General features: G+C 39.6%; 4 protein-coding genes across 14 annotated transcripts; 1 reads left to right on the top strand and 3 right to left on the bottom strand.

Moving 5' to 3' along the window:
* Positions 1 to 7,857: 7,857 nt before the first annotated feature.
* Positions 7,858 to 39,527, bottom strand: acaca (acetyl-CoA carboxylase alpha). Of its 7 annotated transcripts, none has more exons than XM_086057331.1 (55): positions 39,348 to 39,527; positions 37,377 to 37,638; positions 35,708 to 35,840; positions 35,433 to 35,571; positions 34,997 to 35,106; positions 34,832 to 34,913; positions 34,641 to 34,739; positions 34,188 to 34,294; positions 33,980 to 34,090; positions 33,682 to 33,891; positions 33,386 to 33,556; positions 32,176 to 32,337; positions 31,918 to 32,081; positions 31,691 to 31,841; positions 31,511 to 31,614; positions 31,017 to 31,244; positions 30,790 to 30,940; positions 29,987 to 30,121; positions 29,544 to 29,690; positions 29,267 to 29,455; positions 29,010 to 29,110; positions 28,747 to 28,835; positions 28,479 to 28,603; positions 28,172 to 28,285; positions 27,507 to 27,620; positions 27,342 to 27,431; positions 27,113 to 27,231; positions 25,373 to 25,396; positions 24,988 to 25,059; positions 24,120 to 24,263; positions 23,938 to 24,040; positions 23,737 to 23,844; positions 23,573 to 23,629; positions 23,232 to 23,276; positions 22,180 to 22,221; positions 21,367 to 21,582; positions 21,071 to 21,226; positions 20,753 to 20,977; positions 18,189 to 18,344; positions 17,888 to 18,034; positions 17,411 to 17,680; positions 17,224 to 17,321; positions 16,939 to 17,059; positions 16,739 to 16,849; positions 14,506 to 14,649; positions 14,262 to 14,382; positions 13,401 to 13,497; positions 13,191 to 13,287; positions 12,959 to 13,094; positions 12,480 to 12,657; positions 12,292 to 12,404; positions 11,520 to 11,674; positions 11,156 to 11,326; positions 9,895 to 10,031; positions 7,858 to 9,248 (listed from the first exon to the last, which is right to left on the bottom strand). In XM_086057331.1, exons 2-55 carry the CDS (start codon positions 37,607 to 37,609, stop codon positions 9,122 to 9,124), a joined length of 7,149 nt encoding a protein of 2,382 aa, XP_085913457.1. In that variant the 5' UTR covers positions 37,610 to 37,638; positions 39,348 to 39,527; the 3' UTR covers positions 7,858 to 9,121. The 7 variants fall into 7 exon arrangements, with proteins under 7 accessions (XP_085913457.1, XP_085913458.1, XP_085913459.1 ...); XM_086057332.1 differs by having other exon boundaries at positions 20,774 to 20,977; XM_086057333.1 differs by lacking the exon at positions 23,232 to 23,276.
* Positions 39,528 to 41,450: 1,923 nt separating this feature from the next.
* On the bottom strand, positions 41,451 to 47,038 carry LOC147133165 (T-box transcription factor TBX2b-like). Of its 3 annotated transcripts, none has more exons than XM_086013360.1 (8): positions 46,450 to 47,038; positions 45,516 to 45,783; positions 45,277 to 45,423; positions 45,006 to 45,082; positions 44,785 to 44,930; positions 44,038 to 44,151; positions 43,685 to 43,782; positions 41,451 to 42,679 (listed from the first exon to the last, which is right to left on the bottom strand). In XM_086013360.1, exons 1-8 carry the CDS (start codon positions 46,773 to 46,775, stop codon positions 42,359 to 42,361), a joined length of 1,497 nt encoding a protein of 498 aa, XP_085869486.1. In that variant the 5' UTR covers positions 46,776 to 47,038; the 3' UTR covers positions 41,451 to 42,358. The 3 variants fall into 3 exon arrangements, with proteins under 3 accessions (XP_085869486.1, XP_085869485.1, XP_085869484.1); XM_086013359.1 differs by having other exon boundaries at positions 43,685 to 44,151; positions 46,450 to 46,748; positions 46,832 to 47,038; XM_086013358.1 differs by having other exon boundaries at positions 43,685 to 44,151.
* Positions 47,039 to 57,642: 10,604 nt separating this feature from the next.
* LOC147133164 (protein phosphatase 1D-like) lies at positions 57,643 to 63,613 on the bottom strand. Its single transcript, XM_086013313.1, has 7 exons — positions 62,936 to 63,613; positions 60,846 to 61,074; positions 59,735 to 59,859; positions 59,461 to 59,642; positions 59,101 to 59,328; positions 58,701 to 58,788; positions 57,643 to 57,786 (listed from the first exon to the last, which is right to left on the bottom strand). Exons 1-6 carry the CDS (start codon positions 63,450 to 63,452, stop codon positions 58,705 to 58,707), a joined length of 1,365 nt encoding a protein of 454 aa, XP_085869439.1. The 5' UTR covers positions 63,453 to 63,613; the 3' UTR covers positions 57,643 to 57,786; positions 58,701 to 58,704.
* Positions 63,614 to 67,443: 3,830 nt separating this feature from the next.
* On the top strand, positions 67,444 to 139,807 carry LOC147133163 (roundabout homolog 1-like). Of its 3 annotated transcripts, XM_086012625.1 has the most exons (31): positions 67,444 to 67,622; positions 68,329 to 68,440; positions 72,828 to 72,952; positions 93,642 to 93,968; positions 121,019 to 121,176; positions 123,183 to 123,303; positions 124,381 to 124,519; positions 124,623 to 124,750; positions 125,360 to 125,484; positions 125,573 to 125,738; positions 127,336 to 127,541; positions 127,622 to 127,703; positions 128,364 to 128,532; positions 128,628 to 128,794; positions 129,133 to 129,254; positions 130,299 to 130,533; positions 130,835 to 130,956; positions 131,119 to 131,290; positions 132,066 to 132,263; positions 132,917 to 132,943; positions 133,602 to 133,641; positions 133,795 to 133,949; positions 134,053 to 134,406; positions 134,479 to 134,598; positions 134,680 to 134,815; positions 135,218 to 135,370; positions 135,575 to 135,930; positions 136,389 to 136,529; positions 136,647 to 136,868; positions 136,993 to 137,099; positions 137,401 to 139,807. In XM_086012625.1, exons 3-31 carry the CDS (start codon positions 72,865 to 72,867, stop codon positions 137,413 to 137,415), a joined length of 4,551 nt encoding a protein of 1,516 aa, XP_085868751.1. In that variant the 5' UTR covers positions 67,444 to 67,622; positions 68,329 to 68,440; positions 72,828 to 72,864; the 3' UTR covers positions 137,416 to 139,807. The 3 variants fall into 3 exon arrangements, with proteins under 3 accessions (XP_085868751.1, XP_085868752.1, XP_085868753.1); XM_086012626.1 differs by lacking the exon at positions 68,329 to 68,440; XM_086012627.1 differs by lacking the exons at positions 67,444 to 67,622; positions 68,329 to 68,440; positions 72,828 to 72,952 and adding an exon at positions 77,113 to 77,299.
* Positions 139,808 to 144,179: the final 4,372 nt, after the last annotated feature.

The following is a 144,179-nucleotide window of genomic DNA, read 5'->3' as shown; positions in this document are numbered from 1 at the left end:
TGCTCGTCATTAGCCTAAGCGCATACAACACATATTTTACACACGACATGAATGTTTAGTTTCCAATGTGTGTCCAATAAAAATTAGAAAGCATATATTTTTTTTATGCAGTAGGCATACTCTATTTGTGTAGTGTTGTGACTTAGCACTCTTTTTTCGTAGACACCGCACATGTGCTCGGGAATAAAAACTGGTGCATCTTGATTTGTGTGCAGGTGCAAACTCCCTGTTTGGTGAATTTGATCACGGTGCAGGCAGACAGAATCTGTGCTTTGGACACATGTGATGGATGTCATCGTGTTTCATTCATAACTATAACAACAGCATGCATAACACCGGATCAGCCATGACGGGGTGGGGCGTGTCCGACATCTGCCCCACTTCACAGTGGTGATCTATGATCGCCCATGCCAAGTTAACATCGTCCGCAAGTGGAGATCTTGCAGTTCTTTATATAAATACTTTGTGTGCATCGATCTCCTGCATGGACTCCAGCCATGTAGACCGTAGTGTTTTGTTGGTCAAAAGTATTTCATTAAAAAAAAAAAAAAAAAAAAATTATTGTCTACTACAATTAGTATTGTTATGTACTATCATCATAATGCTGGTTTGCCATTAAATTAGGAGGATGAACGATTTGGTGAGCGAATTTTTAGAACAGGTTTTTTAAATGAACTGATTCTAATAATTCAGTACACTTAAAGGAAAACTTTGTGCCCATCGCTAGTAGACCATGTGCCTCGCCTGCGATGAGTTTAAAGGGAATGGGGGATCACATTTTCAGACCAATTTATGTACAAATCCAGGGATTTCCAAAGGGTTTACATACTTTTTTTTTTAGCTGCACACTGAAAGGAAACCATAAAAGTGCTTAGAGCCCAAATTACAATTGTTGACACTTTAGGACTGCATTGCACATTTCTTTTTATAATTTGGCAGGTAGGTCTACTCTTTTAAAAAAAATATTCAAATAGCGATCTTATGCGAATTTAGATTTGGCCTTTCTGTCATTGCTGCTTCCTTTTAGTCACTTGAACAATCTGGTTCAATTTGCTAATTTGACCCTTTCTTTACTTTTGGCTTCAGGCTTGGTAGTCCACTTTCTGCATGAAAATCACTCACACATACAATTTTATAATCAATGCCCACAGTAATAGGATTCCTCTGGCCACGGGCAATTAATACAGTGCCCCCCACCCCCCAACCCCCCACCCCCTTCTTGTGCTGATCTCAAAGCTACGAGACATTGGCTTCTCCTCATTTACATATTTATTGCATTGGACTCAAATCTGGCGAGTGATTGATGTGGAGCCTGCCTCCTGAATTTTTAGCGGCCCATTATTATGACAGAGAGGGAGGGAGCTGCAGCACGTCAGTGTACTTTTGATTAAAGTTGAAGAAGACAGAATCCTAAGTGTTCCCCACCTACTTTCTCTCTTTCTGTGTGCCGCTTCCATCTGCAAGGCCAAGGGCTGACAAGATGTAAGAGCGTGTTATAGCTATTGACAAGTCATTTGCTCACAAAAGTCAGGGCAGATACGCTTGTTACGACTTTAATCACCATATCACTTGCGCTACATTTTTTGAGATTATAAAGACAATGGATTTAAATTTCTGGCTACACTGGCATCACCACAATGAAGTATTATTGACTTAGACATAGACACTCCATGCTTGTAATGGAGAACGACAGCATCTGACAATGTTTGCCGTTTTGTAACAGCAAAACGGCAATATCAGTAGAAACCTGTGAAAATGGATATTGCTTTGGGCAAAAGATGATATAATAATAAATAAATTATATACATTCCTGAACAAAGTCACTTGCTTTGGTGTTTTAATCAACCTTTTCGCAGCAGTCGTTTTAACTTCTGTCACAGTAAACCATAAAATAAATATTGTTACCGGGATTATGTAAACAAAAAAAACAACACATTTTCTGCAAATTAATTTTTTTTCATTCGTTTTGGTGAGGATCTGGAAAAGAGTGCTGGTTCAAGGATTCAAAATGGTACAGAATCAAAATGGCAAGGCCAAAACCAGGAAGTAGATAACAATTAAAATGCAGTGCTCCACAAATGTATTCTCAAATTGGGCCTTGGTTGACGTTATTATGAACTTCTAATAGTCTTGTACATCTCTGCACAAAGTTATTTTACTGTAAATATGTAATTGACACTGTTTATTTATAATATGTATATCATTATTCATTTTAATTGAGTTTTTAGTACCTTCATGGAATTTCTTCCTGCTTGAGGAAATGAATGACAAAATAAAGAAGCTTGAAACGTGCCAATTATAGCACTGCAAGAAAATGAAGAGTAACTTTAGACTTTTGCAATGTCCAATATACATGTAGGGTTTTACATAGTTATACAGAAGAGTTGACGGACAAAGAAACGCAGGCATTAGTGCGTAAGGTTGATGATTCTCTCGTTTGCAATTGAGCACGAAACGTTCTAGTGGGAAAGAGTCTGGTCGGCAAAAACGAATGTGTTGTTTCTGGTGTGTGTGTGCGTGTGTGAGTGTGTGGCCTGGTGGAGGCTGGAGGGTAGTAGATCAGCAGACATGGTTCTGCCAAGTCTACACTTCGGCTGTCTGTATCGCTGTGAGGCGAGAGAGAAGTCCCATTCTGATAAGAGCCACACTTGCACAATATTTAAATATATTTAAGCACAATCACATTCACGTTACAAAAAAACAACACTTCCAGGAGCACTTTCGGTGAGTTATTTATTTTCAAGGTTCAAACATCATGTGTCTATTTTAAAAGTCGCATATTTGTGCCTGCTGCAACATTTCCCCTACGGCCGGTTGTCTTTGTCCTTCAGGCCCAAAGGACATTGGTCATACATGGAACCATTGTACAGACGGCGTGAGGAAGAGTAAACCAACATTTCCATAGGGAGATGGCTTTACACGCTCCACTGATATGCCCTAATGTATGCATTTTAATAGATCCGACCTTTCAAAGAGGGCTGCTGCAGGTCTGGACTGTTTGCATTCAGCTATATGTAGAACTGATTGTCAGCAACTCTGTACCTTGGATGCATCGACATCATTTCTACTCTTACTGTACTCCTTTCCTTTCATAAACATTTAAACTGTGCTGTTCCATGAATGTTTTTGTGAAATATTGCATTATTATTATTATTATTATTATTATTTATATATGCAGTACCGGTACTATGAAAGTGAAGTTATTTTTTATGTTAATGATTTTATGTTAAACATCATTCATGATCTCCTTATGGCACATCTACACAGAAATAGGTTTCATACTCATAATTAATACAGCTAGCAATGAAAACAAAAATGTACATGTATAGATATGCTATAAACAAGTGTGAGTTATCAGGTTATGTAGCTATAAGTGAAAATGAAAGTTGTTTTTGTGTTTTCATAAGGATTTAGTCGGATGCTGTATTTAAAAAAAAAGAATAATGCAAAATCAGTAGAAATCTGACCAAACAATGACATGAGCTGCTTTAAACACTTTTTATGATTTGATGTATTTGTTTTTTACTTTTGGAATGATTTTCTGCAGAATTCAGCAAAAGTGGCTAAATCACCGTAAGATTAAGACCTCAAGGTGGCGCAAGTAAGATTATGCCACATCTAAAGCCATTTGAGTATATTGCGTAGAATACCGTGGATACGTGTAGTTTTTGAGTATATTGCGTAGAATACCGTGGATACTTGCATACTTGTAGTTTGTCACCTGCCAACTGACCTAATTGCAGATTTTCTTTTCAATACTTTCACATGTACTGAAGAAAAAAATATATAATTAATGAGCCCAACTCAGTTTACACTGAAAACACTTATTAGCGGTATATCCATCTTATTTAAGATTATTTTTTTTTAGGTAAAACAAACAAAAAAGGCCCCTCCCCAATTACACATGGATTTTGAGTATTCGCGGGCCAGCCCATTCCTTATCCCCCGCGATCAGCATGGGTCCACTCTACATTGAAAAGTAAATATCAGAACTACTTTACTACCAAACAAAAGCACTCATGCTAATATCCAAATCTTTAATGATTTTTGCTGAGGCACTGCATCAGTTTACAATGATTTCCTCTTACCCTTGCCCACTTTTCCACCTGCCACGCAGACGGTCTCCCTGCCCTTATAATTTCTGCACCAGACAATGACCCACAGTAATAATAGTGATCTATGGCCCAAGATGCACCACCTTGCTTGCTGACCTTTCCTACAATTCTTCACTAGCGTGCCTGTTTTTTCCACACTAACCTAAGTCAGGGCCTCTACGCTTCATCCCTCTTCGTATCTAGCCAGCATCCCTCCCGCCCCCACCACCACTCCCCCATCACCAGCACCTTTTCTCTCCTCCTCCACACATCTCGTCAACGGCTCGATGTGCGCGGCTCGCCACACTTCACTGGCTCCATGAATGTTAATGTCAGACGTGTGAGGGGACTGGGGATGGGGGGGTTGCAGTGTATAGGAAACACATTCTTTTCTTGTGTATGGCACATCCACAACATTTTTCAATATATAATTATGATTTTTTTTTTTTTTTAAGTGTATCTGTTTATTTTACTTTGTGGGCTTTGTGTTTTTAAGTAAAAACTCTGAATCATCTTCAAGGAGATGAAATTAAAAATCCTTTGCTGGTGTGTCTGGGCCTCGTCACTGTCTTTCCTTAGTCAGAAGCCCTCAGCCAATGTTTACCAAGCCCTGGCAGAATGACAATGTGTGCATTATGTGGGTGATGATCACCGGGTGTTGAAATCTTTGACCCCTGTGACACATTTTAAACATGGATTGCGGATTAAGCCCGTGGTGCAGCTGGCTGACAGGCCGCCCCCAAAGAGATTCACATCCTCGCTCCCTCTCTGTAAAAACACTGGGACACTAATACCCTTTTTACTCTCCAGTGTAAAGTAAGCTGCTTTTGAAATGTGCTAGGACATTGTTGATGTCTATGCATCTTGTTTGAAATTAAGGATTGTGCAATAATCGAAATTATTCATGGCTCTGTTCGTTTATTCTTTCAATACATTTACTGACAGTGTTGCACAGTAAATCCATTTGTTTCATATGTATATTTGCAGAGGTGTATACTGTTTGCTAGAAAATTCAACTGCACAGTCTGTGAAGAGATATGATTAAAAAAAATAAATCACAGCGCAGACCACCATCAAGTTCCAGATTTTAACTAAATTGGGAAACCCAACCTAACCCAACTTGCATAGATAATTCATTATAGAGCATTTTAGAGTTAGTCAGGAATTTGCATAGGTTGCATGGCAACCTAAGACATGGCAAAGCACTACTTTTGTGTAAATTAAGTTCCTCAACCCACTTCAACATAGTTGACACCAATATGCCATTTTCAGTAAACAATGGAGGATTGGTTCCCCACCAAAAATACGCAAATATGTGAATACTGAACAACAAATGCGTGGGTTCACTGTATACTGAAAAGCTGAGACGGGAGAAGGCATTTTGACCCATAGTCAATCTGCTTCACCAGTTATGCAACTTATAAAACACATCTAAAGCATCTTAGTGTGGCTGAGCCGCTGTACACTTTGCAATGTGGTCCAAACACAAAAAGGCAGGCAGGCAAGCATAGATGAGCTTTTCTTTCGAAACCCTTAGCCTGGAGAGAGACGGAGAACAGCTGGGCCCTCACACTCCCTGTGTGTCAGTCGACTCTTTATCATGGGCAAAAGACTTTTTGTTTTCAGGCAGTAATCAGGCAGCCCAGGGGCTCTGCAAAGACCCCGTTCGCGTTTCATCTCAACTGTTGCATACAGCCGGCTAATTGGAATCCTGCATCTGGGTCAGATGCATTGTCTCTCAAGTGCTGTCAAGCCACTGAGACACATGAATGTGGAATTATGGTTCTCCCCAGATGCATGATTCAGTCTCCCCTCTGAGCTATCTTAATTCCTCCATTTCAATCTCATTCAAGCATTTCCCCCCCACAAGTTTTTTTTCCCCTCTTAGTTTCCTACCAACAGTTCCTGCTGGAAAAACAGCAAATCACAATAATGAAATACATACACTATACTTATGTATACTTGATGTAGCAACTAGCAAGGGTGCTAGAATCTTTATCAGAGCAACTGTCTTATTCTTATACAGTTTTCTGCAACCATTTTTTACTACATGTTTCTATAAGAGTAACAATAACTTCTGCAGGAACTTAGACTGACAACAAACATAAACACATGGACAACCACAAATGCAAGACAAGTAAAGACAGGTGAACTAAATAGACCCGGGCTAATCAAATAGATGAAAAACAGCTGAGTAGAGTAAAAGGGCGAAGAGCTAGCTAGATACACACAAACTAATCGGACTAATGCTGAGCACAATTCCCGCCTATGATCGGAGTTCTGCAAAGATTATCCTGACGTGTACGGTCAACACAGCAGATGGTCAAGCCGCAGATCCGTAATTGTGGAGTTTGGGTGTCTGTGGGATATTTTACAAGTGGATAAAATTGGTGGAACCCCGCTGCAGTTTAATATAAACCCACAGTGATCTCTTGAATAACATGAAACATATCATTTAAATAAATAAAAAATACATGAAGACAAACAGGCGTGGACAAAAAATTATGACAACATACCTGTTGACAGATGTGTGAAGTCTCATTAGCATTTAGAGGAATCTTTTGATTGCAGTGACTGGCCAAAAGGTTGTATAAGAAAAGATGAGGATCCATTTGCATGGTTATTTTCCACCCAAATTCGTACTGAATTGTAATTTATATGCTTCATGTCCATTTTTCCCCTGCAGTTTTAAACATCCATTCATTTTCTCAAGCGCTCGGGTCACGAGTGAGCTAGAGCTTATCCTAGCTGACTTTGGGCGAAAAATTGGATACACCTTGAACGGGGCAATCAAGGCACATGTAGACAAACTATACCATTCACATTAGGACAATTTAGAATCTTAAACCTAACGTGAATGATTTTGGAAAATTGGAGGAAGCTGGAGTGTCTGAGGAAAACTCAGGAGGAGAAACTGCAAATTCCACAAAGGTGGGCTTGAGCCTGGATTTGTATCCAGAGGTGTGAAGCAGAGACGTTAACCGCTAGTTTTAAACAAAATTACATTTCTGGCTGAATAAAACCATCTAGTTTAATCTCTTTTTGCAATTTTTTTTGAACATTAAATAATCATGGCCCCTTTTATGTTACCTCTCTTAAAAAAGAAAAGATTTGGTACTGTGCAAGTTCCCCCAAACAATGCTGTTTCCTCTACTCCAGTGTCTGAGAAAGAAAATGGATCTGCATTTTGTCACTGATCAAAAGAATTATCCCGCTGCGCACACCACCACAAATGAGCAAAACCCTGTGGGAGACAAGGGGGAATACACAACACACATTTCCAATTATAGCACCAAATGACTTTTTTCTTTTTGGACTGCTCGTAATTGTTGTGGGTATTGGGCACATGCAACTCAATTTGTCTTACATATTTGTTGGTGGGACGATAAAGTTGACAGAGCCGAGGGGATGTTACAAAACGAACTAAGACAAAATTAAATAAATAAAAAATGATGAGATAGCTCCCTCAGTATTTGTTTGATCCGTTTCATCCTTCTTAAGACTGTTGAAGTTTAAAAGGCAAGGGGGTGAATAAAAAGCCAGTTTAATCGTCTGGGTTAAGGAATGCGAAGAGTATCATTTTCGAATAATCAGAAAATGTGTCCCCAGCGAAATGGTCGCTGTTTCGACTGCTCCAATTTAACTATGCTTTCAGTGATGCAAGTATCCCGGAGATCATGTGTAGTGTGAATCACAAGTTTACATATGTACAAACCTGATGTATTCAAAATAAGTAGACATTTGTTAAAGGCACGACAAACAATTTAATGGGGATAAGCTTTATTTAGATTGCTAAAATGTCATTATTTCTCCATCGGTTTACGGATGAAACCAGTGTGTTAAAAACTGGCTGGCAAGTCGGTACAAGTCAAGAAAAAAAAAAGGCACAGCACTGAGCACAAAGCCATTTTCACATTGTAAAATGAACATAATGAGGCAGTGATGTCATGAACTGAGTTCAACATTACAGTGCTGTTTACCCATTGTCACAAAATATACTGTATGTACCCTATGTCATACAGTCACAAAATACCTTTTTTTTAACCAAAATCAAGTAGGGAAATATGCAATGCAATTGCTAATAAACTGTTATTAAAAATAAGCAACATTTAGTACAAAATAGTATAAATAAACACTGTTAACATGGATTACAGTTAGACATTTTCTTTCATTACATGAATCATTGAACAAAGGTGATCTCATCATGTATTCACAATATTTTCTATTAGAAAAACAAAAGAAAAAGCGCATTGCTCTTTTCACTGATTGTTTTGGAGTGTAAGATGATACAAAATGTGAGAAATGAAAAAGCTAATATTATCCCTGTATGCAGTACCATTACCATTTCTCATTAAATTTAAGTATGTCCACTGTGTGTATGTGCGTGTGTGTAACAGTGATGACAGGGATACCACATTTACACTGAGAGCAGGTTTGGTTCTGTATGCAATGTGAACAGCGAAGCAGTATAAAGTGCATGTGGAGCAGCATGAAGTCGTAACAGAAGGGACAGCTGTAGTTTTGTGTTCACTGCAGGAGAACTGGGAAGCAGTCAGCGTCTAAGAAGGGTTCCTTTTGCTCCCTGCTGTGCTCTTCTGTCAAAATGGGTTATAACATTCATGCTATTTTTCTGCTCAGTAACTAAGTGCACCCTTGTTGGTAGTTTAAAAAACCCTTTCTCGCCAAGGCTGCTGGCATTGTCCTCAAAATATTTAACTATGACTATGTTGTCCGAAAGCAGTATGCATTGGAATACGACAACATTCCAGTTCATTAGTTCAAATTCCACACCAGATCAAATTGGCTATCAAATAGTATTAGTCATTTTCTGCCAGTTGAACTTGAATGCAAAATATGCACTTTCATCCAAATTGGTTTGCTAAAACAACTTCTAATATATTACATAGCTGAGAATCATTACCAACGATTCATTGGTTCCCTGGCGTCTGCCAAGGGGCACTCACGTTAGCTCCTCCGAACCTTACTTGCCAGCCCAGAATGCGAGCTGGACAGCTATGGATTCAGTGCTATGAGGAGGCCGAGGTCTCCATAGTGGCCAAGATGCGCACCACCTCAGCTCTCTGTGTGGGTGAGATGTGCTGGGTCATGTGCACGATGGAATCCATTGCCACCTCTGGGTTAGCTTGAACAAAGCTGGAAGCATAAGAAAATCATTTTTAAAAAGTCAAGTGTATGTGACATTTCTTCATCAACTGGATCATGCAATGCTTGTGCTAACAAAATGGCTATGAACAGAGAGGACAGGAGCTAGTTAGTTTTGCCAACTTAGTGATTTGGTTGAGTTGAATTTCTGCCGAGAAGCAGACAACATGAGTAGAACTTGTTTGACATTGTTGAAGGCAATGAGAGTCTTGCGTTGACACTGCCCTAGTGTGTGCCATATGTGGCAAAAGACGTGATTAATCGAATTTTTTGACCAGAGGTAGATGCATCCAAGTTGCAATATTTTGCCATGATTGAACATTTCAAATGTTAATTTATTTAGGATCATTTACATGCGCTTTAATGAAAACAAACTTCTCCCACATCATCTGAAAAGGAAAAAAAAAAATCAAATTTCTATGATTTCTGTGGATCTTTATGCAAATTATTTCTAATAAAAAAATGAAAAAAAAAACTTCCTTAAAAATACTTGTTTGGTATCTTTAAGGAAAAAAAGAACATCCCAAAAGGGGAGCATTAGATAAACTTGATTTGAATAATGTCATTGATATTTGCATTTTCTATAAGCCTTATTGTCTAACCCTAAAAAAAAAACGGTCTTGCTGCTGTGAATCACCTGCGAATCTGCTTGAGGATGTGATCACGGCGAATGTACTTGATGTTCTCATCAATGACGGACCTCGCTCCCTCATCTTCGGCCAGTTGCCTCTCAAGCCATCCCACCACCTCTTCATTGTTGTCCCACAGATAGGCCTGCATGACGTCATTGTCACGTTTAACCATTGTGGTAAGGTAATCATGACTGAATATAAAGCTAACAAAATTGTACTGGTTGAGTGTGCACAAATCAATAACAACACAAACAAAAGAAGTGGACCAGCGCAAAGTGGACGCATGATGTCTTGTTGATTTGAGCCTGATAGGAATATTAGTATTCATGAGTACCGGCATCTCTGATCCCAAACAAAGCCAGGCTGGAGGGGCTTAAAGATTTGAGGGTGGAGGGGTTTAATAGGCCCTTGCCTTTATATGAATAGCCCCGCTTGAGGTCCGCAAGAACATTTAATGCCCTTATTAATCATTTTTAATCTGTTTGCTTTTAATTAAGAGACAGCGTGTTGCTCTCCTATCAGCACGTGCCAGGGCTGTGATTAATTGTGGCTTAAGACAGTGAGTTCTGATGGGGTTAGCGTTCTCCCAGACAAGAAGGCCACTTCGCAGGAAACATGGCTCCTGACAGCTCCTGCCTGCTGGTCCTCTGAGGTGCAGATTGGGCCTGAAGGAACTGTGGTTATGTATCTTTATTCCATGCTATATTTTATCACTATTTCATAGACAAAGCATTTCTGTGGGCATATTTAATCAAGGGAAATGGCATCAAGTAACTGGAAATGCCTGATTGTAGACAACCACAATCTATATTATTGACACTGACATTGAAACTGTCTTTAAACGAAAATGAAATCTATGCGAAAAACAATTAAAAAAAAAAAAAAAAAAAAAAAATCAATTGATCTGCAGTAATTGAATAACTATAAATCTGATATGACTTCTAAGTTCTACTGGATAGGTGAAATTAATAACACGGCCAGAGTAAACAGTTGCTATATTACATTCCAAACTAAGACATAAAGAGGCTGATTGGTGGACATAACAATTCCCATTTAAATTCTATTGTCTTGTGTTCTTTGATAATAACAGAAAAACATTTAATTTGCTAGCTGGATAATTTGAATTCTAAACTTTACCAAGTAGTGACACTTACTACAAAAAAAAGTGTAATGTGTGTTTGTGCTTTAAAATCTGATCTCCCGTTATGTTCGAAATCTAAAACAAGCGTAACCCTTTCACAGCAAAAATGTGCACGGATGTGTTACCTTGACAGCACCTTCTGCCTCAACAAACCAGCGGCGCAGCATTGCCTGGATTTGTCCATCTGTCAGCTCGCTGTTTGCTGCTTGGATCTTTCTCTTTACCGTCTCTTCCAGGAGGAGGCGCCGCAGGCGCCAGTAGAAGAACTGCCGGGATGTTTGCCACTCCAAGATATCCTGACGGAGGAAAAGGACAAACATCTTGTTAATTAAATAATGTTGACATTAAATGTCACGAACCATGTCGTCAAAATTAACGTGATATTTGATGTAACATAAAAAGAAGGACAGCCCAACTAACATTAAAACCTTTTTTTTTTTTTTTTTGCAAAGTGGGTAGACAAGGCTTTGTTTGAAGCAAAGCACCCACCGTGATGACGCCCTTCTCCTGCATGCGGCCCGGAGTGTCGTGGAGGTCTGCAAACTGAACAGCCACCTGGTGGTAGATCGGCAACAGAAACTCTTCCCGCTCTTTTAGTTTTGTCTCCAGCTCCTTACGGTCAGGGAGGCTCAACTCTGGGGTTCCTTTTGAGGAGAACAAGGAGTCTGTATAAGTGCACATGACTAGCATAATGTTAGAACAGGAAATAGGCTCTCGCTGACCAGCTCAGTTAAGGTAACACATTTTGTTTAATGAATTTTTAAATCAATTCAAATCTGTTAAGTGATACTGTAAAAGTCAATGTCTTAATAATTTAAGATGCAAAATGCAGCAGTGACTTAAGACAGACTAACAGCATTTCATTTAGCTTTCCTCTCAGACCTTTTCTAGCTTCTGACTGATTTCTGTCAATTCCAATCTGTTCCTCTTAAACCCTCCTCAATAACACTGCACCAGTTTTCCCAAAGCGGCAAACGCACGCAACATTGGATCACAGTTCCTGCGAGCTGTGAGTTAAATCGATAGGCTGCACCAGAGAGGCAGGAGAGCTGACAATTGATCCTAGCCAGCTGTGATTGACACGTCTCTCAGGGGGACGCGGCAAAGATGATACTATCCACAGATAAAGAAAGGGTGAAGGTACACAGCCCCCCTCCATCGTCTGCTCCTTACTGACAGGGAATGGGAGCGAGAAAGACTACAAATGAGGTAGGCTGCGACCACTAAAGAACGTTAATTGGAACTGAAGATGATGACTGACCCAGTCTTTCAGCCAAGCTCGTATAGATGGGATCTACTCGTCTCATGGTCTTCACAAGGTCCTTCTTCCTAAACTTGATCTCCACTGTCCCCTCTGGCTCCAGCACTCCACCTCTGAGCACATGAATGGTTTCAATGGACTAAAAGTTAACGGGAACAAGAATATTTCCTCATTTCGAATCAACTTACCGGCTGTCCTTGTCGGCGTACATCTCCATGTGACGAGGGTTGATGGTGGGATCGATGACCACCCAGGAACCTCCTCGCAGCTCGGCCTGGGGAGGGATGTAAACCAGGACAGGCTGCTTGTACTCCCGCAGCCCATCCACAATATAGGCACCAAACTTCAACACCTGGTCATACATATCTTACAAAAAAAAAAAAAAAAGAATTGAAAGAAAGACAAAAAAATCAAATGAATTGTGGAGTAAAATGTTAGTTGGAACGCAACAAGATTTTCATGGAATGCTTTTTAAGCGCTGTGATCATAAGTAAAGAAAAATCAAACACACTTAGGACATCATGTTATTGAATACAGCTAGTTGCCATTACAGTACACAATATCTGAAGTGTTGCACGTTTTAAATTGCAAGAAGAAAAATCATTCTGGACGATAACATTATGGCCACTTGTCTCTCAGCATCCGCAAAATAATTATTATCAGACACCTTTCATTCCTCCAGAAAAGCCCCTCCAGTTGGCAAATACAAAGAGAGGCAAACCCTCTCGGTTCAGGTCTTTGATAGCTTGGGCTGTTTTGAAAGCCGAATCAGGGAACCACACCTGTCCCGCCTGCTGGATGATCTGAACAGACACATCACAACATCACAGTCACTCCATCTAAAGACAATGAAACACTTAGCTCATACTTGAGTATGTGCAGCGAGTGACCTGCCTCACCTTGGCCTCCGAGTCCAAATTAGCTGGATCAGCTGGGATTGACAGCTCCACTGACCTCGTTTCCACAGCAACCACTCCAGTAGGTATCCCACCCAGGCTGTGGAAATACAGTAATAAGCACTGACATCTAGCACAGTGGCAGTGAGGAAATTTAACTACAACACAAGAAATCCTTTCCCCTATTTTGCTTTGTATTTATTTGGGACTTACCGAGCTCTGCCGACCACCACACTCTGAGCCCATGGCTGCATTATCTCCATGAAGGAGCCATGGTCAAAGAAGCCGCTCTGCCAAGAGCCTTTTGGACCTTCATATACATAGATTGAAGTGATGTTTTTTTTCATTTGTAGCAACTTTTCAGAAAATGCTCTTTGTTACTTTTCAAAAGATTATTTTCAATACAGTGGGAGGCTGTGTGTTTTTTTCGCTCTCTCAGTAATCCTGGCAGGAAACGTGATGGATGAATGGATACAAAAGGCTTGCGAAGCTGTTTTTCTGCTTGCTAACCCTGAGAAACATGCCATACACTACGAGGTTACTGTTCAATTAAGACTTGCTGCTCATCCCTACCACCAACGTGTGTGTGTGCCGCTTTCCGCACAATCCTCCACCATCTTTGTGGTCTCAAGCTATAATTACACTGTTATAGGACCTGCCCAGTCGTAGCTTGCAGTAGAGAAACACAGCCACATCCATTTCGGTGCTATCTTGATGTTGTCTCTTGGAGCATGATAGCAGACTTAACTGTTTCTCTCTTAGTGGCTACCCAGAGGCTCTCTTGAAATGTGTAATTGCAACTTCTAACTCGTGGCGCATTTGCTGGACATGATAAATCTTTATATTTACTTTAGGTAACACAAAATAAATCGTTACCATGTCCTATGTCCAATGCACTTAGCCAACCTAAAAAATAATGTATTGCAAACTTGGACTAAAAGCTATAAACCTTAAAATGTATCCATGAGAAGCTTGATGCATGACCCATTCATTTGATATAATGCTCAACAAATATTGGCTGAAAAACACAGTTCAAAAAAATAAAAAATAAAAATAAAAATAAGGGGCACTCACTCTGACTCGCACGACCAGCTAACATCCAACGAGGGTCATAGGGTGCTTTTGTTGGCACAAATTCAACAGGTCTATCTATGGGGTCCTTGGCACTTACAATGGGCACCAGACAAAATTTGCACTGAAAAAAAAAAAATAAATAAAAAAATAAAGTATTATTGATATATATATATATATTTTTTTTTTTTAAAGCTCTGATTTCGATCCCATGATAGAAATCAACTTAAGCTACAGTAGATCCTACCTTGGGCATGTAAGAGAGCCACTGCAGGAGAGTGAAGACTCCCTCAAAGTCATCACAAACAGTGTTGTGGGTCACACCATTGTTGTGCATGATTTGGATTCCGCCGAGCTGGTTATTTGATGTATAAACCTCTCTGCCCAGCACCTGGCATTGGACAGACAGACACAGACAGCACAAACATGAGTGTGATTGTGCACAAGGTACTTCTGCCTTTTTAAAACTACAATGCAAGGCTTTCAGTAGAACAAACAAACAAAGAAATCTAAGTTATACTGGGGGGTTTTATTATTATGAGGCTGCAGAGCTTTAGATAAATGCGCTTGCACACATGAACACAGCAATGTGTTGTTCTCAGTCATTACTATTATCAAGTATATACAAATGCTATTTTTGTACAACAGGAGTGTTACATTGCCTGCTTGAGCTCTGTGTGCATAGTATACTTTAGGCGCAACCCGCACGGCAACACACTTCACAAACATGTCGAAGATGCCTCAGAAAGAATGCACAAAAGAAGCAATAATTTGCCATGGGCAGTGCAATCAACAGAATCAACCAAACTACTTTTATCCGGCAAAGTGACCCTGAATCAACCTAAAGCCATAAAGTCTTAACCTCAGCATGCCCTATTTTCATAAGCAGGCAGGAACAGGTGGCAGGGCCCTGACATGGCTGAGTAAAAATCAGAGGACCTCACTCCCTAGCCTCAGCATTCACCTTTTCAGCCATCATTTACTTTCTTTATTACCATTAATGGTTATGTATCTGGCTACAAATCTAGGGCGCTCTCCTAAAGCTGTCAGGAAAGCCTGCGGCTCCAAGAAACATTGCAGTCACCTTGACACACACAAAGCCTCTGAGCCTCTGGCCATCGCGGCTTCATTAAGATTCCGCTGTGCGGAGACAGCGAGGCGATAGAGGAGCAGGAAAGGAGGGAGATCGCCAGGAGAGAGAAAAGAGAGGCCAAGTCGATGGAACAGCTCATTGGGGTATTTGTGCTAGTAGTTACTATCCAAAGCCCCTGAAAATATGGAAGCTTTCTAGAGGCTAATTACATGATGATCTTGGGGTGGCAGCCTCCTGCTCTCTATTAAGTTTCAGTTAATAGCCAGGAAGTCACATGAAGAATGGGGGGAGAGAGAGAAGCGAGAAGAATCTTGCTCCCAATCTTAGCAAAAATACAATCACATCTACTTAAACCCAGAGTGTTTCGCTATTAGGCTGTGATGTGGATACTTCAATCACAACCTGTCTCTTCGTAAACAGTGGAGTCGTCTAAAAACAACAGAGGCTTCGGCAAATAGGTGCGCCATCAACCTGCCATTTGCATGATTTCTCAGGCTGCCGCCTGTCAATTAATTTGAAATGGAGACATCTTATTATGCTGACAAAGAGAGTGAATGGGAGGGAAAATAGGAAAAATAGGAGATGTAGTAAAGCGTGCAGGCTCAAACATGAGCACTCACACCAATCAACAGCAACCAGAAAACCCGTCTCAGCAAAACATTCATTTTAATGGAAAACAAATAATGCGGTTGTCCCGCATTGCAGCCTCCAGCAAAGCAAATACAACTTCATGGTTCGCCTTCAATTATTTAACAATGAAGGTAGGGGGTCTGGGATTGCAAGGGTATCCTTGTGGAACATAAATTAGAAGCACCAAAAATCTTACATACCACTACTACTGTAGTACTGTATTCAGTAAAATTCTTAGCAGCATAGGTAACAGCACAATTCAGCAAAGATAACATTCATATTTTCAAACAAATAAATGTTTAATGCCTCCCACCGCTGTGCTCTCATATTAATGGAATAAAACATGTATTATGAATTTGTCAATAGAATTCATATGCATTGCTTTTGGATCAACCGAATGGCAATGGCATACAGTCGACCACCACTATTGGCGGGGAATAAGGACCAGGCCGGCCAACGAATAGCAAAAATCAGCATACAACTGACACTCATTGAAATGCATTGGGAATGAAGAAATAGATGTCATATATTTAAAAAAAAAAAAAAAAAAAAAAAAAATTCTTCAGAAAACGCTGATAAACATTCAAACCGAGGGGGAATGGTGGTTAAATAAAAATCCCGAAAAAATAAAAAATTAAAAAATTAAAAATAAATAAAAATCAGCGAATTTGCGAATCTGCAGGTGCTGCCCCGCAAGTATGCGGGGGTTGATTCTATATCGGTACTTATTATTTTTGGCACTATGCAGTTGTTGTACCTTGTTGAGTGCTCCAGCCCCAGTAAGGATTATGTGCGAGTTGTCCACCTGAATGGTTCTCTGACCAAGTCTCACAAGATAGGCTCCGATTCCAATGGCTCGGCACGTTACCTGTTAAGCGAGACAATCAACGTTAAGGCTTCTTGACACCAAGTTGACAGCTAAAACCTATTTGTATTTTGCACACACATGGCTCTTACCAGGTTCATGGTGATGATCTCCTCATAAGCCACAGAGGATTCTCCAGCAATCATGCCCGACCCTTTCAGATTTTCCACACCCAGCCCCTCTTCCTTTCCAATGATGTCAGTGATCTTGTACCTATGTGACAGCAAATAATGCAGTGCACATCTTTTCAAGGGTGACCAGCCAATAGTCTTGCCTTCATTTTAAATCACTATGCATACTTGATTGATCTAAGAACAGCAACTATAAGAGTTTTCAAACAATATGAGGTATCTATACATGAAATCTAGAAGATGTACCTGGATTCTCCCTCATCCTCCACATGTTCGCAATGGACAGAGTTCAAGGCTGAGACCTTTTTATAATCCTGAGGTGTGAGGTAGAGATACTTGAAACCCTGCAGGGGCAATAGGGAGACAGCTTTATTATTGTTTGACAGTGATAGCCCAAAAAATTGAAGCAGGACGCTAATGCTATGTAACTGACCTTGTATGGGTCAGCTGGATCTTGCCAGGCCACGTGGAACATGTGTCGGATTTCCTCAGCCAGGCCAATGCGGGCGCCGCTGTTGGCCGCAATATAGATACGAGGGATGCCGCCCTCCCGGGCCATCTCGGAGGCACGCAGAAACAGCAGATCCTCCTGAGGTCCGAATGAGCCGATCTTGTGTGTGATGTCATTACTGATGACAATAATCTCACGTCCGGCTGGATATTCAGGTGTACGGAGGGTCATCCGCCATGCCACCATACCAATCTTTGGCAGATGAAAAAATAAAAGATACATACGGAATTAAATACTGCTTTATGAAAGATTTTTTTTGTCAGATTTAAAAATTATATCTGGAAAAATAAATTGTCAAGATTTTAACTACAAGGATAATTTAGCCCATTTTGGATCGTGACAAATTGACACAAGTTAAAGGATTACTTTAATTAGTCAATATATTAACACACAACAAACCTCATTGCCACCAGGCAGTCGGTTCATCTGCACCAGTTGATCTTGGGCGTCCAACACCAGCTCGGTGAAGGTCAGCAACTCAGAGGGAAGAGGGCATTTGGGTACGAAAGCATATGCTTGGCTTGAGTGCCACAATTTTTTCAGAGCCTGGATAAAGAAGTATAATAGTCAATCAGGTATATTGATTGCATCAAAAGCAGCAATTAACATTTACTTAAATAGAATGACGTACTAATGTAATATTTGGTGTCCCTACTGTTGAAACACATCAGGTTAAGAAAAAGCCAGTTTTGGAATGTACCTGTCTAAACATTTCGGGAAAATCATAAACATAGGTAGTTCCCAGTGACTGTGCTTGAAAGCGCTTTGACTGCAGCAGGTCCTTAGTGACGTAGGGGGTGTTGATGAGCATGCCGTGCAAAGGACCCTGTTTGTCTCCATATGCCTGGAACATGATCTGCACAAATAAGGAGGGAATGTAATTAAAAATACACCAGCCTTTCTAACTATTGTGGCATTAGGTGACTGATTTGATGAGAATGAGGACAATGAGCATTTCTTATGCCCAAAGCAGCCAGTTCATTTCAGATTCACCATTCAACTGTTATAAAAAAATAAAATCTTCTAAGTTTTAATGAAAAGATGGTAGTGCATTCGTGCATGTAGCTAGCACATCTATCTCACATTCTGAAGTTGTGGGTGCGAACCTTGGCTGGGGTCTTTATGTATGGGTCTGATGTGATGATAAAATGGTGCAATGGTGGCTGAAGGCATGAAGTATAACTTACCTGATCAGCAACAGTCATCTCAAAAAATTGGAACCTCATGAAAATGTTTCATATTTTGGTCATTCATTTCAGAAAGAGAAACCCATAAATTATTTAGATTACACAAAAAGTGAAAATATGTCAAGCGTTTATTTCCCACAAATTGATGATAATGGCTTACTGATAACCAAAAATGCAGTGTCTCAGAAAATGAGAATAATGGGATATTGAAAAATATGTCAGGTTTTGAAAAGAATGTTCACTTCGTTGGGCTTCCTTTTGCATTAATCACTTCATCAAATGCGGTGTGGAAAGGAGATGATCAGCGCCTGGTCAGGTGTAATGGAAGCACAGCTTGCTGTGATAGCAGCCTTCAGGTCATCTGCATTGTTGAGTCTAGTTGCTCATCTTTTGACAATATATCACAGGTTCGGTATGGGGTTCATGTCAGGCGACATTGCTGGCCAATCATGTACAGTCACACCATGGTCATTGATCCTGCCTTTGGTACCTTGGGCATTGTGTGCGGGGTCAAAGTCCTGCTGGAAAACGTAATCAGCTCTAACATTTCGTGGGAGATGGCTGTGTTGACTGTGGACCGACACTGGAAGATGACAGGGCAGCCCAAATCATCACTTATTATAAATTTAGCACTGGACTTCAAGCAACATGAATTCTGGGCTGTTCCACGCTTTGTCCAGACACTGGGACTTTGGTCTTCAAATTATATGCAAAATTTGCTTTCATCTGAAAACAGGATTTTGTCGCCACAGCCCAGGTAAGATGCTTCTGATGATGCAACATTTGTAGTCCATGTCTCGGATCTGTCTGTGCATAGAGGCTCTTGATGCACCAATTCCAGTCTCAATCCACTAATTATGAAGCTCACCAAATTCTTGGATGGATTTTGCTTCAGAATCCTTACAAGGCTGCAGCTACCCCTTTTGCTGGTGTTTTCCCATCCAATCAACGTGGAGAGTGTCAACGACAGTCTTCTGGACTACTGTCAAGTCAGCACTTTAGCCCTTGATTATATAGCCTAACCCAAACAGACCATTTAAAGGATTAGGACGCCTTTGCAGGTGACAGGAGTTAATGAGCTAATAATTAGGGGGTGACACCATGACTTTCTAATCTTGAATTTTTTCACAATATTCTGATTTTCTGAGACACTGTAAATTGGATATACATTATCTGAAAACCATGATCGTCAACATCAAGAAATAAAGGCTATAAATATTTCTGAAGTGAGTGACAAAAATTTTTTTTTCTCAAAACTTTTTCAAAAAATGCAATTTTTTTATGTCCCTGTACGTTACTGTGAACAAGGCAAAGGGATAGTAGGTACCATGCAGGATTTTGTCTCCATAGGCACCATGCAGGACCTCATCTCCGAATCCAAATACAGTGTGTTTCATAAATCTGTGCCACTTTACTTTACCTATACATAGATAAAGATATGAAAACCCAACTTACATTTTCCGAAGGCCATTGATCTCAAGTTGTGGCAAATATTTGAACACAAAAATTCAAGAAACGGTTTCATCAAAATTTTCACAACCGTTAAATATGCAAGCCTTTGGTTGCACCGCATATCGAAAAAAAGATTACATTCCTTTCGATAGGCGAACAAACAAATTGGGATCACTGGTTGTCAAGGCCTCAGTTATCCAAGTGTTCAGATCATCCATTCCTATCAAACCAAGACAAAAAAACCTCCTTTTCTTTCCCAGTGAACGGCACTATCAGTAAATAGCAATAAAATCAGTGCCAACCACTTTTTACGCAAAAAGTTAAAAAAAAAAACATTGATTGTGACGTAACAATGGCCTGACAAGCACTGCAGCAGAAAACTTGAAGATTTTACCTTTCAAGGGAAATCGGTTTTATCTTGCTACGTTTGGCAGTTCCTAAGATATGAGTTTTTGTACAGTGACAGACTTATGAAACACACTGTATTTTAAAGACAGAAATGTTCGGCGAAACCTCAAACAACGAGGCCATTAAATTACAACTTGGAGGATGTGGAATCCATGATGGAACAGAAGCACTATTCCTGTGACAAGTGGATGACATGGAAAATGTATGAGTGCCCCACCTGGCGGTCTTTGGGCCCCACCTGTCCCGTTCGGGAGTCAGTGACCTCCTTGTAGAGGCTGATGTCCAGGTAGTAGCCCGATTCATTTGTGAGAAACAAGCGAATGGGGATTTGCTTTCCTGTCGGAGTCAGGCGAATGTTAATTTTCAGTTCAGCTTGCAGGACACGCAGTTTCCAAAGCCGGCTGCCGTAACGCATCACCATGGAACGCACTGACTCCTCGATCTGTTCACGGAAGTATATTAGTTGAAAGTTAATGCTAATCACAAAGACAAGCTGAAGCTGTGATTCATTTTAGGATGGTTTGACATATTATACCTTTGAAGGGTCCATGATGACTGTGGGGACAAAATTGAGGAATATGTGGTTACAGTCAGTACGCACTGTTGTGTTGTTGAAAGCAACCTCGAGCTCATCCATGGCCTCAAGAAGCAAACGCTCAGCCTCATTGTGAAGGTACTCAAAAGAGGCCTCCTGGTGAGGGCACAGGAGAAGAAGGAAAAAAATAAAAAATAAATAAATAAATCAAGCATCATTGAGGTGTAGGTATGATTAATTTGGAATCATCTGTGGCAGCTGATTAAGCAAATGGGAGTAGATATTCCGGTTCTTACTTTTGTGACTAAATCAGAATGTCGGATAATGGCTCGCACAAAAAATCGGTAGTCAGTGACTTCTGCTCCCACTTCGACTCGAGCTGCGCCCAGATAGAGGTGCATCTTGTGGTTGGCACAGGGAATGGCTGTCAGGGCAAAATTTCGCATGCGGTTGAGCTCCAGCTGGAAAGCTAAAGCGGGCTCCAAGTGGCGGTAGATCCTATCTTCCACAAACTGTTGAGAAAATAGCATAATGTCATAATAAAAAACAATACATACAACACACACACACACACTCTTGAAGAATATTACACATTTTTCTTCACAAGGCGAGTACAAAGCAACATTGCTATTAACCAAGATTATATCAATGGCAGTTTCAAGAACACCAGCTCCCAATAAAAGTAGAAAGATGCCCAAGAGCTACACACAGTATTAAGTAAATGAAATCGTGGGCAATCTCATTCTCAGAGAGCTGCTAATGGGTGTCATTTCTCTTAAATGTGAGACATAATTAAAGAGTTCATTACTTTAATGAGTTTTGCTGGTGTCATTGTAGTCAAACTATCAGGGGTTAGAGAGAGAAGGGGCCATCAAATGTCTACAATGGAAGACATCCAGTACAGCCTCGGGTAAAAAAGAAAGTTGTTTCAACAATCAATCCAAAAAATAGTCACCGTAATGTAACGAGCTGGTGCTAAACTGGGGAAATAGGTTGTTTGATCCCCAGTTTCAAAGTGTCCTTAAGCACCCCTTGTAGCAACTTTAGCTTTACCATTACGATTGTGTTAAAGCAGAAAACTTTCATAGTTTTATGATAAAGACACCTACCTTATCTCTGGCGCGGAATGTGAAAAATTTGGGGAATTCTCTCTGTGCAGGAAATAGAAGAACAAGCAAAACAATAAAACACACATCTCGGAAATAAAAACAATATTTAAGTATGCACAACCTATAAATGTAATCACAACAAGCTAAAATAAGTTATTTGTAGCTGATGTCTTGTACTGAATTTATTCTGTTGGTAAATAAATCAATATAAGAATAGTCGGTGGAGAAAGGTATACATTCCCTTTGTGAATGAATAAAACATGTCACTCTTTCAGAGACTCTTGATCCTCTAAATGGCCCCTTGCCCATGTTGAATGATATCAGATGAAGTGTTCCACAACAATGCTGGCCCGATTGGAGACGCTTTTCTCACCTCACGTGCTACATGATAACTGCAGGCTAGCAATTGTACACAAACTGCAAGCTTCACGGACACAATTTGACACTGATTACACATTCTGTCCAGAATATCGTAAATGGAGGGAAAACATTTTTTGAGGGCGAGTGCTACAAAAATCCCTCCATTTAATGAGGACCTCATAATGGCACTGACACCACTGAGTATGATTAATTCTCAGATGCAGAAGGGCCATGAAAAGAAAAAAATAAATAAATCAAAGCCTATTGTCAAAACAGTATCATGGTCAATGCCCTCATTATTGCTTTCATTGCAAAACTATTGGTGGTTTGTACGCATTATGCAACTGTCCCGGCACTTGCTGCAGATAAATGGTAGTATTCACTGGACACCTCATTGGGATTAGCTATAAATTGAATACAAGAGTTGTATTTGCCTTTTCAAAGAAAAAGTTAAGATGACACTGCACTGTGGTTGTAGCTATCATTGTTATTGTCAGTTGCAGTAGTGTAGAAATGCACTGAATCATAGAGAGGCTGTACCATCAATCAAACAATTACTATACATTGAAATTGTTCAGGTTTACTCAATGTTGTGGCTACAGAGTGTACGGTTTTTCTTTGGAACCCTATTTTTTGCAGTATTTTTCATTTCATTAGACTTGCTGCCCTCCTTCCCCGTTGCCTCTACTTACGTGAAACCTTTGGTCCACCTCACAGTTGATTTGCTTCCTGAAATCCTGTCATCATAAATGTTGCAAAAGCAAGGCATGCAAAAAGGAGATATAGGAGAGACAAGGCTGAATTTATAATGCAAATTATTTCAAATTAATACAAGAACAATTTACAAAATACACTATGCACAATTGTCAGTAGGCAATATTACCGGCAGTTATGTACAAATGTGAAGACATTTTTAGTCAAATGATGACCATTAATAGCAGCCATAACAATTAAAAGAGTGACATGCAAGGCAGATGGTGAAGCACAGATACAGAAATAGCAAAAGTACCGAAGTACAGAACAAGACTCTTACCTTCTGTGCCACAAGGAAAGTCAAGCGACGGATTCCGTGTTCAAACAACAGAGATTTCTGGGATTGATTGGAAAAAACAAATCAAATAAGAACGCCTGAGTTAGTCCAGGACTAAACTTGCTAAAATCAACAACAGGCTTCTTGAGGAACATTCTACTTCCAACCTTTGATTGGGTGAACTCCCGAAACATGGCTGCCAGGCTATCATCATCCATGTCACTGTCGGTCTTTATAGCCACATTCAGTATATGGATGGGCTCCTCTTGGGTGCTCTGATTAGCAAAAAAAATAAAGTACATCAGCATTTTAAGTTGAACCACATTTAATAATTACAGTAGCCTATAAGTACAATAAGCTTTTGCCACCTTGTTGTCCTCTTCACCGTACAGGACGGGATTACCTCCCTCGGGGAAGGTCGGGCTTGGGGGAGGAGAGTCGGTGAAGCAACTCAACACATCTGTTATATTCCTTAAAAACAAGCAACCGCACTTTCGTCATACAATAGTCACTTTTACGTTCAAAATTATTTCAAAGAGTGCACACTAACTTGGTGAACTCCTGGAATGAACGATAGGAGACCATGGCGCCCATTCGTTGACAGGGGGGCGTAAAGGATGTGTCCAGCAAAACATCGCTCACGCTAGCCATGTGCACCATACCATAGTGGTTCAAGTTCGACGAGAATGACATTCTGTGGTGAACAGCGATTGGAATGAGAATCCACTCCAATAAGAGTGATGTGTAGACATTTCCCATCCACCTTTTGAGAGTTCCAAGTGTAAGCCTTTGGAACCTCCAGATTTTTGATGCTGTGGAAAGTATTGTTTCCCCATTCCCTTGGTATAAAGTTTGTTAAATTGAACGAAGTTCCAACAATAAAAAGCAGCTGGTTAGAACCTTTCACCCTTACATTTGAGCAGAATTAACCAGTTGTACAGTGTGTTAGGTTAAATTGGACCAATAAAATTGGCCATGTCCCCACAAAGTAATCACTGACTATTAGTGAAATGCAAAGAGCGCTGATAACCCAGAGAGTGATGACAAAAACGAGACATTTGGAACTAGGAGATCACAACCCCAGAAGTCTAAAGGGAAATTGAAAAGTAATCAGGATCAGTTGATCTTTGACCTCAGCTACATTAGCCAAATGGGTCAGACAAAAGTGAGTAGGATTGTTGCACAGGTCTTGAGGGCTAATCTTGTAGAGTTGGAGTTTGGCTGCATCATGGCCGAAGCAGCCACGCTTACAACCAACTGAGACCAAATTTCATTTTGTCATGTCACTCGGCTCATCTTAAAAAAATTCTCACACACCAAGAAAAATTCAAAAACACCAGTAGGGCCCTGTAAGTAAGCACTGTTTAATGTTAAACCAAAGGTAACTACCCACTGAGAGTACTTCAGAAGTTTCAAACCTGTCCTGAGATTCTAAATTTGAGACGGTTTTGGCTTTCATAATATCCAGGACCGAAGGAGCAGACATTTTCCTAGCAGGACAATCAAATGATTTATTTCAGTAGATTATACGTTATTCATAATCTCAATAACACACACCTGTTACGAATACAGCACTCTTTCACAAGGACTCACACACACACACATAAAAAAGCATTTTAAAAAAGGCTATGAACTTAGAGCCATGCTCCACTTAGTAGTTCTCCAGCTATACCATCAGTATCATGTTTATTTGAAATTCAAAGAGCACCAAACTGCTTAATTTACAGATTCATTACTAACTTGAATGTACGCTTTGGCCATGCATCGAAACTAGTCTATGCAAAAAAAAGAATGTTACAATACCTGTTTAGAGTGGGGATGTTCCCTCTGCAATCAAACAACATTGATTACTATGGGGTTAGTGACAGGCATCAGCACAGGAAGACAGTCAAGTTGTAGCAGTGCGTTCATCTCAACAACATCTTACTTTGCACATGTCAATATCTAAATGTACCCAGGTGTCAAAAGGTTGAGCACACATTTTACTTCTTGACTGCTCCTTGTACAACATGCATCATGCTCTTTTATCAAGAGAGGCACGGGAACATCATGCTGCTTCTTTTTTTTTTTTTTAAACAAGCAAAATATGGTTATTTCAGAATCATGACACAAACATGTAGGACATACAATGCAGTCTAGACACTCCCGAGCGGCAACAGTAGGCATGCCCGCACAATCCATCTTAATCAAACAACATTCGCCAGGAGTTAAATCCCAAATGAGTGTTTTCAATTTCATGCTCACTTTTGACAGAGACTGTCAGAGATAACACTAAACAATATTTTTATCCAGATTAAAAACTTGTAGTTCTATGTATTGCTGGTATTACAAGTGTTGCTAATATTTGGAATCAGAGATCAAGCTATATCCCAATTATGATCTCACGAATAATGCGGTGCAGAGCTACACAACCACTGTATAACATACAACCCAAACGATAATGATATGAAATGATAATTCACAAAACTGAAACTGGGAAAAACACCGTTTGGAACTCATTAAATAAGTGCAGGTGTGCCTAATGTTGTGGCTGGTATGTACATATTGACAGCATTCTTCTGTCAACTCCCGGAGTTCGTCATGCCCCCGCAACATCAAGCAAACAAGCATGAACTCGTTCACACTAACAACCAGAACACAATCACACACTGGGATCACAAATGCAACAGAAACCCAACGAGTCTGAGCTACAAGCATGTTCAAATGCTGAAAAGTCGTGCACAAGAAACCCTCAAATTTGTCCATTTATCTATGGCAACAGTGCCCCCTAGGAAGAAGAGCTAACCAAAGGTACTGCACGCAGCAGATCTTTGATTGCCCACACATACACGCACACACATTTTTAACCAATCAGTCAGATCTTGCAATATACCTACTTTGCAAACATGGAACATTTTTTTCTACACAATGGGACACAGCTGGGATAAATAACCCAAACACCACAGAAGATTAAAATAATATAAAATGGCCACCCATCTATCTTTTATACTGATTATCTTCATCAGGGTTGTGAATGAGCTGGAGTCTTTCCCAGCTTACTTTGAGCACAAGTCAGGGTACATACCGGACTGGTTACCAGCCAAATACAGATAGCAGAAAAACACTGAAAAATGCAATGTTTCAGAAAAATGTGAAAAAAAGACCTAATAAAGCTTTCTTAAAAAAAAATAAATAAATTAAAAAAAAATCTAGCCAATTAATTCTTGTTGAGAAATAGGAGTATGTTGACATTGCCTTTTTGATGATAATTTTTTCAATTTCTAGATAGTAATAATGAAATCCATCATGGGTTTATTGACTACGTGACCAAAAAAAATATCCTTCACGAAAGCGATGCATGAACTAAGTTGAACCACCAAATACAATTCTGAGAGTGAATGCAAATCTTTCTCAACTTTGTACTCAAGAACAACGTTTTGACAAAAAACATTAATGCAAAACAAACTAAGCATCGCTACTAATCCACACTGGTTTCAGCCCGCTGAGATGATGCGGATGCGAGCAAGAGCCAAATAATCGTTAGCCTTTGGGCACGGGAGATACCTGTTTGGGTGTGAGGTGGGGAGCATGAACTGGAACTCTACTATACACGTGTTGTCCTTCAACTGGCGATGCTGCACGCTGTTGAGCTCATAAGCGATGTAAGCTCGGCGCACATACACCTGCGGTGATTAGGAGATGAAGGCACGTAATTATAAGTAGATTGGTGCGCACTCCGCATTAAAAATAAATTAGGGCAAAGTAGCTTGAGAACGGAGAGAAATGATCTCACCTCAAGGGCGGCCATTCGCACAACCTGATTACTGTGGTAGAAGAAGTTGGGCAAAACGTCAAAGATTGATGTCTCGGAAAGGATAAGTTTCTAGAAAACAAATGGACAGTGATAAACGCTACTCCACTACAAATTCAATCACTTGTGCTGGTTATTCTTGCCTACCTGTAGATTCTCAATGCAGAATTGGTGGCCATACATATCGATGGCAGAGAGGAAGATGGACTCCACCTGGTTGTGGCGGAGCTCATAAGAGGGGAGGTGAGATGCTATCAACACCTGCAGAGAATGAAATTACGACGGATTTCATAGCTCATTAAATTTTATTATCTTCAGACATTGTCTTTTCTATGTTCATACAGTGCGCAACATAAATGAGGACACCCCAACTGATTTGTTAGAAAACATTAACTTGACTTTCAGTATCTATGTCCTTTATGGCATACGATACTATAAAATACAAATGAGATTTGGCTTCCTTGTTTTGTGCGCAAACGAATCCGCAATTTTTTTTCCCCTCACAAATAAATTCAATGTTGCAAAAATGAGTAGACACCAATGGAAGTCTAGCAAAGCTACATTTTTGTTGTTTTTTTTCCCCTGTTCGACCATAGACGAGTCTAATCATCATCAAAATTAAAGTTATTGTGTTCTCTTAATATGTTCTTTTACAGTGAACGTTCTTTCAGTTTTCAAGAAACGTTTCTCCCCAACGCAACAACGTAGTTTCTCTGTACTTGGATGAAACACCTCTGCAAAGCTCTCTTGAATATCCCTTCACACTACAGGGATTTCTACATTGTCATTTAGTTTTGTACTGAACAACCAACCTGCCGTGCGCGAAGTGCCACCTTTGCGTTTGTTGTCTTGCTGAGCTGGGTGAATTCAGTCAACATGGCCATCAATTCTTCTGTCAGTGTAGGATCACGACCACACAATTGGTCCTGAAGAGAGCATACACAGTACTACTTCTTTCATCCATATACAAGGAAAGAAAAAAAAAAAAACAACAACAACAACAACAAAACTGTCTGCGTCCAGTGCAATTGTAAATTCCATTTTACTAAATATATCACACCTTGTTGCTTTAAACAAACATTCCAATACTTAAATACTCAAAATATGATGGACACTTACAATCAGCATCGTAACCAGCAGGTTCTTCTTGGTGACTTGGGCATGGGAGAAGATGTAGTTGAGCACATTTGCCATGTCACCTTTGTTTTCCTCACGCAGGGCAAACACACACTTGTCATAATGTCCTATCAAACAAGCAAACACATTTGAGAATCTACAGCCATGCTGAAGTTGTTCATTGTGAAAGAGCTCCACCAAATGGAGAAACGTAGTATTACATCTGACTATATACCTATTGCTTGCATGGTGCGTTGCTACAATATCTCACCGTTCTGAAACTGGATCTCTACTTTCAGGTATTGTCGGAGCAAGTCAATAACCACTGCCTTCATGTAACCTCGGATACCACTGCGATATCTGTAAGAAAAAAATTACAACATATATGGGTATGAAGCTATTATTTTCGTAAAGTGTAAATACCAGTCTCTGACTAATATAATAGTGAAACTTTTTAGATACAAGATGTCCGCTTGTATGATGCAATAAACAAGTTGCAGATGAGTGCTGTTAAGTACAGACTGCGGCACTCACTTTTGCACCAGCTGTACAATGCTTTGCGTGTTCATGAAAAAGACTTCTCTTTCAGACTTCTTGTTAAGAGTTGCAGCATGGCTGTCCAGGATGTTTGCAATCTGAAAAGTAGGGAAATATACAATATAAGCCTACCAGCAAATAAAAAAAAAATTAAATCAAATATATCTGATTTATCACAACAATCCTTTCAAGAGGGAATGCTGTGGTTTAGCCTATGTGTATTTGTGTGTGTGTGTGTGTGTAGAGTGGACCACCTGCTGACTGGGGAACTGGCAGAGCACTGAGGTGATGTTGCTGGCATACTGAGCCATCTCCTTCTTGATGGCTTTCTCCACAGCAGGGGGGATGCGACCCGAAACGCTGGTCATAATGTCTTGAAGCTCCAGCAGCGGCAACGAGGGGTCCCGCATGGTTTTCATCAGCCTTTCGACCCACTCTTTCAACTGGGAATACAAAAGTTAGTGAGATCGAGGAACAGCCTACAGTTAGTAGAGCTCTTTGTTTTTAACCAGGTGTTGTATGAGAACTCACTTTGGCGCTAAAGAAAGGCTCAGGTAGACAGTAGCCATTCATGACATGAACAAGGTGATCTAGTGTGTTGTGGAAAACTCTGTGTAGTTTCTCTCCTCGCAGAGCAACAGCCTGGGTAGAGGGCAAGGTGCCTGTATGCAGATCTGCCTGAAAAACAAATACAGTATAAAAATCATTTGAAAACATGCAGGCAATTTGTTTCCCTTGTTCAGAATGTTATTTTGTTGTTGGGTTTTATTTCCTCCACATTTTACACTGGTGGGGTAGCAATAGCCTGATTGGCTATCAATGGTGCCTGTCTAGCAAAAAATAAAATGATATTCCGTTAAGCAATAATGCTATGGTCAGAGTACTGTTAACAGTCAATAGATGAAGACTGGTCAGCTCAAGATGTAAAACAGAAGTATTACAAATTGCTACTTGGCATAATTCTGACATCTTACCTGTTGCACTCGGGTGGGGTCGTCAAGTTGAAGTTTGGCGATGATACAGCCGGGCTCCAGTGATGCTCCAGCCCTCTTCACATAGTGAATACAACCAGACTCAGTAGTTGTGATGGCCAAGACCATCTTCATCACCTGCAATTGGAGTCAGGAAAAATCGATTCAACCATCACATAACAATGCCAAACAATCTGTAAAGACCTAGATAGACCAATCTGACACTTGCTAACTGTGAAAGACCCCCCGTGGCGTTGGGGTGGCTGTCGGCACGTCACGCTGGAAAAATACACCGCAACGACACACAGCGACGCTGACCATTAAAGTACCTTCTGCGCACGCGCAAGATGTAATACTCTCCCATACCATCGGTGACGGTGGTCTTCATTTCTCATGGTTAGAAAAATCCAACCGGGAAGCTATTGGCCGGGGGTGGAGTATAAAAACGTAAACAATGCATTCAGCTATATTCTTTGCTCACGATGAACTCCCACGCGAAGTAAACCCTCACGTTCTTGACACGGTATTGTGAAATACCCACATTGTCAACCCTCGCTCTTGTACTTGTAAGATTAAGGTAGCAGAGGCTTGCTCGCTGTTTATTCGCATTTGTCACTTCCCGTTCGTGCTCCGAGCCCTGATTCGCTAGCTAACAGCCAATCCGAGTGACCAAATGTCACGACTCCGATTCAATATGCTCAAACGCCCACAGATGCTTCCTGATGGGTCACGACGCTGGTCACTACACAAATCGGACGCCACGACGCACCCCGACGTCGGATTGGTGTGTGGCAAAAATGACATACCTCTATTTCAGCATAACACTGGCCAGAAAAAAGATGACCGCCGTCTTCGACTGTGTAGTGGATGATTTTTCCTGCTGAGGGAGATCGCAGCAGCGAGGGGTCGTTCTCCTTTTCGAAAACACATGTCTTGTTCCCTATGGTGATGCGATACCTTTCGAGAATGTAACCAGTTGAGATCATTTTGATCATGAGATCAGCTAAAGAGCAAACGGATAGTTTTATCTTACCTGTCGACCTCTTCCTTCATGTAGGTAGTGTAGCTGCTGCCGTCATAGGACAGCAACAAACCTCCGTCGCTTAGTCGATGGACATCCACCTCGACTGTGGAGTTGTTCATGATGAGCACATATGAGTTGGGAGACTGGCGAGTCACAGTCAGGATGTACTTGATGCCTTCATAGATCAGTTCTACATCCACTGTGTTGAGAAGAGTGTGTGCTGGCAGCACCTGCCCCCTGGAGCACAATGTAGAGAAGCTATGAGCAGTTTCTCTCTAGTACACAACTATAGGATTTAAAAGGATTAAAGTGGCAAAACTACTGAGCCATGGAACTGGTTAATTCTATATATTTCCACCATTCTCTCAGGGGGAACATTCACTCAATACAGGAGCTGAACAAATCAACCATTAAACAACTTCCTGGAATGGATTATGGTTCCTCAAGTCCTGAGGGTCCACCGTTTGATGTAAAAAGAACAAATATGATGGCCGCACGCTTACCTCTCCAGAGAATGCAGGAAAATGGACACACTGTTCCTGAGATTAACATCTGCCACATGAAGAGCTCCACTCACAAGTCCCAGCATTGTGTCTGGACGCTCAGCCTGAATGCAAGAAATATTTTTTGAATTATCATGGGGAGAAGCATCCAGTGATCAAAGCAGCAGCATATGTGCACACCTGCATCTTCTCTGAGATGAGCCTATCCAGCCAGCCCGTGTCGATGGTGTTGTGCTGAAAGCTTCGTGTTTCCAGCAGCTTGATGAGGTATTCCACAGTGGTCCTAAAGTCTCCTCTGATAGACAACTCTTTCAAAGCTACCACCATGTTACTAGAAAATCACACACAAAAAGATTACAGCACAGCAAATCGTTGATAGATGATTTTGTGAATACAGTAACACTTACGAGATGGCTTCTTCACGATTCTCTCCCCAAGAGAAACAGTGTCCAAATTGTGAGTCAGCAAACTCGTGCAGTCCGCCAGCAGCTGCAACACTGAAGTAGCCCCACACGTTCTTATTGCTGCGAAAGTTCAACTCTTGCACTGTTCCAGAGCTTGGCTTAAAACCCTACAAAGAGACACCATTTGATGAAAACAGGAAGCCAAAACTATGAGGAGAAAACATGTCGAAAACAACTTGTTTAAATGAGCAATAAGCACACCTCATCTGGATTTTCACTGGTGATACGCGCTGCAATGACGTGTCCTCGTGGGGAGGCGGCTGTCGACAGACCCTCAAAGTCGATGGGAGAGTCTCCCCAGGGCTGTGTCCCATAAAGCATCCTGATGTCTTTGATTCGGTGAAGGGGGATGCCCATTGCGATCTAAAGATATAGAAGTAGCCCAATGAAGAAAGCTAACTTGAATTGCTTTTTTATTTATTAACATACATTTTAAATTGGCTTGGCATGCAAAAAAATGGGAATGCAAATTGTATTAACTATGTTATGGCAGGTTAATCAGTATATGTACTGAACACTTGGTTCAATAGCTATTTTATTTGGTTATACCTATACAATCTAATGAGATCCAATACAAGATTATATTAAAAAAACAAAATCAGATTTTACAAAGGTAATAATGCTCAATTTTATTTGACATTCACAGGTATTCATTTAACAATACATCCATTATTGTGGTTGTAGTTCCAGTGGCATTGATCTGCACTGCATCATACAATCAGGCATTTCTAATAGTTTGAATCATGAAGTCAACAAAGTGCAGTCCAATGCCACTAGAAAGTCAACCTGAAATATCAAATCTCAATTTATATGTTTGTGTGTGTGCGTGTAAATCAAAGCATATACAGGTACTGAATCTCCTTAGATTGTCCATACTTTAAGTGTTTGGTGAATTTATATTCGGGTTTTTGAAGTGACTGATGGCACCTTTTATCTCCATCATGCAAACAAAAGTGGAAACAGGATTATTCTGGAAATATGACGTTCATCTGTCAGAAATGACCCAACCGAATGACACCATTTGGTACTAAAAAGATAGTGAGCGCTCAGTTTGCCCGCAGAAAGAACATGTCACTCTCAACAGTGACATCCAATCAGCTCGAAAGTGGCAGCTTTCCTTGCAACACTGCCTTTCAGCTTGACTGCCACTGACCTAAATACAAGCACAATCCTGAACACAGCGGGTGCACTGCCATGTGACCAATTGCGGCTTCAACCACTACATCAGCAACAATGATTTCTCTCTTGGGCAGTTAGTTGCCATGGAGATAGAGGCCCCTTTAACGTGGACAATTGGATGCAATCAAGCATAAATACTGTCTGCTATCCCATAGTCAGAGACGGCAGACAAATTGGGCGTGGTTTACATCTTGTCTTTTTTTCTACCAGCGCAGACATATTTGGAACTCACTTGCAGCTGGGCAGCGGGTAAGTTGACGTCAGCCACCATCTCAGTGCAGGGGTGTTCAACCTGCAGACGAGGGTTGAGCTCCAGGAAGTAGAAGCTGCCGTCTTGGCTATAGAGGTATTCCACTGTGCCCGCACTCACATAGCCCACCATCTTTGCCAGCTTCACAGCACACTGGATACAAAACACATTTTTAGGTTACATGATATTTCTAAAACCGTATATTTTGTTTAATTAACAGGCAGGACAAGTTAACAAATCACACTATCCATTAATGGTTTTATAAAAAAGGTATATACCCTTTCCATATCCTCAAACACATCAGATGCGGCAATGGAAGCAGGCGCCTCCTCTATAATTTTCTGATGTCGCCGCTGGACTGAACAATCTCTGCCGAACAAGGAAATGGCATTGCCGTATTGGTCTGCCAAGATCTGAACCTCCAAGTGGCGGGCATGTTTGGCCAGCTCCATGACAAACACAGGGGATCCTGGAACTTCTGCCTGGACCTACAGCATAATGTCAAACATATTGATTATATTTCAATAATTAAATCATGATTTTAAACTTAAAACATTGTGATTAATTTTCACATACTTGTCTGAATAGGTTTGGGAAATCATCAGAGCAATTGACTTTACGGATGCCTTTACCGCCCCCTCCTTCTGAGGCCTTCACCATAACAGGGTAGCCAATCTTCTCAGAAGCCTGTCAGTAGACATAAAAAATGTTGTCGCATACACACAGATTTTCACAGTACTGTGCAGCACGTGGCTCTGAATGCTGACTTTGACAATGCACTTACTTTCATGCCATCGTCTACATCCTGGATGCAGCCAAGCTCATACACGTCTTGGGGAACATTGATGATTCGTTTCTTTTGATTGACTTCGGACCATTCGACTGTCAGGCCTGGGAGAGAGAAACAGAGCATACTAAGGATAAATAACAACTTTTGTTGAGTTAGGTCTGACAGCGGTTTTTAGGTCATTTTAGGGTGCGGGATCCAAAACTGATCTCAGTTTTTCTCTTATCACACTTCTTATCAAGTTTTTCAGATAAAGGATTTCCCTTTTTTTTTATATGAAATAAATGAGTGTGCATGTAAATAAGACACAAAGGTGGAATAGTTACATTTTTTTTCTAAATTAAAAAACTGCATAAAACAAAATAGATTTGTAATGTAGACATAGTATGACATTCTGGCAGAAACCAGAGGCTGTTTTTGTAAAATAATGGGACATAAATCAAAGCATACCTGTTCCACTCCATGGCAAGGTGGGGATGCCAGCTGTCTGAGCCACAATAGATGAAGCAATCTTATCTCCTAGTGCCCACATTGCCTGACTAGGAGGACCTGAGGAGGAAGTAGGTAGTAAAAAACAAATACTGGTAGATTATTTCAAGCTGCCAAGTAAAACATACGTTATGCCAGAAATCATATCTTACCCATAAAAGCAATGCCATGCTTATGGAGCAGCTCTGGCAGTTTGGGATTCTCTGAGGCATGACCCCATCCAGCCCACACAGCCTGTAAGACAACATCAGTAAATTAAACACTTTATTATCCTTTACAATGCAAAAGAAAAGAATGCATTAAATGCATGGGTGTACCTGCACAGGTATTCGTTTAGCTATGTCCAAAATGAGCTCCACGTTGGCATAGTTGTTGTTATTAGTCCCTCCTGGCACAGGCACATAATGATCTGCCATTTTTATGTACTCTGAGGGGAAAAAACATACCAGAAAAATATTACATTTTATCATGTTTTACACATGTTATTTGCTGAAGTTCAACTGAGCTTTACTTCTGTGAATAGTCAATCATTCATTCGTAATTACCCATTTTTAAAAATGCCTGACAGTGTTGTAATTTTTCAACTGATACAGACCCAACCAACAAAATCTTTGGTATTGTGCAGGAAAGGAGAAGTACTATTTTTTTATTGAGTTTGGAACATCTGGTGTTTTGCTGTGCAGGCTGACAACATATTACTTTCCGCTTCAATTATTCAATTATATTTTCTGAGATAGTCTTGCCAATCCTCACCAGCATTGGCCTTTAGGTCCTCCGGGGTCACCATCACCACAAATCGGATTGCTCGTTCATTCCGAAACATCTCGTAAGCCCAGCGGCGAATAGAGCGCATGCACTTGACTGCAGCAATGCCGTTATTAGCGATAAGCACCTGGAAAAGCAAAATATTACTGTTATAGTTCAGTATTACTGATGTAGCCCGATCATGACACATAATGACAGAGACTTGCTTGTTAAGATAGCATTATTTTTCTTTCGCAGTTGGCACATGAGACCAAGACAGTTACCTTCTCAATGACCTTGTTGCCACCAAATCGTGTGACAAACTCAGCAGGAGATGCCACAGTGAAGTCCCTCTGCAGATCAATACGTCGGCGATCGCGATTTTGCTTCATCAAGTGCAGCCCGGACATGCTCGGCCTTTTCATAGAAGTACAAACATTATTTATGTCTGAAGTCTGTTTCTATAATGTAGCTAGCTATCTATACACACAACAAAGAGAAAACTGCGAAGTGCCCATTTTCAACAATTTCTCTTAAGCAGCTTTGCAATGCTGGCCTCAGTTATCAAGAATGTCAATAGCCACATGGCCGGGGACACAGGAGTTGCACAGCCGGCTTTTGAAGCCACTTGAGTGAAAGCTGGTGGTTGCTTCACAACAATAAATATTGTACACATCCCTCAACACCATATAATTACCACACATACTCGAAATAGTTACTTCAATACTTTGAACCTGAGCCATACTTCAGCGACACATTCGACACTTGTGGAAAGCACTTTTTTTCAAAAATACAAATATATACAACGTGGAATAAAAATCTGTGAAAAAGAGGATTGTCTTAACAAAGGGGGGCTTCATCTTATGAATGATACACTGATCAGCAACACCATAAGTACAACACTAGCAAGCTTTTTGATTCAAGCTCCACCCACCTGGGGGTTTGTAAAGGGGGAGGGACGCTACACTGAACTGGAGGGTGTGCCAGTGCCTGAGCCCGTTTGGCTGGCTGGCTTTTGTGGCCTGATATTTTTTTGCATGACTGAAACACCCTCAAAGTTCCTAGGATAGTGAAAACACACTCCTGTTAGACAGTTTGATAATGCAAGTCCATATGTGGAGCAAAGTATTGCAAAATTAAAGTGTGGGAGAGGGCAAATTTACATTTTTCAAGGATGCTGAAGCCTCTGAAAATTTACTCCTGAAAACAAAACTGGTTTTTCTAGCCAGATGTAAAATCTTATTCTAAAAATCACAACGCTAAATGGGATTCAATCATGGTGCACCCATATCCCCCAAAAAACGACCCCAAGCTACAAGGCTGTGTTACTTATCACACTGAATAGTGCCATTTACAAGGCAGATGATGGGGCATTCATAAATATGTTTGGCTCAATTAAAATTCCAGAAGTTTACACCTACTTTCCACCCAAAAGCCACAGACCAGGGGGAACATAGAGAGACTCTTTTCAGCAGCGAGTAGCGAGTGAAACCACATTTTTCACATATGTGGTAAAACAGGCAAACCATAGGCGTGAAACTCCAGCTGAGGCCTCTAAGTCTGACACAAGTGTTACATTGGAAGCTAGGGGCTCACTCATACTAGTACTACTAGAGTGCAGAATGAAGCAATCTTAGCAACAAAGCATTGTACACAAAACATAACATAAAAACGCAATACAGCACTTAACATATACAAGACAGTCTAGATTTACTTGTTTAGCAATGGTATACCAAATAACGGCTATTGCTATATATGTATAAATTATTACAACCAAAATATACAACAAAAAAAACAACTTGGAAATTGTGACCAGCAATAGCAGGAACTGCCCTGTCTAAAATTTACATGATCCTAATTAATTACATTTCCCAGCTAAAATTTTAATCTGCCTTTTTTTTGTCTGATTATTTTGCCATACACTCTTTATGTTTATCAGGTTTTGTTTCTAACCTTAGATTGTTGTGCATTGAGCCATCACTGTGCTCAAAGCTCATGTCAGTGGTGCTATCAGAGCTCCCGGATGACGGTGACAAAGAGCGTCCCTCCTTCTCCTCCAGCTGCACATCCGGCTTCACTTGGACTTCATCTTCTGAATTCTCCTCGGACACCGATCCCACAATGAAGTGGGAGTGCATTGCCGCCATAGCTGGGTGCTTCTTGGCAGCATCTTTCTGCTGTGCCATGGCTGTGTGACACGTACAGGCTGCAACCACTGGACAAGGAAGAGAAGAGCATAGCACAGGCATCGCAAGTTATCAGTTGTGTATCAGTTATCAGTGACAGAGTCGGGTCAGCTGGCGTGAGATACTGTTTGACGGGTTGCATAAGTGGCTTGCTTAAAAAGATAGTAATGATAATACAATAGCTATTGCAACATCATTACCCAGACGGACAGTCTGAACACATATCCAAGCTTTTGGAGAATTCACTTGAATCCAAGTAGCACAGGGGTGTCCAACCTGCAGACCTGGGGCCCTATTTTTATAGACTGCTTTGAAGATGCCCCTGTTTATGCTGTGCACACGGGTGCATCGTCATTTTATTGCTGGAGCAAGTCTAATCTACTGTTTGGGATCGCATTCTGGTGGACGGGGATGTCGTGCCACCGACGCACCTGACAATTTGGTGACAGAAAGTAGACTGCACTCGGCATGAAAACGAGCAGACGAATCAAACCGGTCACCTGCAGGTTCTACTTCACAGCCTTTAGCCAACACCAGCCTATGCGGAATGTCGCGTCCCCAACTCATTTCCTTAACATTAACGTAAAAGATCAACCCAGCAACTGAATCAAAATATATGTTTGTGCAATTTCTGCCCTGTTAACTTTAAATAATGTCCTATTTTTGTAAAATAAAGGGATGGAAATTTCGAAATATTTTTTCTTCTTTTTTTAAACGGATTCATCTATTAATCGCAAAAATAATTGACAGATTATAGATGATCAAAATAATTGTTTTTGAGCAGCTCTAAACAATCGCAAAAACAATTGACAGATTATAGATTATCAAAATAATTGTTTTTGAGCAGCTCTAAAATTTAAAAATGTGCAGCTAATCAATGTGATTAGTATCGTAACCGCATCGGACGATTTCACTCATGCATGTTCAGCAACAAAATGGGCTGCTTAAAACCCTGATTGGAACACACCTAACATACTACATAATACATACATATTTTGACATACATATACATTCATACATACTGTATACTGTTGTGTGTATAGACAGAGGTAAAGAAGATTAAAGGTGTTGAATGTCAAAGTGTCTCTTGCATCCTTTGATTTATCTGTATGCAAGGGTTGAAAAAATTCAAAATCTTAAATCGCACATATGCCATCAAATCGAATCATAATCCCACTGAATCGAACCGAATCGTTACATGTTCCCATCCTTGAATCCTCCACAGCTAACAAAGAAACCATTCTTTGAATTATAAACCCTTATAAGGTAAAGCTCAATCACATCATCGATCACAATCAGTATCAGTAGGTTGTGTCCTCCCCAGCATCTTTAAGTGGACCACCAGTGGTCTCCAATTTAGGTGATATGACACACCTTACCTACCTGCAACAAATTGCTTGAATGACCTGAAAAACAAGCAGAGTACTACGACCCAACAATTCAAAACGAGGGAAACATCTAGAGAGAAGTTAGACGGTAAAAAGTACAAATAATACTGAATAATCAAAGAGAAAGAGGGAGTCTTTCAGGCAAGCTGTTACCCAGCTTTTGTCCATACTGTCAACTGTCTGGTAGTAGCTAATGAATGCTAATGATAGCGTTTTAGCACACACACGCAGTCACAAAAGTAAATTCGGCAGAAACACGAGCAGACTAAAGCTATCAATATTGTCCGATGTGTCGTCCTCGCAATCTTCTGCATGCATTAGGTGATGCATCATCTTCTACGTCAACTCACCGGTGGAGATAAACCGACACGCAATTCTGAACAGTTGAATTGGAGACTTCAATGAATTACTGGCGTTCAGCAGACATAGCCGTTTCCATCGTGAAATCACATCATGATGAGGTCACAGTTGCCGGTTGAGAGGCTTTCAACACCACAGTGTGGGGTGATGTGACGATTCTCAAGCAGGTTACTTTTGTACATTCCCCTCTGACCCCAACTTCCGACATAGAAACACGCGAGATAGAAATGACTCCGCCTCCAAAACGGCTGCTAGTATTCCTCTTCATGTGTGTATAGAATTTAAATCCATATAAATATTTATATAGATTTTTCTGTCATTTTAATTGGAATTATTGTGTATACTACTGACACCGAAAATTATCGTAAGAGAAGATCTAATAAATAAGGTGTCTATTTGATCTAGCTCTAGACGGTCTCATTCCAAGAACCAATGAAATATCAGGGGGGTTTCTGTGGGCGGGTTTAGGAAGATTTCTGAGGCTGTCCAGGAAGTGGTAGCCTCTCCTCCGAGCGTGCACAGCATGTGTCATAACAAAGCCATGGAAACGCTACAAAAGTTGTACTATATAGTAAAACCATCATTTGTCTTTATTCGTGTTTGTTTTCACTAATTTAATCCAGCCCTGTCTATCAGAAGACTGTATTTAATAATGGTCAGTTGGTCTGTTCCGTTTGATCAAATATTTATTACATTTTTTTCACCGATTTCTGCTGTCAAATATTCGTATTGAGAGCCCGGATAGGATTTAAACATTTAGTAACATGAACTACACTTTGTACATTCTTAAAATATTACTATTGTTTGAGTTCTAAATTGGTATTGTTCATAGGAAAACATGAATTAATTTAGCAGACAATTTGACAACCTGCCTGACCTGTGACCTTGGGATCCTTCTGCGTTTTTTGTTGTTGTTTTTTGCACTCCCAAAATATGTATTCAAGTTATGTACACATCGTCAGTACAATTCTATTCCACTAGATGGCTTTAAAATCCCGTGGCATGAAAGCAAGTTGAGTAAACGGCATGGTTTATCTGTGACAGTTTTGTCTTCATTTTTGTCATCTTAAGTGGGCCTGCATGTCGCATTACCACTAACTACAAATTAAAAAAAGAAACAGAAGTCATATTATTTTGCTTCCCATATAAGAGTGAGAGTAAATGAGAGAAACAAATGCCAATCAGCTGTGAAATTGAAAATTACATCCCACTGATTGCTGTTGTCCTTGGTCCTGTTAACATCCAACCTATCATCACAAAATGTTTAACAGTGTTAAGGTAAACATTTCCTCACATTGCATTTGCTTATATTGTCTTTTCTGTCAACGTAGAATTTAGTTTAATTCTAGGAACATCTGAATGAATGAATATTCACATCTCTCGTATAGCTGAATATGGAAATTTAATATTTTATATACGCAGATGACAAATGAAAGACATTAGTTCATTCAATGCCTCTTTCAGTTTTATATAGTGCACAGTTGGAAAAGTAAGGTAATCAATTTCAGTCCTAATAGTCTTTCGTGTGGACCCTGTGGTCCTTGAACGGTGGGTGCATGTTAATTGTAGTCATTCTCCTCTGCCCTTACACCTTACAACCCACTTCCCCAGAAATATAAAAGTTTTTGTGCTGACGGTCAAACTTGGCTATTGACTTGCTTGCCACGTTTCCGAGCCAGTGGACATGTTCTTTCAGTATGTAGCCCAGTTCAGTCAAGGAGAAAATTCACACAACAGCACATGCACGGGATTTTTCTTCTTCTTCTTCTTCTTTCAGTTCAATTTTCCTCTTGGGGGACTACCTGACCTCTTGGCACCAGCAACTGCAATTTTTTGTCATGCTATTCATATTCTGTCCTAACGTGAAAAATAGGCACAACAAAGTGTATGCATTTTCAAAACAGATACATCAATCAATCCATCCATTATCTATACCGCTTCTCCTCACAAGGGTCGCGGGGCGTGCTGGAGCCTATCCCAGCTGTCTTCGGGCAGTAGGCGGGGGACACCCTGAATTAGTTGCCAGCCAATTGCAGGGCACACAAAGACAAACATCCACACTCACAATCAAAACAGATACATTATTACTTAAATCCACGTTCACATTTTTAATCCCATATTTTAAAATAGGCTGTGTATGCCAAATTAACAAAATGACATATGTAAATGTGTTTTTGTTACAAAATGTGTCTGGAGACAGCAATACTTTAGCAGTTAGCACTAGTACTTTAATATGTAGTGTCTTTATTTTATTAGTGAAAATACACACACACACAAAAGTATACTGAGATTGCCTATGAGTGCATAGTGCTGCTCTGCTACATCAAAAATAATGTAAACGTGTACAGGTAACCGGTGATAACATTGTGCTCACAATTTTGGCAGTTTTGATAATGATGGCTGGCAGTAAACGTTTGAAACTTTTCTTAAGATGTGTATTTTACAATATGTGAAATTTAAAAAATGACAAAAGCAAACATTTACATAGGTTGGGGTCATTGAAATAAAGAATAAATTGTGATATTGTTGTTGTATATGTATGAATAGTCCCCACAAACGCATCTGTGATTGCTAGAAAATCAAATTAGCTGAAAAATAAACTGTTGAGTGCTTCAACCCCACTTGAACCCACTAAACCTGAGCATTTTTCATGAGATACCATTCAAAGTTAATCAGATTCTTCCTCTGATCCCGGTTTCCAGATTTGACCTCATAGACGTGATACTTTCACAAATATTCACGCAGACACACTCAAAGATCGTGTAAAGATACCCCAGAATGATGGAAGCGTCAGCTGCAAGCAATGTGACTACTGACTAACTTTTAAGATTTGTACATTTTGGTTGACAATTGATTGTCATTGAAATGTGCAACACACATATCAACAGGTTTTCATGACTTGCATATTCAGAGATTTTTATAGTTATAGAGGAACTGAATTATCAAACGCAACATGTTCAATGCTTTGGAGTCCATCAGAGTAATCTTTAACATTTTTAAATTAAACAGTCTGATCACTTCTGGACTTGTTATTGGTGTGATTATCAGACCCTGGACTTCTCCCTTGGCTGTACAGTTTGTACTGCTCAAATTCATGAGTTGAGTTAGAACTTGCTGTCAGCAGCTTTTGGTTTGATATGGCAGTAGCTGGGATCTGATAGGGACTCATCCGCAACCATGGTAAAGAGCTGTGAAAAGAGCGGTTTCTTAGAATCGCTGATGTTGTAGAACCAGTCGAGACAGCTGGATTCATTGCAGCAGGTGATGTCAAGTAGCTCCACGGGTATGAAAGCAATCCCCCAAAAGGTGGTAATGAGAGTGCCTGTTTATAGAAACAAAAGTTAAGAATTAACATTTCAAAATCTCAATTCACAAAAATATAGTCCAATAAAAGTAACTTCTTAACTTTTAACATCTCATTTTATTTGATTAGAGTGAAGCCTGACTATAAAGTGCTTAAGGACTTTAGGAAGGAAGAGGAAGTGACGTTTTCCCTATGTTACGAAAGTGAGGCCCTGACTAAATGCATCTACTTAAAATGAGAGGTTTCCGAGGTCCTTAAAGCTCCAAAAATGTCCTGGAAGGTGCTAAAAGGAGACGCATTGATGAGGCTTCCATGCCGCATTGATTCAGTCTTTCTTTTCAAATATCGCCCACCCTGGGGGGATTGCGTGAGTGGTAGTCTGTCGAAGTTGGTAGTCCGAAACAGAAGCCCGTATAAAATCATAGGCAGACTGGCCTACAGGCGATTACTATTTTCTCCGGCTGGACAGAGAGGCGGATAGACAGGCGGCGGAAGGTTAACCCGGCTGGAGGCGGTAGGGGATGAACAAACCGCAAATTTTTAGACAGAAGTGACAAAATGGCCGCTCTCTGAAATGGCTCGCATTTTACTGCTTAACTCATATTCCACAAACGCAATATTAATAAGAATGCCATGTTATACTAGTGAGGGCGCATAGAACATATTATTGCAAATAATTTTTGGGGGTTGACTTCCCCTTTAAAACGTGTCCCCCTAGTGACCCTCTTGAGGTTGGTAAGGGGGCAGGGGGAAACACACTGCATTGTTTAGAGAAGAATTTGTATAATTTTGGTTAGCCTCCAAACGCATGTCTGTACAACGGCAAAGCAACTCTTCTATAATCAACACGTTAGATGAATACTTCACTTCACTGATGCCAAAATCTGAACAATGTTCATTATTTCATTAGAGTTTAAAGGTGTAAAGTAATGGCCGGTGAGACTCATTGGAGAGTTAACAGGCTTTCTTTCAAAATTCAACACGTGCTTGAATGGTACATGGACGGGCCCAACATAAACTTACCTGTGGCATCAACAAATGCTGTGACAGGTGAAACATAAACGGAGATGGCAAGGTGATGTTTTGAGAAGATAAACCACTGTGTTCTGGGTCATTTAATCCTGAGAAAGAGGAAAACAGATGTCCCATAGATGTAGAGTGAAAAGCCCCTGCCTTCATTGACAACTGGCCTTGGTGAAACAACAAAGGTGGTCCAAGCTCAAGACACTGTTGGCTGTTTGAAAGAGCCACAGTCTGAAGATCTCCACTATTGGGTGATGGTGAGCTCAGTGTTTCCGATAACACAGGGTTTGTGCCGTCTTTTATTTCACTCCTGTAGCTTTGTGAGGAATCACTCTCCATGGAAAACGTCTTACTCAACATTGCTGGCTCCTTCTTGTCACTCTTCACAATCAGCAGAGCTGAAGATTCTTCTCCATCATCCTCACATTGTCGATCAATATCGGAATCACTTCCAGTGTTGTTCTCATCTGTAAGGAGTGATTGGGAGTAAAACAGTTGCAGCTGAGTTGATTTAATAACAGCTTTGTCACAGTATGGGGACTCAGTGAAAGTGCATGACCAAATATTTTTGGAAAAAAAAAAAAAAAGACAATGTGATTAAATTCAAGGCGCCAGATTTATAGCTGACTCTTACTATTTTGGGTCCTTCAAATTGAATCATACTTGTTGTTGGGATCTACGTTTGAACAAGTTCTCTTCTTGTCTTGTGTTCTTTATATTTGTGACTCCCATAACTAAATCATTCATGTTACTGCAAACACGCTTGTTGACTCCCTGCCAGACTCACATTGCACACAATGCCTTCCGCTATCCCCCCTCATGTGAAAGTGACACATATACAATAAAGGAAAGAATATCACTATACAAAAAAAAACCACACCACACCTATCCATGAGGGAAAAGATTAAGAAATCATTTTAACTACACAGTAAAAAAAAATCAACAACTGAAGGATGTGACTTTAGTGACTAATTTATGTCTGGCGTGCATTTCATAAATTAATGAAGGCTAAGCCATCTTGTTTTCATAATACATTAGTATGTCATGCAAAAACGCACACAACAACAATCTGATAAGAAACAAAATGGTTATTGTGTCACCTTGACAGTTTGGCATGGATGTCACAGCCCATGATTCCTGAGGAGAGTGAAACGGGTCACTGGTTCTGGGCTGTTCCCATGAGTCATCCGAATCAGCACAGTATGCTTTGTTCTCATCCGGTGGAGAGATGTTTAAAGGATTATTCCTGCAGATCATGAAATGAGATTAATTAGGCCTCCATATAGACAACCAAGGGTTCTGCACTTGCAAGCAGGCCTACCTCTTTTCTCGTCTTCCGTTTCCCGTGTCCCTGAAACCTTTGGCAAATGGGTTGTTGTCGATTTTTAGCTGTGTAATCTTGCAAAACACATGAAAAGTTGCTCGTTATTCATTTCAAATAGACTCAACCAGAGCATGCAGAAGAGTTTGCATGACACCCTCAATGTATGACCTGCATGGTCCAGTTATCCTCAGAACAATGCATTTTGCATATCTTGCACTAATGCAAAGTTGTATTCAGTGTGTTTATGTCTAACGCGCGGGTGAGGTACCTTCTCATTTTGATATGCAGTGACAGCAACGAATTCAGTCTCCGGGAAAACGTAGGTCAAGAATGTGCTGTAAGGAAGTTTCATGATGTCGTTGGCTCTCACAATATGAAATCTGGGCTGGTATTTATGCATTGAATTCAAAATTGTCTAAGAAAATACAGACAATCAAATTAGAAAAAAGCTTAACTCGTGAGACAAAGATATTTTAAAAATGATTGCAGAAATATGTGACTACTTACAAATCCATGCTTATCTGATATATTGTTGGTGAGTTTCAGTTTATGGAATGCAACGGGTTTGCTCATCCACTGTTCCCCCTTGGACGGACTGTCAGGATGAATGTACATGCGCTTCGGCATCTCTGGGTCTGCTTTTCCGGCTACTATCCAGTGGGAATTGTGAAACTTGTAACGAAAGTCATCAACAGTGATAATGTCCATTAGTAGGATGTATTTGGATGCTTTATCAAGTCCATCAACCTTTACTTTGAAAGGTGGGAACATCCTCCTGTAAGAGATGAAGAGTAGAAACCGGAAAAATGTACTTTTGTTTTTCATAAGAAACAATTTCCCTTATGTATAAAAGAACTACCTAAATTGTGCTGGGCGGGACTCAAGGGGGCCCTTAACCTCAATAAATACAGTATTATTAAATCGCATGTAAAAATACTTTTTAATCCCCTAGCTTTCAACCTAGCGTAAGATCATGTCGGTTTTATCATCCTGTCTGTCCTTGTGCAATTTATTTTTCAGATTGTCACTTGTCTGTTTCTGGTGCTCTCATTTTATGTAATCCCTTTTATTCCTGTTCTGGAACACTTTTTGGACGGTTGTTTTTTAATGTGATTTCTAAATAAAAGTGGTCCATTGATTGACTGATTGATTGATTGATCAGATAAAACATTATGAGCACAGGTGTTCCTCTCCCCCAAAAACTAACTACAAAAAAACTAAATCTCAATTTTAATTGACAACACAGTTTACTCTTGTGGTTGTAGGCGTGTAATACTGCAGCACATAGGCTCAAATGAGGAAACCAAAACAATACAAACAGTAAAATGCAATGAAATTGGTCAAACCTTTCCTTGGATATTTACGCAATAAATAAATCCCAATTCCCAACAATAAATTTCACGGATAAATCTCTTGTTGACAAATTTGCACCACCACTCACCGTCCTGATTTAGTAATAACCATCTCCGTTCCCATTTTGTGAAACTCGTTCCACAAATCCTGTGATTCCAGAGTGACTTTGGGGTCGTCGCACAGCCCATCCCCTGGCTGCAGGCTCTTCAACGAGCGTAACTGGGCCGCTTGATGCTGCCGGCTCAGGGCTGCGTGCAACCCCGCCTCGGAGCCCACCTGCTCGGGCTCAACTTCGGAGCGGGACGCCACAGCCGGAACACACATCGTGGGAGGAAAGGAGACTTGTGCGGCGGAAAGAAAGGCTGGCAAGGGCAATGCACCCGGTCGCTGCGCTTGGAAAGGATAGTAAGCCATGGCGAGCTTGCGTTAGGAGTTCCTCCATCAAAGTGGGCAATAATGGTTCAACCCACCTGCCCAGGACTCACGCTTCCTCATATCCCCCAAAAGTGGAGTTTTCCTTTTTTTGGAGGGGGGGGGGGGGACTGTATCCAAGTGTTCATAAATTCCAGAGGTTGTTAATACGCTCCAGAGAAGGTCCAGTGAGGACAGGACAGTTGACCAAACACTGAAATAGCTCCAGAAACTGACGTTCTGCGCTTCAGCTGTCAGTGTATAGATGGGCGGAGTTTAACTGCCCCGACTGGAGGCACTTCAAGACTTTTGAGACTTGCTTGAGAAATGTTTTATTCATGATGATTGTCACTAACATGTTTCCCACCCCCTCCTAAATGCTTATCCACACACACTGGAAGTTATGGAAAGCCATTTTGAGCTTTTTAGGACACATACTTGTGCTGTTAGTGTATTATCTTCACGAGTAGAATGAATAAAACTACTGTAGATGTTTCGAAATTATGCACCAGTTGACATTCGCACGTTATTCGCACTACTAGAGATACACTAAATGTGAACTAGTTTAGTTTTATAACGCCATAATAGCACTAATAGCATGCAAGTAGTTTTATAACGCCATTATAGCACTCATAGCATGCAAGTAGTTAAATCTGCTACACTATATATTATTTGTGAGTATACTCACAATGGAGTATACTCACAAATAATATATAGCGTAGCAATATGAAATAATATGTAGTTTTTATAGGGGCATATTTAATCATTTTGGGGGCCAAGGTAAATCCAATCATTGGCCCTCTACGTCCAGGTAGGCCTACTGCAGAGAGTTCAAATATGAATGCTATTATCAACAAAAAAGTTTGGATTTGAGAAAATGATAGTATTTCATGAGCTAGATAAAGTCTTTAAAATTATTTTAAAGATTATCTGACAAATCAATGACCTCAATGATTTTACTTTAATTGATAAGAACATTACTCAACATTTCATATAAGTTACCATTTTGACCACTTTAATCTTCACAACTGAGTATCATCTTTAGCATGTGCAGAATCACCATGTTGAATCTTTTGAATACACATTATAATAACAAACGAATATAAATCACTATACATAGAACAATACAACAGAAAGACATGCAAAATAGGACTGCCGTGCATTGATGGATGGCAACAAGTGTTGCTCCATTATTACCTGTTTAAGAAACTGGATGATCATTTTCCTATATTATTATTATAATAATTATCATCATCATCATCATCATCATTATCATTATTATTATTTTTTCTTATTCACTATAAGAATTAAAATAATATGCACCTTTCAGGTCATAGCAATCTGTGAGACTATACCAACACAATTTCTGGATGTGGATTCTCTTTGCTGACAACGTGTCTCCAAAGTGTCTGCGAACTGAAGCAGCAATATCCCTTCGAGACTCATGATGGATTTTAATGCAGTACTGCCTGAGGGATCGAATGTCACAGCCATTCAGCGTCTGTTATTCAGAGGAATTCTGGTAATGAATTTGAATAAATGTTTTAAGATATTGTGGATTGTGTGTCGACATAGCAATGATTTAAGTGAAACTTATCATGATTAAGTAAAGGCTGATACATTTGGTTTTGGATGTCATTAAAACATACCAAACACTTACAGTAACATGTGCACTATAGTGTAAGTGCATGTGTTCTGTTACATCAATGTAGTGCTTCCATAGAGTGGTGTGTGGAAATATCCACTAAACCAAAAGTCCAGACTTCAATGCACTTTGCCGTCTCCAGGCATGTGGGATTGTATCATCATTATAACTTTATGACGACCTTAAACTGAAGACGACCAAAAGATATGGAGAGAGAATGAAGGTGAAACCTCAGTGGGATCTGAGCGATGTAACAGATGACTCCTATCCCATGAAGGATTCTAAAACTGGAATAGATCTCCTCTAATACACAGCTTCAGCCTCAGTGTTTCTTCCAAGAAAAAAGAAGCATGAACGCAGTTAATAAGATGAGTTACCACTTGTCATTTGGAGCAACACAGCATACACTTACATGCACAATCCAAAGAGATCCACTACAAAAAAACAACCCCTGCCTTGAAGAATGCAGCAAATTAATGCTAATGTTTGGAATGCCACTGTCAGAGCAGTCTGAGCAGTACAATAATGAAATTATTGAAAATTGAAATATATGCAGTACAATTCCAGTATCTTAATCCAGATTTACACAGTTTTCTTATACCGGTCTCATGGAAACTGTTTTGTTGTTTTTCTGTAATCATATTTAGTGTCGTTGTTGTATTTGTCTATATGTCAAAATTAATGCTATGAAAATGATACATACTGTAACAAAAGTAGTTAGTGGTGGCCTCTACTTCCACGCACCACAACACAGCTCTGAGCATTGTGTGTTTTAGTTTCCTTTTGTTTACTAGTTTATGCAAAAAAAAAAAAAAAAACTACTAAAAAATTCATTTCCACAAAATGTTGTGGTTGGGTGGGGCACGGGCGTCAGCAAAACGAAATATTTATGCTATGCTTTTACTTTGTTTCCGACACCAACAACAACAACAGCAAAGTATGTTGTTAACGCCAAATAAGTCGTACAGTTTGTAAAATCCTACTGAGTCCACCTGCAATCCATTCTCATTCCTATGTACCCACTCTGAGAAATCACCATGATTCCACAAGAAGTGCCACACTTGGAGAGGAGTCCCAGAAGTGGACCCTTCACTGTGCTCGGTTAAAAATGCATGTTTAAAGTCTATTTTTGTCGGGGCTGTGTCAAGAAATTCACACACACTGACGGGACAGAATTTGTTCTACATGAAACACCCCAGTAGTCTCTCTATCATTCATCACATCGTCACGTTAATGTGATAACTGCTGAAACCAAGCCAAGAATCAAGCGATCGGATGGTTTTTCAAGGTATGTTTAGGCTGAGGTAAATGTTTAAATCCGGCCTACGTGTACTTTGTGCTATGAAACCATCGCGTTAGAAAGTTCTATTTGAAGTATTACTTCAAGTGGAACTATTGTATGTATACGTATGAATAATCGCAAAGGATTACACAAACACAAACAACAAAATCCAAGAGGAGTGACACTAGCATGCCAGATATGTATGCGATATGTAGTGCCTGTGCTGATTTGAAAGCTTTTGTTTTAGAAACACTTACAGTTGCTTACATTAATTGCTCTTTACTTAAACCATTTTGAAAGGTTTCAGCCGGGTTGACAGGTAGAATCACGTGAGGACAGTAAGCGGATCGAAAAAACGTTTTTTCTCTTCCGTAGGTGCATCATTTCGATCCTGAAACAATTACTATCGCATCCTAATTAGGTATAGAAACAGCACATTTTAAAGTTCAGATTTCAAGATTTTTTTAAAATGAATGCATGAGCTATTTATATGAACGTTGAGTTTGTAAATAAAAAATACTACAAATTAAAACATTTGAGAACATTGCTGTTCTGCTACATTAGGTTAGGGAATTAATTCCCCTTGCGTTTCTAAGCCTACCATCCCTGTGGTATTACTAGGATCAAGACGTGTGGGGAATTCCCTCAGTCTGCCAGCAGAAGGCTTTTAGGGCCCTCACTTATCTCGACTGAGCCCAGCTCACCCTGAAGATTTTTGGAAGTGTCATCGGCAATGCCACAATATGCTGTCATGTTTGATCAATATTTCATTTAAACTGATGGCTTTATACATTGATTCTCCTGTCACAATGTAAACAGCATAAGTGATATGTTTTTCATATCATTTACCTGAATGTAACTTGCACAAACTTTAAAAACAATTCCTCCAATAGAAGGAGTTCAGAACTCTTTGGTTCCAGTGTTTTTTTCCAACTGAGCAGACTTTCCTGGACCTCGTAATGTCTTTCTGCAATGTCCCTACATTTCTAGTATGGTAGAACTTGAACTCAAATAAAATCCTGGAGATGCTTAGGTTGTAGTCTTACAGTCACCAAACATATCCAGAATTTCCATGGCTTCAATGGACAGGTGAAGGAGTATGATGGTTCCATTGAGTCCATAGTGACTCCAACGGCGAAATGAAATTCATCTACAGTTACATCCACATCTGCACTAAAATGTAATGGGTTCTTCCTTGGCACCTTCCCCCTCCACATGGTTTTTGTGGAAATTGGTTGTGTGGTTTGTGTGATCCTGTTAAGTAAATCACTCACAAACCAACAGTGATGGCAAAAGTACTTAAGTACAAGAACAGATACTTGTATTAAAAGAAAAGAAACGGTAAAAGTAGAAGCACTGATTCAACTCCTGTTTTCGGTAAAAGTAAAACTGTTTAGATCATGATGTACTTTTAAGCACAAAAGTTAAAATGAACATTTAGTGTCAATTATACACATACTCATTTTTATACCCTGGCACAATAAAAAAAAAACTACACATAAAAGAGTTTCCTTCTTTCATCATTGTATTGAATAAGGTCGTAGATGCTCTCTGGTTCACATTCCTCTACATGTCACTGCTGTCCTAGTTTTTTCTGCCTTATAACACCGCCATCAATCAACCAAGATCCCAGCCGCTGTCGATGTTACCTCGATATATGTGTTATTTTTATTACCATGTGTCATCATCTGCAAAAGTCGAAAAAAAGTGACAAGCTTGTTTTGACAAAGTAAGGTGTAGAACAGGTAGTTTTCAAATGGAAATAAAAGTAAGAAGTCATCAGAAATATAAATCCCCAAGTAAAGTACATGAAATTCAACATAATTACTGTAATTAAGTGCGGTATGTGTTCTTCATTATTTCCCAACACTGCAAACCGAGCAACAAAAAACACATCCAAATACGCTAAGTCCCTCTTTTAATCAAAATGACAGTTGTGTGTACATAATGGAGTCTGGGTTAATGTGATAAAAGGAAATTTATTTTTGAGAGGGAGACTGCTTGGTTCGGAGATACTCCCCAACCATTGGGTTAATCAGGTCAGGCCTTTTAATAAAACACAGGTGTCGATTTGGAATCTCGCTGTGTAACACTTCTCACCCTTTGATCAACAGCTATGCCCCCCTATGACACTTCAATCCAGGATTCAAAGGTTTGGTTGGAGTAAGCGCATTAGAAACTACTGGAGGTCGAGTTGGAACAAGACCATGACTGATTGAGGATTAATCATCATGCCCTGCCGTGGTTGCGCATGGTAACAGAACTGCCATCACACAACCAGGATTTCACTTTTCAGAAGGTATCTTAAGACTTAACGGAAGCGCAAAAATGTCACTCATTTATCCTTTGGAAGTCTTCTTTTGAGCATATCAATGAAACATTTTATGTACAGTAGTTTCTCCAATACTTGTAAACATCTTGGCTTTAGATTACAATCAGGCTACGCATTTTCTTTTTATTCACCGCCAATGAGAAACTGAGCTATAACTAAATATGGTACTTCTTACCCAATTGATCTATAAAACAACCACAATTCTGCTAAATAAATTATATCATGGGCATAGAGAGGACCTTAAAACGTTTCCTTCACTGCTGGCCTATCTGTTTGAAGCGATTTAAAGGCAGCTAAGGATCTTAACCTGAGGAACCCTTTAAATCCAGTTCCAAAATGAGACCTTTAGGTCACAGCTCCTATTTCACGGAAGAACGTAATTACCACAGAGAGAATTTTTATTACGCGTCAAATCCTTTGTCGCTATCAACATTTCCATTCCGGACTGCACGAACAAGCCTATCCTTCCATGACAGAAAGTCATGTACTGCCTCACCAGATAATTTAATACGTCTAAAGCTAAGGAGGGAAAGATCACTGCTTCTTGGAAAGCCAAATCTGCCCTCAGAAGCTGATGGTTTCTATTTTGAAAAAATCTGTTAGTCATCTTTCCCATTATTAGTATGTTTGGCAATTTGAATGCATTCCAATGCATACTGAAGTATTGTATGTCTGGCTTTCTTATCAAGGAACAACTATATTTCAATATTAGAATAGGCCTTTATTAATCAGTAATGACAACACTAAAGAATACAAATTATATTTCAGATTTGACAAGTCATTGTGCGATTCACACGTTATAAATGTGATTGCGCGGTCTGAAAGTCGTTTCAATTACTCAAATAAATGTGACTGAAAAGCATGGGTTTAAATCCGCAAACATGTATAGTGAGCTGCAGAAGGGCTAAATGCCAATTTAAAATATTTATTCACAGCCAGCAAAGAGACCATACTTGAGTTCGACGTAATTCTCACCTTCAGAGTGTTAATTCAGTTAACTTCTTACACTGATCTAATACAGTATTTTGATTTTATGAGCACAGAAAGCTTCCACATTTTCCACAAGTGACCATATTTGTCTAGACCACGTAATGCTCAGTTTTGAGTGAGACTGTCAGAAGTAATAATTATTTATTATCATAGTGTTTTATTTGTATCAGTATTCATTCACACATAGGTTGTGTGTTTATCATTGGAATAGTTTCGAGGGGGTGAAGAAATCCTGTGTACAAAAATAAGCTATCAAGGAGGCTCCTGAGTCTGTCTTTTGCGAAAAGTAATGAATGAATAGCAAGTGTCCATGTGATAATGGTCAGACCATGAGAAGCCATTATCCAACAAGCTCCCCTTATTGGTTGCCATCATCAGGATCAGGATTCACAGGATGCCCATAAACATGAATCGCATGAAGCTAGAGATAAACGAGACAAAATAACAGCTGACACAAGGATCACCAAACTTTGTGGGAAAACCCTTAACAAGAGTGAAGAAGCTATTATTTTAAATTGCATTTGATCGGGTTGCATAAAATCAAGGAGGCCACTTCGATCACATCCCTGATCTGAGGAAACAAGGTCACGTCATCTCCCATTATACTGAGAGGTCTTCCTCCTTTCAGTACTTACCCCACAGCCTCCCAAGAGTTCCAGACGACAGACCATTAAAACCCTGTTGGAACGCCACTGATTACTGTCAGAAGGAGGGCAGCAGACACAAGGAGAAGAGAGGCAAGATGCTGGGGAGATGGAAAGGGGGAAACTGCACATAAATGTTGATTTGATAGGGAGAGTGAGAGTGGTAGTAAACAGCAGGTGGGAATGAAGTTGTGCGAAAAACATTAAGTGTTAAAGTAACTCCCACTTGGTTTGCTGTAGATGCATATTTGTTGGGAATATGAGCAAAAGAGTCGAGAGACAAGTGGGAGACACTAGTGATGATGTGTCTGCTAATGCAAAGTGACAGTGTATGCAGCAAGAGTGGGTAGTTGCATGCAAGGTAGGTCAGCAGATGTTGGGCTGACAGTCAATGAAATATTCAGGGCCAGACACCACTATCATCACTTTGTAATCTATGTCCGTATGTTTGCAATGGAAGCAAATGGTAAACATTTCAAAACAATTTCAAGACAAGATTTCAAAACACCAGCAGATGGTGTTTTGTCACTTTTTACACAACATATTTGAGTTTCTTAGCTAGCTATATGGGTTCAGGTAACGACTAATCACAACTCATCTGTTTTCTGAAGCTGAGCCATGATTGGTTGTTACCTGAGCCTTGAGCAGCTGTGATGTCATTTTCAGTTGAGAGCAGGTGACAAAATGGCCGCCCCCTGATATGGACAAAAATAAATGGATTTTACTGCTGAACTCGTATTCCACAAACGCAATATCGATCAGAATGACGTGTTTTGACAAGTGGGGCTGCATAGAACATATTATTGTAAAGAACATTTTGGGGTTGACTTCTTCAAACGTGAACGTTGGGTTGAGTGCAATACATAAACGTATGCCTCCCCCATCCCTATTGAACATAGGTGGGCACAAAATTACTCATTTCACAATAAGAAAACAAACAAAAAAAACATTTAGTGTGTGTGTGTAATGTATTTTTGGAGTAGGGAGTCCACACACACAGAAAAAAAGACAGCATAGCACATATTAAAACAGTGACTAGAGAAGAGATTCTTTTTAATCCATTAACATTGCTGCCATCTACTGGTACAAGACATAACTGCAAGTGTCCTGCAGCACGCTACATCAATCACGGAATCTCCAACTGTAAAATGGAAACTTTATTACAACACATACAGTGTATAGCCAGTCACTTTTGGAGAATGTACCTCATACAGTTAGTCCTGAGAAGTGGCGGTGATAATGGAACCAAAGTGTTGCAATCGTCAAAACACAGCACGTCCAGTTGCATCCATTTAGTTCTGGAAACTTCATAACACACAAGAGATCTGAGCATGCCAGAAATCTGGAAAACAGATTACTTTGCATAATAATGTACTGTACAAACTCCTATTGCATAATGATGTACTGTACAAAATAAACAAAATGCCTGCAATTGTAGTGGGGACGTCACGTCACAGGCTGAGTTCATGTCATATGACCTTGATGCAGAAAATTGAAGGTGCATGATAAATAAAATGAAGCCTACCATGGGTCAAAGTACCCGGGAAATTCTTAAATATCTGGATCCCTCATATGAAAAGCACCAACTTGTTTGTGCTAAGGCAACAATTCATGTAACAAAAAAGGCAAACGAATCAACTACAACAGTAACTCAGCTGCCACATCAAGTTAGACTTGATGCAATAATGGGTACTCAGTCCAACTGAGTACCATTTAGGTGTGGATTAATTTGCAAATAGTTACGCAAATCTCCAACAAATGTACAGAAAAGAAGCCATTGAAAATCATTAGAGCATAGTAAATAGTTTCAATAGCTAATATGCACCGATAAAACAATTGCAGAAGATGACAAGCCACTGGAGTAAAAGCACAAGCATGTTAAGACTAATTTAGGAGGATTTCTTTCAAAGTAGAAAACTGACATTTTGAGGGATATGGCCACCCTTACACTTGCCACAATGAAATTATGGAAAGCTTGTTTTGTGACAAATATTGTGTTTTCAGTGCTGAATGGTGGAACAAGACCACAGCCACTGAACACAATATAATGCTAAACGTTTTATATTGTTATCCTTAAATGAATTCTCATGCGATTGCGGAAGGGACGTGGTATCGATGACGACTTGCGATGCTCTGAACAACCTGAAAGCTTGTTTTGTCACTCAGATCAACAAGAATGACCTGCAAAGGGACTTGCTATTTAAATACTGGGGAATATTAATTAATTTCTAGTCATACCATCACAAATTCGTAAAGTAGGAAACCGAATGAAGAAGCGCTACTCAACACAATCCTTCTAACGTATACAGAAGCCCTGATGGTGAGATTCAAGTGGAATTTTCCAACTTCATAGACCTCTATCCTCCTAAACCCTGAGGGCTGTCATGAAAACGATTGTGGGAGCGACTTACTATAAGACACCAGAAGTAGTGGTAACCCATTTGTTACGACGGCTTTCGGTTCCCGAAACGGTTTATTAGAACCTTTTTTCCCCCCCTTGTTTCCTTTTCAAAATAGTCAAGCTCCCCGTAGCATTTAAACATGTCTTGAACAGCTTGGGACCTTGTTGGCAGTTGTACTGTGCAAACTGAAATGACAAGCGTTCAGAAAATAGCTCAACATATGACTATGTTCTCACTGGCCACTTTTTGAAGTCATTCTCTTAACCAGCTACATTAAAGCCGAATTGGAATGTTTTTTCTTTTAAGATGTGAAAACTGGCATTTCCACATTATTAAAGTGTATGGGACACCCAAGAAAGTTACCCTAAAACGTTTTTAAGTAGTAGAAATACAAATAATGGGGTTCCAATAATTACTTTGGTAAAATCGTAATAAAAGGCTTAAAAAAAAGATGCGCTAAACTCGATGTGTTGTCTTCAGACGCGAAGATGGCGATGACAAGCTGTCGGTAAGTATTGGTCGCTCTGTTTTTATTGTCTAATCAAAGGATAAACTAAATGAATCTGATGAAAAACCACAAGCACACTTCACAGGCAGCAAGTCAGAGTTGTGGCTCGATGACGTCATATCTGCCTTCACGATTTCGTCATTGCGTTAGCCCCGCACGCAAGATTTTCAAAGCGTAATTCTAAATCCATTAAATATTTGGTCAATGTGTATCAATTCAGGAAAACGTTCATTGCCACATGGAGGTTTTTGGTTTAATACGACATATTAAAATTTGAAAAATCCCATACACTTAATGTCTGTTAGTGTCATAGAAAGTGGATTCGCGGAACTAGTTACCGTGTAAATAAGATGCCGGTTCTAGTTCAAACCTGAAGTCGCTCCCACAATTCACTCAGTGAATATCTTTACAGGACTGAGGGCAGAAATACAATAAAATTAAATAAAATAAAACAAAAAAACCATCATCCAGCAGTCTGGATCCTGCTGATGACTGGTCTGAATTTTGGATGCATTCGAGAAAAATTGGTAAAATCCAAGCAATCTTAAAATAGACTTCAATTTCTAAAGAGGGAAATCTTTTTAAAGGAACTGGTGACATTTCTACCCATCAAAATATCCTTTCGATATACACTATTGTCATTATATTCATGTATAAGTATGAAAATAGACAGCGTACATTGAATAAATCTACAATTTCTGTATAGACTAAAATTTAAAGATGGGGCAGGGAGTCTAGCCAGTCTAGTCAAATGAGAAAAATGTAAAAACAAAGCACATTTGAAATCTCAACATTTGCCCCATATATTTACATCCCACTCAGTACACAAACAAGAGTGGTACGGCTGTGTTGTCGCTCTCTCGCTTGTGAATTTCACACGACTGTTCACTTTTGCTGCGAGGCGCCTTATGAGGCAAACTTTTGTCTGGGGATTGACCACGCTGACCATCTTCAGGGGCAACGTGGGGAGAGCAGTGAGACCTTTTTAACGGAGAAGACGACTCAGAAGTCCGGTCCACGTGGATTGCCGAGTCTTGCTTTCGGAACACATTCAGTGGCTCGTCTAAGGGGGGCAGAGTGGCTCCTGCAGAGTCAATGTCAGGCACAACATGCGCCCTGGCACAGAAAGCCGCTTCATACACCCCAAATGCCTGCTCCAAAGTCTTAGTACGTTGTTTAAGGAGGGAGGAGGCATTCTCTGCTTCATGCCACTGGAAAAAAAAAGGAACAACAAAAATATGACCATTAAAAAATAAAAAAAAAGAGAATTCCATTACTCAAATAGCTAAACTGTAGCATACAAATAATTCATCATTCTAAAATCAACAATGAGACAGATGGAAGCCGTAACTAATGAACATAGTCAATCAGAGAACATACCGTAAGTCAAACAACAACAAATGAAATGATATCGATTTCGTTGTGCTCAACTGGTTATATTGGCGACTCATGCAAGTCTCACTTTCACATATGTAAACGATTTTGGAAGTCTCACTATGTTTGATTTTGCATGTTGTTTTTTGAATACACTAAAGTGCCTGGATTGATTTTTTTAACTGTACAACAGAACTGCCAAAGTGCCTCCTTAATAACTATAATAATAAAATAATTATTGTAATATACATAAATAGATACAAAATAAATGAATGAATATAAGTTCCAGAAATATGAAGCTATGGTTAAAAGACTTTCCATTCGTCTGAAAGACTTTGTGTCTCTGTTGGGCAGGATAGGGCCAATCTCTGTTCAAGTTCATTCCAATAGCTACATTATGTTCTTCCTTACCAAAGTCATACCTTTTTGAGTCATGCTTTATGCACTGGGGTAAAGTCTTGATCGAGCAGAAAGAGGCCCAAAACCACAAAGTTGGAAGCACTGAAGTGTTCATAATTTGTCTTGGTAAGATAAGGAAATAACACGGGAAGTATTTTGGATTTCAGGATAAATTTCTAATAGGGTAATCTGCTCTGTAATGTGATTGAATACGTTATTTTCTGTTTTTTTTTTTTTATATGTAAACCATCTGTGATGACAATTTTTATTCAGTAAAAAAAAAAAAAAGCTACTTTGCTAATGGCTATTCTAGCTCGGTTACTGATAGTTTGACAGTTTCATGAGCAGTCACCTGACTACCACTCCAGGCATGTCCATCCCTCATGTTCTTCTCCATATATCTCATCTTCTTCATTAAACATGCCATCCTCACGCTCCGCCTGTTGGCCCCGAAAACAAAGAATGATATGATGAACCACTGGTCCACTCAAAGGTGTTCTTTGAACTTGTGTCTATGAACCTCCACATTTTAACAGGTGATCATTTTGATGGTTTTTAAATAACAATACAGGGAATAGTGGAGAATAAACCAACAAAATATTCAGATGCTCTTAATATTCTTGAGGCAGATCCAGTCAGTGACCAGCTCTGCATTAGAAAATCACAAATTCCTTTACTTCTTGGTCTCAGTGGTTCATCCTTAAGACCAAACCCAGGGTGAAGTCAGGATGAGCTCAAGTTGTGACACTGACCTTCGGAACCTTATATATGTTATAAGGGGTCCCCGGGAAGGGAATGTGGTCAATTCCTTGAGCCATGTCCACCACAATCTCATCTCGATGCATCGGTATAGTCGGGCCACTGCGCTCCTGGAGTGCTAGTACAATGACTGTTGTGTTATCAGCGCGAAGCATGCGCTCTTTCCAAAATAGTAGTGCGGTGCATCCCAACCGGCAGGCACAAGACATTCCTTTCGGCCCCTAAGGAGCAAGAGAGAAATCGCAATATTACGTGTAATTAATTTCCAGTACAACAAAATAGAAAATCAAGAAGCTAACAAATGTTATGTTGTGTAATGTTATGTTACGGGAATACGCTCATGAATGACGCACCACCATTTTGTCATGGCTATAACACATATTGACGGCATTCTTCGGAGGCATCATGTTCCATAGGCCATCACTGCCAAGAATAACGTAGCGATGTCGTTTGGGGTCAAGGGTCATCACTGTGGTATCGGGCTCGGGGGAAACCACAAACTCTCCACTGTAGAAATCGTAGCTCCACAAATCACCTTTCAACATGGAATAAAATGTGTCATTACACCATGGATTGCCACACTGCACTAGTGCAGTATATTGTGGGGGCGAGCAACATTGTCTTTACCAAGAGATCGCGCCACTGCCAAGAAGGGGATCTGGTCGATGACCGTGCTCCTCCTCACTGGCCCGTTGTGGGTAAGTCGGGGTCTCTTCCACACGACGCGGTTCACCCCAGATTTCTTCATTACACTGCAGTAAAGTAAATAACAGTATTTCACGCATATTTGTTTACAGACGACACAATGACTCACTGGTGCGGCATGACTGACACGAGATAACGGTCATTTGATACAGTTACATTCATTTCAGGGATGTTCCGATCAGGTTTTATGACACCGATACCGATCATGCATGAGTGAGATCGGCCGATGTCGATTCCGATCACATGGAATATCTGTATGTTTTTCCATTTATTTATGGTGACTGCTATTATGCAATATTATCTGAAAAAAAAAACAGCCATATTATTGCCGTAATTTGGACAAAAATCTATATATATTTTCAAAAGCATGAAGAAATACCAAACCGTAACAACAATTACTCAGTAACAAAGATAACTGAAAAACTTAAATTTTACCAGCTTTTAGTAACAGTTTTTAACAGATCAAAATAATCATTAGTCTCAAAAGACTTAATTATGCAAAAAGTCAAATAAATAACATGCCACCTAAACATTGCATGGTTCAGAATACTGTATAATCAAAGTAGAAAAAATAGTCACATGCAGGCTTCACTTGAATGAACTATTCAATGAGTTCCGAAATTGAAATTGCAGCCTTGTGTATGTATGTAGTATGTATGTAGCTCGCGCGGGCGGCGCGGTTGCGTGCAGGGCGGCACGAGTGGTGCTTTTGGACGGAGGGACGTCGTCGCGTGTTAAACAAATCAACTTTTTTGCCATTTCGTCTCGCGGCAACCAAGCATGAGCTGCGGGTGACCGGATGTTTTGATCGGCAATAAAAGGCTTTGATCGAATATTCCGATCACGTAATTTTTCACGAAAATCGGCCGATCATGATCGGTGCCCGATTGGTCGGAGCATCCCTAATTCACTTCTTGCTAAACCAGAAGCCTTCTTCTGGATTCAACTACTACAATAGCAAACTGGATTTGTGAGATTACAATAAGTACTGGATCTTGCGAAATGCACTGCTTTTTTTCCTCCCCACACTCACCTCCCACCCAGTCGCTCGATCCTTTCCTTCTCTTTAGGAAGTTCAGGTTTATGGTCTTGCGTGACTTCAAGTGCTTGAAGTGTGATATCTGATTCATTTTCTTTCACTCCAACCACTACTGCTGAATCTCCCACATGAGCAACATACATGTGAACCCCACGGATCACAATCACACTCGCTGTGGTGCCTGACGTACTGGGCAGGCCTGTAATTGTTTTAGGCCACTCCGCTGCAAATAAAATCAAAGAGAAAGGTGTCATTAAATACGGTCAACGTTACTGATAAACAGGGAATAAATTATTTATTCTTACATGCATTCCAATGCAAATGTCAACAATTCCCAATAGGTGAATACATTTTAGTGGAAGTCATACCAGAAATGTTCTTTATAATATGTTTTATGTACCCCCAATAATCTAAACATGGTATTGTGATTAATATTTGGTTTGGAAAATATGAATTACCGGTAATTAAAAAAAATCCACCCATTTTTTTTCCATTTTAGGGGGCAGCTATTTTGCCCTGTACTGCTACCTGCTGTTGACTAAAATTGATGTCCCAGTGCCGTAGATCTTAGTTTGAAAACATCACAGCTCACCTTTTCGTCTGAGTTTGGTCACGTGACGTTTGAAAGCTTGAATCATTCCCTAACCCAATGACAATCGCTAAGAACCGGATTATCATGTAAACCTGGAAAAAATGACTACAATATGTAGTCACACAGATTTGTACAGATGCTGATTTTATGCTTATCGTCCAATAAAGATACTTAAAAAAATTGGATCATAATCAATCCTCATTTTTACTTATTGCTAGGATGTGTATATCCCCCTGCCCCCTATATTGAGGGAAAATGTACTGTATAAAAGATTTTTAACACACACCCACTAGGCAGACTAAATGCTATTTCACGCGCAACCTGGGTGTGGTTACTGCCCGTTTGGCTTCTTCCAGATGGTATTTCAAGCTTACTTGAAAGGGGTCACCACTAATGCTAATGTTGTTTCATCTCCTTCTGCAGAAACTACAGTAAACCTCCTATGCTCTCCATTTACTCTAAGCCATGGTTGTGACAATAAGACCAGCCGTTTTGTTCAGCTTTTTTTTACTTTTTTCATTTTATTGTATTTAATAAAGAAACATCAATTTGTCATCCACAAAGTATTATATTTTACACAGGCTGGATTTCAACTACTAAATTTGTTTAGGCAGTGATAAATCACAACACAGATACCCCTAAAGTTATAGGCTTTGGAATTTGACCACAATTTTACAGGTTAAATTAAACAACTGACGGAACATTAGTCTGTCACTGGCGGACGCCCGGTTTTCTGACATTTTTTGGGGGGACCGACTGACGGATTTCTTATGGACTAACTGACGATCTTAAATGACGAACTGATTACAATTGAGTTCGTCATGAAAAATGATGGACTGACGAATGGGGGTACCCTGGCCGCTGATGGATGACAAATGACAGACCGGCAAAATTTAGTAAAATGCCCACCTCTGATATGGGATGAGAATCATTAGTGGAATTGGAACTACTGGAGGGACTCCACCCACCACGAGTGATACTCAGCACACTTTGGGATTCACTGCTATAGTCTAAAGTGAGTGAACAACCAACTCCTTACTCTTGCTTAGAAAACACAACAGCATGCCCTTGTAACAACAACATCTAGCACTGTTTCCACATGTAACTTTGTAAAAGTGCCAAGTTATCAAAATGTATAGAAATGAGAGTACTTGTTGTAACTTCTGTCAAGTACTGTTCTGTACTTTTTTATTTTTTTACTTAAGTAGAAGACTTGAACCAGTACTTTTACCAGAATCATTTTACCCACAAGCATCTATACCTACACCTAAGAATGGAAATGAGAGTAATTCTGCCACAGTACAGCTTATGGCATTGGGTCCCAAGCTCCAGTGTCCAGTATTGACTTTCCTTAAAACACGCATAAACTATACTATACACTAGGTGGCACATCAGTGTTTTCTGTAGTGTCATATAACCAGCTCAGCTGTCTCCACACAGTGTTGCTGAAAGCGTGGCGGTCCACAGTACCAAAATATAAGAAAAGACTCACGTAGTTGCTTCCACATTGCATGATGGCAGGCGATGAATCCTTTCCGGAGAGCAGCACATACTTCAGCGTGATCCTTGGACCAAAATCCTCTCTGTCGCTTTAATAAATCCCACAAATGTTCTCTGGCGAAATGGGCTGCTTCCCGGCCCCCGTGACCATCAAACACGGCAAAAAACGCCACGGACCTCCGAGTGTCCACAAGGCGCTCCTCGACTTTTTCGTCTGATAGCGGCGCGCTGTGATCGCCGGTGTCCTCGCTGGCCAGGCTTTCAACCCACATAGCAGAAACCGGGCCAGGCTCGGTCGGCACATTTTTCGCTTGTAGCTCGCTTTCAGTGCGTTTCGGCGAGTCGCTGTCCGCGTTGTCCTGTCCCCCGTGTCTGTGTGACTTTGTGTAGTCTTCGCTAGCTGCCGACGTCGGCTCATACTCGATTCTTATCTCGACAACATCCTCCATGTATTTCCTCCCTCCTTGCTCGGAAAACGCACTCATACGAAATATGATTGCATCGTCCATGATTGCTAACACCAAATGCTGCCTACCGAGACAACAAAAGGCCGCACTTAGTGGCTAACTGTAGCTCACGAGCTAAATTTTTGAACCGATTTTGCCGCGATTCTATGGCCGAAGGCTTCCTTCCTTTTTGTTTATCCTCTTTTTCACGTCCTGCGTCACACACTGTGCGTCATGACGTCACGACGCCGTCCCACAAGTAAACTGTGCGTGACAGGCGTCGTCTAGTGTACCGGAGACAAGAAAACTAAGTACAGTACAGGTACTGTATATTACGGTCGTATATAAAAAAAAAAGAAAGAAAAGAAAAAAGCAAGAAAACAAAGTACAATAATACGGAGCCCCTAAGGTACGGAGCCCCTAAGGTAGTCCTCGTGCAAGGTGTCAAATGCGACTGCTGAAAATAAAATTACATTATCAGTCAATACATAACACATAATATTATACAGAAAAACACATTACATTACATACACATTACTACCACAAAGCAAGCAGCGTTAAAATAGCAGCAGGCAGGAAGCACAAAAACAGTCCAAGTAAAAAGTTAGGTCACTGGTCATTCATTATGTGTGCAAATTTGTTTCTCAAATAACCATGATTTTAACATTTGATACCTGCAACCCTACACACAACCTCCCTGTTATATTGTCATATTTTTATTGTATGATATAACCCTTGCTTCAGGTCCCAGGGATTAACCTGCAAAAAAATGGATCTCTAAATTACAAAGTTGCTCATCAAAAGAAGTCATTGATTCGCAAAAATGCTCCTCAAAGGAAAAAATATATATATTTCAAGTCTTGTGTATGCTGTTATTTCCCACCGCTGCTCAGATAATGCTACATTACATATTTCAAGTCTTGATATTTATTTTTTCCGCATGGTTGTACATTACACATATTGTAGTCATTTGTATTTTGCAATGTGGGACATTGACATCCGTGTGGGTTTTAAAAAATTATGTGACATTGATTAAACATGAACTAATGGTATAATGTTACGCATTAATTAAATCAGGTACTGTATTTTACTGAGTAGTGCTGCCGTTATGCCATGTGGAGGCAGTATTAATCCAGACAAGCAAATGTTTTTTTTTACACCAGCTTTTACAGATATCACTCACTTCAAACGGCCATGTTCATAGAACATATAGTAATAGCTACTTGGGCATTCATCAATAAACACTATCACACCCCCTCACAATATGCTAATGTGTGCACAGCACAGTATATTATGTATAACACATTTGTTCTTGTTTTTTTAGTTGATCTTCATAAATGTGCATTCTCTTGGGCTCACATAAGTGTGTTTAAGAAAGACCACCAAAGAGAGGGCAGGGCATACATGCTTAATAAACATAACATTTGAATCCTTTCTTCATCCTCGAATTACCCAAGCCCTGACCTTGACTTTTGCCTTGAAAACTCCATCGCTCGCTTTCGTTCTTTCTCCCCTCATTAATAGTCCAGGCCTCTGAGGTCCTGTCTGCACATAGGCCGCTATTACAGATGAAGAGGCAAAGTGATTTCCATGTAAATGGTGTCAGAATGCCATTTTCAAGTGAAGCTGCTGTGAAAATGAATTCCTGAAGACGAGACGCATTACAAAGGGGCAATGACACCTGAATTGCATTCTTACAGATTCCCCATGCAGCTCTTGCATAATGGCCCATCCATAAAAATAGCTTTGTTTGGTTTCTTGTGTAGATGCAGAAGTGTCAGTCAACACAACCAAAGCAGAGGAAGTGGAAATAGGGATTTGAATATTACCATATAAATATGGAAGCAAATCAAACTTAAACTATGAGAGGATGATCACACATGAAAGCAACTTCAAATGATTAATTAGTAAGGTACCAGTAGACTTTAGTGCAAACAAACAAACAAATTCAATTTGTGACTGTGTTTTGGCTATTTGTCAAAGCGACAGACTCGTCAAACTGCTGAACAATAAAATAACGAAGATAAAAAACAGAAGAAATGTAGAATAAGCAGAAGGTAAAGATGTTTGCTGAGTTACTGGATGATCATTGCCATGATCAACTACCCAGTACCCATTTGGAATTTATGGGGGGAGACAATGTGGGCCTGTTAAATTGAACACAAAGCTGATATACTTGCATGAGTCATGACTTATTCTATTGTATGAATACCAACAGGTTTGGTGTACCTTCTGCCATCTAATGGATAAATATTTAATTGTTCTGCCTGTCACTATACATCGCTGGCATAGATAGATTAACAAAGATATATTTGTAATTAGTAAATTACATTTTTCAGACAAATTTAGTGAAATTGGATAATTTCCTGAGCATTGCTGATGATCTGTTATGGCACTAGTTATGGCACCCTGGTTTGGAATCACTGCACTAGATCAATTTGTATCCCAGTCTGGGATTCATCATCATAGAGACCAAAATAAATCATATTTGTCTAACATCCTCAGGACATAGAATCGATCACAACTGGACTGTTCTGGTTGTCTTTCACGACATTTTGCCCCCCATCCGAGCATCAATTCATGCAACAAGGCTTAGTTAGGACTGCACTAGCCAAACCATGTTGAGCTGCCACAAAGTGCTCACTTTTAACTGTCTCGCCCTGTGATTAAATTGCAATGGTCACGCAGTTTTGACGAGTGAAGCAAGATTCTCCCAAAAGAAAAGCCTGTTTCCTCGGGAGATGATTATCTATCCAATAGCACACTCTCAAGCCCGCTCTAGCAAGAATGATAGATGGCCATGCTATTGACTTCAGGTTAATTTAAAACTGTACTGCTGTGAGAGATTTGTTCATACTCATACTTTACTGTAACATGTAGCTTTTTTACCATTCAGTCTTGAAACACCTTCACGACTTTGCCTTTGAAACTGAAGATAAATGAAAACATTAGGCATCCGAGTGGCCGCGTGGTAAATATTGTTATTTTCTGTTGCATGGGAATCAAAGGTTTATTTAAATCAATTTACAAGGAGATCAGACTTCGTTTTAATTGCTCAACGGCTGATGAGAATGTGACACAACATGATGAAGAAAAAGACAGCATTCTCCTTATTTCAGCCCATCACTTGTGTGTGTGTGTGTGGGGAGGTGTGTGTGTAGGTGTGTGGGTGCCTGTGTGTGAACGGTAAGATCGAACTGCATTTTCAGATCAATTTTTCTCTTTTGTTGCACACATCATTACCCAGCAGAGGATGCATTTATCATTTATTGTGGCCAGATTTTCCTCAATAAAATCAAGAAGATAAGAAAATACCTAAAACAATTATAAAGTAATTCAATCAATTTTGTATGCTGGGAAGGGAGCAAGAAGCCAGCATGCATAGACACTCATGTAGAAACCTCACTTTATCATATAAATATCAAAAGCAAACTAAGAGAGATATAATTTTTATATTTTGTGGTCAAACTGACATGTCTGTAGATCAGGAAATCAATAAAAGCTTTGTCTTGTATCTATTGTCTCTCCATAGCGCAACTTAAGCATGTTTTTTTTCCCCTAGTGCAATTGGATAAGAACAAGTGAGAAAGAAAATTAATTCAGTTTCATTTGTTGAAAGAGACAGAGGCAAGCTTGTTTTGCTGCAGGACACAGTAGGATGTATTTCTGCAGTCTGTGCAGTGGTGGCTGTCCATATTAAAAAAAGCGGCTGCAGGAAACCAGAAAAAATGTCTTTATCTGAGGATGAATACCAATATGTTAAATAGTGAGTGATAAGACTGTGATTAAATGAAAATCAGAAAATAAGGATGTGAGAAATGCCACCTTGTTTATTGTTTCTTTTCCAAAATATAATTAAATTAAAAAATATTAAACCCACAACAGAAGTTCACATATTTCTAGTGCCACAGAATGTGCAAGCTGCTCTGTAAATGTGCAGCCTTAGGACCCTGAGGAAAAAGTGGACCTAGGTTGCTGCAGAGGTAGGTTTGCAATTTGTATGCACCCCATCTGATAGCGCCTCTTGGATCACAGATGGATTATTAAGGATTTTCCTTCAGTATGGGCAGCTCCTTTTGATTTTGTTACTCCTCTTCTTACAGGTCCACACTGCACCTTATTTTTCCCCTTCAACTCTCATTGTTCAATGCTTGAATGCCTGAAAGAAGCACACTGACAGATTTGGTTATACCAATAAATGGAGCAGTAATATTGGAGGAATCACCTGGGAGGGTAAGTTGTGAAGTTGCAAGTCTTTTTAGTATCTTTTTATTTTCTTATTTGCCTCTTTTAGGAATATAGATGATGAGGTCATTTAATCCCTTTCTCTGCCTATTAATTCAAATTCATTCTGTGCCACAAAGTAATACGCATGCTTCCAAAATAATGTGATAACATGTTAACTATGCCTGCTTATATTCATCAATATTTTTATAGGAAATTAAAGTTTGATTTATTTCCACAGAATTAGGGAATAATTCACAGCATGCGTGCATGTTTAAGGTTAAAAGTTAGCCAATTTTGTTTTGAAACTTTGAATGGTCTAATTCATTAAAAATAATTGCTGTGACATTTCCTCAAAACTCCTGTCCCTCTTAGAGTTATTATTCAGTTGCTTTCTTTGACTTCTGATATAGGAAATCCTTTAGTGGTCTTGAAAACCCAAAAGGGATTAGGCTTTTAGATGTGTTGGAATTGCGTTCAAACTAATCCAGACTCATCGGCTCACATTTTACAGCCCCCCCCCTCTCCCCCGCAAACACACACCCACGCACACACGCGCACGGAGTCAACGCAACTGTTGACTCACAAATCCTCAACTGTAAATGGCTCTAGTAAATTTTAACATGGACATTGCAGATGCTCTGTGCTAAATGGCAGATTGCTTGTGGTCATGTGTACACTGATATAACCACTCAACTTCCTCTAATTGTTTCAGATATCCAGATTATTTCCACAGAAAGCTTCAGATGCACCAAACAGCATATTGGTTATATTTGTACTAGGAATTGCTGCTGACATATTGGGTCATCCATCTTCTGGGACCAGAGGTCAGTGCCCCTTGTAGCTGGTTCATCGAATCATCCCTTACCCCTCAGGCTAGATTCCCTCCTCCACAATGGCTACTCAGATGACTATGACTTGTTACTATGAGCACGGACAAAGCTCCAGACGTAGCCTAACATACTTTGAACACTGTTTATCTTGTTCAGATCGTTCCCCAGTACATGTTGTGACAATGATGAAAACATCTATCTGTCAACCACATTCACTCCTCAAATGACAAAAAGAGAGTAACACGGGTTAGTAAATCCTGACAGGAGCCTTATTTATTATTATTTTTCCAATTTCTTGATTAACAGCTGGCCCGGTGCGTGCAGATAAATTTTGTTCGCATCACATATTTGAATCTGTCTCAATAGAACAAGGCTGTCCTTTCTCACGCCTCCTCCTGCAACTTTGATTGGCAATGAATCATACTTCCTGGTTCTGCCCCCTGCTGCCATTCTGTACTCTAGTGGCGCATACAGACATCACATCTCACAGCAAACTCAATTAAAAACCAGTAGGATTTTGTAAAAAAAAATAATGATAAATAAATAATATTCCATCACCCAAGACATCAGCATTTTGGAAAAGGTGCCATGTTAACATGATTAATGAAAATGAGATGATGACCATAGAACCACAGTTTTTGAAGGCCTTCCTCACGTGTCTATGGTCTCTCTTTTTGGCCTGAGGGCTGGTTGGCAAATTATCATCTTACAATCAGAACAGTCCAATTACAATAGATTCAATGCCCTGAGAATTATATCTGATGTTAGTGGACTGTGTTGTCGAAGGACTTCCTTAAACTGCGTCACAACAGCGGTTTGCATATGCACAATTTTCCCACACAGGGTCAATGATGTAATATCCACAGCATTTAAAAAAATATCCAGTTGAACAAAATAGAGACCTTACATTTGACATGATTCCTGAGACTATACTTTGTAACTCTACACAATTATACCTCCTTATGCCTGGCCAGCTAGTAACATTTTACATGTATGATGAATCCCTTCATCAATGTAAAATTTTCAACACCTACCACCGTTTGAAGTGCCTCTGATGAACTGCAAATAAAAGTCAGCGGTTCTAGGAGGCTTTTCCTGACATCTTTTTTTTCTTTCTAGCAGCAGCCTGAAGGTTTTGTGCTAACATGGACTGATATTTCGAATCGTTCACAATTCACTCCACTTTCACGAAGGCCCCATTTCTAGCAGGAGAAAAAAACCCAAACCAAAGCATGATGTTACAACCAAGCTTCACTGTAGGAATGAGTGGTTTGCCACAAATATACCTTTTAGAATTCCGCCTTTTAGAAAAAAGTGTAGGCAACTATAAACAGTTGGAATAGCAGTCAATGTTAGCACAAAACCTTCAGGTGAATCTTTACTAGAACATATGAAAATTTGTTTGGGTTAACCAGAGGTGCTTTTAATGGTGGCAGCTGTGTGCTGAGTGTGAACACGATTGGCTACTTCTGAACAGGGCCATGTCCAGGTTATAAGAGTGTGGGCACAATTGTGTAATCATTTTTTTAAAATATCATTTGCTAATGTTGTAGTGCTACTTACTTGAAAAGATGTAACAAAATCAATTGAATTGTGCAGGTAATTGGTCACTGTGTGGTGGGAAAAGTTTGGAAATGATTCACAGTTTCTGGGTCTCATTTTTTTCCATCACAAAAATCTGGCATTCGAACAGGGGTGTGTAGACTTATTCATCCGCTGTTATCTGTAAAACCGCAGGTATAGTTCAATCACAGAGAAATGCAATGTGTAATAAATGATGGAGTCCTCCAAATGCCACATGTGCTTCAACATACAATCTATATCATTTTCTTTTGGGAATATCAACTCTGCATGTTTTTATCTGTACAAAAGCAAGTTGGAAGCGAGTAAAGATTGGCTATCGGCTGTTGGAGAGGGGGTTGGGGTGCACCTCAAAGCTGATTCTGGTCACGCTCTGGTGCTAGCTGGTGTATTGTGATCTGTCTGCGGTGGTACAAGAGGAGCTCCTGCTCTTTCTTATTGACAATATGTTAGATAGTGAGCTGTGATTATTCCCCAGCAGTCGGAGGGAGGAAGGAAATCAGCTCTGCCGTCACCTTTGATCAGAGGGTTCTGCCCTCGGTTCAATGCGCGAGAAGATGAGTCCAACAGATATTTTGTTATATCTTTCAGTGGGAAGCCTTTGAAGTGTGCTAGGTGCGAGTGCTCGATACTCGCTGGCCACTTTATTGGGTACATTTGCACATCTAATAGGTGTCATGTGAGAGCTATATCAGAAATTCTACTGGTACCACTCATAATGGAGTGTACAGTATTTAGGTAAAATCTGAACTACAACCACTCATAAACATATTATTGCATGTTTATATGGCTCAGCTTCCGAAACAGAAAGTGATTAAATGGCCGCCCCCTGAGATGGATAAAAACAGGTGGATTTTGCTAACTCATATTCCACAAACACAATATTAATCAGAATGCCATGTTTGGACTAGACTAGACTTTTGGGGTTGACTTTCTCTTTAATGTGCATGACAGCTTCCTCTCCAACTCATTGAACATATCACACCTACACATGTAGAAAGTTGAATTCCCCATTAATATTTATCAGTCACAGGCTTATTTTCAAACAGCATTTTCGATTTAATTGCACAACAATGCTGACGTTCCCCCGTCTGTATTTCACATAAGATGCATGTTTTATTTAACTATAGTGCACTGATGTTACTATCACATTTAATTTTCACCCATCTCCAAATGCAATATCCCTTGGTCAAATATTATAAGCAGATTTTTGAGACAGTAGTGCTGAATATTAATATCATTCATACTGAATATGGTATAGCTGTAGGATATTATTCTTTCTGCCTCAAAGCATCTTTATGAGATTCTTTTATTGATGTGTCGAGCATGCCGATATGCCATGTAGCAACATTTGTTGACAGGATTCCACACAATCTGATTCACCAGATCCAGACTACAGCACATTTGCAAGAGGCACTTACTTTTGATCTATGCAACACATTTACACTTATATTAATAACGTAGCCTACAGTTGCTCTGTGGCATTGCTTACTCTCTAAAACAGTTATGGCCCATAGACATCAATGGGTGGAGACTTTCTTTGCTCAAGTGTTTTGGCTTATTTGTAGTACTGGCTGTGGATGTTCATTTTGCAGAGCAATTAAAGTGGCACATGATGATGGTAGGCGGTGGGCGCCAAGACATCCCGGGAATCTGGCCGTCCATCAGACAGACAGACTGGATGAGTTGCAAAGCTTTTTGGTAGCACAGATGGCTGATCAGAAGAACTGACTTATTATCTCTGCTGCCTGTTTAGCTGTCCAATTCTCTTTTCACTGATCTTGCGTACATTCAGAGTGCCTGGAAGTATACAGTTTCAAGAAAAAAGTATGTAAACCCTCTGGAATTGTCAGGATTGCTACATAATGGTCATAAAATGTGATTTGATCCTCATATAAGTCACAACAAGAGACAAATGATATCTTAAACTAGTACCAGACAAATAATTACAGTATATTTATTGCACATGTTGTCCATTTACTGACCACGACAAGTACACACCATTATGCAGGGTGGAGAAAAACAAAAAGTGAAAAAAAAAGTGAATCTTTGGATTAAATAATTCGTTGAGTCTCCCTTGGCAGCAGCGACCTTGATCATGATGAAATTTGGAGCATTCCGCTTTAAAAAACTGTTTCACTTCAGCAATATTCTTGGGATGATGTGGAGGTCATGCCACATGGAGCTTCTCAGGTTGAAGTCAGGAGTCTGACCGGGCCACTCCAGCAGGGATATTTTCTTCTGTTTAAGCTATTCCGTTGATTTACTCTTGTTGCATCACACATCATCACTCATCAGAGAGGAAGAAAAATATTAGAAACTCCCCAGAACAGTTCTATACTGCAACAATACCATTGTAAAAGCAGCTTTGATTTGCTCTTATTAGATTGTGCACATGTAACAAATGAATTGGTTGGTTATTTACTGAACACGTGCATGCTGTTTCAATAAGAGAACAATATGCAGAGTATGTTTAATTGAGCATATTTATGATATACTTGGGTAGGGACAAGGAAAGATAGTGTAAGTAGCATTGAAACTGTAGTAGCCTAAGCTGCATTTCTTCACTTCGTAAGGACGTGATCAGAATGAAAGAGAAAGAATCACAGTTTGACCACATGCTGGGCAGGATTTAGAAGACAGTCTCTTTCCCTCTTTCTCTTTCTCAAAGAGCATGGCTTTGTACGGTGCATGGCAACAGGAATGGTGCTGTGAAGAGTTTGCTTGTCAATGAAATTGTTACATATTATCCTACTACCTGTATTTTGCTAATGACTTATTCAAATGTGCTTGGTTCCAGGTCCATTAAGTCTCAATTTAAGGCACAGCCAGGAACCATGCTGGCTCTTCCCACCACATTCATTCTCATCACCCTGCTTGGTGTCGAGCGAGTGGAGCGCAGTCATGCTGTGGACATTTTGTCAGGTCAGAAAATGTTAAAAACTTGAAAGTTGCTTTCGTGTAATCATTTCGTTGAAATAATGTCTAGCTCTTTTTACATTATATGCTGAAAACACATGTTTCTGCAAACATGAAATGACTTCGGCCCAGTATCAGCTACTGTAGCCTGCCTACACATGCACATTCAGATCCAGTACAATAGCTGCTTCGAACATTCTTTCAGAAATACAGTATATAAATTATTATTTGTATTTAAACCTTCAAATGTTTTTATTTAACAATTAATGTTCATATATTATTCAGAAACCGTTCTTGCATTCTACCTTACTAGTTTTTATTTAAAATGAGGAGGGGAAAGTCATCACCGTATAAGTAGAGCACCCGTTGGTCGATGCGGTTATACCGACCTCTTGTGGTTGAACAGGTTAATTGAAACCAAGAAATACATTGAACGCACTAGTGCACTGCATCATCCATCCATCCATTATCTGTTCTGTGCTCTGATCAGTTCGGATCTGCACCACTTCTACTTCCAAACACAGTGTGGTTAAAAATAGTGCTCTGTGCATATTTTTGATGTAGCTTTTATATACATGTGTGTATGCCGGTGCACCTATTGTTGTAGGTTATATCTGCTGGTGCACAACCTTCACATAAGGACATGTTACCATACTTAAGTGCTGCCTCTGAAGCGGAACAAGGATGAACACATTGACTTGGGAATTGCTTTAGATTTTCTGATAACACATTGTTGCACTTCACACACTGATGTTGAGTTTATATATATTTCTTGCCTCACATAGATTTTTCAATAATCAAAAAAAAAAAAAGGCAAGTATGTAACAATGAGTCAGAGTGACGATGTCATTCATTTCCTGGTGTATGCCTTACAAACAGATAAATACAGAAGAAACAGTGATGTAATCACCCAAAAACCTCAACTGGAACTTGCAGCTGACCAAGACAGCAGCTATGGGTACAAAGGTACAGTACAGCACAGGCTATTTAGTATTGATTACGTTTGGGTCTGTACGTAATAAAATTCCACATCATCCATGTCATATTGACTGTATTTTATTGCATCTTCTTTAATTCTCTTGCTATATTCATTTAGTGTTGCTCCAGGTTGCTGAGGGATTCAATCGCCCCAATTTCCAGGAATGGGACTTTGTTTTCATGTGCTGACAGACAATAATACCACTTAATAACAGTTTAGCAGCTGGACACATCCAGTGTTATGTCTAAAGCCAACAAAGGCCCCCCATTGTGCCAAGAGAAAAGCATTTGCACAACAATGGTACCACAAAATATGCCAGTTTTTGATATTATTCTCCTGATTATTTGAACTTTGCAAAATAGATTTTGTATTTACAAGAAATTCAAACTAAAAGAAGAAAATACACAAGTTGTCTGAGACATTATGAAGGAGTATTTGAATTGTTTTGCAAGAAAACGGTGAGATGGCACGCACAAAACTAATGATGTCATGTAATCATACTAACTACCATGAAGTTGGGTTGAAAGAAGAAAACAAAACCAGACATAAAACATGGTTAGCTAAAAATCCAAATGTACAGTTGATCCTTGGCACTCAATTGGTTTAACGGTTGAACAAATCAGAATATCACCTAAAATGAAGTAGTCCAAATTCAGAAGCTGAATAGTGGTTGTTAAATGCCATTAACAGGTATCCAATTGTTACTTAAAAAAAACCCCAACAGCATCTAAACTGGAGCTTGTACTGGCTAGTTTTCATGGTTGATGAAATAGTGTTGATTTTCTTTTTTTCTCCTCTCAAGATGAAAAACATTTTTTTCAAAACAGTTTTGAGTCTTTATGCCTCAGATACCCCCCAGAAAAAAAAAAATGACAGCGAGACTGTAAGAACTTGAAAGCCTCTTCATTCTTTAAAGAGTGGAATAATACTGGCTACCATACTGCTCATTTAGAGAGAGATGGAGAGAAGAAGAGATGCTGCTATTGCATCAGATTCCCCTGCTGTGATTTGGGTGAGGAATGTGAAGGTTCTCTCTCATTTTCATCAGTGCTTTGTATGACCCTGAGCAACTGCATTGATGTGCACTGACAGATAGGCACAAAAATAAATGAGTGAAGCAAACTGAAAAAGCCAACGAACTGTCACAGATAAGAAATGGGGAGGGCAGAAAAGTTGTCTGAACATGGAAAAAAAAAGCTGTTGGCTAGTGCTCTCGATAAATCACAAAGATCTGCATTCATGAGCTACAGTTGTTTTTTACAAAACAATATTTGTGGAATAATGCACATGGTTTATTCCATAATACAGTATGAGAATATTTGTCTTCTTGGTATTTACTTTGAAGTGATAAATAGGTCCCAGTCCCTGGCACTGTCTGCTCAAAATCTTTGGCATTTCATGTTTTGTGTTGCCATGAAGACAGGCATGTCTTTGTGTCTCAATATTTTCACCATCTGTTCTTTGAAAATATTCAACTGCTTTGAAATGTGAACAATGGTGTAAATATTTGTCAGAATTCACAAGACCTTCTTTTGGTGCGACACCTGTTGTTGAGGAGACATGGGCACAAAGATGCACTCTTGTTATTTGTGCCAGGGTTGATCTATTCTTGTCAGTGTTGTGGAATGACACAAATTACAGAGTTGTTGCATGTCTCCAATGTAAACATACCAGAAAGCCATGCTGTATTACCCTCTCTATAGTTACTGTAGTCAGGGTACACCATTCAATGAAGAGCAGATATTGTAGTGGGTGAATAGGTACTGTTGTGGATCTAAAATAAAATGGCACAATTGCAATATGCACACACATCCAATAAATAAATACATAAATAAGAACATTGTCAGAATAAAAAAACAAATCTAATTTCATGTTGTGCTACCATGTAGTGTTCTTAGTGTTAAATAAGGGTCTATCAATTTAACATAACGAGAATGCAGAAAGGCCCTGTATTTATAAGATTCAATTAATTTCACTGGAGAATTAAACAAACATATACACTTACTACTAATACTTAGAGATTTACCCTTTCAGCTTTAAAGATAATCCACGACCAGTTACATTCATCATATCTAGTATTGGTTTGCAAAAATCTCAACGTTTCTCGAATACAGCCATGTTGCACACTCGTTTGCCTAACCAAGAACATCTTTTCAAAATGCCCTATTAGAACCATAAAAGACTAGCACTGAGCCCCTTCACCCTCTAGGGGGAGTGCTTACATTTTCACAATAACAGATTCTTAGAGCTTGCTGGACTATGGCTCTGACTATAGTTACAGGGGAAAATAACTTTTCTCATTTAAAAATGCACTTTTTTTTAATTCATTTAAACCAGTGTGAAGTATTAGTCAACATGTGTCATTTCGAGGCACGATATGCAGCATTACAACTGTAATGCAATTCGAATCATATCTAATTTCCCCAATGGCACGCTGAGAGGTCAGTGGGTGAGAACGTGAATCGATTTTTGGTCATCTTGAGAAACACAATGCTGCTGCAGAGTGGCTCATTATTATGACCCCTTTTCCCTATACAGAAAAGCCAGAGTTGGTCCGCAGCTTTGGGAAAAAAAAGACCACTGCTAAATGACTACTTTCTCTAAAACGAAAATACTGCACAAATAATGTCAATTGTCATCATTGTTTAGTCTAAAGTTTAGAGCATTAATGAAAATGTGCATGCTTTAAGAACATTGATTGATAACAGTTATAATGCGCGCTTTTTGCCATTCATTTATGAATTATTAGCATTTTTTAAGTCGTACAAGAGAGGAACCTAATCCTTAGAGTGTAATCTCTTGTCCTGAGCAGCACTAAAATCAGAGCCCACGTCTCCTCGTGCGCGCACTGACTACGCAGACGCACAGCACCTCATCCAACCTACGCCGCTTCCACTTTCGCAGCAGTCTCGCGTGGGCTTCACATTCAAACCGCGCTAAAAAGTGCTTGCAACAACATTTCAATTAGATCATCGCCTCTTTGAGCGAAATGACAACTGGACTCAGGCGATGGATGCAGTCAAAACTTCTTGTCGTCTTTCGAAGGTGAGGAGTTAGACTGGAGTGGAGAAAGCCAATTTTGTCTCGAGTGGGATACTTCTTCGAAAATTCATCTGAACTTTAAGCGGGCATCTCTCTGTGAGAAGTGGCTCTGAGGCTCCTTATCGAGTTTTTTTTTTTTTTTTTTTTTTACACAAAACGACCCATCTTGACAGCAACTCGGCCAGAGAAATTGGGATTTAGATGAACTGCACCACAATACGCCTTCAAAGTCTGGATTACTCCGACTCTCCGACTGCTGCTCCTTTGAATGATGCCTGCTGCCTGTTTCACGGGGATTTACTGGCTTTTGGTATTCCTGCATCTCTGTTCAGGTATCTATTTATTGCACGCATTTTTGTGACGTTTAGCTTTGTTAGGCAGTGTGAGGATGGCAAGGGGCTGATGCATGTTGAAAATGTAGCTGTTTTAATATATATATATATATATATATATATATATATATATATATATATATATATATATATATATATATATATATATATATATATATATATATATCACCTCAGAGACAAGTAATTGCACCGCTCAAGGTGGAAGGTTCAGGTTCAGATGTGAGTTGTATAGCATTGTAGCCAGCGTTCATTTTTGGGTTCACTTTTCTGTGTGACCACAGAGGCATCAGTAAGTGCCCTGAAGTGCCCCAAGTATCCATCTACTGTACATATAGGTATCTTTTCCAAGCCGCTTTTAATCAGCTCTTATCTCACCAGGGGAAGTGAATTGCCATAATCGGTGTTGGAATGGGGGAGAAGATTTATGCAAAAGTATGTTTTATGCATAAGAACATTGGCATGTGAGTGACTGCCTACAATCTTCAGCCCTTAGTGGGTGCATGCGGCACAGACACTGCTAATTATTGAGAGAGACTGCTTTGGAACCGTCCCTTAGCACCAGTCAAACCGGTACATGTATGGTATTTTAACTAGATGGGAAATAAGGCCCCTGTGCACTGTCAGTGTTGTTTTGCAGAGTGGGCTCATTATAAGAAATATCTTGAAATCTTCAAGGGTCTATCCTAAATGACACTTAACTATAACAGCAAGGTTAGCTCATTATTTGAGATTGTATTGTGGTTTTTAGTGTTGCATACAGAATGGGTGTGTCACCTTTGTGTGGCATCAAAGATGTAATACACAGTGAAAACGTCACATCGTTGTTGTTAATGAAAATATATTAACTGGATAATTAGTCATAATATTGTAACAGTAGGCTATATGAAACAATATAACAGCAAGGTGATAACTATGTACTGCATTGGCATTAAAACATTGGTACATAACAGTAATGTAACCCGGTGTCTTTCAGTACTTAACAGTTAGAACATATCAAATCAGTGTTGAAATTATTCCAAATTATTATTTGAAAATGTTTTGATAAGGCAACTTATTGACTTATAGAAGTTAATCAAGCTTATGAAATTGTTGTCTTTGTTCTCAAGTGCCACGATTGCCGTTCCATAACTGATATCTGTTATTAGTCTTTCCACTGAAACTGTAAAGTCTGTGGTCAACTACAGGCAAAAATGTATATTGGGGAAAAAAAAAATCACATTTCCTGTTTGCACCTGCCTCACTCAGTCTGCACAGACAAAGACATCTGTCAGTAACATTAGCAGTGGCAGTACATTCATTCATTCACTGTAAATGTCAGATACTGAGTGATGGGTTTATTTAGTGCAGCATTTTTAGGACTGCAGGCATTTATCAGCTTTAGAATAGCTGTGGGTTGATTAGTAATGATTTTATTTGCATACCATTGTAGAATGAAACCAACAAACTTCCAATGCTTGTTTAATGCAGTGTTGGGTTTGGATTGATCTTTTCTGACCACGTTTGTTGTGACGCAAATGTAGCCAGAAATACTAAATGCGGACCTTCTCCACATCAAGCGCTCAAACATAAACACCACGACAACAGATTTCCGGTTTGTTGTCTTTACAATTCCAAACGGACACATTTTGGTCTGACCGCACTGACCACAGACTTTTATGAGCACTCCAGCAGTTCTCTCTACAGTCTAAGTCATTATTGTTCCCTGGTCTGTCTGTTACTCTTGAAAAAGGCCTCTGATCTGTCTTTCAGCAATGTTTGAAGATGTAGTTACTTCAAAATTAAAGAAACTGTTGGCAACAAGCTGGTAATTCTATTGATTTATTCAGCTGAAGATTCCTGACATGAAAGACGTGCCCTACAGGAATGACTCAATAATATTGAGCAAGGAATAAACTAACATTTCGGCTTCTCGTGAGATACTTCTTTGGAAGAAAGCATTTCCAGTATTACAAACACTCACTGATCAACTCCGAACAACCCATTTGTAGAACAGATCACAGATGTTAGGAAACAGCAGTACACTGGTACCTCTACTTGCGAAATTAATTGGTTCTGGAAGAAATTTCTTAAGTAGAACATTTTGTAAGTAGAGACGCGTTTTCCATGTAAATGCCCTAATCCGTTCCAAGCAGCCCAATATTCAGAAATAAATGTTTTATAAAGCATAAAAATGCATGAAAACATGTGACAAATACATGTTACAGTTAGATTACTGCACAATAAATGAGAATTGTGCATAATGTAAAAATCAAAGAATAGAGTAAAGAATAAAAATGATGGTCGTTTACCTTTTAATTTGTGTCCTCATCGCTTTTTGCCCTCTTTGGTTCACGTTCTCTCAGAAGTGGTTTTTGCCTGGCGTTTTGTCAAAAACTGATTTAATAACATGGCGGCTGTCGATACATTACGTTGATATTCTTTGGCAAGATCAACTAACGCATCCCTTTTTCATACTTTTCTATTATCGCTTGCTTTGTTTGTATGGACAAAAAAAACTGATTTTCTCCTTTTTTCTTTTCCTCGTTTCTATTTCACGTAAAACTATTGGAACACCTCATGGCCCTAGGGGCGAATGACGAGGACGCTGCATAGACAAAACGATCACATATATCTATCTACCTGTCTATCTGCACACATAGACAGATACGGTAGAGGTCCCTCTTAGCCAATGGGATGCCAGGAAGATGCTAGGTAATAGCCAATGGCAGAGCAGCTATGAGTATGTTGCGTTCAGGAAACTCTGGAGCTGCGAGTAGCAGCCCATACGGTATTTTTACCTTTTGTATACTGACATTTATTTTCTAAAAAGAGGCGATATTTTCCTGTTGAGGCGTTTCGTAACTTGAAAATTTCGTATGAAGAGACGTTCGTAAATAGAGGTACCACTGTACTATACTTGTCGTAACGTTAAGATAAGTTAAGATAAAACATAACTGCATCATATTGAGAGGTTTCCAATATTTTACCCATCTTATGTAACTAAAGGCAAAATGAAAAGGCAGATACATTTTTCATACTTAATGATCTGACCAGTGAGTGTCATCTCTACTTGAAACTTATTGCTCGCACTAATATTGCACTAAAATGTCACCACTCTATTGTATTGTAGACTTTCATCATAAAACCCCTTACCGTTTAAAAACTGAGCTCTTAAAGATTGAGTTTAAGTATTTCAGTTGTGCTGTAACAGGCCACCTGGAATTACTTTGGGAGTTTAATCTCTGGCTTTATAAAACTGCCACCAGTAATGAATCCCAGATGATACATAACAGTCTAAATGGCCATCATTAAAAACATGCACTTGTGCCCATGTGGCTTTGTCCCGCACATTTTAATTATGCATCCCTAGAGTGATGCTGTTACTCGCCTTGCCATTTTACCTGCTTTGTTTGGATGGTCTGTAAACATTGTTTTTTTTAACCAAGGAGTGATGGTGGAAAATTAATGTGCCATTCTCTGCTTTCCATGTTGACAGCTCTGAACAAGTAGATATTACAATTACCTCCAAAATGGTGTGCACAAAATTGAGCTGCTGTCATTGACCTTTTGAGTTTTTTTTTTAAAATACGAAGCAGCATCTGATTGGATTAGCAGCACTTTCTCACCTAGACTTTTGATCTTTGTACATATCCTATTTTTATCTTATTTCAGAAAATGTCAGACATTTTGGAATCAGTATGTGTTTGGGCCCAGAATAGCAATAGCTCACAAGGCCTAAACAACATGTTTTTTTTCTTCAATTGATGTTGATTGCAGACAGATGGTACTGCTATTAGGCCAGATAATAGCAAGTGGGAAAAGCTATTATTACAGTAGCATTTTTGAATCAGGGCTCTACTCCAACTTTTTGCAACTGGTTGCACTGGTACGCCCAACTATTTTCTTGGGTGTACCCGCACAAAAGTTAGGCACACCCACATTTCCCACTGCATGGCAAAATTGCAGCCTTTTTAGGTAATATTGACTGGTAAATTAACTAGCAATCTGGTTCATTGTCATTAGTGTCTGCCTAAAAATGTCAGTATTTCAGCCTACAAATCTCCACTTGGAACTGGAGAAACAAGAGGTATTGTTTACATGCATTTCAGTGAACAACACGCTCAGTGAAGGGGGAAAATAAAAACTACAGCGACAAATTGTATAGTACGAGAGGTATTAGGGCTGTATAGACCATTAAATAAAGAAGTGGTCTGTACAACTTTTAGCTGCTACAGCACCACAGAGGACAAACTGTTCGAGATATCTGGCTGACTGGAATTGGTAGTAAACAGGTTTGGGTTCACTTAATACTCATCCTTTTTTGGCGAGTGACACTCTCGGCTGCAAGAGGTTGACTGTTGTGCCCCAAAATACTGACAGACACTTGTTACAGAGTGTTGGACCTTGGGTAATGAGGGCGTGATTGGAAGGAGGTAGCTTCCAGTGGCTTCTCCCAAGGTAACAAGACTCCCCGGGGTCGTTCTTGGGTTGACAGTGATGAGCTGAGGCTCCGTTTAATGAGGCCTTTTTTCGCCATGGATGATGGGGCTGATGCGATATCTTTGTACACCAACGAGGTCTCATTTTTGTGCATTAGATGGAATTGTCCCAATCCTTCTGTCCTAATACTGACTTAATAGGCTTCACTGGAAAACTTTAATTTTTCATTGACCCAAATTTATGAAAGGCCTCAAATGAATAGCAATCAATCAATCGACTGTAGTTAGCACCAATATATATTTGTGATATGCATTTACGCACGTAAATGCTTTATTTTAATTGACACTGTCAGAGGGAGTGCCTGCAGTAATTTTTATATTTAGCTACAGGTACATGAGGAATACTTTATTATGATGCAGCTGTATTAACTCACTCACTGGTATTGAATGGCCGGACTGTGAAAAAACAAATAAATACGTCAATGGCAGTGAATGAGTTAATGAGCATAATACGTCTCTGAGTTTATCTGTCAAAACTCTGTTAAATAGTTTTGTAATAGTATCTTATTTAGTTCATCTATTGTGGCTGGTAAATCCATCTGGTCACTTTCAGAGAGGGAAAGAAAGAAATTGAACTGAAATAATGTTAAATGTGGTTGTTATTATCCAAATCATGTTTGAGAGTTTGCAAACCCCAGTGGATATTGCTGCCAGTGTTTGCTTGTGAATGAATATGCATTCATACATCTGTAATGGTGTCAGCCAAAGCTTGTTAGTGAAGTGTGTTTTTGTCTCTTGTGCTGAAATCTGTGAATCATGATTGCACCCCTTGTTTACTCGCCGATTTCCTGCAATGCTTTGTGGAGTCTAAGCACGATTGCCCACCCCTGGGAGAGTAAGGGGGTGGGTGTTGAAGTTCACAGGTCATCACACTTCCACACAGGCATGCACATGCACTCTAAGACACACACATAACTCCTAATTTTGAAGAGGATCGATTACTGCCTGCCATGCTAAGAGTTGCCAGTTCCTAGCCTAAGGGAACCTCCCACACCAGTAGTATCCCATTTGCATCTATCATTTGTCTCTGGAAGAACAGGAAATGCATTTTTGTGTATTTTATGACCTACAGTATGCTATACCTACCATGAAGTATTTCTACATAAACATTCAGAAAAAGTAATTATACATCATTTGAGTTGTGCACTTCACTCATCTCACTTTTTAACCTTTTACCTTGTCACACAAGTGTTTAATGTAATATACAACCTAGAACCACTTTTCCCTTTAATAACACAGCTCATGACTTGTTTGGTTATCTTGGGGTCTCTCTGCTCTGAATGACCATCATCTTAATTCACGTAATATCTGGCACATTATACATGCCCGCCATAATTACAGGCAGCCCTGGTTAAGATGTGTTAAAAACCTTAAAATGAATTCAGTTTTTTTTATTGCAGAAGCATACTCTCAGACTTAAAATTGTAGACATGGTTCACCAGACACAGAATCAAGCTTCCCCCATGGCCATCTCAGTCCCCAGACCTCAACCCCAATCAAAAACCAGTGAAATGAGCTATAAAGGAGAGTGCAAAGAGGAATGGTCGAAGTTGCCGCTTTCTGTATTCTCCCATTTTGTGAAATGTCAAATGTTAAAATTAGGCTACATTTTGAGAAATTTCATTAGTTTAAGTTGTCTGCACACACCTTTTGAAAATAATTATTCACTTTAGACATTTTTTTAATCCTGAAGACTATTTACTTCTGAATGTTTTTATACTTTCAGATTTACGCCTTCTGTGGATAAATCAATGCTTTCATAGCCATGTGTTTTTTATCTACTTAAAGTGACTTCTAAGACCTTCAATATGTGGTTATTCTTCAAACTGAAACAAAATGTTGGACCCCTGTGACCCCGCAACTTGTCTATGTATGATTGAAGAGAATCTGGTGATGATTGAGGTGCTCTTAGAATGTATGCTCTCTCTCTAGGATGTGGGTTTAACAGTCATCGGGTGGATTCATATTTTGAAACGACAGCTTTAAAGGTCATGGAACTAGTATGACCTCAGAGATGCTTCTTGAGGTTACATCTGTGTGTGAGCCATCTCTTCTCCAGTGGGGCATTATATAATCAATACCATCAATATGCTTTGTGGAGAATCTTCCACAGTATTTTCACTTTCACACCCAAATACACCCAAAGAGGACACAGACTCACAAATCATCATTTAAGTTGGCACAAATGATTTGCAAAATAAAAACAAAAAAACAAAACCCTAATGGATCCCGATTGTAAAGAGTTGAGCAGCTCATCTCTCTGCCATCTCTCTTCCATCCCTCTCATCTTTCTCCTTCAATTCGTCTGTCATTACTGACAATGTTCAAAGCCCCATGTGCCAAGATTGCGGCATAAAGAGCCTTTTCCCAACAGAGCGTCACAGAAAGAATAACATTAATGCATTTAATTAGAAGATCTATTATTAGATGGCATTGCTTTGAGTTCACCTATCAACCCACATGCAAGACTGAAATTTTTATTTATGATTTTTTTTCAAATCAAATAACGAACAAAGCTTTAAAAAAAAAAAAAAAAATCCCCTGAAACTGGTAGGCTGTTTTTCAATGAATAAAAAACTGAAGAGCTCTTTTCCAAAATGCTATAAATCTATTTTTGGATCTACCCAGACCTGGTCATTTTGGATACAATGAAACTAGTTTAACTAGAAATTAGTTAAAACTAATTCATTGGTTGGTTTATATTGAACATGTTAAACAATAAGTGACAAATCCCACAACAGTGTTGTAGATTGAGAAATCATTAAAAATAGAGCTACAATTTGTTTGAAATCCAATATACTGCTGCTTTTACAAACTCGTAACCTACTACGAATAAATAAAATGTATACGGAATGGATGTCGGACAATGTCATGGCTAAGGTCCTATTATATACATACATATACATACATATACATACATACATATACATACACACATACATACATACATACATACATACATACATACATACATACGAATATCAACAGGAGGAACACCACCATTACAATCCACATGCAATCTGAATAACCATTTTCAAATAAATAATTTCCCATGATAGTTTGCCAACTCATGTCATCAATCGCCTGTTGATGATATTGATTACACCCTGGAACTGTCAAAATATTCATCATGGTTTGAAGCACATTTTAAACAGGAGTATGTTATGACTTGACACATCACACTGACATGGCAGACAATTGAATCTTTCCTCAAAGACATGCTGAGTGATCTTTAATGAATGCAGATTATTGTAAATTGTTGCACCGTTGTACCACACATTCCTGTCGTTCATGTAATGTTCTGTCTGGTATGACAAATTAAACCATTAAATTCTAACATAAGTAAAAAGTTATAATTAAGATTTAGTGACAAATTGATACCTCATCATTATAGGAGAGATGAAATATCACAATGTGAGACTCATCATGTAATTTACTGCATTCAAAGCAGTCTGTTGCGGTTTGGCAATGTTGAGGACCCAATTGCAGGGAAGCAGAGAGGTGAGGCAAGGGTGCACTCCAAAAATACTTTAATTTCATAAAGCACAAACAAGGTGCGTGGAAACAGAATTGACTTGTACAAGGACTGAGACAGCAAACAACAAATAATGAACCAGCAAGGACAGAAAGAAACCAGGAAATTTATGTCCAAGCAACTGACGAGATGACGAAAAACACCTGGAGACACGAGTGGCTGACGGAGCTGATTGGTTAACACAAGGGACCGGGTTGACGAGCACAGGTGCACACAAACATGAAAAAAAGACACAGAGAAAGCATGACAAAATTAAAATCTAATCAAAACCAAAGATCAACAAGCACAGATTATGACACCGCCTCTTAATCCAAATACACAAAGTAGACAATAATGCGTTATCAATGACTCATTTCATCACTATATGCTATATTTTGATTTTGCGCAAGATGTTAGTACTTGAAGAGCCAAGTATTTTTCAAAGTGGTACTTGGTGTAAAAAGTTTCAAAACAGTCAGCGTCTGCTCTTCACATTGACTCATTTATAGACATTTCAATCAAAAGAACAGAAAGCTGAATATATAGCCAAAAGCCTTCAGTCTGATGTTCAGTCAACTAAGTAGTGTCGAATGGAAAGACAAGCAATTAAAATTTCACATGATTGAAATAAACTGCTTCAGGTTAATGAAGTGGGTAAATTGGAAAAGAAGTGAACCGGGATTGCGTCAATGTCTGGATGAGCAGTGATATATGTGGTTGTTATATTTTGAATTATTGTAATTACCCCTTGTACAGATTTATAAAGTATGAACGCAAAGATTAAAAAGGAAACTTGCGGCAGTCATTAATCTCCTCAACTTTTTGTGCCTGTAGTTTATCTCACCACAGATAAGCTTCACCTCCAATCATCTAAACTACCAGCAGTCATTTCTGTTTTTAGCTGTTTAAAGCCCCTTTCCATCATCTGTTCATTTGGCTATCCAATTAAAATGAAACATGCCTACAGCTTCTAATTAACGCAATTCTTTAGTTACATTTGCGATATTAATGAATCAAATCAGCAACATCAACTGTTACCAACAATTTCAAATTGGAAGCAAGTTTTCTACCGCTTACTCGAGAGTCCCTCGGGATCCATCTGGGAGATGTTGCCAATCTCGGCAAGTTTAGATAATCATTGTGCTTGGGGCGCTTATCACATCACTGCATCAAGGTGATAACTGCTGGCAGGAGGCCATTCACCAGTCAAACAGAGTCTCATTTTAGAATGTAGTCAACACAAAGTAACTGGACTTTGTTTGTATGCTGCATGACCACAAAATCAAAGCCACCAATTGAAACAATTTCAGGACTACAATACACGGCCGCAACCATGGAAATTAATTGAAATGAAGGCAGTGCAATTTACGGTATGTAAATATAACCATAAGACTTTATTCAGAAATCCTATGCAAATAACATGGTCAATCACATTTCATTTGTCCAATTTTTTTTAACAAATCATTTATTTGCCCTGTGCTCGACACGATTGCAGTCACAATCTCATGTTAATGTGTGTTGCTATGGTTAATATGCGAACATGGGCAAGTCTGTCCGTTGGCTGATCTATAGCCCTATATTGTTTTCAGACTCGCATTCCTATTGCATATGTACAATTTTTTCTTTTTTCACTTTTCCCATTTGATTAGCAACTACCGTCTTGCATTCTTTAAATCCGCTATCCCCCCCACTCCCCAATCAATACAGCCAAATAAAACACATTTAAGCACATAAGCATAATATATTCTCCGATTACTGTCTGACCATATAATTTTATCACCCTCTGCAGGCCTTTTTAAGAAGAAGAAAGAGAGTGCTACTAGTAATAGTTTGAAGTTTCATTGGAAGAAATGACTGTGGTCTTTCCTGTAAAAAGAGAGAAAAAAAGGACCTTTTCAATCACAGCATGCGGGGGCAGTGAAAAGAAATCTGTCAAGTATATTGTGGACTATTTGCTCAGTGGAGCTGATTGACACAAGAAGGTTTGTTGTGGAAAAAAGGTCAGGCAATGATGGACTTCCAGCAGCCATTTCTTATCCTTGCTGAACTCTGACATCAGTTTCTGCCGCACTACTTTATTGCTGTGGCAGCATTGCTTCTTCCAACAGGTAATAAGGAGGTTGTGCAGGGTACATTTTTTTTTCCATTCTGTATGCCATTTAAAAATGAAGCTCCTGGCTGAAGGACCGACTGAGTCATGTGGGCAGGATTTTTCACCACAAAGTTAAAACTCATCTCTCTGAATGATTTTTTTTAATTGATTGATCTATCTGTGTTTAAATAAGTCACTTTTAGAAATTATTTAAGAATTGCATAGAAAAATCATGACGTTTTCTAACTGTTTTCCTTCAATGATAAAACATTCACGACATAACTATCTGGCAAAACAAGCGTAGGACATTGGAAGCTTTGCTCTCACAAATGCTGCTGGACACTAACCAGGCACTGGTGAAACTAATCACAAAAGAAAAAGATGGAATAAAATTTTTCCAACACGGATTAACGGACCGCAACGTCCAGATCAAGATCAACAGTCCAGCCCAGCCTTGACATATTTCAGACTCACTGTGCAAAGTCTCTTTCTATTGAGTCATAATGACAATTAGCTCACATCTGGGCTGCTTCTACCAGAGGCTTAATTAAGGCCCAAAATGAATTGAGGTCAACCAGATGTTCACATACGTCACACGGTGACACCATTTAAATCTAATTTAAAAAATATGCAGTATGTATTAATTGGATTTGTTTAGGGAAAAAAGTGTTTAGATGGTGAGGATGGGGAAATGACAAACACATACACACACATTCCAGGTGGTCAAATCACATCATGCACACTATAAAACTAATTCTGGTTTCCACAAATTTGCATTTGGCACCTGTCTAGAACATCCACCCTACCCTTGGGGGGTTCTTATCATCTGCCAGATTGTCAGACTTTCTGTGTTATGTTGCATTATGTAAAAACATACAAAAACCTAATCCATAATGTTTACAATACCTAAGATCGTGTCAGATGGGTGTAATTTTCCACATTTTCAGAAATAATTGTCACATTTCAGAGCAAGTACCCAGATGGATTTGATGTACATCCAAGACTAGATAGTTGACATCACATTGACATTTATGTTTGTGTTACATCAGAGACGTATAGATGGATTTGCTTTGCACAATTGTTGAAAGTTGTCGTATTTTGCACTTGATTTTAAAGTTCAATGTCTACTGTATGTATGCTTCTCACAAAAGTGATGCGATACAGTTGAGTGTTTTCCTAAATAATAACAACAAACAACACCTGGGCCACTTCACTGACCGCTTTCTTCATTCAAGTCTGACTTTTAGCCCTGGTGACTAAAAACCAATGACATAAACAGAGACTGGACTTTCCATTGTACATTTAATGGAGTGAGGAGAAGCGTGTCGGATATGCTGCTGGAATCCCAGCAGTGGGGAACCGTAAGGAGGTTAGCACCCCCTGCATCTTGTTTGTGAATAATGGCAAATGTATTCTAAGTATGGTACTTACTGTATATTGTATGTACAAAATATGCTTGATGCATTTATTCTGTAGTTTAACTATCCTGTTGACCCAGTTGGCTTATGTTTTTATCGCGTACCAGCAGTGTTCTTGTCTGATTCTGCCCTGGGGACTTAATTGCATGTTACCTTCCCAGTGAACATTTAACAGATGGCAACTCCAGTATTTTATTCCGTCCTTTTCCCTTTTAATGACTTTTGTATTAACTCATTCACTGCGAGACATTTTCAGACTCCCTTTTACCCAAATGTTTGAAAAAAAAAAATTTGAAAATCATGTAAATAAGTTCCTGGGATTCAATGGCTGGACTGTGAAAAGACAAGTACATTTGTCCATGGCAGTGAATGAGTTTAATAACACTGCGGAAAAGAAGATGTATTGCAACACTCAATCAATTGTCACAGAAGTGACTCTTACAGCTTAAAGATAATTTACATCTAGAAAATCACTTCTTTCAGGGTGTTATGACTGCATGTTTATTTATTTGAAAATCACTTTTGATATGTTCTGTTTTCAAAAAGATGCAATTGGTGTTTTCAAACATTTTGAAGACTTCATTTGTTAACCATAGTAATGGATACATTAAAACTTTATTGGGAACAATTACCTTCTTTGGCAGTTGTTCAATCTGCAGTATGCCCAGCTCACATATTATTTGTGCTTGCATGTTCACTTGGTTTACTTTCCACTCAACATCTGGCTTTGCAGTACACTAATGGGAGTTGTTATCATGTCCGTGACCTTGACTTTCATCTCCGGGGACGCTTTTATTGGCCATTGTGCTGTTAGAAGTCTGCATGCCAGGGGAGAGAAATATTGATGAACCAAGATTAAAAAGCCCTTCCATGAATGCAATTTTGGGAGGATCAAATGTTACGAAGACGCATGTCTGCAGACGGATCTTCCCACCCACACTGACACTGAAACACATTCCTTCTCTTGGATGTATGTGAATGACAGTGTTTAATTGTTCCACTTAATTGCAGTTTATACAACCTGGGAAAGAATTTCTGGAATTTATTGGTTTCCTCTTGTTTTGCCTCCCAAATTGAAGAGTGGATGTTTGAAGTGGATGTCTCCAAGGTTTGAGTAAAGCAACAAGCTCATGTTAGCACAGTATGTGTTTATTTTCTTTTCCTTTGTTGTACAGTGGGGAAATGCATTTATTAATGCTCATCACAACACAGAACATGACTGTTAAATAGAGTCGAGCTCTGCCCAGAGGCAAGAAAATCTGCCTTGCAGCATCCCTCAGGATCAATATCCATTGTTTGTTTATTCAACACTAAAGCCCAAGTGTAACAACATGTTAAGATTTCTAAAGGATTTGGTGTCGGGGATGACCGGGAGAAGCAGAGCCAGTCCAAGTGCCCTCTGGCTGTGGCTTTCCCTTTATTAATCTTTACAGTGGTGTCAGTCTTCTTAACTGAATCCCTCAAGTAATCCTGAAAGTCTGACCGTGTCAGCTGTCACTCAAACAATGTTTTTAGTTCAAATTTGAAATAGCATGATTTGATTTTTAACTCAACATTATAGCTGAACAATGCTTGTCTGTCCAACTTGCATCCCATTGTTCCCACAAAAGACAATTAAATTACTTCTCCTCAGGCAAAAACATACATTATGTCCTCAACAATAAATGGCTGTTGCATTTATTGCTATTTCCTAAGAATCTTGGAAAAACTGCCTGGGTTTATTGGCTGCCTTGAACTTCTCCAGGGTGGCGTTTGTACTCAAGTTCAGGTAACAATCCCACATATAGCCCCAGGTAGGGATTTATCACTCCAACAACTGAGGCTCTGTTGCATATATTTACTGATCTGTAAGGTTTTAAGTCTCCAGCATTTTTAGAGCTCGCTTCTCACAGAAAAACCACCAGCTGTAAAACACTTAGACTACAAGGTTATTTTGGGGTATTGCCTGCATCCGTGTCAGACACCATGTCTGAAGGGGTAGGCCTTGTGGGATTCTTCCTCCTGAGCTGACAGCTTTTGTGACCTCAATGCAATAACTTCACTTTGGCTTGGATGCAATCGTCAAACTCTTCTTCCATACTGTGTAAATACATGCAGTGTTATTCTCCAAGTTTCACTGGGGTGGGTCCAGCCAAGACCACCGACATGGTAGAAAATTACATTAACATTTGTCCCATGTTATGACCATGATCTCAGTGCTCTGGCATTGTTGGGAATTTCGCTTCCTCCCTACAAACTATTCACCAAGCACACACAAATAAAAAAAGTGACACGTCAAATTGTATATTTTATCATACAATAGTATCCTTTTGACTGTCTCCTCACCTCTTTTCCCACTGTCCAAACTGGTCTTCCTGCTACTCTTCTTTTCTTTCCCCTCCCCAGAACTTCAAGCCAACATTATTGCCTCAGGCATGACTTACAGTAAAAGAAACAACTTGCTGTATTTGGCAGGGCACAGGTGCTACAAATGACCTTCGTTGTAGATGTATGTACTCAATTGTGCATCTGTGTGCATGTTTTTGCATACTGATTTTGCCGCTGGCTGCTGGTCCTTTACAGATAAGGCCTGATCTTGTGAGGCCCCACTTGTGGCGGGCTGATATTGCCTGTCTGTGTAGCAGGAGAGCTTAGGGAGCTGCTAAGACCCACAGGCAGCAGCCCAGCACAATTAAGAACAAGGAAAGAAGCATGTGTGCCGTAAACAGGGACTAGAGACCACATTGGGAGCCTTGTTTATTCCTTTGTTATCGCAGTGCTACGTGGGGGGTGTGTGTCGGGGGCCAGCAAATGTAACAGGTGATACATTGCCAGGGGAACCTAATTTGGATTGGCTTGTCCCATTTGAAAGAAAACAACACTTTTTAATCATCCCTTATTTTGTATTATTTTTGTCAGCTTCATTTGAGCCACATTTGCATTATGAGGCAAAACTACTTTATACTCCATGGCTCAAGATGACATTTTCAAAAGTTCTAAAAAAATGCATTGTCATTAGTATGCATCCTTCCAGCAAGGCTTACCAGACCTTTGACAGTAAGATATGAACTGCTATGCCAAAACAAAGCGAAACAACCAGGTTAATGGAGCACCTCAATTACATGTACCTCGCAGCAAGATTGATTTAGGTTCATTACTTGCTCTGGGCTTTTTGGTGTAGTCTACATCTTGCTTTAGAGGGATCTCTCGATCTTCCGTCATCTATCTCAAAACAGACTGGATGTGAGGTTAATTTGGGCATATCATTTTCCTGTAGGTATGAAGCAGTTGGCTGCCTCCTAGGCAAGATCGACTATTCAGGTCTAAATGCCCAATTCCTATTCAATCCCACAACAACAAACAAATATGCACAGCATAAACAATATTAAAAACACAAAAGCATTGAGACCGTGCTTTCGTTGCCCTTTTCATTCACTGCACGTGTGTTTAAGCAGACACTCATGTGAACACAGCAGCAAATGGTTGTATTTTCATGACATCGAGCTTACATTGACGAGGCTTGACAGATTGTCCATTATCTTTGCAGTTGCATTGGCAGCTATACGAGTCATATCGGATTTATATCCACATTTGATTTCTGTTCAGAGACTATCCGATGCCTTGGTTTTATGCTTGTTTTTCTAACACTAGCATGACCCATATTCAAACTGGCCCCTTTAGAAGGAAAAAAAAATACTTGCCCCATGTCGTGTAAATTTAGCCGAAGCACCAGCGCTGTCCCTGACAGGTGATAAGTCAAGAGCGCGCCCTGGATCTTGCTCTAAATTAGCTGATCGAATAGTATCTGCAGTTGGTGTGGACAAATTATTTTTTATTATGCTCGTTGTATTCCCTAAAGGGGGAATTCAATTTACATTCTGCTGTATGTTTTGTTTAGTATTTATTATATTTATTTAAACAAAGAGTTGAGTAATTATCATTTTCAGATTTTCTTCACCACTCATACTCTATTGTCTTCTGGTTCCATGAGGTGATAGTTCGCACTCTTGACTTTGAATCATGTCGTCTTCAAGATTCCCAGTCATAACACATCTTGCTAATATTTCATTCATAGTTTGGGAAGGGCGGGTTTTCGTTTTGTGTTTTAGGCATTGTTGGAGGATGGGTGGACGAACTGTAGATGTCAAAGTGTTGTGAAGCCATGCAGGGCATCTGAAGGTGATCCTCATTAGGGAGGTTCTGCCTCACAGGAACTCATTGTCACTTGGTGATATTGGCGCGGAGCAGGAGGATTGACATCTTAACAGTGTCTGTCTGTGGATGAAAGGTGATTTTATGGTTCATAGTTCTGGTGGAAGAGTCAGAGTGATTTAATGAAAATCAACCAACCATTCATTCGGCCATCCATTCATTGCTTATAATTTGTGTTCATTGGTTGGGTTTTGAAGATTGACAGACTTACAAATTGCTTGTCTGTAACAGCCTTTAATTCATTAAAAAAACCACACACACACACACAGACAACCTTAGTAATTTCTTTTCGTTGCATCCAGACAAAAATAACCATTCTTTATTCAACCCTAGACATTGTAAGGCAGCCTGAGGATTTGACATTTCAGCATTGTTTATTCATGTCCAATGAATGCCTTGTAGGCTCCATCAGCTGAAACCAAAAGAAAACACCTCAGGAGTGACACAGATTTAGTGGTAATTATAATGTCAAACTAGATTATTGTTAATACTTGCACAACAATAACAACACGCCTTGTCAAACTCTCTCACACCTGCTGCCGTTTTCATTAGCGCGTGATTGTAAAAGTGACTGCAGTGGAGCTCGTGCGCCATTTAATGCTTAACTGAATTGTGGTCTACCCTTTAGGGTCTCGTCTTCGCCAAGAGGACTCTCCTCCCCGCATCGTTGAGCATCCCTCGGACCTGATTGTGTCCAAGGGGGAACCGGCCACTCTCAACTGTAAGGCAGAGGGCCGTCCACCACCCACGGTCGAGTGGTACAAGGACGGGGAGCGTGTTGAGACCGACCGGGACAACCCTCGCTCGCACCGCATGCTCCTGCCTAGCGGGTCGCTCTTCTTCCTACGCATTGTCCACGGACGGAGGAGCAAGCCTGACGATGGCAGCTACGTGTGCGTGGCCCGCAACTATCTGGGCCAGGCGGTCAGTCACAATGCATCGCTGGAAGTAGCCAGTAAGTTCCTTTTTTACAGCACATTGGTCTTAGGATCTTCACCAGCTACAGACTTTAACAAGTTACCCTATTATAGAATACAATATAAAATGTTACATTCATTTTTTTAATGCTGGCTGTATTTTTTCAACCTGGTTGAAAGACACATGCACTGAAGGTGACTTTGTAGAGCTGGGAGGTGGGTGTGCGACGCACCTGTCAGTCGTGTAGCAGCTGTGCATCAGCTTTAGTCTGCAGGTTTTAACAATCCCTGTGTGTGTTCCAAACAGGTGACAGTGTCGACTTGCAGAGTCAAGTGTGTGCTTCCTAAACAGCTTTTCCCTGTTGTATGTCTCAAGCAGGAATCTGCCAGCCAAATGTGTGTATGTGTAGCAGCAGTGACGGAATGAAGCCGAGCAGCAAGCAGGCAAAGGGAAAAATCTTTTATGACTCTAAGAAAGGGTAAAGTCAAATGATGTGTGAATCTCAAAGGAGCTTAGGCTCTTCATCTCTGGACTCGCTTTTGAAACAACTAAAGCAAAGAATGCAATGAACAAATCAAGACTTGGTGATGAGATTGAACAGCCCTCGCATGCTTGAAAGCATCTCATTCTATACTGTGCATCCCCCTGATCTTCTCAGCCGTGTCAGCTCTAATCATGCTTTGTCTCCGGGGCAAATATTCCACCAAGGTTTGAGAATAATAATACCGGTCTAGTATCCGTTTCCCCTTTTGAATTATAATGAAAGAGAGGGTCAAACGGTATCATGATAATGCTAGATCAGCACTCCATCCCAGAGATGCAAAAGCCCCCAAGGGTGAGAGTTCATTATTTGTGGAGTTCACTAAATTTACTTGCAGCTTCTAAGGCTGAGCTAGAACACAAGTAGGACTTGTTGAAGCTGCCTGGATGAGTTATGTCTCCCTGTCTTAGCCATTTGAGGTCACACAGATTCACGGGTTACCGTGGGACTGGGCAAGTATAACACAAATGCCTTTTAGCAAATTCTGCTGAGTAAAGGAGTTTTAAGAGGAGAATGTGAATCAGTGCAGAATTAAAGAGGGAAACTGACCCCGCTGCGTCCTCTGTCAGTAGACAACTTGCACAATCATTTGTTATTTAGCTATGGCAGTGTTAAATATTTTTGGAGCTCATGTAGAAATCCCTACATTAGATCCCTAATTTCGATTGAATCATCTCCATAAGTGTTAAACATTGGTGTTTTGGTTTTCATTGGAATTTATTACATTACAATATCGGCACTATCGTGATATTGTTTTGTTTTATTGAAATTATTTTTGCCCCGATTTTGTCGTCATCATGTCACGACATTAATAGCAGCAAATCTGATTAAAAACCCAGGTTGTTTTCCATTTGTGCGGTTTAATTTGATGCATGTTTTGTGTAGAGACATTTACATGCAACTGCTTACTTGTTTATGTTATTTGTATTTCGTGTTCTTCAGGAACCATACACACAACCAAATTAAACAGAAATTAAACAGATTATTGCTCACATAGACAAAACTATGTTCTAACTTCTAACCGATAGAAAGTCCCATAAATCAGTCATACCAGCAAATATTTTTCAACATCTCTGTCTGCCCGCTTCAGCCGAGCACAGAATTATGAACTACATTGACCATGATACTTTGCGCTGCTGAGCTGAGCCAATAGGAGCGCATCACTGGCAAAGCCTATGTCTGTTGTGAATTGTGAATTATGTTATTATGTACCAAAACAGAATATTGTGATGTTTTTTTTTTTTTTTAATATGAGCTCTTTTTTTTTTTTTTTTACAATATCGCAAGCTTTTATACAGTATCCTGAGCTTTTTATATCTCAACAACCGCACCACAATATCGTGATAATTATCATATTGCGAGGTTCATATCGCGATATTATCGTATCGTGACATTTGGATATAGTGACATCACTACAATATAGTGCATGTGAAGGACCTGGTTAGGCTGAATTATCGACCAGTTAAATGTACATTTTACTCCATACTTGTATTTTTTCTATTTCAAAATGGTGCTATACCATACTGAAAGCCAACCAAACTGCACTTACACATAGCACAGTCATATTTAATTTTTCCTTTTGAAATGTCGTCTTCTGACATCTGGGGATGACGGCTGACAAAAGACTGCGTATGAGTCTGACAGATGTAAAACAACGAGAGCGGCAAGGCAATGACAGAGGCAGACAGGAGCAGACGAGCGAGAGGGTGAAGTGTTGCCTTTCCTTCAAGGCATAGAAAGTGAAACTTGTTTGCAGAAAATTGAGGTGACGTGGTAGAGCTAGTGACAGATGTGGACTGTTCCGATGCCTGAAGCATGACCACAGGCTTGAAATGCTATGCAAAAGTACACAGAACCACACATACAACCACTGAAGGAACCCTCTCTCAAACTGGAATTGAATGAGCAAAGGGGGAAAAGACATATAACTCAGTTCCTAGCCTATAAATGTCACAGAAGACACTCAGCACATTTTTTTCTGCCTACAGAGACCGTAGAGGACCCTGGGAAATGAACATATGTCCTATTGACCTCAGCCACTTGATTCAATCACGGAGCGCTTTATTGAGGTGAAAGCAAAGTCACAGCCTCTGTACTCTAAAGGTTATTGGATAGTAGACCTGTTTTTAGGTTCAGGAAGAGATAGGAATAAATGCTATTCTTAAACTAATTGGACATTGCCATTTGCTAGAAGAAAGTGTGGCTGGTGGCAGGGATGAAGGTCAAGCCACAACTCCACGGTATAATAATGAGCTGCAAGGAAAGACAACCTTGCTATGGATGCACTCTAAGTTAAGAAAGATGCCTCATGAAAGTACTTTCTCTGTGCATGTTTATTTTCAATTTGTAGTCTCTTTTGCGAAAAGCAAGAAGAAGCTTTTCACCCAAACCTCCAAAATCCAATATCAAGTCAGGTGACAGCTCTTAGCTTGATGTTAAAAGGCTTGTGCCCAATCAAATTTAACAATAAGGACTTTCCTTTGTAACAGTAAATAAAATAAATGAGACGAGCCCAAACCAGAATTTTGCAAGATCCATAGGTATGCAATAAAAACATCCAATATTGGAAACATTAACCACATCTCTGTTTGTAACACTTACAACCTAAACATGCTAAATGTCAGGATGCAAGTGTGAAAAAAAAAATCACTTAAAACGTCTTCCTGCTTATTTCCTCATGAATTTTAATGCGCAATTCCTTACACACGGTTGCATTCTAGCTTGCAGACATTCAGAGTGACTGCTGCTCTTTCTGAAGGCTTGCTGGCTCTGTCTGCAGTACTCTACCAATAGAGATAGACGAATATGCTTTTTACAGGGCCGATACCGATTATTAGTAGTCAAGGAGGTCGATAACCGATATTTGGAGCCAATAGTAATTTTCAGTAAAAAGGAAAATATTGGCGTAAAAATCGATAAAAAATAAATAAAACTCCTAACTTTGTTGAAAGGTCATTAGGCATGTTTATTGACATTTTTTTCTGATTTGCATAATGTTGATTTCGTAAATGATTCTTACAAGAAATGTTTGACAATACAGTATACATCTTTGTGATAAAATTCTAACAAAAATGTCTAGGAGTTAGCTCCATGTAGTTTTATACAGTAAATGAAGTTCAAAATGAACAATGTTAAACTTTCACATATCTTTGTTTGGATTTCAACAGGTAGATGCCAAATATCAGCGCCAATAATTGGCCTGCCTGATAGTCGGCCCGGCCGATAATCGGTCTGTCCCTAATTTAGATACTACTCAACTTTCTTGACAAATCATGCAGCGCTTCAGAACAACTCATGTAGGTCATGTTTTCACATCCAAATATTAGACCATTTTTATCTACTTACCTCATTTCCTTTCTGCAATAAAAGATAGATGTGCCCATCTTTCACAACTTCCATCACAAGAGCATGTTCGGAGCATGTTAACTGGAGATTTGCCCATAGGTGTGAATGTGAGTGTGAATGTTCGATAGATGGATGACTATGAAATGTACATTTAACACCTGGTGCTGTGTTGGGAGGCTTCTGACCAAACTGCTGTGCTGCCATGTGCCTGGCTGACTGCTCCCCACTCATCAATGAGCCCCTGAGGAAGGGCTTGTAAATCAAACAGGAACACGCGCCAGGTGTTGCCAGTTCGTTAATGTTGTACAACCTGTGCAGAGCACGAAGGAGAGAGTCACACACAATATCTAGGGCTGAAAAAACACTACCTTTGTGTTTATATTCTTTCTATTATTCATTGAGGGTATTTTGGCCATTGCATTTCTACCTTTCAAAAATTGAACATTTTAAATAATAATTTTGAACCGATGAAAGTGCTAAAACAGCACAAGAGGTGTCAAGTCGGGCCAATGATGAACACCTATGATATAATTCATAAATGCATCCCAATGCAAAACTCAATTTCCTTGTAATTTATTTTTGAACACCCTGAAAGTCGCTTCAAATGAAGGCAGGAGGAAAACATAGTGGTAATTAGGCGAATGCATTAACATGATGGACATGTTCACTGAAGTGAAGACGCTCTGTGAAGTGGATCATGGCTCAGTCAGACTGTGAGTTTGACAGCGTGTGGTGGGACCCCCGGCCCGCCTCCCCCATTTGCTCCTCTTTGATTGGAATCTTTCGGCGGCAATGAGCGAGTGTACGAACGCGGCGGAGAGAGAGGCGGATTCTTCGAGGTCAGGGTTCTCTCTCTTGCCAGCCTCTCCATTAACTAATGACTTCCCACTTCAAATAGCTGTCACCGTCACTGACAACATCCTGCCTGTCGACTCTCTGGATAAATGCAATCAAAGTCCTAAGTCGCCGTCACAGCGTTATCTCTGAGAAAAAAGTCTTTTCCCTCCATATGGATGAAGAGTGATATTGTGTGATTGGCAAATGCACGGCCTTGATCCAAAAACCACTAAGTCAGGAATCCGTATTTATTTCACATTGCTCATGATGGACTGGGGATGCTTGTGAGCCTCATCTTGTTTTTTATCAATGCAATGCGGTATGATCATTCTGCAAATTGCACGCCAGATACATCTGGATTGTGTTTATTGTGTGCAGGTCGTCATCCAAACAATTTTACTTGCTTGATCCACGATAAGTGTTTCCAAGAGCCAGATTTGTGTCATGGTGTCAGGACACATGGGAAGAGTTTGTTTGGACTGGAGCTTAGGGAAAAGAGAGGACTGAGAGCTTCTGACAAGGAACACATGGCTCATGGATGTGCTATATGCAGTTCAAGTAGTACAGCACTGTCTACAGCCTCAGTAGGTTAGTTGGATTTGAGGCTTGTACAAGTATGATACATTTTGCATGATTGAGTCATAAAACATCTTTCTTGCTGTTTGGCATATTTGTGGCTGTTTTATTCTTTGTTTTCTATTTGAGCTCATTTTGGATGATGTCTTCAGCATTGCTTTTTGCTCATATTTGATTCACACATCTGCACGGCAGTATAGCTCAACGTTGAATGCATGTGTGGAAATGCAGTTGCATGAATAATAGGGTTGTGCAATTAATCAAAATTCAATTACAATTATGATTGTTAAACTCCACGATGAGAAAACTGGCATAGACGTAAAAAACGATTATTAATATGCATTTATATCCAACAAACTATTTTTGTTTACAGAGGGAAATCATACTTGAATTTATACATTTGCACCTTTTATGTTTTATAATAACTCATTTTATACATTATGTTTGGTCCAAAAGGAACTTCTTTTGTCGACGTTGAAACATTTTCTATTTTTGGACCAAAAAAATAATGATCGTTTGAGTAATATTGATTTTAATTATTACAAAAAAAAATCGTGCTTAATATTTTTTTTCATAATCAAGCAGCCCTAATGAATAGACTGGCATTCCGTTCTTTTACTTGTGGCATGATTCAATTATGCCATCTGCCAAAAGTGCATGGCATAGTGCCTAACCCATTTTGCAAAAAACAGTGTTGCTGCTTTGACGGGAAAACAAAAAGGTGCCGAGTTGAGGTTTATGTGATCGTAAGACGTGAAGTTTTAACTGGTAATGGTTCCTGCACAGTAGTCCCACATTCACAAAATCCTTTCTCTGTCTTGTTGTAGTTTGTTCATGTCCCCCCACCCCCCGCCACCCCCACTCCCCCAGTTCTTCTCTCTTTGTGCTGCTTATCTTTGGAGAACGAGTCGCTGCCAAGGAGACAGGCATCCCAGAGTAGGAAAAAAGCTGCCTAGTGGTTTCAATCACACAAATGTCTGTCGAAGATAGATTTTAAGAGTGCAATTTTGTGTGTTTCTGTGTGAGCCACATTATCCTTGCTGAAGCCCACTACTCCCTGTGCCAAATTGTGCGCGCAATCATTTGTCATGATTCATGTATTTTTGTGTAATTGTTTGGAGAATAACTGCTTGGCTGGATCCAAAAATCTTCTTTTCCTCCCTACATTGTGTTTGAACGTCAGTACTAGTCAGATTTGTGAGGTTTGATCTGGCGCCAATGCGTGCTGAGTCAGGTTACTCTAAAGTCATATTGTCTCATTTTCTGATTTAGTGTGGCAAACTGTGTTTCCAAGAGGGCCACAAAAATGACACTCTTACTTAGTTTTGGAGGAGTCTCAATCACATAAAATTAGTTTATGAGGAAAACACATCACATTACGCATCCAATATTCCCCTCTACGTTCTTAAATATTGAGGCTTTCAAAATGGTGGAATATCTTACAAATACAGATAAGACTGTGTTCTTCTAATAATTTTGTGATTATGAGTTTAGATTATTATTTTTCATAACATACTGTAGAGTAAATAACCCTGCAAAAGTACAGATTTTTTTTTTTTTTTTTTTTAAACATAAAAGTGTGTCTCCTTTCGGGTCTAATCCAACAACTTCTACTGATAACTGGCTCATGACAGACAGGATGCATACAGCAGCTATAAGAAAGCAGTCTCCCATAATTGAACTTTCCAGGCCCACATTTAATTTTTTTTTTTAACATATGCCGCAGGCAATGTTCGGCAGATTAAAAGCAACAGTCACTGCAGAGAACCTGCTGCCTGAACTTGTGCGTTAAATCAGAGCATATAAAATCTGTGAAGTCTAGTCTGAATTGAGACTCGAGTACATTTTTCCAATTTTAACATTTTCTCTTACCAAAGCACAGCCATAGTGTGCAAGAAAAAATGGCATTTTGTCTGTAATTTTGACTCATAAATAGGTACTACTTTTAAAAATGACATCTAGGACCACTTTTTAAAAAAAACTTATAACGTTAAAATATGCAAGCCCACTGAAAAGGAAATGCAGCTTTCGTTTGTTGACAAATGTCAGCGTGTCAAGATGTAGGGTACTGAAAGTCTGTCAAGAGAACCTCACTTCATTCACAGTGCTGTAATGCTGTTAAAGTAGCATCTCAAAGTAGTTGTGCTTTGGATAGTCACTTTGAAGTAGTTTAAACCTAAATTTGTTCTTAATCTTAATAAACCACCCAAAATACCATCTCTAGGTTTGTCAATCTAAAATAAACATTGGAAAATGATAGAGTTTACTGAAGAGAAGAACAGAAGAGCAGCACAGAGTAGTACAGTATATAAGTATAGAATGCACAAGTACTGTATATGCTGTCTAGTTCCTACTGCTTAACGTCAACACTGTCTTCTTTAATTGGCTGCATAGATGTAGAGATTTATAACATGAAGCAACATACAGAACAAAGAGCGAGAAAGAGGAGTGGTTCCTCAGTGGAATCGTGAATAATGAGGGAAACATCTCCAAAGCAGCGCAGCCATCACCTCAGCCTCTCCTCTTTCCGACTTTTTTCCCATCTGCCTGTTTGCAGAGCATCGCTTCATCTTTCTCCCATGGGAATGCCTCAGAATGTTTCAGACAGGTTTGTGATGGAGCTACTGTTGTGGCTGATTTACCAAAAGTGCTCTCTGAAATCTTTGGTGACCAGTGATGCGATAATTACATTGTCATCCTCATAAACATAATATGCAAAACATAAACATAGTGTGCAAAATTGTTATATATATATATATATATATATATATATATATATATATATATATATATATATATATATATATATATATATATATATTCTCACTTTTATCCTGCTTCACTTCACTTCACTTCATCACAGACATCCCAAGGCTATTTCCAGAATATAACAATGTGGCACAACAAATAAATACAGCATGAGATTACGCTTCACGAGCGGATGCGGAGGAAATACCCGAGAAGTAAATTAAAACCGGGAGACACTGAAGAGATCATTAAATTGATCTTCACGGTGATATAGCCTGTAGCATTTCGGAATCATACTCACATACATGAGTATCAGGTATTACAACTATAAATGTGACGCTTTTGCATTTATTCATACTTGATTCAGAAGCTAAATCAGTGTCACTTTCTCCTCTGTTATCTTTAATACCAGCTGGAAAAGTAAATCAGGATTCTTATTATCATAACTGAGCAATTGTACGGAACTTAACAACAAGCAAGAATGAAAAATGTGCCATTACAGCAATGAAATACCTGTTTTAGTTTTATCTTCGTTTCCTGGAAGAAATTCAATCCTTCCTATTAGCATAATAAGTAGCAGTGATACATATACCACAGGTGTTTCGTTCATGATTTTAACTATCTAGCTTTGCCAGTGTTATATTTCTGAGAAAGTATTCAGACGATCATCTAACATAGCAACCTATTAGCTAATGAAAGGTAAGAAATATAGTTGTAGAGTGTATTTTTTATCATTTTACTGTATAGTAATAAAAAGCTACTTAGCTGATTTTGTCACGATAATAACATTCATTTATATTAGACGTTTGTATTAAACTATAGCCCACGCAGGCACGGCGCCAGGATTTATTTTTTCCTCCCGGAGTAAGGGAGGGGGCTTGAACGATATGTGGAAGCGCTAAAAAAAAAAAAAAAAAAAAGATTTTCATGTCTTCATTTACGTGAGAGGTTCTCTTGTTTTTTCAATAAATGTATGATACACTCCACAAGTATTTTTGAGTGGAATTTCAAACTTTCATTCAAACTTATCCATAAATTGTAGGTTAAAGGCTAAAAAGATTTTCCCATTAAGAAGTAAAAAAAAAAAAAAAAAAAATGCAATGTGTTTTAGTATTTGTCCTACATTATCTCAATATGTTTGGGAAAGGTAAAACTTGTATATTAGTAATTATTATAGTTGTATTATATATGTCTGCAATGGATGAATTCTGTTCGGTAGGGTTAGGGTTAGTCTTGCTATTTTCATGAAAGTCAACCCTGTGAATGATGAAAAATAACAAAACAAAAGTTTACACCGGTTGTTTTCTTGAACCGTTTTTGAAATCCTCCACCGAAAAATTGGCGAGTTCCATAGAAAACAGAATCCAAGATTTTCGCGCATAACATTCACTGATGCCTTTTTAATGTCTGCTGTGGCCATTCTTTAGGAGGACTTTTTCAAATTGTCTCACGCCATTTATTCCAGGATGATGTATTGCAAAAGGTCTTTCTCCAAAATGGCAGCAGACAATAAAACATCCACAGCAACCCTGAGAAAGATGAGGCCCCCATGCAACTCACCTATCTGTCACTCTCTACTGTAATTGCGAGAAGCTTCTCAAGATTAGCATTGTAATTGACAGATGGTTGTGTTACAGGTTCCACTGTATTGACAGTTGAGGATTTTTTTTTCTCTAATAGACAATGGAAACCAGCACTTCGGTTCAGATGTTATTTGAACTTGGTTGACAGCATGTAGAGACAGAAAGTCAGATGTTATATTTTCTCTGTCACCTAGTTTCTCACTCTCACTCTCTGCTAAAATAATATTATATTTAGTCTGTGTAAACAGACTCTCCGGACGCTGCAACACTGCACCACCTAAGGAGATCTAATTCATGATCTACAGCATTAAATCGTTTTTGTTTGTTGTGGTTGTACTTTAAAACAAATAAAGTAAAAACGTGATGAGCTGAAGGTATTTAAGGAGGGGGGTTCCTTCTCAGTTTGGTTGTATATCTTCAGGGAGTCAGCACCATTAGTTGGCTCTGTGATTTTGTGTGTGGGTGTATGTTTGTGTGTTTTAGAGTCAGTGCAGAGGATTTGGAGATATGGTTGCTCTTTTCAAGGAGACGGCAATTTAAGATGACATTGCATCATTGGTTTGTATCTCATCTTCACGTCTTACTACAATCATAACACATGACCGCTATTTTGAATGTTTCAAGTGGAATTAAATTGAACTAACTTTACATAACTTCATGCATGTTATGTTAGGAGCTGAGACGATTGTGTGTTGGCTTCCGCACTCCGAGCCCTCTCAGTCTACCAACATTGCTAAACTGTTTGATTTTTTGGTTTCGCCTCCTCCATAAAAATATTCTCTTTGAAAAAATCATGTTGGAAGAGTTTTAAAAGGGAAAAAGTGTAACTCTGTTATTGTGTACCACAGTTAGCGGATAAATGTTTATTTGATAGCTTTGAGTGACGCAAGTGAACTAGATGGAATGGGACAATTGCTAACATGTACTAACCCTCGCACACCTATCGAACTTTGTCACTGTGTACAGCAAAACGAAAGTAGCAGAGGGGGTAATTATTGAAGCGAAAGACTCTGTTTTTCACCCCGACTGTGTTCACAAACATAGCCTTGTATGTGTTCTGTGGATAAACATCAAACCTTGTTGAATATAAATGCTTCCCCCTCGCCGCATACCAAGACGAACGGAATTACTTGTGGGAGCTAGCTGAAGCTTACAATGCTTCACACTCCCATGAACACACAGTGGGGAATGTGCTGTATGCTGTTTACAGTATATACAGCCTGCCATGTTTAATAGTCGTCCCCGTCACTCCCATTTGGTGTGTGTGCACATCTACACTCTCACAGACCTCAGGAAAGAGCAGGGCCGTGCATGTTCGTCATCACGCTTCAATAGATGCCATCAAACATGACCTACCTTTCACTATCGACACCTACTGGGTGTAATCAGGTGTCATCAGAACATTCTCACCTGTAAATTTCGATATGGCTGCTGCGTAGGTGTACTGGCCTCCTGTTTTCATCCTATCCCCCTGTATTATTATCAACTGGAGTGGTTTTGCATCCCTTAACCCATTTAATTCAGACACTAATAAACAGAATTAAGGGGAAGTCAACCAGCTTAAAAACAAATAAACGTTTAATTTTCAATGCAATCTCTTGTGTGGGAAGTGTAATGTAGATTCAAGCCCACTTGCCTGAAATGATAATTAGCAGTGACCTCAACTTGACCCTGACATCTACTCCAAACATTGTCCTTCTCTTTGGAGGCAAACGATGCATAGACTGAAGGACAAAGATTTTCTTAGTGAGAAAAAAAGCAGATCTTTTTTTCCATCCTCTTCTGTTTTTTCTTGTTTGGTTCCAGACAGGACTCAGTCTACTAAGAGGGAGGCAGCTGGAAGGATTACAGTGAGCTAATTATAAGATATCTGCCTATAATAGTGCGGGATTACATTTTGTTCATTTTGATCAGTGCAGCATACAATGCCATAATAACCATCACATTAGACATGTATTTACTCTTTACAGCCAAGCTACCCCGAGTAGTCAGACTGTATTCTCATACATAAAGAAGCTCTCTGTACAGTAATGCTTGGTAATGTTTCAGGTGGTAGCACACAACCATGCATGTCTTGCAGGAGTTGGCATTTGAACTGGCAAACAGATCTGAGTGGAAAATATGTTAAGCATATGGCTCCACTCAAATAAAAACTCATTTTACAACACACTCTTTGAGGTCAGTCCGTGTCAGTCATATATATCCATCTCAAGATATGAAGATGTGCTATAGTTCTGAGATTACCATGGATGGGAATGACATCTATTAATAACACAGAGCAAGTTGGGAGAGATTGCCCTTTCTTCCATCTGCATCGTCTCGTCTTCTTGCCAGGATGGCAGCAGCATGTTTATCAAACTTTGTGGTTTTAAAAATAATTTGTCTCACAATATGTCCCATTTCCCCCCCCCCCGCCCATCAAGGCAGCTGTCTCTCCATGTGCACATGGCACTGGAAGTGAACCTCTACGTCTTGCTTTGCACCACTGATAATATCAATTAAATTAACAGCACAAAATCAGCTGATTATGAAGCCGCCCCTCCTTTTTCCACTGAGGCGTGCAGTGTGTGTGGCAGAGCATGCATGTCACCAGGTAGGATTGTGACAGACTGTGAATGTGTGTGTGTGTGTGTGTGTACACATGCACATATCTTTTTTTTTTTATCCATATGTGTGCTGCACTAATTAAATCCAGAAGCTCATCCAGTCACTACTGGCTGCCTAGCAGTAACGTTGCTGTTGGTGTTCTTTCAGTTAATTTGACAAAATCAGCAGGGTAGGTTTACTCTAGTAATGGATGCTAAAATTAGGCAGAGTGATGGATGCAACCGATTTGTTAGTGAGAAAGGTTGCAATGAATAAAAATACAACAGATTTGCCTGGTTTCTGTTAGGTGCGTAAAGCTTCCAGTGAATTTAATGGAAGCGTGTAGAATGTGTAAACAAATAAATTCTGAAACTGATCCAGACCGTGGATCCTAAAATTAATTCAGTTCTTACCCACTGCTCATTACTCCCACCTAGAGAACTGGATGTCAAACATGGTCATTTTTAGCATGCCATGTATGCATTAATCCTAATCACCAAATGTTGGTATATGTACCGTTAGGTGATGGATAAAGCAAAATGTGCAATTCATTACCAATCCAGAATCTTTGCTTTAAAGTGACATTCGGGTTTTGTGTATGGGACTCTAAATTTGGCCACTGCTGATGTAGACGTGCAAGAGGTGTCAGTGTTGTTTAATAGTAGAGGGGACCCTGTATCATGTGAGAACTCCTCACTTGGTCAACCTCTGGCTGTCTGGCATCTCTGCGACAGACTGGCAGGCGGCTCGTGTCTATAGAAGTGGAAGCCTCTCTCAGCAATTTCCAGCTGCCTTATCGGATCTAAAGAGTTTAAATGTGTGCCTCCCCTTTGGCCCTCATCCCATCACTCCCCCTGGCTTTCCCTTCTATTCCCAGAGCAGAATACATTATCGTTTATAAGTGAAGGTGATTCTATTCTCTGGATTTGGTTTGTGCAAAGTTGTCAACTGTGTGCAAATGTCCATGAGTGAGTTTGCTCTTATAAGTGTCCGCTAATGCGTATATGATGGTAATTTCACATTTCGCACTCACTGAATAACAGCATACTTAATTAGTCCATGCTGCTTAGAAGAATAATCTGTTGGTAGATTGGTGTTGTACACTCGGAATAAAGATTTATAGGGGGTGTGTGTCAGCCGGTGTTCTGTGACGTAAACAGCAGATAGATAAATAATTGGAAACCAGCTGAATTTGTCACTGTCAGTGCTTCTCTGGGAACAAGTACACCATAGCATAGTACTAACAGCATTGTGCCACTTTGTTTCCTTCACTCCTTTATCAGGTCGTCTGTCGCACAACCAGTAATGACTCACTGATAGTAAAGGCAACACTGCAAGAGCTAACCTTCTCCTCCCTGATTGCACCCAATTTTATACAAATACTTAACACTGAGTGGATGGATTGTTGTTTCTGGTATGGGCAATTAATGCTTACAAGTTCAATCTCATGTACAGTCGTCAAATAAAAAAAAAGATACCTGTCCATATAACAGACTGCCATTTTACATCCTAAATTTCGGCAGTCAATCAAAGCTGACCATTATACTCTTTGAAAAGACCACTTTTTATATACTTTAGCTCTTTCAATGGATATTGTAGATTAATGGAGTGGCCAGTAAAGATCGTTCCCAGAATCTTCCAGAGGCAACATAAAACACACATCATCTCATTCTGTCTTTCAAGGACACGTCAAACCCAAACAATGTAAATCTCAGTCCAAACACATAGCCTTCACCAAATACACACACTTATTTTAAGACTGCAAAACCTGCCCATCTTAAATTTCACATAATCTACATTTGACAGAGATTGTCCAAAAATGCAGACTCTAGTGTTCAGAGTCATTGTAACATCATCTCTAACATTTATACGGCACTTTGTTTTGCTTCCTTTCGATTCTCCATTTCATTTTTTTTTCAAACACAGAGGGAGACATCCAGGCAGAGAAAGACAGACATGAAGCCACAGTGAAGTTGTGCGGTTCACTCTGGTATTCTGCTGACATGGATTCCATTAAGAGTTTTTTTGGGAGGGGTGGGGGCAGGGCAAGAGAATGCACAACATGATCGGTAAAGGGAGAAAAAAAGCGCCCTCCCTCCGGCCCCCCTACCCCCCCAAAAAGAAAGGAAAAAACACCAGTAAGGGAAATCGAGCGGCGCTGAAAGATTTTACAGCATTCTTGAAGCAGGAGAATGGAGCAGAATACAGGAGGCGCAAAGCTTGATGGTGAGATAGCTTGGAGGAAACAAAGAAGATGAGAGCAAACAGACTGAAGTTTGAAGACAGGGGAGTGCGTAGGAGAATGGAAAGTGATGATGGGTGTACAGTGTGCATGCAGGAGATGGGGGAGGGGGGAGTGATTGGGGGTTGGCTGAGACGTTCAAAGCTGCTTGGTGGAGCTTGTACCAGAATTTCAAATGTGAAACTTTTTAGCATCTTATTACTTGAAGTGCGACACAAATTGTTATGTTTCCATGTGCCGAAACCAAAATTGTCAGTGATGCATAGTATTGACCTCATCTTGGTCTGCTATTTTACTCCCATTGAGTCAGGCGAGGCACCAGAGGACTGATTCAGGATAAATGCTTGTATTTCAACAGCTTATTCACCAAATACTTTGTGCTAATGATAAGGCACTGGCTTTCCTGTGGTGTCCAAATGATACCCTGGCCCCTGTCATCGTTGGGTATCGCACGCCAACCAATTGGAATTGTCAGGGATGAAAAACACCTGGAGGCTGACATAATCCAGCAACAGTCAACAATATTTACATAAAGGCCAAACACTGACAGATGACTGTGTGGAGCTACAGTGCGTCAGCAGCAGTGTTTGTAGTTCAGATTTACAACAACACAGATCACAGTGGCAGCAGATCACAGAACACTGACATCATTGTACTTTTAGGGTTATCTGTGGGGCGGTACCATCAAACGCTGGGACAAAAGTATTCACACTTCTCACAATGCTATTATGTGTAACTAGTTGTTGTATTATTTGGTTTTCAAAGATTTTCTTTTCGCAATTTCTTGTCCCAGTTTGCGATGCCAGGACGTTCCCAGGCTAGCCGGGAGAAAGTCTCTCCAGCGTGTCCTGGGTCGGCCATCTCTTGGTGGGATGTGCCCGGAACACCTCACCAGGGAGGCATCCAGATTTGTCCCGAACCATCTCTGTATGGGCTTCACGGTTCGGTGCACGCAGTCATATGACGAATACGTCCACATTTGTTGTTTTAAGAAGAAATAGATAAAAACAAATGTAGAAGAAAAATGGTGAGTGCGGGAGAAAGCATGAAGCTAGAGGAGCCGTCTGCACTTAACAAATCAGCCGTTTGTATAGTGTATTGTATATGCAGTATAGTATAATCAGCCGGGAACATTTCGGCTTCCGTATGGCGGTGATGGAGTGCAAGGCTGCGAGCGGTGGAGCAAACAAGAATTGTGTGTCGGTGTTGTTGGACCTCCATTCGGTATCTTGCAGGTAACACTTCAAACATGTTAACATCACCCCGATACAGTTACCGGGGGTAGAAAAAAGACAACCGCTCAACACCAACAACTTATCCCCGCCACTTTTAAGCAGCCTAGAGAAGTGATAGCAGACAGAGCAAACGATCACTGAAGCAATCGGCATATACATAGCAACATCTATGTGGCCATATACTTTAGTCGAGGAGCCGGGCTTCAAACGTTTTTTATTAAACATGCTGAAGCCCCGTACAATGCGCCATCCTGGGTGTATATTAGCAAGACCGTGCTCCCTGTCATATACAATCGCACAAGAGCCGTGGTGGAGCAGGAGCTGTCCTCTACTGCACCCTAACTCTTAGAACGAAGTTAAAAGTTACTAGTTGGCAAGTGCTACCCGACTTAAGCAGCAACCTCATTCTATCCATACACGAAAGGGGGGTCCATGTGTTTAAATAATAATAAAACAAACAAACAAAAAAAATATTATTATTATTAATGAACAACCTTAATGCGCACCTTTATTCTATTTTATGCTTTTATAACGGGGAATGTTTTTTGTTTTATAGAAAATTGAATTGTAACTTGCTCTCTGTTATAACTAAAAAAAGAAAAAAAGAAAAAAAACCCTAGTGTTATGCTTTTGAGACTTATTGCTGTACCGAACCCGTACCAAACCATGACCCCCATACCGAGGTACGTACTGAACCGTGAGTTTTGTGAACCGTTACACCCCTACTCTGTACCACTATGCTGTATAATGCTATCTTAGTTCTATTTTATGTGCTTCCTATGCATACCAACACCTCTCTGGAATCAATCTCTCTCAACGCATGTTCTCTTATTTGCATACCACTCAACAAATGTCAACTCTCCACCAGCACAAGTGCCTAAGACCACAACATCAAACAGAATCACCAATCAAAAGCAAGGCCAGCCACAAATCTTCCAATCCAACCAACCTTTTTTTTTGCTATAATCACTTTTTTTTTTTAAACTATACTTTTTGCGTATCACTTTGAGCATTCTGCCTCTCCCTCCCCCACACCTACGCATTGACGATGTTCGTCAAAAAGACAAATTACCCAGCGGGCTGCTCTCATAGCTGGGCTTTCTTTACAATAATCAATTTGAGAACATGTGGAAAGAGAAGGCAAGAGAAACGTGAAATTATTCATCAGGGTCTCTCCGTTTGTGGGTCTGCAGAACTGTGGGGGATGGTCAGGTCTACCTTCACAGCCCTATGAGATAATTAGGGAGCGCGAAAAAAGCAGAAACCAGCAGAGGACTGTGGGCCTGTGAGTGAGGCGAATATAAAAGAGGTGAAGAGTGGTGGGTACAGAGTTGAGGGATCACAGCATGTTGTCACATTTGGTAGTCCTGAGATGATGTTTGAGTTGTCATGCCAGCAATGGAAGGATACACTGCACAGGTTGGAGGGTAGTGTGGTGTTGTTTCTAAGTTATCTTTGGTTAAACTGCTCCGGAGATAAAGTGCAAGGGAGGAAAAAATGAGCCGGGGTCTCTCTGGTGCCGGGTGTTTATTCAGAGGCTTCATGTTTCCTCCCAATTAATGGGGCTGAGTAGTGCCTCAGCTTCAGGTCTGCCTCCTCTGCTCAAGCTGTTGTTACTATCTTCTTCCCCATCTGCGACTTTCAATGTTTGATGAGCCAAAGATCTCAAAGGAGACATGTGTTGTACCTCGAAAGAGCTCCCATCTGCCATTTTATATATTTGACGTCCTAGTGTCTAATACACATAAATGTAAAAATGATTCCAATCTTTGTAATCTGTTTTAATTACTTCTGTTTGCCACAATGGCTCGCATCAATTCCGTTCGTATCTGCACCTTTCGCTGTGTCCACTAATGACCCGATTTCCCCAGAGAGATAATTAAAGTTTCATCTTTCACCCTTCTTTCATTTCTCTCCCCATTCATTCTGCCCTTTGCGCAGCGCAGTCCAAACCAAACAAGCTTGTCGTTTTACTCGATTTCTCCGCTTAAATCAAACATCCTGTATCCTCTTGGCGACTGAACGCTGAACAAGACAACTTTCTAGAGTGCTTTTTATTTTTAACTCACAGGTCAATTACTTGCGTGCATGATGTTTTTTTTTTCAGATTTCTTAAACTTTTAATGTACAAACATTTCTCTTTGCCTCATACACCACTTCATGTACATCTCAAGTCATTCTTATCCACATATCCTTGCATTAACTAGCTCCAAAGAAGTGACCATTCAACCGTTTTGTATGTGCTCTGCATCCTCTTACCATACCCATCAGCTATGAGAAAATAATACAAATGATGGTTTCAAATGAGGTCCCGATAAATGTCTTGCAGTCATGCAATTATGTTTCGCACATGCCCTGTCAGCATCTTCCATAGTCGACTAATGCCTTTTGTGTTGATAGGCGTCACTTGTTTTCTTTGATGAAGCGATGCAAAATTATAATGATATAATATGATTGGGACTATAGTGACACCATCTCAAATATTTACTTGTGTTAGTCACGTATTTACTATGTAGTTCTGTCCTATATATTTTGGCTGATGTTCCTTTGTCTCACTTCTTCATGAAGACTATTATATACCTGCCAGGAGTGCCTCTCTCTCTTGGGTGTTGAATTGTCTCCCAGATTTATGACAATGGGGGATGTTTAAGTCACTTGAGGGTGGATTACAATGTAAATGTACCTGCGAATGTGTCTTCTGTGCGTGATTTTTTTGCATAAGTGCATCTTTGTGAGACGACAACTTATCACACATCCCTGTGGTGACTGATGACTTACGTTAGCCCAAAAACATCCTCGTAAAACTGGTCAAGTTTTCCTCTTTTTAAAATAGATTTTAAAATGATGTTACCGTTCAATGAATCACTGAATGTTTTAGGCCCTGATTACCATAAAGAAATACGTATGGAATATAAACCCAGTCAGGCTCTGAGGTCTGCAGACTTGGGTGAAGTAGTAGAGCCCAGAGTCCAAAGCAAACATGGTGAAGCAGCATTTAACTGGTATGCTGCACACAAATAGAATACGCTGCAAACAAAAGTGAGGTCAGCATCAAGTGCAAATGCTTTTCAATGCTTTTCAGGTTAACAACTATGTTCTTTGCGCATACATATTAAGGTCTTAAATTAAAAAAGAATAATTTTCTTGCACCGTATAAATAAAACTTCCTTGTCTTTCCTTTTACCTTTTTACACTTGCACATTTGGCATATGGGTAATAACATTTAACATGCAGGTCAATAGTTGGCAGGTTTGTTAAGGAACACTTAAAGGGATCCGCACATTCTTTTTATTTATCTAAAAGCACAATTCAAATAGCCTTAACCAGTATGTGTTTGGGTTTGAATGTAAAGTGAATTTGAGCTACATCTGAGTAATGCATTTTTGCTGGTTACAGCACAGATGAAGTAAGTGCACACTGGCAAAGCATTTATCCAACCTCATTTACGGAACCTTGCAATACCTTTTGCTATGTTTCCTTGATCTTGATTATTTTTGCACTTCGGTATATGGGTTGGTCATCACTACAGTACATGTAAATCTGACGTCCTTATTCGACTTGATAGATTACATTTTCTGACTTTATAGAAACCCAGCAAATTGAGCACCACGAATAAAAAGAACAAAATGATTATGCATGGTGGAAAAAAGATTATGTTCAGATTTCATTTTTCTCTAGTCTTTGTTTCTTTGTCTGTTGCACTCCCCTGTGCATGTATGTCTTTGTCTGCCGTACATGGTGCAACACATCGCCCTCCTCCGCCTACTCATCCTTATCCTCTCCACCGCCTCTTTTTTTGACCTGCAGGTGCATTCCCCTCGTTGGTGCGCCTCTCCTGAGTTTTGCCCTCTTATTATTCCTATAGAGTCTCTTCGTCATTTTCACAAGCACAGGCCAGGTTGGAATTACATTAATTTAATATGACATGTTTAAAGCGTGCACATTAGATTTGTGGCAACTTTCCCTAATGATGATAGAGCCCTACAGTTTGTTTAGTTTCACTGAGGTGCTCTACGAACTTTACACTGCCCAAGGACATTTCTTCCAGCACCTCCACCGAGGTCACACTGCTCAAACAAAGGTTTGCTTGAGGGTTGTATTCCTGAATACAATTGACTCAAGGTCTGACTGCTGTCTGCACTTTAGTTCTTTGTTTTACCTAACAAAGCAACCGCGTTTTTGTCCCACAAGGAGGATTCATTTTTGTTCTGTACATTAACCGGAAAATCAGAACTTATTATTTATTTTGTTATAGTGAAAAAAAATTAATTGACACACATGCACACTTCTCTTCCATATTTTATCTACTTGCTAATGTTTCCAATTACTCAGTCCCAGTGTTTTTCAGTGTTGCACAGTTATTGAAATGGTAATGTGACTATGTTAGAGTGAAAGTCTTTCATTCAGTGGCTTCCAAGTGGATTTATTCATGACAATTTACTCTGCTTTGGTGGGATAACACTAATGAGAGGGTTAAAGGTTGACGGTATGTGTTTTTATGCTGCACACAGAAGGTGCTCCATCTCAGATGCGTTTATCTCTCTCCACCACTTACAATAGGCTTGATTTGCTTTTGTACCATTTTATTATTCTTGTACTCAGTGGCATATATTACCTGATAACCGTATTATTCTGGAGCCTAAAATTCCAACAAATAATTTATTGAGCTCAATTTACGCTGTGATTCAGATAAAATGTCACACCAAGAGCCTTCTATACTCAGTAATGAAAGACATTATTAGGGCTACAAGGCCAGATTGTCAGTGATATCCCTTTTGGGTGTGTACTTTGTGTGTGTGTGTGTGTGTGTGTGTGGGGGGGGGTATTGTTGGCGTAGAGTTCTATATTTACCGTGTTACACCATTCAACATAACATCCTCTTTTCCTTTCACCTACTGGGTATCTGTAGTTTAACACACATGATTGAAACATATTTTGGGGGTGATGGTCACTGCCTGCTATTGTAAATTATCCATCCATCCATCCATCCATTATCTATACCGCTTGTCCTCACAAGGGTCACGGGGAGTGCTGGAGCCTATCCCAGCAGTCTTCGGGCAGTAGGCGGGGGATACCCCGAATTGGTTGCCAGCCAATCGCAGGGCTATTGTAAATTAAATGTACACAATTGCAGCACTGAATTCTATTAAATTAAAACATATTTCCAAAATAAATTCACAGAATTAATTTGCCCGTCTTTATTCGGTATACGGACGTCGACATTAGGTATCCTTGAAATATATGCATAAAACCCGGTTGAAGACACATTTCTTTTCTCTGGCTTTTGATCAGACCTGAAATTTTTGGCTCTTTTCCGGTGTCAATTGTATATAATGTTTTACGTTAATTCATTGGCTTTATCTATTTATATTTTTATTCATATTTTATATATTGTTAATTGGTATCTATATTTATTAACATTAATGTATCACAGCCTTTGATTGTTTTTTTTATTTATTATACTGTTTGTAAGTGCTTTGTTACAGCTCTAGCTGTTATGAAATGCGCTTAATAAATAAAATTGTATCATATTGTATTGTACAGAAATGTCTAATTTATACCTGTCAGACACATATTAGGTTTACCAATACTTTTATTACCGTCATTGTCCCTCATACATAGCAGCATCGATATAATACATCTACCTACGAGCACCTTATGAAAATGGTAATAATAATTTTTATATATTGGATTTTTTTCACACACATATCATGAGAGCATTGAAATGGAATATAAGAAATGGTAAATGGAGTGCACTTATATAGCGCTTTATCTACACCATTTGGTGCCCAAAGCACCTTACAAAAAATGTATTCCTGTCTTTATCTGGAAAATTGTCCATATGAAAATAGAACCCCTTGCCTTCCTTCTAAATCTTATGGCATATCATTATCAACATTATGATTGTACAGTATTTACTTCATGAAAAAAACAATGTACAACATTTTTAATTAATTTCATAAAAATAATTAAAATCATGAAGATAATTCTATTATATGTATCTGTTTTACTGTAGTTTTAGATTTAGGGTAAAATCTCTAACATCATCACTGCCCAAGATCATAGCATAGCAACAATTTAGCTACCACATTTTATTTGCTATATTTGTTTAATAGTTTGTTTGAGTTAATAGTAAAAACATTTGAGCAACATCAGACCACTGGACCATGTACAGTATATTTGTTTGATTGACAATGTTCTTAATTCTATCAGAGGTCTTCAACCTCTGTTTCACCCAGTTATTCTCCCACTTCACTAATTCTCCTAATCTGCTTCATATCTCCGTCTGGCTGCATCTGCCCTCTCTCCATTCTCATCTTTTCACTCTCACCTGTTTTCCGTTTTGCAGAGCAATAGGATTATTTTAACTTCTGTTCTGCAATCCTGTTAGCTGCTTATTAATGTCTGCCTATTTTCCATGTTATATGATATGTTTCGCACATACAACATGATTTGTTGTCATGTAAAACCACATAAGCAGTTTTGGGAGCCATATACACACACATGTTGCTATGTCTTTAGAGTTCCCATGACCTGAATTCTCAGTTAGTTATACGTATGACTACGCAAATAATTATTGATTGAATTTTTCTTTGTCTTCTCTTCTATTGTGAGAGAAATATTTGTAGATGTATTTGTACTATAAAGGTTAACAATCGTTTTTGCAGAGTTAATAATATATAACAATGATAACGATTACATAATTAAGTTTACGTTTTACATTTCCTGACACAAATATAGGATCAAGAGGGGAGAAATTAGGTAATAGGACGCACCTACCCAAGATATACCAAAGGTCTGTCAGACATTTCACTGTCGAATTAACTGGCTTGCTAAATGTTTGAAATATTTATGGTTATCCATGCAAAAAAACTTTGCCTCAGGAGTCTTTTTCATGTCTTTTCTTTCATTTCATTGAAAATGATATTCAAATAGTGGAGCTTCGGGAGCCCAGGCAAGCAACTATGTTTCCTTTATAAGTTGTAGGCAGTGAGAGTCTTCAGGAAGCCTTTGTGTGTTTTAGAAATCTCATGTGCCATTGTTATGAGACTGCACGGCTGCTGTATCCTCATTTGTATGTGTGGGATCTTTGCTTTTTATTGCATTTGCATGGTTGCTGCTGATAATCTGTTATTTGCTTTGGTTTATGCTTGCAAAGGAGATACACACCTCCCATCGGCCTTGTGTGTGTGCGTGTGTGCATGTGTGTGCGACTGCGTGCGTGTCTGCCTACAGCCTGTCTGACTACCTACAGTATACATGGACTGCACATATTGAATTGTTTGTGGAGCAGCTGTTTCTCCTGCAGCTTTCCATCCCTCCAGACGACTTTGCAGCAGAAACGAGGCAGCAGAGAAGAGGAGGAGCTGGTTGAGGTGCAGGTGGGGGGCGGGGGGGGGCGTGTTTCTCAGACGCAGAGATGAGGGTAGAAGGAGGTCAGGAGTTAGATTGTCAGAATAAATTCAAGGATTTTTTCTGATGGGATTGCGTGATAACAGCGCGTTTAAAGTTGGAAGCTTCCATTGCTTAAAAAATATTTATTTTCTTTGGATAAGTTCGGATAATGGATGGATGGATGGATAATTGCAATTCACAATTCTGGAATGTTTTACTGAAGGCAGGTTTATTATATACGATCTGAAATACATAGAAATGCATAGAGAATTTAGGAATAAATTCAGATTACAATATGCACAGCATACCTTAACATGGGTGGGCAAAGTATGGCCAGCAGGCTACATAGTACACTCTCTGTTCTTTAGTATGAAACACTTTTAATAAATACAACTTTCAATATTTGTTGCATTCATTTAGCCTATTTCCTGAAATTTGCTTGTTACCTGTCTCCCTGTTTACATGGTGATAGACCAAACAAGGTCAAATCCTCTTAGAAAAGATGATGATTTGCATTGCTATCAGTTCTTAATTACCTTCAGTGATATTCAAAACTCTTGTTGAAGATGTTCTTGTTCATATTATTCATGTACTGTCATAATTATTTTTTACTAGGATCACACAAACTGTCGGTGTTGGGGATGGTCTCCAACTGCCTGCTTGACGGTGCAGACAAGCATGCCACATTTAATGGAAATGAAAAGCGATGCAGGGTGGGACGGTGGTCGACTGGTTAGCACGTCCGCCTCACAGTGCAGAGGTCGTGGGTTTGAATTCAGCCCCGGCCTTCCTGTGTGGCGTTTACACGTTCTCCCCGTGCCTGCGTGGGTTTTCTCCGGGTACTCCGGTTTCCTCCCACATTCCAAAAACATGCATGGTAGGTTGATTGGACACTCTAATTTGCCTCTAGGTGTGACTGTGAGTGTGAATGTTTGTTTGTCTCTGTGCGCCCTGCGATTGGCTGGCAACCAATTCAGGGTGTTCCCCGCCAACTGCTCGATGACAGCTGGGATAGGCTCCAGCACGCCCGCGACCCTTGTGAGGATAAGCGGTATAGATGATGGATGGATGGATGGATGGATGAAAAGAGATGCTTTGATTGGCCATGATTAAAGTCAGCTGTGACCATTCCCATAGCAGCTTAGCCCTCCCTCTCGAAGATCCGGCAGCTTGTGCTTGTCTCAAAATTAGAAAAAAATGATGTCTTGTTTTCACCATTTTCCACAAACAAGTACTATAATTGGCTTCGGAACATCTGACTTGCAAACACAAATATGGTGCTTCAAAGATTTTTTAAACTGAGTGCCATTCTAAATTGTCCATGTTTTCACAACCACAGTCTCTTGAAAAGTAGTAATGCCACAGAATAGTGTTGAGGCTGGCTATAAAACTACATATTGAATCTTGAAAAAACATAGGATTTGTTCCTGAAAGCAGACCTCAAGAGCAATTAGCAGAGTAGTTTTGGCTGTGGTGTCCAAAGCTGCCTCTGAGAACCTCATGCAGTGATGTCAGGTGATAAGGTTGCTATGTGTGTACTGTCCGTTCCCGTCTGTGGGGTAGATTGTGTTCCTCTTTGGTCCAGTTGGACTCTGCCGAGAGGATTATTGGTGCTCTGCTGCAGTAGGCTCAGGCTCCAGAGGACTAACAAGTCAGACACTGTCAGATCCAGGGAAGCGAGGCCAAGGGCTATTGCTTTGAAGTGGGCCATGAGATTCTCATCTGGAGGGGATCAGATGCAGAGAGTGAGAGGTGCAAAGCTCCAACTAAACAGGCAAACTGGGTTGGCTTTGGGAGGTGTAGCGATAGGCTGCAAAAGAATAACAAAACATTCATGGAAAGTCAAAAGTGATGAGGTGTAAATGCGTGGTAGAATATAGAATAGAAACATCAGTAATTCTGCAATCAAAGCATGTTTACAGCTCGGGATAATTTGCTGTGTTGTCAGACAAGGGACAACATGGAAAGATAAAATGTACATTGATACCAAGTAATTAATGACTTCATTGTATCCATTTGTCTTCTCTATGGAGAAAGTTTTACAAGCATTCTTCTGTTGAAGAGGCTTAACATATTTTTTAGATAACCTCTATGCTGAGACAAGCATTCACACTAACGTCATTGTCTAATAAAACATCACTTGCACTAAACTCATTCACTGCCTTGGATGTTTACATTCACCAACCAACTGTTTACTGCCATGATGTATGTATTCATCAAGTACGTTTTTCAATGTGTAGGGGTGGTAGAGGGTTTCGTTTGTCTGTGAAATTCAGGTTTAAAAACCACATGACTAACTGTAGATGGTGGTGTTGCATTGCTGTGGATTAGATCAGCACAGCCTTTGAGTAGAAGATAAAGATTAGGCGGTGAATCTCGGTTTGTCACGTCAATTATGAGAGAGGGAAATGCCAGCATGTTGGAAGTTGGGCAAGTTTCGGCACCTCACACATGATATAATATAAAAGCATAATGACATGAGTGATTTGGCGTCAGGTGATGATGTGCTGCTTATATAAGTTAAAATGTATATCTTAATCCATCGTCCCATCCATCCATTATCCATATACACTCTAAATTCAGTGCAAACCATAAATACATCTTTGGAATTTTTGGGAACAGTCAAGGCTATGGGATTTGACACAACAGTGAAAGCAGATGTGTAACCAGATTTCCATCAGCATTACAGCATAGTATCACACGCTCAATCGGCAACTATGTAGATAGATGCACACTGTAGTACACGTAATTACAATTGTTTCACTTTCTTCCTGTCTGAAGTAACCTCAACTTTTTTTTGCGTCCCATGAAAAATGGCTTTTATCATGTTACACAATGCTATTGGTGGAGATGGGAAACGGGCTATTCGGACAGCTGTTCCCCATCAGCATTCAATCAACTGTACTAGTCAGCCTGTCAGAAGCCTGCCCAGAGCATCGCAGCAGCAGAATTTAGCAATGGAAGATACAGGGGTCAAAGTAGTTCCAATTACGAGGCCATCGCAATTTGTTTTCCTATATCCTCAGTGCTTCATCAAGAATCTCAGGCGAACTCGCCCAGTGTCATCCCCAAAGCCATGGATGAATTGTGTTTGCCACCATCTGGGAGTGATTATGCCATTTCCTTATTGTTTCCTGTCTTTTCACCCTAATAGAACTCTACTGCTGTTCTGCTGACTCTATGTTGGTATGTTGGCTCAACTCCCTTGGCTTGTTCAGATGCCCCGTCCCCCCCCCACCCCCACCATGTAATTTAAGACCAGGCATGCTTTAGAGCAGTCACTCAAGCCCAGGCGCCTGCATTACAATACATTCTTCATCTCATCTCTATCAACAATCACTTCAATGATAGAGCGAGGAAGTTCAGCCTTTCATACTATGATTCCTTTGCGTTCAAGTCCATTCTGCACAAATCAGCAAATCTTCTTCCAGTGTCGTATTTTTAGCTGACTGTATTTTGGTAGGATTTTTTGACACGTGTTGTACATTGTGCTTGAGAATGAGCTGCCAATGATGACCACAAATCACAGTCATTGGTCGGACAACTTTGGACTGACACAAGTTTCCTTTGTCTTCGGTTCAGCTTCTGGCTGCAGGCACGCAGGCTCTTTGCTGTTGAAATGTGATAATTTGGGTTTACCGGTGCCAGCAACTGAACTGTCTCAAGATCACCAGTTAAAATTGTTCAGTAGGATTTTCTGTGCCATGTTGGGTATTTGTTTAATCTTTGTGGACCTAAGGAGCCTTCTGAAATTATAGTCCTTCATCTGTAAATTACTTTTAGAGAGATAGCTGGAATGTAGATATCATAGTCGTTTTGGTTTTCTACTTTTTTGTTTGCTCTGTTATTGTTTCACAATGCAATGCATTAATTGTATATTAAACACACGGTATGTCAGCTTGCAAGCTGTCAACCGGCTTTTGAAACAACTAGTACAATAAACAAACCTGTCATTTACACAGCCTTTTCTGCTTTCATTTGTTTTTGTTTTTTTTGCAGTTTTACGTGATGACTTCCGACAGAACCCAGTAGACGTGATGGTCGCGGTGGGCGAGCCTGCAGTACTGGAGTGCCAGCCACCCCGTGGACACCCCGAGCCCACTATCTCCTGGAGGAAAAACGGGTTGAACTTAGACGACAGAGAGGAACGAATTACAGTAAGATACTTTGACTTTGCGCGATGCATACAGTGCAATGTACAGTATTATGTTACGCTCTGAGCACCAGAAAGCCCTGATGTGGAACTTGACTGCATCATGCATTTAATAAGTGTTGGCAAGGAGCTTTGTGTTGATGCGTTGCATGTTTGAAAGTTCAGTTAGTGCACAGTGACAGGTAGAGTCTCTCTGGGGGTTGTGATGGACAGAGCAGCTAGCTGTGATTTAAGGAGAGGCAGGGATCAGAACCATGCAGAGGCTCCTGTGAGACAAATACAAAGGCTTCTTTTGCTTTGTACTCCTTGCATGCCTGTCTTTGTCCTTCTAACTATGGAAATATGACTTTGCCACAAGAGTTCACCTAAAAGACATCATTTACTTTTCAAAGAAAATAGGAGTCGATCAAAAGTGCCTTCTTGGTGTTGTAAGTCAGTGCATGCAAAAGGTGTATGTTAGTTACAGTATTTACAGGGTTAGCTTACACACAATGGTGTTTGCAGTTCTTAATCAAAGCTGTGTACCAATTGTGCTGTTTTCGACCGTGCACCATTAAGATATCACAGTGTGTGTGTAGAGACAGACCTTATTTATGCAGAACAGGACTGAAAGTTGAGGTTTTGGGGTTGCACATGAAGGCCCAACAAACCACTTTTCATGCCACTGAAATTGCAGCTAAAATAGGAAGTGGTCACTACAGGAGAAGAAAAAAAAAGCTGACTCTTTAATCAGCTGCTAAAGTGCAGTCGCACAAGACACCACAAAAGTTAGTGGAAGATGGTTTTAGCAGCCCTTAGGGGATAATTCGCTGATGTCATTGCACTGTTGCTAATTTTAAAATGGGTTCAAAGATTGTAGACTCAGCAATTTTAGATCCCACAAATACCTGCATAATAATCTTTTTATCCACAGTATCTTATTCCAATACTGCAAACATCTTTGACTAATCCACTGAATACTGAACGCTGAATCTGAACTATATTCTCATAATTCACCCTTTGCAATTAGGCTACTAGAGGTGCACATAATGCTTCCAAACAACTACAGTTTATTATGAACTGCATCATTGGCAATTTGGCAGATCATTTTGTGGGAATTTACAGGAGTTGCGGGTGAGGGGCCCTTTATGGTATATGTTGAATTTGATCCCTGCAGCATCAATTTAATGAGGGATTCTATCTGTATGGTGTTGAGTGGCCATCAGGTGCTATTCAGCATGATGCTGAATGCCCTGGCTTCCTTGGCTTACACGACACAGCAGGCAGCCTTGACCTTTGACTTCTAAGTATGAACAGAATAGATTGTCCTTGAATAAAATAAGCACTTTTTCATAAAAGCCAAGCGCTGATTTTTGCAAAGGTTGTTGATTTCTCCTTGCAGGAAACGGCCTTGTGTGTTTGCTTCCTCATTGTATTAGCTTGCTGCTGTTGTGGTACTAGCTACGTTTAACGGTGGCTGATAGAAAATTTGTGCAAAGGCTCACATTCAAAGTAGGATAAAGACAGCTTCTGTGCCCTGTGAGGTTGCAGGGTGGGTAGTGTGCAAACACCATGGTGAGTGTTTGTGCTGACATAAGAATAGTGAAGTTAAAAAGTTTGTTAAAGGAAAAGTAAGCCGACAGAACATCAGAGGGGGTCCTCAACAAAGAGGCAGTGGGTCTTTGTTCACAGTTATGAATTATGTAATTCTATAATGGTTGACCTTTAGAAAAGACTGGAGGCAGTGCACATTCCTGTGATGCATACAGATGTACACTGGTATACTATGACACTATAAAGTTACTCACATATGTATAATTGTTAGCGGCATCATGCGTGAAACTTCATCTGCATCTGTGCAAGAAGCAATTATACACATTTAAACATGTTATGTAGCATACTGTAATACAAAGATCTCTGCAGTTGCGGCCAAAATCATACACACTTCGTGACTACCAAATGATGCACACAGGGATGCTGCTAGGGGCTTGCACAAATGCAGCTGTGTAAATAATCTGTGCTTTCATTTAGATCCGCAGTGGCAAGCTGATGATCACCAACAGCAGGAAGAGCGACGCAGGAAAATACATTTGTGTTGGAACCAACATGGTCGGCGAGCGTGAAAGTGAAATCGCTGAGCTCACTGTGCTTGGTAAAATTATCACCTTTGCAATAATTTTTTTCCTGAATGTTACAGTGTATCACTTTGTCCAAATATCCTTTCAGTCATTGTTTTAAGTGTGTGTCATTAGAACCCATTATATTCAATGTTTACAAACCTAACAATGTGCTTAGCAATGGTAAAGCTACTAAAACAATAGCCCTGCAACCACCTCAGCATCAGAGATCCCATCTTGCTCCCTTCCACATCTAAAAGTTTAGCCTTCAGCCTTATTTCTCAATCCCCCCCACTCCTTTTTCTAACATTTCCCATCGGAACGGAGCTCTTATCAGTATCGATGTGAGGTGACCTTGGTTGGGGTGTGGAATCCACAGTCTAAAGCCACATAAAGCTATTCAAGGCTGTGAGAATAATCTTGAAGAATGCACTCCAAAGGTCAACATACTCCCGAATGTAGCACACCACTAATAACCTTTGAGGTAGGTACGTGATGATTGCCAGAATCTTAAAAAAAAAAATATATATATATATATATATATATATATAGAGTGCAATCTAACTCTGCGGATGGCTGGAGTTTTCTTACTTTTGGTATTTTGCTAGACATTGCACAGGTAGAACTGGGTGTTTGTGACTTAGGATGGAAGCAGTCCTTTCCTGCCCAATCCAAGCAGCATATTTGCATCAAAATCAGGGCGGTTGAAGCGCAGCACGCCCAAGTACGCCATGCTTTACATTATGGAAACAGGAATAGCACGCCCAAGTACGCCATGCTTTACATTATGGAAAGAGGAATAGACTCGCTGGGGTCAGTGCATGACATTGGCAGGTAAACTGCAATATCTCCCCTTGCGGATCATGTAGTTGGCCTTGCATGTGACATGGGCAATTGACAATGATATGCTATCATTTTGAGGAAGATCCATTTATTTTGCCGCATGGCAGCGCCCCGGTGTACCAAGTAACGTCCAGGCACACATGTTTATATGATTTTTATATATAAGAAACATGATCACCCTGATATCAACCAATAGAACACATTGATTATTTATTTTCCAACTAATTCTACTCATATTAAATTGAACTGTTTGGACTGATGCCCACTAGAGCGCCCAACCTTCCTCAAGCGGCCCAGCAGTGCAGTGGTGCTGGCAGACGGGAGTGCGGAGTTCCATTGTGCTGTTCAAGGTGATCCTGTTCCGACTGTCCGCTGGAGGAAAGATGATTCTGAGCTACCTAAGGGCAGGTAAATTACATGTGGCTTTTTTGTCAACATGGCAACACAATGGTTCAACCTCTCCTTTCCATCAAGTGATAGCTCTCCCCCTCTCCCTCCATTCGTGTTTTAGATATGAAATCCTTGAAGACCACACTTTGATTGTTCGCCAAGTGACCTCTTCAGATGAGGGTTCCTATACATGTGTGGTGGAGAACATGGTTGGGAAGTCTGAAACATCTGCCATGCTTACTGTTCACGGTCAGTCCAGTTTTTTAAAAAAACTTAATATTTAATGCCCTTGACACATCATTCTCTTGTTGCAGCTCAAAATGTGTTGATTTTTTTTAATCCAAATCCTTGACATTTATGACTACTATTTATAAGACAGAGAGGAGAACTAATCCCATTTTCTAAGGACACAAATGTGCATGAGCCAAACACTTACTACTGTAATTGAATACATTGTAATTTAAAAGCCCAAGGCAAGGTAAGGAAAGGCAGCTTTATTGATATAGAAAATGTCATACACAGGGTAACTCAATGTGCTTCACGAAATTAAAATTAGAACAATTAAAAGCAATGTGTAATAGAGGAAAAAAAACGGAACTTTTGCGCCTCCATTACTCATCACATTGCTATTTTTTGTGTTTTTCTCCATATAGTCCACACAGGTAAGTTTGTCATCCATCCTTCACCTACCATCAGCCAGCAGCACATGTCATGCGTATATACCATACAGTATGTTGTGGCTTAGCTCTGTTCAAAAGAAGGTAAATATTGACAGTTCATAATGTTTGAGCACACACAGGTTTTTCAAGATTCTGTTTTAGGCTGTTTGCCGTAATTGTGACCCTTCCTCTCCTGCAGTGCCACCAGCGTTTGCCTTACGCCCCAGGAACCAGGTGGCAGCAATAGGCAGGACTGTCACCTTCCAGTGTGAGGCCACTGGTAACCCGCAGCCCGCTATCTTCTGGCAGAGGGAGGGCAGTGAGGTGGGAATGACCTTCAGTCTTTCTGTCTCTTCACAAAAGAAGATCAGTCTAAATAAAACTAATGGGTGTATTATAACTCTCCCTGCAGAGTCTCTTGTTCTCTGCACCGCAGCCCTTCAGCCGTGTGTCAGTCTCCCAGATGGGCAGTTTGACCATCACCGATGTTCAACAATCAGATGGCGGCCTGTACAGCTGTCAGGCTCTCAACATTGCAGGCAGCGTTATTACCAAAGCACTCTTGGAGGTTACGGACTGTGAGTGACGAAAGCAATTTGCTTTTCACTAGTCTAAGGCACAGACCTGCAAAGGGGCCTCAAAATATGTCACCTGCAAAACCAATGCCTTAACAATAGTATTTACATTGTGTTCCATTAAATTCATAACTGATTATGGTTTTGAATTACGCTTCAAGTGCATCACTTGAACACTTTAAGATGATGAGGCACCCAAATTGCATCCTGACCTACTTAGATTTCTCTGCAACGATGTATTGATACTTCAAAACTTTACCTGCACTCAAAAGCTACCAAAGAACAAATAATAATAACATATACAGTATTAACTAATATTAACACTACTAATATGAATACAACTATTACCACTACTATTACCACTACTACAACTACTACTACTACTACTAATAAGAAGAATAAGAATAAAATTAGAATCCCACAACAGGAAAAAAAACTTCCTTGACTGAGGTTAAAAGAAATAAAATAAATACTGTGCTTGCTCCAGTGATTGCACACAACAATATCTCCCTTCTCCTAATTAAATGACCCATGTGCTCACATGTGCACGTCTCTCTACGTTTGTATATATTTATATATTTAAAATTAATGAGAGAAACTGCCTGAGGGTTGACTCGATATTTAAGCCCACCGCTATTTTGGAGGTAGAATGCAGCTTTCACTCCTCATAGCACTGATGCAAGAAAATGAGGCATCCACGCTATATGAAAGCTGCGAGAGGTAATGGGAATAAAGAAACACGGAGTGTTTTTTTTCCCCATTTTGCTGTGATGTATTAGCACTCTACTCTCTCTCCATCCCGCTACATCTCTTTCATCCCCATTTGGAGGGCCACATTTGTATGGAAATAACCAGTTGGTAATACCTCTGGCGGTTTTAAAGGCATGTTTCTATCAACTTTTTTGGTTAGTCTTATTTATTTAGAACCCCTGTGCCATTTCGCTGGGCTTTAAAATGTAAGATGGGAAGTGAAGAGGGCTGTGTTATCTTAGTGAGGCTGTGCTTGAAGCCGCCGCCATCTCTACCTACTGTCGAATGAATGATTAGTTGCTCTGCTGGAGGGGATAAGTTGATTTATTTTTCCTCCACTGGCTGCACATCCCTCTATTGTTCTCTCGCTTTAGCAACTTTCCTCTAAATATCTTCCATATCTTATCTGTTTTCATTTTGATGCAGTGTTTTCTTTTTTTTTTTGTTCACTCTCAGAATGACTCGGACATCAGTTAAGTTTTCAAATTCGTATTATAGCATTTTCTGTTTTCCGGCTACATTATCCAGAGAATTCAATCTTTAGCAATTAAATAATAAAATGATTAATGACCAGTTGTGGATTAGCCAAATCCATTTTTTTTTTTGATTGGTCATTTTCCTTTAGAAAAAAAAATCACAGATTACCGGTACATCTTTAGTTCTTGGCTTTGTCGATGATATAAAAATTAATTAATACATGGTTTTCTAGCATTAGTTTCCTAAAGAATGTCTGTTTGGAGTTTCTGTTGTGTGTAAAACGTGGAAAAACTGAACTCAGTACTTGATGTTCTTCTGACAGGGATCATTAAATAAGTGCACTTTCATTCATACTTGTTTCTATTTCTTACAGCCGGCTCGGAACTGCCTCCCCCTGTCATTAGACAGGGCCCGGTCAATCAGTCTGTTTCTGTGCACAGCACTGTGGTGTTGAGTTGCCATACAGCTGGCACACCACCTCCTCCGGTCCACTGGAAGAAGGACGGTGTGGTGCTGTCACCAGTGGACACACGTTTGTCCATAGCAGAAAGCGGGTCACTTGAGATCCGCTACACAAAGGTGGGGCGCAATGGGGATGTATATTTTGATAATGATCGGTTAGGCAACTAATATTCGCCATTTTCTATGCATTTCCTCAGCTGGGAGATACAGGTTTCTATACTTGTGTGGCTTCTAGTCCCAATGGAGAGGCCTCCTGGACAGCATATTTACAAGTAGAGGGTATGTAAAGGTTGCTTAAGTGTCTATTCAGTTGCCATTTAGTAGGACAAACTGCATACACACACACACGTAAGCAAAATAGGTGATATGCTTCTGTTAAAAAAACAACAACAACAATAACGCATACTCACCCAAAATTTTTTGGACGGATTAGCCAAATTGCATATTGTCAAACCAATGTGGTTCTGGGGGAATATCATTTGAACAGATTTGGCAAGTCACATCACCTCCAAGAGTCTTTCTACAAACCCTTATTTAAATCCTATTAATCATCTGTAGAATGAGCTCAAACTTGCTGGAGAAGGCACCCTTCAAACCGGAGACAGTTGGAGTTATTTGTGCACAAGTGGTGGGCCAAAAATGCCTCTCAACGGGTACTCAAGTCTCACTGTCACAAGTCTCAGAAATCAATTGCTTGTAGTGACTGCCTCAAAAATATTGAGTTTATGGTGCAAGCATTTTGTATCCTGCAGTCCACTGTCATTATTTTTTTTCTTAATTATTATTATTTTCATAATTATGTTGGACAAAAATTCCAAAGCAATGTCTGCTTTGTACTCATTATTTTTTAGTGCATTTGTGATTATTACTTTATTATTCACAATGATTTCAGTGACAATTATGGGTTTTTGTGAAATTTTCTGCCTTTGTGCATGTCAGAGTTTGGTGTCACTGTCCAGACCAGTCGACCTTCAGGCCCCGCCCTGATGCCTGGTGCTCCAACTAAACCTGAGATCACTGACATTAGTCCCACTTCTGTCAATCTGTCATGGCAACCCAGTCCCAATGGTGGTGCAACGCCTACATCTTACCTAATAGAAGCATTCAGGTGAGATGTGTAAATTGTACAGCATGTTCAGTATCTCCTAACAGTACACTCTCTTTGGATTATTAAATATGCTGTCCTTCTCATTTCTTGTGTAGTCATACTTTAGGCAGCAGATGGGTGACCCTAGCCGAGCATGTGAAGATGCAGACCTTTGTCCTGAAGAACTTGAAGCCTGGCACCGTCTACCTTTTTATGATCAGAGCTGTCAACGCTTACGGCCTCAGTGACCCCAGTACCATCTCAGATTCCATCCGAACACTTGGTCAGTGGGAGCCTTTATTTATTTGTTGGTTTATTCATTCATGTATTTATGTGGTCGTTTTAATCAATCAATTGATTATGTTAATTGTCATTTGTTTGTTATTTTGCGTATTGTGAAAAAACACATCTTAACTGATTTCCACAATTTAATTTGGATCTAAGTATTATTTAAGCATAAGCAAAAAATGGGTATCGCTCTAAGTACTGTTTACATTTTGATGCTGATAAAAAATTCAGTTAGTTCAACTATGGCAGAAGTCTTTGAGTGTTATTCTCAGAATCTACCATTTTAGTTCACATTCGAACATAACCACACTGTTTTTGTCTTCCCCCCAAAAGACAGCACATATACAGCTGAGGGAACAGATCCTCGTCACATCCAGAGGGAGTTGGGGGATGTGGTGATACACCTAAACACGCCCACTGTTGTGTCGTCTTCTGCGGTCCGGGTAAACTGGATGGTACGTGTACTTTGACATGTCTTCACAACATTTGTGCTGTTAGAATTGAGCTTGATGTGAAGAAGTGATTACAGTTTATACTGGTTCTTTGATTGTTCTTTTGCCTGAAGTGAGTTGAGTTAGAGTTGAGTGTTGCAGCACTTCAGTTGCCAGGGTTACGTTTTGCTCATTTGTGAGCATCATTCAGTGTTAGCTTCTCCAAAATAGAAAAACCATATGAGGTAAAAAAAACTCATTGGCCAGAATAAGAAAAACCTTGCTGTTACAAATATGCTCAAGAAGAAGACCAAATAAGAAATAGTAAAAAAAATCAATAAAAGTCATCTTAGAGTTAAATGAAGCGTGAATGATGTAATGAAGAAAAGATTGTTGTGACAGCAAAGAAAAAAAAAATGGTGACTATTATTTTTTTGTTAATAATCAAGTATCGCTCATGTTTGTCTTCAATGTTTCAGTCAATATCCCCATCTTCTATCACCAGGCATTTTTCTATTGTTTATAGTATAACTCAGTATTAATAATAAAGAGAACTATTATGGACATGAAGTAAGTTTAATTTAAATATTTCAGTAAAGGGCATACTTTGTAAGTGCTTTCTTTTTTTTTCCATCCTGATAATATTCGTAGGGTGACTCCAGTTTTTCAAAGGTTATCTTAACAAATAATCCCAGTCTTCAATGTTTACATATTGATATAGTAGAGTAGGCTGTTTTATATTTTTTCCATATCCTCTCAGCAAAATGCCAAGAGGTGAGTTCAACACAAACACGCAATATTGGCAGATACTGGGATTAAATTGACAGGGCAATTTATCTGTACCTGTGTGTTTGTACATATTTTATCATGATGAAAATCAACAAATGAATCGTGATTGGGCTTTGCAGTAATATTTTACCTTCCCAGTCTAGTGAGAGCCAATGCAAGAGGGAAATAAAAAATGTTTTTAACTATAATTTTATTCCATTTGGATTGAGTTGCTTATTATTTGAAGTCAGTTTGCTGTAGTGTAGAACTGATATTGATTTTTTTTTTTTTGTGCACCAGGTTGAGCAGCATTCGCTGTACATTCAAGGATACAAGCTGTTGTACAGGCCTTCGGCTGAACACGGTCAACCTGAGGGTCAGTGGAGTGTCATGGATGTACGTGCCCCCCATAAGGACGAAGTGGTGATCGGTCAGCTCAAGAAAGGCGCCATCTATGAGTTCAAAGTGCGTCCCTTTTTTGACGAATTCCAGGGAGCTGACAGTGAGGTGAAAGTGATCAGAACATTGGAAGAAGGTGAATTTTTTTGTCTTTTTTTTTTTTTATTCAGTAGCAAAGTTCCCTCTCCATAGCCAAAAGTGTAATAACACTGTGCTATAACCGTGTTTTGATCTATTACCTGTGGACTGGACATCGACAATAAAATTACGTATTGCTGTGTATACTCCGACACTTCATTGGGTAGACTTATATCTCCTGAAATCAGTACAAAACATGTTTTTTTTTTTATTAGTATCTTGAACAGTGAAGGTCATTTATTTGGATGCAACTCTCCTCATTATAGGAGAGTTTTTACATATCTTTTCCTTCATTGTAGCACCAAGACGAGCCCCCCAGAATGTTACAGTAACAAAGAGTGATACAAATGGCACTGCAATCGTCATATCATGGAAAGCACCCCCAGTCCCGGAGGAGGCAGGAGTCATTCAGGAGTACAAGGTATGAAAAGGATACCTACCCTTCACGCCCCTCAAGTCATGTGTACTCCGTTTAAAGTCTAAACCGTGTCTTTGAGGTACCACTGATGCCACTCAGTGCTGTCGGATGTGTCCCTAAGGTAATCACTGTCATCTTCTCTTTCTCACCTTCTCTTTTTGACAGATCTGGTGCCTGGGTAATGAGAGTCGCTATCACGTGAACCAGTCAGTCGACGGCTATACGTTCTCGGTGCTCGTTCCTGGTCTGGCACCAGGGATTCGCTACAGTGTAGAGGTTGCGGCAAGCAATGGTGCCGGACCTGGGGTCAAGAGCAAGGTCATGTTCTTTCAGTTTGGTAAGGTTTAATAGTACGGAAAAATTGTGAATACTGTATACACTATGGATAAAGTATTAGGACATCTAGCCATTACGCCTATATGGTACTAGTATGGAACAAATTATAGAGGAGTTCTCCCCTTTACAGGAGCTTTTTTGTGTGAAGTCGGAGAGGCCTTGGAGTTTGTTTTGTGCAGTGGTGGCCAGTCATTCTGGAACTCTAACAGACCTTCCCGAAACTATTCCCACAAAGTTGGAAGCGTATGCTTGTCAAATGTCTTGGTAAAATGGAGAATTAAGATTCAGTGGGAATAAGAGGATGAACTAACCTAATATATCCCAGCTCCCTTTGGGGGTGGATTGTTGCCAGTAAATTACGGGGCACATATAAACAAACAATCGTTCACACTCAACTACTTCGAATTGCTAACATACATGTTTTGGAATGTGGGAGGAAGCTGGGGTAGCCTCCGAATTGTTAGGCAGACATGCTAACCAACATCCACCGTGGTGCTCCAACCCCATATTGAATACATCTACTGATTGAACGAGCTGTGTCCATGGATTTTGGTGTTGATTCTCAGCTGGTGTTTCCTATCCATTCACCCCCAATGTTTCATGATGTATCATGTTAACCACATTTTCCAATGAGAAAATCCAAAATCAACATTCATTCAATTATGATTCAATTTTAGAGCATCACAAATTCTGTATATTTGCAATTAAAACCCAACCTTCATGCTATATAATTTCAGTTGATTTTGTCAAATGTGCTATGTCTCTCTGTTTCCTAGACTCTGCTGGTCAGATGATGGATCTTAGTGAGGAAAGGGACACATTGTCACATATTTCAGACGTGGTGAAGCAACCAGCATTTATTGCAGGCATTGGCGCCACCTGCTGGTTTGTCCTTATGATTTTCAGTGTGTGGCTGTACCGTCACCGGAAGAAGAGAAGTGGCCTCAGCAGCACATACACCGGCATCCGCAAGGGTCTGTGATCTTTATTTATCCATCCAACCATCCATTCTCCGAAACGCTTATCCTCACTCGCTGTATTTTTTATCAATAAGTGTGCATATGTTGGTGGTTCTTAATTTACTGTATAACTATATTGGCCAAGTAATTATCCTTTAGCAATGATTTATGTATTGTCTAAGCACAGTATCTAATTATATAATTGGTATTAAATAAAGTTATATATATATATATATATATTTTTTTTTTTTAATGTGTGAAAGTGGAGGCATTAATGTTTTCTAATCGATCTTTTGGCACTAAGCCTTCATACACGATTAAGACCTGCTACATGCATGCAACACAGACGTTTGAAGGCTGACCTTTAGATGCCGTAACATGTCATTTTCCCACTGCTGTGTTTGGACACTCAGGCCTGACAACCTGCCATTACCTTTGCCGCAGTACCCTTGTTAAATTTCCCTTATCCCTCAAGTCTCTGATTAACCTTTTCATATGCTTAAAATAGATACTGATGACTGATAGCATGCTTTTTAAATCTTAAGTCTTAGGGGATGATCATCAGTACGGTGGGCACACAGCACCAAATAGTGGAAGGGACGAGTGGCTATTGTTATTGCTTGCCATGTTAATTGCATTAACTTACACTGTTTTGTCTGTCCGTGCAGTGCCATCTTTCACCTTTACACCAACAGGTAAGAAAATATGGCTACTTCACTTGTGTCGATCGTTTTTGTTTTTCAAGACAATTATCTCTACTATCCTATAATACAAAGTACTATGTGGCCAAAAGTATCAGGACACCTATGTCTCAAATTTACTTATTTTACTCTGCTCCACACGAAACATATCCAAACATGCCTTAAGGGATATTACTTTATGTTGGAACAAACAAAGAACTTCCTCAAGCTCTCCCCTCAGAGTTCATCGGTGTGTCTTAATGCTTCTATTGATGTAGTGTATTTATCTTAAAATACAATACAACAATAATACAATTCAGTGAAATAGCTATTTGATTGCAATTAATAGTCATGTTTGCAAGATTTGATTTTGGATATATTATATGTGGGTCATTACCAAGTTTGCTTTGCTAGAGTAGGAGAAAATCATGCCTACTTACATTAAGTTATCCAAAATAGATATGAGGCAAAAATATTCTACAATATTATGATCGTCAAATGAGTCATTTAAAGGATTGTTTTGGTCTCCATGTTTATTAGTCAGACTTTATGCCCCAACTAAAGTTGGTGTAAACGTTTGACTTTTCCTCTCTGTCATATTTCTTCTTTGCCCCTGGCACTGACTGTTTGTGACAGCTCATCAACAATGAATGTTTTCCGCCTTATTTTTCAGTTGCATATCAAAGAGGAGAATCAGTGTGCAGCGCTGGCAGGCAAGTGGCATTTTCATTCTTGGATTATAATTGCAGCTGCATTTTAGAAACACTAGGAGGCGTTGTCTACCTGTTGTAAAAGTTGTTGAGTCCTGAGTGTTCATTAAAGCTATGAGAGCAGTAGGTTTTGAGTGATGGCCCTCCTTGTTGCAGACCTGGCCTTCTGAGCATGGGTGAACCTTTGAACCAGCTGTGGCTGCCAGACAATTGGCCGAACACATGTGCCAATCATAAGGACTGCAGCATCAATTGCTGCAATAATGGTAACGGCACCAGCGACAGTAACATGACAACATACAGCCGGCCAGGTTAGTGTGTGTCAGGACTCTGACATACTATGTATAGTAATAAATCAAAACATCTGTGGCTTGAGTTTTCATTTATATTTTTGCTGCTATATGTTCTCTTTAGCCGATTGCATTGCCAACTATGGAAAGCACCCGGACAACAAACATGGGGGACAGCTTGGCTCCGAGGCGGCTATTTATACTGATGTGAACCTCAGCAACAAGCTCAATGAGATCAAGACATTCAACAATTCCAACTTGTGCTATGCAAGTCCAGGAGGAGATTCATCAGATGCATATGAACCAATCCCCTATGCTACCACGCAACTTATTCAGGCCGGCATTAAAAACAAGGCACATGCGTTGGAGCCTATGGACATGCCCTGCTGGAATCAGCCACCAAACCCTCCTCCACTACCAAAAGAGATGGCCACACAGATGCAATACAACATCATCGAGCAAAACATTCTAAATAAAGGTAATGTAGGATCAAATACGACTGAGAGGATAAAATGAGCTGTTAACCATTATAACACTGCTCTTTCTTCAGATCATCCACACGGAAATGAAGGCTTAGTCCATCACAAAAGCATTCCCTACAACCATAACCAAGATCACAGTATGGGAGGCTTGCACCACAGTTCAGACAGGGTTAGCAACAGCACCTCAGGTAATGCTCAGGGACTCAGTACCGGTTTGAAACAAATCAAGCCAAAAGGCGCACACTTTGACTTTTCTGCTAATTTCTCAGGAAGTCAAAATCAAAAGAAAGGACCGCGGGCCATGAAGACTCCAAAACATACTGCAGTGAGCTGGGGAGATGCTCTTTCTCCTCCTCATGCTATTGCCTGGAACGGTGATGAGTACAGCCTCCCCATGGAGAAGAGGTGGACTTGTATTTTAATTATTAACAAATCTCTTCTTGGGATGTGTCTGCCGCCCTCTCTAAATGCAGCAATTCATCGAAGAGCTCACTTGTGGTTAAAACAATTATTAGGTCGACACTAAATCAAATGTGGAAAACAAATGTCACTCTATATGGTCTCAATTGACAGATGAATTTACAACAGAGTGCAAAAATGCGACATTCAAATAAATCTGAATTTTAAATCAACTCATGGTTTAATTAATAGTAGACAGTAAGGGCAATTATTTTCACTCCAGTTTTGCTACCACTAAAGCTGGAGTACAACCAAAAATGTAAACCTCTAATGGGCATTAATGTAATAATTTCGAAGGGGTTTTTATTCAGTTGGCCAGTATGTCATATGAGCTTTCTTTTTTTCCAGTTTTGATCCAGAGAAGAGAACAGAGGTCTGCCCGACTCCACCAATTAGAGGGGCAGCATCATCTCCCCCCGACATGTCCTATAGTCACCAAACCACCACACAGCCACAGGGAATCATGAGCAATGGTGTGCATGACGGAGTCAACCACCTCAGGTAACCTTTTTTTTTAATCAAAACAATTTCATGCAGCCAAAACAAACTATTCCACTATTCCATTCAAAACAATTATGCCACTAGAGTGATAATTTTTGACACGTGGTTGTAGAACTGTACGTTTATTATTGTGGTTGTAGAACTGCAATGCATACTATTGTTCAAGCCACCAAATCACGCTTGCCATCTCTCCCCAAAACACAGCTACACACCTCCGTACATGGACACAGATGAACAAGAAGAGGATGCAGAGGAAGAAACAGCACATAATGAAAACCACTATCATCTGCATAAAAACCAACAGCACAAACAAAAGTTGCCTCACAGCTCCCCGCACAAAATGCTTTTCCACAGGCTGGAACAGACACCCGCCTCCAGCGCTGGAGAGCTGGATAGATCGGTCACAGGGTCCATGGTTAACAGCTGGGGCTCTGCATCTGAGGATAACTTATCATCAGGCAGGTCCAGCATTGTCAGCACCTCAGAAGGATCTTTCTTCACAGACGGAGATTTCTGTCAGGCAGAAGGCTTGCGTATGTGCAGATACCCAGAGGAGTCAGGTGAGGTTAATTCATGGAGCTCAAATATTTTGGACAGATATCTTTTTGCAGAAATAAAAAGTCATTTTTGACAAGGCCTACAGTAGTACATTTCTACCTCTACCATCACACATTTAGTCACACTGTCAGATTCTAAACACACATATAGTATATGCTAACAAAGTGGATTCAAAAGATTGTTTTGAATAAAACCAGAAAGAACAAGCAGTTGCATATACATTTGTGTTGTGGTCCTTGATATTGACAATGGCAACTAATGGCCTTGCATACGTATGAGGGCATTAGCAGCTCTTGGTGCATTACGTTTTCCTCTGCACAAGAAACCTTTCCAAAGGAAATCAGTTCCAACTTTATATTTAAACTTACCCTAAATGCTATTTCTTGGTTCTTGTAATAAAGCTGACAAGAAGTTAATTAACCTTGCCCAGAAAACGTAACATTTTTTCATTAAATCTCAGGGCAGCGACATCAGCGACCCAGCAGTCCCATGTCCACTGACAGCAACATGAGTCCTGCGATAATGCAGAAAAGACCCAGACGGTATAAGCAGAACCAGTGCGCGCAACCAAGCTACCATCCCAAAGATGCATTTAATGATGGTAAAAAACCATAGGAAATATTGGTACAGGGAATGTGATCTAATTCGTCTCTCAAGTTCTAAATATTGGGATTTGTGTGTGCTCTACTCTGTCCCCCAAACCCCCTTGCCTCTCCAGATTCGTTCATGCCTCTGAATTTCCCCAGTCAGATGTCCCATAGCGACTTGAGAGTAAGGGGGGCCACGTTACCCCGGATGGGTTCTGGAGAAGCCCAGGGCCGAAGAGGCAGCACTGGGACTCACCGGGTCAAAGAGGCTCCAATTGAAGATGCCGAGAGCCAAGACATAGACAAGATTCTACCGAGGGGAAAAGGAGGCAGCAAAAGCAAACAACACTCAGGTACTGGATAGATAGTCTTGCTCTCTTTGCAACAAATGTAAGAATTAGTCAACCCAAAATGTTTTTGTCTTTCGACCGGAATGTGGGGCCATTCATCTGTACGATTGTCACTCTTTCCCATCAGGTCCAGCTCAAAATGAGTCTGATGACCCCAATGCATCCAGCTTGATACTTTGTGAAGACTTGAGGATCAAACACAGAGGTCAGATGGAGTCTGTGGGAGCAGATGAGGTAAGCCAGGAGTCAAAATAGACACAACCATTACGATATTACAAGACTACTGCACATCAGTGAATCTGGAATCATTTGGCAAAGAGAGATGAGATGGCGGATTCCTATGAGATCTCATTTTGGAGCTCATGACAACAAATGGCAAATTGACACTCAAATAAATTAATATTGTGATAAAATATGTTCTTACATGTTGTTGATAACAGTTTTTATAGGCAAAAAAGAACTGTAGTATTTTAACGTCAAGACTGAACTAAACATTTTGTCTAGCGATACACATTTTCTTTCTCTCTTTTCATAGTTCCTGAGAAGTTGAGAATCCTTGTGATGACACCTTAAAATCCGCCAGCTGTTTCACTGAAGGACTTAGGGTGGGTGGCGTGGGGGGACTATAAAGAAATGACTAAAATACTGCACAATAAATGCTCTTTTTCTATATCCAATTTCTCACTTAATGTTGGTTAAAAAAAGTGCTCATGTTTATGTCTGTGGACTTTAATCTGGCTGACCGTCTGTCATGGAACTGAAGAAAAGGGTCAACCAGTGATGTAAGATAAACGCGCACGTTATGGCTGATGTGATTGTCTACAAAAAAATATTGTATATGATGAGCGTTTCTCGTGTGTTGTCAAACGCTTGTGTCATTTCCAGACATCTTGTAAATTGTTTACTGCCACAGAAGTGCTTCAAATTGAAATTTTATGTGACAGTGTTAATGTTTATAAGTGACGTACATCTTGTCCTTGTATGGTTTGTTCGACTTTGGTTAGAAAAGCACAATCATTTATTTTTATTATTATAACTGTACGCATTTTGTGAAATTGTGTAAATCATTTGATAATTTGACTTGATTCTGAGAACATGAATGTTGATCTCAATTGTGCATCCAGTTGCGTACATTTTAAGCTGCTTTCATTCAGAAGTGAGATCTCTGTTTTGTGTATTTTTTGCATGCACATTCTCCTAATGGATGTATTACTTAAAGATTCTGCTGCTGGACTGTTTCTTTCTTTTTTCTTTTTTTTTTGTTCTCCACCTGAGTCCAGTTCATCTTTTTCCTCTTCACCTGACCTTGGCCATAATTTCTGGAAATTAAAATCTACTCTCTCTATTCTCTTATTAATCTCATACTGACCTAAAAAGATTCATGAAGCACTTTGCCAGTAAATTGATTAAAACCCGTTAGCTTGGGAAATTCAAAGAGTTACCTACAATATGATACAATCACTGTACTCCATGACACCAATACAGCACTAATTGAAATATCACAATTTAAACAACACTGCAATATTCATGTAAGTCATTTTGACTAAAATAGATTGATACACTTTTAAGTTAAGAAGGGAGTGGCAATATATTAGTCACTTTGAACTGCATTTTGGCATACACTGATCAAGTAAAGAAACAAAACTTATCAGATCTATTTTTTCAGATGCCCAGCATGCATAGGACCAACTATTGTATGCCACTTTAAAAAAAACTTGGAGATAATTTATCATTTCTATTCAATCTGGATAACTTATCTTGCTGTGCGCTGTTTTTAGGTTTTAATAACACAAGACTGATGCAATTTTCATCTGTCTGCAAAAGTTATTGTTAGTGAAATCACATTATAACCAATCCACAGCATGGGCACTGTGCATCATTTGTTTCCGGTGGTCTTTTTTTTTTTTTTTTTTGTCACTAAAGAAGAATGCAACATACACACATGGCAATGCATCATGGCAAACCAAGCGTGTTGTCTTTTCAAGAACATGAATGTAATCGAATCACCCTGCTATATTCTCTGGGATTTCTGTATTTTGACAGTGATGTAGCTGAGGCCAAAGGTCAACTCGTTATATGGCTTGTTATTTTTATCGAGTTCTATCTGATTTGAGTTGTAACTGGGGTGAAAGGTCATATTGGTACTTTTGTTTTTCTAACAGCACTCCACCAATTATAAACCAACGGTCCTGATTGCTAATCAGTGATTGCTTCAACTACACACTTGTCTGCTCCCATTTTCTACTTTTGTAATCTTCCTTAACCAGTCATGTGCAAAATATTCAACTCATTATGTTTATTTATTTTATGCTTCAGCTAACAGTATTGAACGCTTGTGAATTGTAAAGAGTATGACGAAAGAGGGAGCTGCAGTTTTTTCAGTTAAGTTCATTTCTTACAGCTGTACTGTATTACTCCGGAAAACATTTATTTACAAAATAGCTGTCATTTTGTCCCATTGTTTATAAATTAAACATGATTTACAAATGCCACACTGCATTTTTGTTGGATGTGTTATGTTATAGCGCCCTATGTGAAGTGAGCCATTTCTGTAAAAGGGAAACTTGGGAATTAAGAAAGGCTGATAGTGAGCAATGTGGTAAGACTATTTCATTTACCATTCTTATGAACATGTTTCAATTTGCCACCTGTGTGCTGGCCATAAAATCTTGTACATGTGTGATAATGGAATTAGAAAGATACATTGTTCGATCCTGAATCATTTGGCAAAGAAAAGTGAGGTAAAATCATTCAATGAGATTTGATACGGGATCCCATGACAACAATTGGCAAAGTTACACACAAATAAATAAACATTGATGATAACATATTGTCATTCTTGATGTGGTTGATAGTGTTTCATTGTATATACATATTTTGTCCTTTACTGAAACAAATATATATAATAAAAGTAAATATTATCCACTCTGGTGGAGTAGGAATTGGCATATCTTCCTGACAGTTGAGAGCATTTGGGTTCAAACCCCGTCTCAGACTCGCTTTCCTGTGCAAAGTTTGCATCCCTGAACCAACACACCTCACGTCAAGCATGCATTAAACCCCGCCCTAATCATACAAAAAGGCCTCACTCTCTCATTCTTCCAATCCAATGCAAATCAAACCGAATTAAAATGCCTACTTGGCTGCAGTTCAACTTCAGAACACAATAGCCAAGCATGGTTGTGTTTTATATTCAAATTTTACACTGACTTCTGCTAGGCGTTTCAAAGAAATGTGATTTTGCCACTCCCAAAAAAAAGAGGACAGTGAGATACTCTGTCTATTAACAATCCAAATAAATCCAAGACACTTGTCCAGTCTGAACACAAAATATAGCTGAGTGCAAGATGGCGTGTACAGTAAACAAATATGCACAGTATAGATATGTCTTCCTTTTTCAAAAATATTAAATAGAAAAATCAGTACATGATATCCGCCCATCATCTGTACTGCTTACCCTGTTCGAGGTCACAGGGAGCTGGAGCGAGTGAAAGGCAAACTACCCTGGACTGGTTATCCACATCATTTTGACAAACATTGTTACTATTATTCTTCATATTTTAGCTGACAAAGAGTATGAACTGATGTCACACTTGTGCACAGAAGTCCGGCGGAGGAACTGCTACTTGATCATGCTCTATTCTTCTTAGAAGAGTCACAATACTATGGATGTCTGCCTTTCTTTATTTTGCTTTCTTAGTTTGTTCTGCTTCTTACCAAGGACAGCTGTCTACAGGAGGTTATTCAGAAGTGTTTGTGTTGGTTTCAGAGATTCTGTGTGTGTGTGTGTGTGTGTGTGTGTGTGTGCTTCTCTAAGTGTGTGTGGTCTGCCAAGTTTCATTTCCAATTATACCAAGTTTATCCAGTAGCTTCTCTCCAATCTGTTGACGAAGTGCTGGCCTTGACAAGTCAAAGCAAATATGGCGGAACTGCAGAAAGGTTGACTTGGGGGAGCTGAGGGCTGTCAACTCTTTGCACTCTATATGAGACAACTAAGCTACAGACACGTTCTGGATGAGTGCCATGCTGTTGAAATAAGCATCTTCTGCGCCACCAGATGAATGGAGCCATATGTTGCATTAGTGTTCAATTTTCTCTCATTACAGCTCAACAAATGGAACTCAGTATTTATTTTTTTCTCCTGTTTGTTTGGTGATCAATTTTCAAGTACAGATGCTACAAGACCACATCCCTTACACACAACATCCATATCTAAAATCATCTTTCACCATTGAAATACATAATATTTATATAGCCATTGCCGCCCATTCCAAAAACAAGCATGGTAGGTTGATTGGACACTCTAAATTGCCCCTAGGTGTGATTGTGAGTGCAGATGTTTGTTTGTCTTTGTGTGCCCTGCGATTGGCTGGCAACCAATTCAGGGTGTCCCCCGCCTACTCCCCGAAGACAGCTGGGATAAGCGGTTAGGATAATGGATGGATGGATGGATGGATATCCATTGCTTCTAAAATTGCAACGACCGATGCTAATGCTAGCATGTTAATAGTGTTTTGCATGGTTTGTTAGCAATAAACTCAGCATACTTTCGAAAAGGCAAAGCTAGACGGTTGTTTTATTGGGGTTGTTTAGTTTCACAGTAAACTTCAACTGGGAGTGTCATTAAACCGCTTGAAGCCGCTTTTTTTGATGAATTGTTAAATATTTACCAAACTGATGCTAATTGTGTACTGAGCTGGATTGTGTTCATTACCACCGCATAGAAATTATATCGCATTGCGCTCCGACGCCAAAGCAAAAAATCTGCCGAATGACGGGTCATATGTTGAAAAATTTGCAAGTTGGGTCGCTCATATCTCAAGGCAGCACTGTATTGTAGTTTCAAAGTGAAGAAAAAAACATTGAGAACAAAAGATGTGGCCACACTTGTGTGAAGCTCATGAGTTATGAGTCTCTGAGAGGGTGAGTGATGGAGCTGGGATGTAAGACTTCAATTTGATGGAAGGTTTGTTTGAGAAAGATTAGTTTCTGTTCAAGCAGACAGTTGGTGAGGAATTAAGTCGTGTCGGAGATAATCAATGTGCTGGGTGAGACGGAGCTTGCAGCAGCAGTTGTAAATTTAAATTTGTTTAAGGAGATATATGGCTGTCTGTCACTGACTGTGAAGAGGGCGGGTGCATAGTTTGAAGCCAAGAGGACTCGCAATCTAACAATATTGTCTAAGATTTCACCATTCATATTGTAAAAAAAAGATATTAAATTGATCACCACGTCCAAGCATGCCCCTTAAAACTACTGTAAATGCTGTTTGTTTGTTTTCTTCCTCAGCCAAAGTTCATTTCCTGGCTTATATAAAGTCACAATGTTATTGTACTCAAAAATAGAACATTGCATTGTTGATTCAGATGCACAACAGCACAATATACCTCAGAACAAGCTGCAATGTAAAAATCATGATCTGACTGAGAGGTGCTTCCCCCCCTTAGGAATGAATATAAAAACACTTCTCTACTGTCACACCATGCCAGCAGGATGTTGTTGTCTCACATTTCATTTTAGGATGTCAAAACTTTTAAAAGGAAACTGTTTGGCAAGTGATGCAGAAACAAAGTACTCTAAGTAGGCTAAACAACAACCGCACATGATGCAATGGAATCCACTACTGCAGGCTGGGTGTTCAGTTCGTATTATAAATTGACAGTGTGTCCAAAATGAGAGGAATAAACAAACATACTCATAGTGTTGTCTTATACTTGCTAGCTCCACCCTTTGTAAATTTCAGAGAAACTACAATTTTAAAATTCAAGCCAAAACGTTCCTGTGTATTTGTTTGCCTGGAAAACAACCAAAGGCAACAAATGGGACTTTTGCAAAGAAAAAAAAAGTAACCATGACAATGGGTCATTCACTTCAGTTTTAGTTTCTAACGTTGGTGCTCATGTTACGGAATATAATCCTGTTCAAAGACAATGAGTAACTTAAATTTTTACATAATTTAAAACTCGACAAAGAACACAATGGGTGCACATTTTCAAGATGCAACAGCAATGCAGCAGACCTATCAGAGCAAAAATGATGAAAATAAATTGGTCACTGAGGGAGCTAGAAACCAGGAGACCATGGCCTTTAGCTTCCCCTCAGGAGCAGTTCTGCAGTCTCATGTTGTTTACGTCACACCATCTCAAGTAGCAATAGTAGTAGGAAGCAATATCCAAATGTCACGAGTCACAAATCAGCTTATTTTCTTTCAAGACAAAGTTAAATACTGTGGAATGATACTGTAAAGATTAATACATGGAATTGAGGTAGGATTGGACTCATTTGCAGGAAAGCAGGATTCATCGCCAAAAGTATATTTAAAAAAAAAGCAAGATTATTGGAATAATTGACTGAATCCTCCCTCCAATAAAATCAAACTCCAAAATAAAGGAAAAAACATTCAACAGTACAGGAAACATGACATGACTAACGCTACTAGACATCTGACAGAAACAACAAGGACCCAAAACAGAGCGAACGCAACCCAAAAACTAAATACAAACAAATTGACGAGATAACGAGGCACCCCTGGTTAAGACACGAGTGGCTAGAGGGAGCTGATTGGACTAAACGAGATACTGGGCTGACGAGAACAGGTGGAGGCAAAAAAAAACAACAAATGAGCAAAAAAGACATGAAGAAGAGACATAACATAAAATACAATAAAATGTATTAAAATAATGCAGTCTGTAATCACGGATCATGACAAGCTCAGACAAATCATAATTTAGAGGAAAGGCAAGAGATGAGCTGGATGTTCATTGGCTGGCAAAGATTAAATTAGATAGTTAGTGACACAACACTGAGAATCAAGGGAATGATATTGAAAATTACCCAAAAGAAATGTGATACATTTTGCCCACACTAAACTCAGACAAAAAAAAAAGGAAACAAGACTTGATTTTTCCTTTTTTTTTCTGTTGTGTGAAATTTATATAAATTATGTGTGTATATGACACTTTTTTATTTTCATCATTCGCATGCCTTTCACCGAGCTAAATAATGTCTCATCACATAATGATGCTGTGCAATCTACAACACGACATGCTGCTATCCCATTTATTAAAATATTCCATTAATACATCTGATAGCTTGATTTAAATATGAGCAGTAGTTATATTATCTTTGAAAAGGCTGACTGTTTGGATTTCATTAATGAATCTCATTTAACAAAGGGTCCAGTAAGTAGCTGTATAAGGTCAATTACATCAAGTTATTCATCATTTTCACTGCAGGTGTAGGAAAGTGACTGATTGTGTTCAGTCTACTTTAATTTCTCTCTCTTACCCATCTGGGCTAGGTAATTGCATATTG

The sequence above is a fragment of the Filicampus tigris genome, chromosome 17, assembly GCF_054856515.1.
Source record: "Filicampus tigris isolate MCC_2025a chromosome 17, RoL_Ftig_1.0, whole genome shotgun sequence".
Classification (NCBI taxonomy): domain Eukaryota; kingdom Metazoa; phylum Chordata; class Actinopteri; order Syngnathiformes; family Syngnathidae; genus Filicampus; species Filicampus tigris.
The sequence above is the reverse complement of the archived record's forward strand: the minus strand, read 5'-3'. Positions and strand labels throughout refer to the sequence as shown.

Excerpts from the sequence above, each read along its gene's own strand:
- LOC147133165 (XM_086013358.1), bottom strand. The coding sequence starts at position 46,775 with ATGGCTTACTATCCTTTCCAAGCGCAGCGACCGGGTGCATTGCCCTTG. Across the intron at positions 45,083-45,276 it reads CTGCATATCAAAATGAGAAG|ATTACACAGCTAAAAATCGA; the intron begins GTACCTCACCCG and ends GTGTTTTGCAAG. Across the intron at positions 44,931-45,005 it reads AACGGAAGACGAGAAAAGAG|GAATAATCCTTTAAACATCT; the intron begins GTAGGCCTGCTT and ends CATGATCTGCAG.
- LOC147133163 (XM_086012626.1), top strand. The coding sequence starts at position 72,865 with ATGCTGGCTCTTCCCACCACATTCATTCTCATCACCCTGCTTGGTGTC. Across the intron at positions 125,739-127,335 it reads ACTCTTGGAGGTTACGGACT|CCGGCTCGGAACTGCCTCCC; the intron begins GTGAGTGACGAA and ends TATTTCTTACAG. Across the intron at positions 130,957-131,118 it reads GAGTCATTCAGGAGTACAAG|ATCTGGTGCCTGGGTAATGA; the intron begins GTATGAAAAGGA and ends TCTTTTTGACAG.
- LOC147133164 (XM_086013313.1), bottom strand. The coding sequence starts at position 63,452 with ATGGACGATGCAATCATATTTCGTATGAGTGCGTTTTCCGAGCAAGGA. Across the intron at positions 59,860-60,845 it reads ATCGAGCGACTGGGTGGGAG|TGTAATGAAGAAATCTGGGG; the intron begins GTGAGTGTGGGG and ends ACTTTACTGCAG. Across the intron at positions 58,789-59,100 it reads ACATATATAAGGTTCCGAAG|GCGGAGCGTGAGGATGGCAT; the intron begins GTCAGTGTCACA and ends CGGGGCCAACAG.
- acaca (XM_086057331.1), bottom strand. The coding sequence starts at position 37,609 with ATGGCACAGCAGAAAGATGCTGCCAAGAAGCACCCAGCTATGGCGGCA. Across the intron at positions 28,286-28,478 it reads TGCTGGTTACGATGCTGATT|GACCAATTGTGTGGTCGTGA; the intron begins GTAAGTGTCCAT and ends TGCTCTCTTCAG. Across the intron at positions 18,345-20,752 it reads TGGGGCCCAAAGACCGCCAG|ATCATGTTCCAGGCATATGG; the intron begins GTGGGGCACTCA and ends TTATTTGTGCAG.